The sequence below is a fragment of the Pristis pectinata genome, chromosome 26, assembly GCF_009764475.1.
Source record: "Pristis pectinata isolate sPriPec2 chromosome 26, sPriPec2.1.pri, whole genome shotgun sequence".
In the NCBI taxonomy this organism is placed as follows: Eukaryota; Metazoa; Chordata; class Chondrichthyes; order Rhinopristiformes; family Pristidae; genus Pristis; species Pristis pectinata.
This window is the reverse complement of record NC_067430.1, coordinates 9,481,592-9,625,770: the sequence shown is the minus strand read 5'-3', so window position 1 is coordinate 9,625,770 and position 144,179 is coordinate 9,481,592. Positions and strand designations below refer to the sequence as shown.

At 43.9% G+C, this 144,179-nt stretch overlaps 1 protein-coding gene across 2 annotated transcripts; it reads right to left on the bottom strand.

Moving 5' to 3' along the window:
* Positions 1-33,656: 33,656 nt before the first annotated feature.
* alpl (alkaline phosphatase, biomineralization associated) lies at positions 33,657-112,030 on the bottom strand. Of its 2 annotated transcripts, XM_052039468.1 has the most exons (14): positions 111,870-112,030; positions 97,782-97,887; positions 75,480-75,613; positions 71,449-71,511; positions 69,816-69,935; positions 67,053-67,168; positions 65,016-65,190; positions 62,462-62,637; positions 55,089-55,229; positions 50,697-50,766; positions 48,526-48,660; positions 45,585-45,776; positions 38,457-38,576; positions 33,657-36,167 (listed from the first exon to the last, which is right to left on the bottom strand). In XM_052039468.1, the coding sequence occupies exons 3-14, from the start codon at positions 75,535-75,537 to the stop codon at positions 35,887-35,889; spliced, it is 1,647 nt and encodes a 548-aa protein (XP_051895428.1). In that variant the 5' UTR covers positions 75,538-75,613; positions 97,782-97,887; positions 111,870-112,030; the 3' UTR covers positions 33,657-35,886. The 2 variants fall into 2 exon arrangements, with proteins under 2 accessions (XP_051895428.1, XP_051895429.1); XM_052039469.1 differs by lacking the exon at positions 71,449-71,511.
* Between the last annotated feature and the right edge of the window lie 32,149 nt (positions 112,031-144,179).

Genomic DNA, 144,179 nt, shown 5'->3' with positions numbered 1-144,179 from the left:
ATTACAAGATTGTAGTCAGAGCCTTTGCAATTTCTTCCTTTACTTCTTTTAACAGCCTGGGATATATTTCATCTGGACCTGGTAGCTTATCCATTTTCAAAGATGCTAAACCCCATAATTCTTCCTCTTTCACTATGTTTATCTCTTTACAGCAACATCAGCACCATCCCCCTCTTTGTGAAAATATTCATGAAAAGCCTTACCCACATTCCCTGTCTCCATTTTGAGATTGCTTACAGCTCTCCAAGAGAGTTTCTCATCCCTGAATTACCCTTTTGCATGGTTGGTTGAGGTAAAGGGTGTCTAGCGATCAAAACCTGGCATAAGACTCATGGTTACAGTGATCACTGCCCTCCTATATGCTACTGAGACCTGGACTACATGCAGCAGGCATCTCAACATACAAGAATCAATGCTGTCTTCGCAAAACCAAATCCATCGCAGGGATAAATTAACCAACATCAGTATCTTCTCCCAGGCCAACATCCCCAGCAACGAGGCTCCAGTTTACTCAGTTGACCATGTTGGGTAGAGTATGTTATTCGCATGTGCTCAAAGCTTCCTTTAAAGAAATGCAAAGTCCCCACTGACTACTGGAATTCCCAGCCCATGACTACTCAAAGTGGAGAAGGAGCATTTGGGAGGGGATTGAGAACCTTGAGGCCAGGTACTAGAAGCATACTGAAGCCCTGTGTAACCGGCAGAAGGAACACACCACCTCACCACCTACCTGCTTCATCAGAAACCTCCTGCCCCATTGTGGAAGAGTCTCTGGTTCCAACCTTGGCTTCATCAGCCACTTCACAATCTAAAAATCCCAAGTAGAAACACATCTAAGAACTGCCTAAGATGAAGGGAAGAAAATGTGTTGAACTCCTGACTCTGGATTTTTAGTAAATGACAAAGAAAAACAGAATTCCTTATTTTGTGGTGAAATACCTCTATCTGAACACAAGGAAAAAGGAGCAGGAGTAGATATCAAGCTCCCTGAAGCCTGACCTGCCATTTTCAATATGATCATAGCTGATCTATATTGGTCTCAACTCCTCATCTATACCAGTTCCCCATAACCCTCAAATAGTTATCTCTCTCCACCTTAAATATTTCTAATGATCTGGCTTTCACTCCCTGCTGGGGCAGAGATTTCCAGAGATCCACACCCCCAATTTCTACACACCTCAGTTTTAAATGACTGATCCCTTATCTTGTAACTATATCTCCTTGTTCAAGACTCTCCCACAAGTGAAAAAATCTCAACATCTACTCTGTCAAGCCCCCTTATATGTTTGAAGAAGGTCAACCCTCATTTTTCTGAACTCCAGGGAATACAAACCCAGACTGTCAAGGTTCTCTTGAGAGGACAACCCTTTCGTCCCAGGAATCTCTTATGGACTGCTCCAATGCTACTGCATTTTTTTTTAGGGAAGGGGACTAAAACTGTTACATCACATCATCCTGTACAACTGTAACAACCCCCATCCCCACCGGTTTTAAAATCCAACCCCTTTGCAATAAAAGCATTGCTTGCCTTCTTAACTACTTGTTCGACCTGCCTGCTATCATTTTGTGACTCATGCACTAGAACACTTAGATCCCCTGTACTTCACTCTCTCCATCGAGATGATAATCCACCATTTCATTTCTCTTACCAAAATGCTTGACCTCACACTTGGAATTGGAATTGATTTATTATTGTCACATGTACCGAGGTACAGTGAAAAACTTGTCTTGCATACAGATCAAATCATTACACAGTGCATCGAGATAGTACAAGGTAAAACAATAAAAGAATGCAGAATAAAATGTCACAGTTACAGAGAAAGTGCAGTGCAGGTAGACAATAAGGTGCAAGGTCATAACAAGGTAGATTGTGAGGTCGAGAGTCCATCGCATTAAACTCTATTTGCTGGGTTTTCACCCTGTCTGTATCACATTGCAGAATTACAATGACTCATCACAACATGCATTTCTACCTATTTCTGTTTATCATCAGCCAACTTGGAAACCTCACATTTCGTTCCCTCCTCCAGGTCATTAATCTAAACAGTAAACAACTGAAAGTCAAGAACCAATCCCAGGCTGTGAGGTTACAGTAACCTTAAGGTAACAGCTGACAATAGGACTTCCCTCCCTTTCTCTCCACCCAACTATTCTACAATCTGTACAAAAAGGTTATCTTTGATACAGTTTTGGAATTTCCAATCCCCATATCACTATTCCATTGCACAAGTGTGATTCCTGGTTACAGTTCGTCTTCCAAAAACCAGATGAGTGCCTCTTCCTCTTATTGCAACAAGATTCCAAATTCACACCAATCCTGAGTTTTGTTCTCTGTGGGAGCGGTATTCCAGGGAACTAAGCTCTATACTCTCTACATATGGTAGCAAGACTCTTCTGTATTTACACCAGCTGAAATTCCAATGTCCTGAGACAATCCTTGCTGACATCAATATCCTGGGAACCACTTCTATGCTCCTAATTAACTGCGCAATGACCACAAGACTAGTGATGTGAAAGCAACTGCCATTTACGGTCAAAGTTGAATGCTAAATGTCATCTACAAAATAGTTTCACTCTATAAAGAGATCGCCCCCATAAAGCTCTAGGTCCAACTCCAAAGTCGCTAGGTCCACACTCAGAAGGAGCCATAACCTGTGAAACTGAACTCGATGGTACTGAGAATGCTTGTGATTAGTAAGCACATCTTTAAATCCCATCATTCACCATCCTCGGATAGAACTCAGTCCTGACATTCCTTTCCAATTCTGCAGCCTCACGGGCACAACTCGGAGTTTTCACACACTGCAAGCTGTTTAATCATGGTGGGCATGGTGTGAACACTCACCAACACCTCCTATTTTCCATATGGGAGAAGGTGGGACATAACTGACACCAGAAGCAATAAACTGGCATGGCTACATGTCTCACAGTGTGCTGGTCATTACAGGCTAGAGCACTGGGCTGTTACAGGATAGGGTGCCTGGCCAATGCAGGACAGAGCACCTGGTTGTTACAGGATAGAGTGCCGGCCATTACAGGATAGGGTGCCTGGCCATTACAAGACAGAGCACTTGGTTGTTACAGGATAGGGTGCCTGGCCAATGCAGGACAGAGCACCTGGTTGTTACAGGATAGAGTGCCAGCCATTACAGGATAGGGTGCCTGGCCATTACAAGACAGAGCACTTGGTTGTTACAGGATAGGGTGCCTGGCCAATGCAGGACAGAGCACCTGGTTGTTACAGGATAGAGTGCTGGCCATTACAGGATAGGGTGCCTGGCCAATGCAGGACAGAGCACCTGGTTGTTACAGAACAGAGTGCTGGCCATTACAGGATAGGATACCTGGCCATTACAGGACAGAGTGCCTGGTTGTTACAGAACAGAGTGCTGGCCATTACAGGATAGGATGCCTGGCCATTACAGGACAAACTGCTGGCTGTTGCAGGATAGGGTGCCTGGCCATTACAGGACAGAGTGCCTGGTTGCTACAGAATAAATGACCCCTTGTAGGGTTGAGGCCACTAACGATGACATCATGTAAAGCCCCATCTCTCAGTCCCTAAACCCAACAACATTTGATTGTGAGCTGCAACTGGTAGGAACATGCTGCTGTCATTTCCTCCACATCCACCCCTAAACTCTTCCCCCTTTCCCCCACCACCACCAACCCCCCACCCCTCAGCCTCTCAACACACACAATTTTCTCTTCTCTGTGTTCCTTTCACTTTTCAGTTGATGGTAGATCTCCAGCTGGGCAGGCAGCTGCTCAACGCCAAGATGACCATGATGAAGGTGTGCCTACACTCTATTTGACTCTCAAAGCTCTATTACAGGGACATTGTGCACCTATCGGTGGGTACTCACAAGATCACAAGACAAAGGAGCAGATGTAGGCCATTTGGCCCATCGGGTCTGCTCCATGAGCTAAGCTAATACTATTTCTCTCTAGCAATGGAGCAAAGCAATGAGGTGGGCAGATAGCCCTCATCTCCCAGTAGCCTCTTTTTTCAGTGATCCCTCAGGATGGAGACTGCTTTCCCTCCAGTTCCGTGGGTTCTGAGGAGCCTGATGTGGCCAGTGAGGGACATGTAGACTCGGCCATAACTGGGGCAGGAGTCACTTGCCAAGGCGGGTGGGTGGGTGGCTTTAGAGGAGTTGCTCTTATTCTGCCATTCACACTGGGCTTCTGGACTTTCTCGATCCTGTTCCACTTTGAGTAATCAGGGCCCAGAGATTCCCACAAGTCCATGGTGAAGCTACACATTTTCAAGGAGGCTTTGAGGACATCAGGTGGGCAAGAAATGCTGGGTCTTGCCATAAGTGGAGTACAAGGAAAAGCAGAGAGTCACCGCACTCAACACCTGGGGCAATCCGGCAAAGCTAAAGAAGCTTGTGCTGCTCACCTCTGCATCTCAGAGCCATACAGCATGGAAACAGGTCCTTTGGCCCACAAAGTTCATGCTGACCATCAAAACTAGAGGACATAGGTTTAAGGTGAGAGGGGAAAGATTTAAAAGGGACCTGAAGGGAAACTTCTTCACATAGAGAGTGGTGGGTATATGGAACGAGCTGCCAGAGGAAGCTGTAGAAGGAGGTACAATTACAATGTTTAAAAGACATTTGGACAGGTACATGGATAAGATAAGATAAGATCTTTATTAGTCACATGTACATCAAAACACACAGTGAAATGCATCTTTTGCCTAGAGTGTTCTGGGGGCAGCCCACAAGTGTTACTATGCTTCTGGCGCCAACATAGCATGCCCACAGCTTCTTAACCCGTACATCTTTGGAACGTGGGAGGAAACCGGAGCACCCGGAGGAAACCCACGCAGACACGGGGAGAACGTACAAACTCCTTACAAACATGCAGCCGGAATTGAACCCAGGTCGCTGGCGCTGTAATAGCATTGCGCTAACCACTACACTAAGGTTTAGAGGGATGTGGACCAAATGCAAGCAAATAAGACCAGCTCGGATAGACATCTTGGTCAGCAGAGATGAGTTGGTCAAATGGCCTGTTTCCGTGCTGTATAACTGTGACTCTGTGACCCATTTATACCAATCTTACTCCATTCCCATTTTATTCTCCCCGCATGCCCGTCAGATTCTACCACTCACCTGCACACTAGGGGTAATTTGCAGTGGCCAGTTAACCCACCAGCCCACGTCTTTGGGAGCAACAGAAGCACTCAGAGGAAACCCACGAGGTCCCAGGGAGAATGTGCAAACTCCACACACACACACACACACACACACACACACACACACACACACACACACACACACACACACACACACACACACACACACACACACACACACACACACACACACACACACACCATGGAAGTCAGGCTTGTTCCCAGGTTGCTGGGCTGTGAGGCAGCAGCTCTATTGGTTGGGCCACGGTGTTGCCCTCACAGAGAAGGAAGTCAACCCAGCCGGACTCTCCCTGTATTGCACCAGGAAGCCCCAGAGAGCAGGGTCACAGCAAACCCGTGTCGTAACAATAATGTCACATTCTAGTACTCAGAATCAATCGGCCTCAGAGCTACAGGTCAAACTGATCTTGGAAAGAAACTAGAATGTATTGGGTATCCATCCAAATCAGGACGCACCCTGTGACCCAACCCAACTGCATGTACACTCATTGAACTGAAGGGTGTCTTGGGTTTTTTTCACCCCAGGGAGGGGTGACCCTGGTTCTCCATCCACCACTTGTCCATCCACCTTGTCCTCCACTTGTCACCTCTCCATTCAGGTCCAGCACAGCAACTCGGGAAGAATTTGCTTTAGATAGAGGATGTTATGGATTTCCCAGAATGATGAATCAGCTAAAAGCATTAAGTTACAAAGAGAGGCGGCATAGACCAGGATTGTAAGGGAAATTAAGAGGTCATTTATTTAGGCACACAAGAAGTAAAGTTCAAAACAGGCAAAGTGCAATGAGGTAGGATTACAATGGAGGGGTGTGCAGTGAGCATAAGGTATAGTGGGTGAAAGAGCACAAGATGGGCAAAGGGGTAGTGTGGAGAGAAGTTGAGGGCAGGGCGTACAAAGGCAGGAGGGTTGAAAGAACAGGGTGCTGGTCAGCTAGGCTGTATGACAAGTGAGAAAGATGGACAAAACGTGTAAGGAGTGATGCGTGCTGTGAAAAGTTCCATTGCTTTGAGAGTTCCGGTGCATATCACACATCTTCTTGCAACATGGATGCAAGTTTGCGGATGACACAAAATTAGGAGGTGTTGTTGATAGTGCAGAAGGTTATCGTAGATTACAGGGGGATCTTGATCAGTTAAGGAAGTGGGCCGAGGAATGGCAAATGGATTTCAATACAGATAAGTGTGAGGTGATGCATTTTGGGAAGTCAAACCAGCGTAGGACTTGTACTATGAATGGTAGGGCACCAGGAAAGAGAGGGACCTGGGAGTTTGTGTGCAGAGTTCGTTGAAAGTGGTGTCACACGTAGACAGGGTGGTGAAAAGGGTGTTTAGCACACTGGCCTTCATCAGTCAGGACAGTGAGTATAAGAGTTGGGACATTATTTTACAGTTGTATAAGTCATGGTGAGGCCGCACTTAGAGTACTGTGTACAGTTTCGGTCACCCTGTTATAGGAAAGATTTGGTTAAACTTGAAAGAGTGCAGGAAAGGTTTACGAAGATGCTGCCAGGACTAGAGGGCCTGAGTTAAGGGAAGGGTTGGCCAGGCTAGCTCTTTATCCCTTAGAGCATAGGAGAATGAGGGGCGATCTTATAGAGGTTTATAAAATCATGAGGGGCATAGATAAGGTGGATGGTAACAGTCTTTTCTCCAGGGTAGGGGAGTCCAAAACTAGGGGGCATAGATTTAGGGTGAGGGGGAAAGATTTAAAAGGGACCTGAGGGGCAACTTTTTCATGCAGATGGTGGTGAGTATAAGTGACGAGCTGCCAGGGGAAGTGGTTGAGGCAGGTACAATAGTATCATTTAAGAAGCACTTGGATAGGTACATGGAGGGACGGGGCTTAGAGAGAGATGGGCCAAATGCAGGAAATTGGGACTAAATGGGTGGGTACCAGGGTTGGCTTGGACTCGTTGGACCAAAGGCCCTGCATCCATGCTGTATTGCACTATGGGGAGGAGGCCATTCATCCCACTGAGTTTATGCCAGCGGACCCAGAGGAAACCTCCACAGTCACCGGGAGAATGTGCAAACTCCATGTGGACAGCTCCAGTGATCAGGATTGAACAGGATCGCTGTAGATATGAGGTAGCTGTACTACTTGCTGCATCACTGTGCTCTTCATGGTGCGGACTCGATGACTGAGTCACTGTAGAGCGAGCCGCGATTGTGGGTCTTCAATTGTAGGAGCTGGGGTTGGGGAAAGGGTTGGGGGGAAGGGGGTCAATCAGTGTGCCAATGGACACTTTGTTGGCCTGAAAGACTTTCTCTTACTAATTGATGAGCAGTGCCTTATAGATCCAGACCTCTTGCTTCAGCTAACACAGTCAACAGTTGAGAACCCAGGATGGATTGTAACACTCAAAAATTGGTGGATTTGTTTCACTTGGGAAGCTTTCAATGTAAAAGGTCTGAAACATCTCAAAATACCCAATACTCCGCTTCAAATCTGCCCACCTGTAGTTCTAACCAAGATGGGACAGTGTGCAGGGGACAAACCCACTCCCAGGATATATAAATATCAAAACAAGGCAGCTCATCTTCATGGCAGTGTAGCGGTTAGCGTGACGTTGTATGGTAGTGTAGTAGTTAGCGTAACGCTTTACAGCGCCAGCAACTAGGGTTCAAATCCAGCCACTGTCTGTAAGGAGTTTGTACGTTCTCCCCGTGTCTGCGTAGGTTTCCTCTGGGTGCTCCGGTTTCCTCCCACATTCCAAAGACGTACGGGTTAGGAAGTTGTGGGCATGCTCTGTTGGCACCAGAAGCGTGGTCGCACTTGCGGGCTGCCCCCAGAACACTCTACGCAAAAAAAGATGCATTTCACTGTGTGTTTCGATGTACATGTGACTAATAAAGAAATCTTATCTTACTTCAATATTGTTCCACTTTTCCCTTGTGTGAGTTGGGTTTCCTTGGGTGGTGAAACAGGGTGAAGGAGGCCGAATCCTTTGTCACTGGTAGGCCAGGAGGAGCAGGAATGTCTCATGCAGGCCAACAACCTACCACCACATACACACAATCCCACCCTGACCTTCACCTAAAAACCAAGGGGAACCTGAACTCCTGCCACAATTTGAAGGATTGACACCTCCCCACCCGACCCCCAGTAAACACAAATTGCAATCACCCTCCTCATCAAACACCCCCATGATTGCAGTGGTCCTCGCTACCCTCTCACCCACCCCATCCAAACCAACCCCACCCCAACGCCCGACCAACTGCCAACCTAGCTGATCTTCGTGTGCTGTGGGAGCTCTGAGTCAGCAGGCCTGACCTACCATTCGGCTGAAATAAAGGGGGAGAAAGCTGGAGATACTCAGCAGGTCAGGCAGCACCTGAGGGGAGAGAAACAGATTAACACTGCAGATCAGTTGGCTTTCATCAGAGGTGGGAAAAGTTGGAAATCGAACACGTTTTAGGTTGAGGAGAAGGGGAAAGGGTGGAGAGAACAAAAGCAAGGTCTGCAATGGAAAGCAGGCCAGGGCCAAGTGACACAACTAGTGGTGGAAGTAGCCGAGAGAGAGAGTGATAATTAACAAACATTCACTGCCGTTTCTCAACCGGAATCACCACTTCTGTCACTCAGTTTCGCCCGCTCTGCACCCTATCACAGCAATCCCCCTTTGTTTTAACTAACCTCCCCACTTCTCCGCAATTTGAAACATGCTCAATTTCTAACCTTTCCCACATCTGGTTAGGCTGCATCTGGAGTATTGCATTCAATTCTGGTCACCCCATTATAAGAAAGATGTGGAGGCTTTGGAGAGGGTGCAGAAGAGGTTTACCAGGATGCTCCCTGGATTAGAGGGCGTGTGCTATAAGGAGAGGTTGGAGAAACTAGGGTTGTCGTCTCTGGAGTGGCAGAAGCTGAGGAGAGACCTGACAGAAGTTTATAAGATCATGAGAGGCATAGATAGACAGCTGGTAACTTCTTCCCAGGGTCAAAATGTCTAATACTAGAGGACATGTATTTAAGGTGAGAGGGGGTAAGTTCAAAGGAGATGTGCGGGGCAAGTTTTTTTTACATACAGTTGTGGGTGCCTGGAATGTGCTGCCAGAGGTGGTAGTGGTGGTAAATATGACAGAGGCTTTTAAGAGGGTCTTAGATAGGCACATGAATGTGCAGAGAATGGAGGGATATGGACATTGTGTAGGCAGAAGAGATTAGTTCAATTAGGTATTTAATTACTAGTTTAATTAGTTCAGCACAACATTGTGGGCTGAAGGGCCTGTTCCTGTGTTGTACTGCTCTATGTCTATGTATGATGAAAGGTGATCGTTCCACAACATTAACTCTGTTTCTCTCTCCTCAGGCACCGTTCAACCTGCTAAGTATTTCTAGCCTTTTCTGTTTCAGATTTCCAGCATCTTTAGCTTTATTTTCGGCTTAGATTACTGTCAATCATGGTGCCTTAGAATGGGAATCCTAGAGGAAATAAAGACATCCTGCTGTTAAAATCTGCTCGCAACTTCAAAACAAACATTCCACACAGTTCATTTCTCTGTGCTACAAAACAAGCCACCATTAAATTGGATGGCATCCTCCTTAAGGTTTCTAGAACCCACCAGGCAGCCAGTGGACTGGTGGGCCCCACTTGTCATTAAGACCAGAAGTTGGTGAGTTTGATGTGGATTGCATCTGCATCTGAAACATTTAATATTTTCACATCTCACTAGAACTAAACTTGTCTGTTTTTGCAGGTGAAAATTACTCCCATTAAAACATTCAACAGCTCAGGTAGCATTCAGAAAGAAAATATTAGAGTTTCCAGCACAGTTATTCAGCACACTCTATGCCTGAAACATTAATATTTTCCTTTCTTTTTTGATCCTGTCAGCTTGCTCAGTGTTTCCAGTACTTCGTGTGTGTTTTGCATGTTTCCAACTTGCATTATTTTGTTTTATTTTGCAACTCATTTTCAAGAGTTCATAATACAGCACCACACTTACACAGCACAACACACCAACTTAAGTCTGCTTGACAGGTGTATTGGAAGTCCAGTCACATTTGAAGTGCAGGAACTGAGTAAATCTGGCATGCATTCCCTTTAATTTAAAGGTTGCAAGGTTAATCTAATCAAGATCCTTAATATCATAAAGGAACTTTATTTTAATACTATGTGGCGACTCACCGTCCGCGCAAGCAAACTGGCTCGGCAGTCGGAGCGCGCGTCTTCGGAGCGGTGAGGCCCAAGATGGCACTGGGCCTTCGTCTTCCCCAAGCAATGGGGGAGGACCCGTGCGCACGAAAAGTTTTGACGATGTAGAGCGTATGTCATTTCCATTTTTGGAGGGCGGGAAATGCGCCGCTTAAAAGGCCCGTGCAAGGCGGGTAAATAAATCAGTCTTGTTCCACAGCTTGTAGACTCGCGTCTTTATTCTCACATCGCAGTAGCAGCTGCTACATTGGTCCCCTGCCTGTTTCAAGAGGAGCGCGGTACCTCCTTACCATCGTGGACTGGTTCACGAGGTGGCCAGAGGCAACCCCTCTATCCAACATCACGACTGATTCCTGCGCCCAGGCGCTGCTCACAACTTGGGTCTCGCGCTTTGGTGTTCTGGCCCACATCACTTCAGACAGAGGCGCCCAGTTTACCTCCAGCCTATGGTCTGCATTAGCGAACATGCTAGGAACGCAGCTGCACACCACCACGGCCTACCACCCTCAATCAAACGGGTGGATAGAACGATTCCACCACCATCTGAAATCAGCCCTGATGGCCTGCCTGAAAGGTCCTAACTGGGTCGACAAACTTCCTTGGGTCCTGCTCGGCATGCACACTGCCCCCAAGGAGGATCTCCACGTTTCATCAGCTGAACTTTTGTACGGTGTGCCCCTTGTCGTCCCAGGGGAGTTCATACCCACCCTTAGGGGGCAAGAGGAACAACCCGCGGCAGTCCTAGGAAGACTGCGTGAGAGGCTCGGCAGCTTGGCACTGATTCCCACTTCACGACATGGTCAGTCCCCATCCTGTGTGCCCAAGGAACTACGAGACTGTAAGTTCGTTTTCGTTTGCAGGGGCACACCACGGGCACTGTTGCAATGACCATACGAGGGGCCGTTCCGGGTCGATATAAATAATGGGTCCACCTTTATTTCGAACACTGGGGGCAAGGAAGAAGTCTTCACGACAGACTGCCTCAAACCGGCCCATTTAGACCTACAACAACCGGTCGAGGTCCCAACACTGCGACGCAGAGGCCGACCACCCAAGCAATGGCTAGCACAGCCCGTGAACTTTGGGGACCGTATTGCCGGTTCTGGGGGGAGGTGATTGTGTGGTGACTCACCGTCTGCGCAAGCGAACCAGCTCGGCGGTCAGGACGCACGTTGTTGGAGCGGCGAGGCCCAAGATGGCGCTGGGCCTTCGTCTTCCCCGAGCGACAGGGGAGAACCTGCGCGCGCAAAAAGTTTTGATGACGTAGTCCATACATCATTTCCGTTTTCGGAGGGCAGGAACCGCGCCACTTAAAAGGCCCATGCAAGGCGGGTAAATGAATCAGCCTTGTTCCACAGCTTGCAGACTCGTGTCTTTATTCTCGCATCGCGGTAGCAACTATTAACTGCATTAACTGCATGATGAAATCAGTTTTCAATCAAACCTCTTTAAAGATCTTGATTAGATTACCCTTTAACTTCAGGTGAATGCATGCCAGATTTATACTGTCTGCCTTCATACTTTAACCCATGTTGCTCCTGAATCACTCTAGTGGACCATGTTACATTGCACCCTACCTTTTATTCACAGCCCATCACTCATTGGGGCTCAATCATAGCTCTGTGCAGTTGCAACATCACCCCAACTCCATTGTGTTCCAGCCCCCTGAGTCAACAGCAACAGGGGCAGCATGGTAGCGTAGCGGTCAGCGCGACGCTATTACAGCGCCAGCAATCGGGGTTCGATTCCCGTCGCTGTCTGTAAGGAGTTTGTACATTCTCCCCTGTCTGCGTGGGTTTCCTCCGGGTGCTCCGGTTTCCTCCCACATTGCAAAAACGTACAGGTAGGTTAATATGGGTTTAAAATGGGCGGTGTGGACTCGTTGGGCAGGAAGGGCCTGTTACCACGCTGTAAATAAAATTTAAATTTTAAAAAAAAGGCCATCGGCCTCAGAGTCAGAAAGAGATACAGCATAGAATCAGGACAATGAGAATACCAACCATCAAGCAACCATTTTTACACTAATTCTACCCTAACCCATTTTATTCTCCCCCCAGTCCCATCACCTTCCCCAGATTCTGCCACTCACATCCACATTAGGTAATGAATTACATAAATGAATCAGCTTCTCTGAGAAGCAATTTCAACTTCATCTCAGTTCTAAATCTCTTGCCCTGTCACATGAGACTATGATCCTTCGCACCGTGCAGCCCAGCCAGAGGAAACGCCTTCCTCACATCCAGTCGGTTTAGCCCTATCAGAATTTTGAAAATTTTAGCATTTTATTCTAACCTCCATGTGTCTAAACCATCTTAATCCCTCCTCATATGCCATCCAAGGAAGCTGTATGATGGACAATGAAATTATTGAGTGTCAGAAAATGCTTTTTACCATCCCTGGGTGAGCTCAAACCCCCCAGCTTTTGGTTAACAGCACAAAGTCATGATTTTCCATGTTTCTGCTCCAATCCTTAGCTGTGTTGTATTTCCCACGTGACTGCCTCACTTCCCACCATGAAATGAGGCCCACTGTTACCATAACACTCTCAACAAACCGACAGGAAACATCACCCTGTGTCACTTCCTCACCAAAACCATGGTCACCCCAATCTCAGCCATCAATTTATAGCCCGTTGACATTTATCTATGACCGCAAATGGAGGCTGAGCTCCAAGGCATTGTTGACTCCTTCCCTGAAGTGCACAAGATGGGATTTACACCAAACATGCTGAAGGTAAAAGTCCTCTGCCCACCAGCACCTGCCTCACAACCCTGATCTCAAGTTCCAGAATGAGGCCTTGGAAAATGTGGATCAATTTCCTTGGGAGCCCCTTCTCAGCAAAGGCAGATAAAATGATGAGATCATTCAGTGAGCTGCAACAGCCCACGGCCAAGTAGGAAAAAAATGTTCAAACCTGAAGATCTCAAACCTGACACCAAGTTCATGGCCCACCAAGCAGCTGTGACCCTTCAGAAGGACAGAAGAATTCATGGGCAGTCTCAAGGTCTCATTGAGAAAACATAGAACAGTATAGCACAGGAACAGGCCCTTCAGCCCACAATGTCTGTGCCAGCCATGATGTCAAATTAAATTAAATCTCTTCTGCCTGCACATGATCCATATCCCTCCATTCCCTGCATATTCATATGTCTATCTAAAAGCCTCTTACACACCACTATCATATCTGCTTCCACCACTACCCCTAGCAGTCCATTCCAGGCACCTCCCACTCCCTGTTTAAAACAAAAACTGGCCCTGCATATCTCCTTTAAACGTTCCCCCTCTCACCTTAAATGCATGTCCCTGGGATAAAGTTTCTGACTGTCTACCCTATCTACGCCTCTCATAATTTTATAAATTTCTATCAGCCTCCGACGCTCCAGAGAAACAGCCCAAGTTTGTCCAACATCTCCTCATTGCTCATACCCTCTAATCCAAGCAGCATCCTGGTAAACCTCTTCTGCACCCTCTGCATCCTTCCTGTAAAGGGGCAACTAGAAGTGCGCACAAAATGTAACATCCTCCCTGACTCATGATAATCCCTGGCTCTTAATCATTCAAAATGGAGAAGTAGTGTTTGAGAAGGCACTAGGGACGTTGAGTCTCTATCATGATAATATGTGGAGGAAAGTGGCAAGAGTAGAAGAACAGCAAAACACCCACCCACCCATCAGGCAGCTCCTGCCCCATCCGTGCCAGAATCTGTGGATCCCACATTGGTCTCAGCAGCCTCCTCAAATCCAACAGAAATGGCATGGAACAGAGTCATCCTCTAGCTCCAGGGACTGCTTAAGAAGAAAACAGACCAGGTTCTACTTCAGTAATTTAAGTTCTACTTAAATTAGCTTTGTTTTAAAGGCAAGAATTTGATCTGTCCCAGGGTTGGAAGGTCCAGCATATAAATAAAAACAAAACATTTGAGATAGATATGAAAGGTATGAATATATGAAAAATATATACACCAGGTGTTTCTGAACATGTATCATATCAGGACAGACTTGGCTCCAGTTATATTCATTGTTCATACTTATTCATGTGTGGAATGATAAAGGGTGTTATATGCATTTCAATGGGAATGTAAGGAAAATATCCAAGTATTGGAATCTCTGGATCTAAATGAATCTTTTGACATTCCTGGACAACAGCTTTAGGTTTAAAGTGACATTCTACATATTGTCATCTCTGAAGGTTAGGTCACTTGGTTGTACGTGAATGGAAGTAATTGTAAAATCCTTCAGAACATCCCACATTCACACAGTCAGTCCGGTCTCTCCAGTTAGTCCAGCTCACTGGAAGGTACTTGAATTTCCAGATTGCTTTGCTGTTGTTTGACCCCAATTTTCACACCTCTGTGGAATTCACATGAAGAGGAGTGGGGTAAAATGGGGTGAGTGAGGGGCTGGTGCAGGTAGCATGGGGGTGTGGAAATGGAGGAGCATCTCGTTATGTTACTCAGGAGTGTGGGAAGGATTGACAGACAAGCTGGTCTTTTTCTTCCTGGCATCTTTATGCTTGTATTCAATAAAGCAGTGTTTACGTGTACAGTTCACACAAAGACAATTTAACACATTAATTTCCTGCATTAATCAAAGTAAAAGTTCTAGCCTAGCCTTTCTGTCCACAGTTCGCTTGTGTGGGTCCACCCAGAGAGAATGTCCTCTTGAAGCTCTCACAAATCCTCAGCCATCCCCACTGATGTCTCGAGGGGAGAGGCAAGAGTGAGACTGGGTGTGGTGGAGTGGGGTTGACAGGGGGAGGTGCAGAAGAACTCACGTCCACAGAAATGTGAGGGAACCTTTGATAGGCGGACTGGCCACATGCTCCCAGCTAAAAGCAGTGACGAGCCCAGTGGATGTTGCTGAGTGGGGTGGTCCGAACTCCAGAATAGTACTTCCACAGCCGGTGAGGAGCCGTGGAGGAGGTTACAGGTGGAACTACCTTCAGACCACACCATTCACTCTGGCAGGCACAGCAGGGGCACTGTCAAGTGGGGTGGAGTCATCACAAGTGGTGTCACCTCGAGACAGATCAAGTGATTTGTGTACTGCAGACCCATGACCACTCCTGGAGCGGGGGGGCTCAGAAATCCTAGTAATATCCTGGCGTCCTCTACTGCTACAATGAGGCCCAACAACATCAGACACACCCTCTTCTCGTTACTACCATCAGAGAGAAGGTACAGGAGCCTGAAGACTCACACTCAATGATTCAGAAACAGCTTCTTCCCCTCCGCCATCAGATTTCTGAACAGTCCATGAACACTACCTTGTTATTCCTTTCTTTTGCACGATTTATTTATTTTTTGTAATTTATAGTACTGTACTACTTTTGCACTGTACTACTGCCACAAAACAACAAATTTCATGTCATCTAAGTCAGTGATAATAAATCCAATTCAGATTCTGATTCTTTCATCTGGGCACATTGCAGCCTTCTGGACTCGATTTTGAATTCCACAACTTCAGGAAACTTGATTTCTCTGTCTGATCATCTGTGATATTGGCTCAGCTTGTTTTGCTTTTTCCTTTGTTTCCTCTGGGAGTGGAGGACATGTCTAGCCTGACCTGCCGGGCATGTCATCTTACTCTGCACTTGACAACTCCTACATTCTTTTGTCTATGTCCTTCTGTCTATGTACTCACTCTCTAAATGCTCCCATTAACTCATTGACCAGATAAGTTTGTTTATCCCTATGGTCAATCTGGTTTTACCCTAACCCCCTCCCCACCCTTCCTGCAACTTAACAAGCTTCTGTTCTCTCCTTCCCAGTTCTGACAAAGGGTCTCTGCCCTGAGACGTTAACTCTGTTTCTCTTCCCACACCTGACTTACTGAGTGTTTCCAGCATTTCCTGATATTTTTTATTTTAGATTTCCAGGACCTGCAGACTTTTGGATTTTCATTCCTAGTAATCTGTTGGTGGGTGGATTCTTGGAATGCCACGGAGCTCTCAAAGAATCTCAGTGAACTGGCACTAGAGTTGCATTGGCAGAACTCTGTGCTCCTGCTGAGCACTCAGATATTGGCTATCCTCCGACTGTGTTCTGATGCAAGCAGAGACTTCAGCCTCTGACACTGCATCTGCCAGCATAGAAATGCGCTGAGACGCCACCTCCACACTAGAAGGGATGGACTGCAGGCTCTACCTAAAGCCTTGTGCGATGTTGGAAATGGACTCCCACGTGCTCCTTGACTATGACGCAAGCTATCTTGGAGCAATGACAATGCCTTAGGCAGTTAGTTATACAAGGCCATCAACCTTTGTAGTGAAAACACAAAATGCTTGAAGTACACAGGTCAGGCAGCACCTGTGGAGGCTGATGAAGGAGTTCTGATAAAGAGTCATTGACCTGAAATATTATTATTATACTGAACAACAATTCTTATCAATCAGGACTTCTAGTTCATATTCATATGTCCCACCACACTCAGACTCACTTACCAAGTCACATCCACACTTCATGGCTGCTCCACCATGACAGGTGCAATGCCCAGACACATTGCAGGACGTCGGCTAACACTCCTCTTTCTACCTTGTTGGAGAAGACAATGGCTAACTAACGCAATCAACAGTTGACCAGCAGAGGCCAATCCCCTGTCCATTATCACAGACTGAGGTCACCTTCGGCCAGCTTTGGTTACAAAGAGCATGAAGAGAGGTCCACAAACTCATTCGAACACTTTCTCTAGCTAGATGGGGCTCTGTCAAAAGTGGGCCTTTAAAACAAAAGTTTCATAAGCGAGAAAGATAGAGAAAAACCAATGGTTGCTTTTATCTTTTACTGAGCATCACACTCAGTGAGCAGGGTTACAAGTCAGCCCACTTACACCCTCTCATAATTCCACCAGCTCAGCGATCACGTGAAACTGTCAGCAGTATGGCTCAAACCCTCGCCACCGCGAGCCGAGTCCCACAGGTACTAAAACTTTTATTTCTTCCATTGAAATTGAATAAGATAAATGTCTTGTCATGGTATCAGAAAGAAGTCTGTATCAAAAGATTGCGCTTCATGAGGAGCCTAACTAACTTTGAGGAGACACGATCCACTGAGGGGTCACGTCCAGCTTTAGCCTGTTATCATTATTTTATCTGAAGCAGATCAATAAGATAGACACCATAAAACGATTGTGCCTATGTGATGTGCCCTATGATCTTTTCCAGGTTAAAGATAGGACATAATCAAGTGGATTTTTATCCTCAAATAATGAAAGGGAGCATAGGTAACTCCCAGAAGCAGCAACATTATAAGATGACAGTCCCTTGGAGTTGTTCTGCCATTTAAAAAGATCATGACCAATCATTTATCTGAACATAAGTTTCCTGTCTTATACTCACACTCCTTGATTCATCCACTACCTAGAAATCTATCAACTTTTCCTTTGAACATAATCAATGACTGAGCCTCGATGGGCCTTCTGGATGGAAATTTCAATGATTTATAATCGTCTCAACACAGAACTTTCTCACCTTGTCATTCCTTAATGGTTTATCCCTTATTTTGAGACCATTCATAGATTCTTCAGCTAGGGGAAACATCCCCTTGGTGTCTACCCTGTCAAGCTGTCTAAGAAGTTTGTATTGTTAGTGAGATATTCTCTCATTCTTATAAATTCTAGAGGCTAGCTTTCTCAGATGCTTCCCTTACACAACCCCATCATCCCTGGAGCCAATTAAGTGAATTATCCCAGCACTCCCTCTATCGCACATATATCTTTTCTTTAAGTAGCAGATCAAAATTGTACATCATATCCATGTGTGTTTCCCACTGAGGCCCATTATAAATGTAGTAACGCCTCCTCGCTCCTGTATTCAAATCCTCTTACAATAAAGGCCAATATACTATTTGCCTTCCAAATCTGGGATAAGCTGGGTTTCCACCAAAATTCTGCTCAGGTGGGGGGAATGAGATTAATGGAAATGCTTTGGGAGCTAGCATGCTACTGGCCTACTCCTGCTCCTATTTTCTATGGCCTCACACACACATAAAGAACCACTTTGAGTCCCGCTCAGGAAATCCAGGTGTAGGTACTTGCACACGTTATTCATTGCAATGTAAAAGTTGGTGGAGCTACACTCAGTAAGAATCCTTGTGTAGTACAGAATGATACCACAGTCATAATGGGCTGAGTGTTCATAGGGGTAGATTACACAGGTGAGGCATTAAGGTGAAGATTTTGCTCCATAGCAGCATTGGGACATTTTCCTCAATGGGCCAAATGCTTTCCTCTATATCATAAGAAAATACGAGAATTATGAGACAGTTCCCTAACTGATTGGTGAAATAGTCATAAAAAATCCGTGATATATTGTGCGAAGCTTCCATGGAAATAGAAAGGAAGTTCAAGTGGAATTTTGGCCATTCACCACAAGCAAGAAACAAAATATTAGAAACAATTCAGTGTGTATAAATTAAAACAGGTTACTCAGGGACACAAGAAATTCTGCAGATGCTGGAATCTGGAGCAATACACAAAAAGTGCTGGAGGAACTCAGGAGGTCAGGCAGCATCCATGGAGGGAAATAAACAGTCAACGTTTCAGAGACCCTTCATCATGACTGGAAAAGGAAGAGGGAGGAAGCCAGAATAAGAAGGTGGGGGGAGAGGGGGAGCACATGCAGGCAGGGGAGAGGTGAATTCAGGTGATAACTATCCAGGTGAGGGGGGGGGGGGGGGAAGATGTAATAAGCTGAGAGGTGATAGCCCATCAACAACCTCACCTTTAGCGGTCAGCACCATGCTTCACTGCAGCTAGAAGCCAGAAGGATATTTTGTGGTTGAACAGAGTGGAAATGGAAAGGGTTACACAAGGATTCCGGATTCCCAGCAGCTCGGGAGGCTCTTGCACTGAAAGGGATGTCATTGTTGAAATGGAAATTTGAAAGTCAACTTTCCTGAGCAGTCAAAATAAAGAGGAAAATGTAAATTAACCTGCTGCTGCACAGTGAAAACTAGTGTAGTCAGATGTAGACTCTTGGGAAGAAAATTTATTGCAGTATCAATTAACTCCTTTAAAAACAGCTGGATAAATATCTGGTTAGTGCTAGGATTGAGGGTTATGGGGATAAGTATAGAGGCAGATAATTAAATACTCCTTGGGACACACTGGTTCCTTAAAGGATGGAGCCTTGGGAATATTTTCTGTGGAATGTAGCTGTGGGCAGAAATTTTATACAAGGGATTGTATAAAACGTAAAATTAGATCCATATTCAGGAATTACAATGAGGTGTAGAGAATCACAGAATAGTGGTAATGCGGAAAGAGGCCATTCAGCCTGTTGAGTCCATACTAGCTCATTGCTTCCATTCATGTACTTACCCAGCTCCCTTTTGAATGCTACAATTGAATCTGCCTCCACTCCATCCCCCAGGCAGTGCTGTCTAGACCCTAATCACTCGCTGTGTTAAAAAAACTTTTCCTCATGTCATTTTTGATTCTTTTGCCAATTATCTTCACTCAGTGACACTCTACTTCTTGAGCCCTCTGCCTAACCCTTTATGATTTTAAAAATCTTTATCAGGTCCTGTTGCAATTTCCTCTGTTTCAAGGAGAACAACCCCAATTTCTCCAGTCTCCAGTCTATCTACATAACTAAAGTCTCTCATCACTTGAGTTTCTCTCTAACCTCAAGGGCAAAATTGAAGCACAGAATCTGGAGGCATAAAGAACGTTGACAGATTTCTCCCGCACTCCCCTGAAAGCCTTTACATCTTTCCTCATGTGTGCTGCTCTGACCTGGAAGCAATAGTCAGCTGTGGCTGAATCAGTGTTCCGTAAAGTTTCATCATGACTTCCATGCTCGTGTACTCTTCTCCGGAAGCCCAGGATCCCATGTACTTTTTAATCTCTTTCTCAACCTGCCCTGCAGCTTTCAAATAAACTGTGCACATGTTCCCCACAATCTCTCTGCTCTTGTACCCCTTTCTAGAATTGTGCCCCCTCATTTATATTGCCTTTTCTCATTCTTCCTAACAAAATTTTAATTTTGCACTTCTCAGCATTAAATTTCATCTGCCACCTCTCCCCCTATTCCACCAGCCTGTGTCCCATCGAAGTCTGTTACCATCCTCCTCAACCTCCTTCAACATTCAATATTCTGTGCCTTCGGTTTTGTCCTTGAGGTTAGGGAGAAACTTCACAGAACTTCCATGGCTGAGAGACTTCCGTTATGTAGATGGAATGGAGACTGGAATAGCTGGAGGTTTTCTCCTTGGAACAGAGGAAATTGCAAGGGGATCTGCTTGTATCCTATCAATTTTAATGTGAGATTTAAAAGCATTAAAAAAGAGTGTAGTGATTTTCGCATCTTTTCAAGTCTACAAAAGGCCTAGAGTTACTAAACTAAGTGGCATCTCATTGCATATTTTCTAATGTTCTCAGATAATACAACTCAAATAACCAGATACAGTAAAACCATAATACTCAATGTTAAGTTCACAAGGCAGTTGCAGACGCTAAAAATCTACAGTTTACATTAAATCCATCCATCCTCAATAACTGACCTTCTGCTGTCTCCTTAGGTTAGAGACTTCCAAAGCTTCACAACCATGGATATAGTGTACCTAGGTTTCGGGAAGGCATTTAATAAGATGTTGCTTCAAAGGGTTTGCAGAAAATAAATACCTGGTGTAGGAGGTGACATATTAGCATGAATCGAGGATTAGCTGGCTAACAGGAAACAGAGAGTAGACATCAATGGGCCTTTTACTGGTTGACAAGATGTAACTAGTGGTGTGCAAAGGGATCAGTGGTTTTTTTTACAATTTATATAAATGACACGGATGAAGGCGCCATAGGTAGGGTTGCTAATTTAGCTGATGACATAAAGGTAGGAAGGAAAGCAAGCTGCGAAGCAGACATCAGAAGGCTACAAAGGGATATGGATAGGTTAGGTGAGTGGGCTAAGATCTGGCAAATGGAGCATAATTTGGGAAAATGTAAAATTATCCACTTTGGCTGGAAAGTAAAGAAAGAAGCCATATATACATGGTGAAAAAATGCAGAACTTTGAAATGTAGAAGGATCTGAGTCTCCAGGTACAAGCTTTGTGTGCAGATACAGCAAATAGGTTGGAAAGTTAGCAGAATGTTATTGTTTAGTGCTGGGGGAAAATTTCAAACAGAAGTAGGGAGATTATACTTCAATTATATAGGACACTGGTGAGACCTTATCTGGAGTACTCTGTTCAGTACTAATCCTTCTTAAAGAAGGATATTAATACATGAGAATTAGTTCAGAGAAGTCTACAAGACTAATACTTAGAATGATTGAGTTGTCTTATGAGGATAAGGTTGGACATATTAGGTTTGTTATACATTAGAGTTTAGAAGAGTTAGCAGGGACAACTTAAGTGTCTAAGGTCCTGAGGGATCTTGACTGGGTGGATGTGGAGAATAAATTTCCTCTTGCAAGAGAATCTAGAACTAGGAATCATGGTTTAAAATAGGAGAGGGATCACCTATTTGAGGCAGGGACAAAGCAAAACATTTTTCTTTCAGATTTGTAAATCTTTTGAATCCTTTTCCTCAGACAGCAGAGGAGCCACAACCTTTGAGTATTTTTAGGGCAGAGGTAGATATAAACTTGATGATCAAGGGGATGAAAAGTTCATGTTGTTTACAAACAGGTCTGCCCTGATCTCATGAAATGGCAGTGCAGGTTTGAGGGGCTGAGTGGACTCCTCCTGCTCATATGTTCTGATCTGGGTGAATAAATCTCTGCTCCACTAAATCCTGAATGGTCAGCACCTTAATATGAGTCTACCGTTCCAGTTTATAGATAGGCTGGCCAGAGGAAATAATATCACTGCATCTTCCCAGTCAAGGACAAAGGAATTCTGTGTTTTTCCAATGAGATAACCTCTCATTCTCCTGAACTCTATAGAATTTAGGCCCAGTCTGCTTGGCCTCTCCAGAGACAACAACCACCCTCTCCAACACATCCCAGGAATCAATCCAATGAACACTTTCTGCACTCCTTCCATTGTAAGTACATCCTTCCTTAGATAGGGAGATTGGACCTGTGCCTAATATTTCAGGTGTAGTCTCACCAGGGCTCTGTAAGGTGCCTTCATTCTTGTACTCAAAGCATCTTGTAATAAAGGCCAACATATTGTTTGCCTTCCCAACTGCTTGCTGCAGCTGTACTTTTTGATTCCTATACAAGGATGCCCAGGCCCCTGTGAACACAATACACAAATACTTTTCAATCTCTCACACTTAAAATATACTCTGCTTTTCTAGTTTTTTTTTCTGCCAAATTAAAGAAATCGGTAATTACTGTAAATTACCTTGCATTTTCCCACTTTATATTCCACCTACTATATCATTCCCCATGCACTTAGTCTGTCCATGGCCCCTTGAAACTTCTCTGCATCCTCCTTAAAACTTACACTGACTTCGTATCAGCAACAAACAAGGATCTGTTACGCTTGGTCAATTAATTCAAATCATTGATATATATTGTGAACAGCTGAGGCCCCAGCACTAATCCCTGTGGCACCCCACAAACCGTAGGTTCCAATGCTGAAAATGACCCATTTTTCCCACTGTGTCTGTTACCTGATTCTCAATCTGCACCAATATATTACTCCCCAATCCTATGTGCTCTAATTTTGCTTAATAAATCATGTGGCACCTTATCAAAGACCAAATATACTACACTCACTGGCTCCTCCTGCTTCGCTTTTTGAAAATGACAAAAGAGGCTAATTTCAAAATACTAACAGAACAGCTACCCACAACGTAACAACCAAACATCTGTAACTACTGAAACAATCTGCTGACAAATAAGCTGTGAAGTTTCTTACATTGTACAGAGAGCAGGCTGTAGAAATGATAAGCATGGATTAAAAATGGAAGGATTTAAAGTCTCACCAATAGCATAACTTTCTGCACCATCCATCTGATGAAGTTAGTAATTAATGAATAATATTAAGGGAGATTTCTCTTTTGCATATGACTCTAGGTTCAAAGGTTACTGGAATGCCTTCTTAATTCCCCATGTACGCTCTGTTGCATCAAATTCTGTAGTTAAAAAACTGACTTGGAGGACATGCACAGTTAATATCCACATATTGTGCCAATTCCTCTTTTTTTATTCATTTTTCAGGTTACAGGCATTGCTAGTAAGTTCAGCATAGATTGCCCAATCCTAATTGCCCCTGAGAAGGTGATGGTGAGCTGCTTCCTTGAAATGCTGCAGCCCTTCTGGTGAAGGTGCTCCCATCAAGCTGTCAGGGAGGGAGTTCCAGGACTTAGACGCAGCAATGAGGAAAGAGCGATCACACGTTTCCAAGTTAGGATGGTGTGCAAGCTGGAGGGCACCCTGCAGGTGGTGGTTTTGCAAAGTATCTGCTGCCCTTGTCTTCCTTGGTGCTAGAGGTCACGGGCTTGGGAGATGCTGCTGGGGTAGCCTGGATGAGTAACCACAGTGTATTTGTCTGTGGTACACACACTGTAGTCACCATGGAGGAGGGAGTGAACATTTAGGGTGGTAGATGGTGTGCCAATCAAGTGGGCAGCTTTGTCTTGGAGCAGATTCCAAGGAATGATTGGATGTTCAACACCAATCCATTGATGCTGCCTCAGAGGATTAACAAACTCTAACGTACAATTAATTTTAACATCCAAGTAATTTTAAAACCCACAACCTCTAATTATTACTGACATTGCCAAAACTACACCCATTCCATCTGTGGAAAAGTTCACAGATCCTACACTTACACGCAAAGGTAGTGCTGATCAGAATAATAATGCTGTATCTTAACCCAGAGACTGTGTGCACTCCAACCATAGCCCTTAATTATACAGTCAACTGCAGTTCAGTTGCCAGCTCTCTTTCTCTCACCATATCTTAGTAAGCTCTAGGTTCAAGCTTCAACCCAGAGATAAACGCAACATCGATACTGATCCCGATGAACTGACCAATATTGTTCCCTCCACCAGCAACAAAGGGATAGTTTAACTGGTCATTGTCACGTTGTTTTCTCCTAATAGCCTGGCTCCTGTTCTCATTTATATGACAGCAGGTGGTGGTAAGATAAAGAGCAGGGGTGGAGTTGGAGGAGCAGGTCTGGAGGGGGTGAGAGAGAAGGCCTGTTGAAGGCACATTCCAAAAATGGCTAGTGGTGTGGAGGGTTAGCAGGATCTCATGGAAGCTTAGAAAACATTCCCACGGCTCTGTCGCTCCTGGCCCCATGACTAGAGCATTCCACTAACCCTGGACAATAACTCTGACCTCCCATCAGTTCACAATCAGCTCCTACCAGTGACACAGCTCTGTGCTGAGGCCTGAGTTAACATCTAGCCAGACTCTCACTGGCCTCAGTGAATCACATAAACTGGTGCTTCTGACATACACTACAACCACTGAACTGCAATTAAAATGTCAGTATATAAGACCCCAGTGTGAATCAAATGCTAAGACTGAGCTCTATTTTACAGATCCTGCTCCTGTTTCCTGTTCATCACCAAACTTTTGGGCAATCACATGATAATAGTGAGAAAATCTGTAAAAAAATCCTTAAAAAATGTATTTTGGCTTCCTCGCTGTTATCCAAGCCATTGGAAGAGAGGATAAATCCAAAAAAGGCACACTACAACTGCATGGTCCACTTGTCTTTGTCAAGCTTTCCTTGTGCGATAACTTGAGTAGATCTTGGCTACTCAGACACATTCCTCAGCAATAAGGTGGATTTCCATGCATTCATGGTGCCAGAAGATATTTACATAACTTTAAGTACAATAGCGCAGAGAGAGCCTGACCCATGTGCTGTGTCAATCTAGGTGCAACCATCATAATTTTTTACTTCACTTCCCTGACTCCCTTGCAGATAAACCCTGCAACTCGACAACCCAAAGGCAGACAAATTGTACAAATCAATATACTACGATTTGCAGCTGACAAAGGACTTTTGAAGAATAGTCACTGCTGTAATTTAGGAAGTAGAGCTGCCCATTTTTGTGGGTCGAGGTCTCACACAAAAGCAGTGTGACAACAATTATTTTTGGTGGAACTGAGTGAGTGATTAACATTGGCATCAGGTCACTGAGAAATATGGCCCAGAGCTTCCTGAAACCAAGCAATCGAATATTTCACAGTCACTCTACTGTCCCATCCGAAAGAAGGCACTGCCCAACGGGACAGTGTTCCCTCGTTTGTTACCCTTTGCCTTGTATAACGGGACCAACTACACTAATTGGGAAAGAAAAGAGTGCAACATTTTTCAGGTGTAAGAGAAACCCTGAGCCTCAGCAAGTCTGTCAGGCCATCGACCTTTGCAATGTCAACCTCTCACAGAACTAATTGCGCAATTACTAGTTGGCTGTCAGTTCAGCCTCAGCATTGGTTAGTGGTTAACTCAGTATCAGACAATTTGCTTCAAATCCAACCATGGTTTCTAAAAATCTGAAGCTTTCTTGTGTATTTGCTCAGTGTCTGGGTCACACAGGCACTTCCATTATATCTGCCCCTCTTCACCATGCTAATATTTTGCACTCTACTGGTCTGACACTCAGTATCACTTTTCCCTGACTCACCACAACAGCTTCCCTACACATGCATTTTAAATTGTCTGAATGGGTCGTTTGTAGTTGCTGGTTTCCCACTGCTTTCCTACCAACACAGGGAGCTTCCTAGAGCCCTTGGTGCTGTCAAAAACACAAGGCTAATTTCTGAATATCTCCCTTTGAGTCTTCCGAAACCCTCAGTGCCGACTGTGCATTTTAGTGGGCAGTTGATAAAGCTAAAATAAATAACGTATTGAAACTTGGGGGTTTTAAGTAAGTGCCTGGAGAATTCAGAGATTCATCTGCCAAGCCTCTCCATGGCACAGTGGCACAGCGGATAGTGTTGTGGCTGCACAGCTCCTGGACCTTGAGTTCAATCCCGACCTCGGGTGGTACTTGTGTGGAGTTTGCATGTTCTCCCTGAGGTTGCGTGGGTTTCCTCCTCTGTTTTCCTCCAACATCCCAAAGACACAATCAGAGGCAAGTCCATGGTAAAGCAAGAGGTGGTCCGTAGTGTATCATTGCTGAGGTAGGGTTGGCGTTGCGCAGGTCGGTTCAAGAACCTGATGGTTGTAGGAAAGTGGGAGATGAGGAGGTTCCATTGAAATGTACAAACATCCTACCTGGGATGAGAGGGTAGATGCAGGGATGGTACTTCCCCTGTCAGGACTGACTTGAAACAGGAGAAGCTGTCTCAGAATTAAGGGTTGATAAGACCGAGATAAGACAAATTCTTTTCCCTGACAAGATGATGAATCTCTGAAATTCCAGACCCATGAGGGTTGTGGACCTTCAGTCACTATTTAAGACAGGGATTGATAGATTTCTGGATATTAAGGGAATCAAAGGATATAGAGTTAGTGCAGGAAAGTGATCCTGAGGTAAAGGATCAGCCATGATCTTATTTAATGGCAAAGCAGACACAAGAGGCTGCATGGCCTATGCCTGCTCTGAGTCCTTTTGCACTTACGTCAAGACCATGAAGGTGCAGGACTGATTCCAGGGGAGATGCTGGGGTTATGAGGAGAAAAGCAAGCTCTGCACTTTACACCTGAGAAGGTCAAGAGGAGATTTGATTAAATTCTTGAAATAGAAGGGAGGTTTTGAAGAGATAAATCAGGCGGAATGGTTTTACCTGAGTTAATAATTAAAGAGCAGAAGATTTTAAATCATTGGCAGGGCGGACAGGCTGAACCAATAACATCCTTAGAAAGAAAACTGGCAAAACATTTAAGGACAAGAATTTTAATGGGGCCACAGGACTGGTGTAAAACTCTGAGTAATAGGCAATAGCGGATGCTTATGCCTCGAGGCTTTGTGCTGGGGAATATATCTCCACTATCAGCCAATACTTGGTCTCCTTTCCTGTATTACCAGGCCAACAACCCTGAATGCTAAACACATCTGCACTTGATGAGCCTTTAAAACTGAGATGTGGTTTCAGCTAATCACGTCTTATAAAATCATAGCCTTCTGTATTACAGAAAGACCATCACACCTGTGTGAAAGCTCTGTAGGTCTCTGTGCAAACTCCCTGCCTTGGCCTCATTCCTGCTCTAAGCTTTTCTTATCTAAATATTTATCCACCTTTCCCTGTTAGGTGTCCTTCACATAAAAATATTTCTCTTAACCTTTCTCTTTGTTCCTCTGGTGTTGGGGTTAATTTTAAGCCCCTCTTCTCCAGTGTGTTGGTGAATAGAACTTTGCCAGTGATTCCATCATGCGCACAGGACTTGAAAGTCACTTTCAAGTTTAGCATTAAATTGCATGCTATCTCTGTGTTGGATGTGGGACTCAATAAGCCATGAATAAAAAGGGGTTGAAGGTATTTGGGAAGAGAGGGTGTAAGTGTGGTTAGAACTTCTTTCCTGAGTAAGAGAGCCAACACAAACATGGGCTGGACAAGCCGAATGGTTGGTTTTCATGTTTTAATTTCCATTCAGCATGGCAGCACAGTGGTGTATAGCTAGTAGAGCAGCTACCTCACAGCTCAGAGACTAGGGTTCAATCCTGACTCCGGTGCTGACTGTGTGGCGTTCCGCCTGTGGGTTACTTCTCACATATCAAAGACGTGCCGGTTGGTTGATTGGTTAATTGCCCAGTGTAAGCTGCCCTGGTGTAGGTGGTCAGGAGAATTGAAGGGAAAAGGTTACAGGGAGAATTACTGGACGTGAATGGGATTGCACTGTGAGTCGGCATAGATTCAATGGGCTGAATGGCCTCCTTCTGTGCCATAAGGAAATATGAAAATTCATGTATTTGCCTCAGTTTGGGTTCTATAACTCATTCAGGTACACGTCTTGTTAGTTGCTAGTTTGACAATATCCAACCTGCAGGTACATACTTGGTTTGTTTTATTTCCTCCTGGGTGACCAAATCGTTAAGCACATCTGTGTACTGTTAGCCAGTTACTTATAATAAGTTATCATTAATGCCTTTTAATCAGGTAATGTGTCACTGTTAGCATTAATTAAGAATGCTCTAAAAACTCTCGTGTGGCCTGGTGCTGCGCCAAGATCAGTATTTAACACCACCATCAGCTGGAAGCTCTTCTGTCGTATGGGCTTAGCTGGCTGTCGGTTAGAGTTGAGGAAACTCTGGTGCAAGCAGCAGCTTGTGGGGACCCATAAGTCAGAGCCCATCAAGATAAAACTGTCAGTAATAAGTTCAAATAGGAGTGCAGAGGAAATGCCTTTACCCTGAGAATAGCTGGAATGTGCAATTCACCAGTATGCAGAGCAGTTAAGGGGAAGGTGCGAAGAAGAGGGGAATGTATGGGCATGTTGATGAGGTTAGGTGAAGCAGGGTGGGAGAGGAGAAGACTTGTCGGGCCATGAAGCCTCTTCCAGTGTTGTGAATTACAAGCGATGTAACTCTTTGCAATTATTTGCTTTCTCTGGCCCTTTGCCCAGGACCTCCCACTAATGCTAACAGCTAACTGCATTTGAGATAGGTAAAAATACGCAACGAATGACACATTACCCCAGACTTCAAAACCTTGCATCTCTCCAGCACCGGAATGTGACCAACAATTCTCACGTCGAGATGAAGCAGGAACATAAAGGTGGTTCAACAGATGTGCAGGAGGAGAGCAGAATACAGGTCAGAACAAAAGAAAATGTGGTTAACAGCCCCCACTTATTACAAGATAGTGTACAGTTTGTGGTGATCACCCAAGATCCATAACCAGAGTCCTCAACTTAAATAAGGACAATTGCAAAGGTATGAGGATAGACTTATCTGGAGTTGACTGGACAAACAGACTCAGGCGTAGGTCAGTGGATGAGCAGTGCCAGATATTTAAGCAACTAATTTTCAATGCTCAGCAGATATTTATCCCAATTAGAAAGAGGGATTCCATAAGAAAGATGAACCGTCTATTGTTAACAAAATCAAAGGAAATGTGAAAACCAACACTAAAGCACACACAGAGACAAGCGTTAGCAGCAGACCAGAGGACTGGGGATTTTTCAGGAACCAGCAGCAAGAGAGAAGTTACTAATAAGGAGGGAGAACATTTGTTATGAGAGAAAACTGGCATGTGATATCAGACAAACAGCAAGCAATTCTACAGATATATAAAAAAGGAAGAGGGTAGGTAAGATCCTTGGAGGGTGGCACTAGGGAATTAATAATGGGAAGCAAAGAAATATCAGTCTTTACAGTGGAGAACGTTACAAAGATAACAAATAGGAGAGAAGAACTTGCAACAATCTCCAACATGACGGACAAAGTACTGGAAAGTCTAATGGGACTAAATGCAGGCAAGTCACCAGGACCCAATGCCCTGCACCCAATGGTTTTAAAGGAAGTGGCTGCAGAGATAATGGAGCCATTGGTTAAAGTTCTGGGAGGTTACCGACAAATCGGAAAGACACAGACATGACTTCCTCTTTCAAGTAAGGAGGGAGACAAAAAGCAAGAAACTCTAGATCCGTAAGCTTAATGTCTGTTGTTGGCAAAACACTGGAGTTTCTAATCAAGGAAGAACTAGCTGATCATTTTGAAAAGCTTGGTGAAGTCAAGCCAAGTCAACATGGTGTTCTGAAAGGTAAATCATCTTTGACAAACTACTGGAGCTCTTCAGGGTTGTCAGAAGCAGAATCAATGGAGAGAACCCATAGTTGTAGTGTACTTGGATTTTCAGAAGGCACTTGTCAAGCTGTCACGTAAGAGGCTGGTGCAGAAGTTAAGGACTCTTTGGCAAAAGAAATGTGTTAATATGGGTTGAAGACAAATTATCGCAAAGAAGAGTCAGAATAAATGGATCTTTTACAGGCTGGAAGGGTGTAACTAGTGGAGTGCCCCAAGGATCAGTTCTTGGCCATTGATTATTTGCAATTTATATTAATGACATGAAGGAGGGGGCAGAATATAAGATATCTAAAGTTTGCTGATGATATGAAATTAAATGTGAAGGGAATTATTTGGATTATGCAGCAGGATATATGTTGAGTGACTGGGTGAAAACTTGGCACATGGAGTATAACGTGGGAAAGTGGGAGGTCATAAACTTTGGTAAGAGGAATCAAAAGGCAGTCTATTATCTGAATGGAAAGAGATCACAAATGAGTGGAGTACAGAGGGATCTAGATGTTCTTGTTTAGCCCTCCAAATGGTCATGGTAATGTAAGCCATAATATAAATAAGGAAAACAGAGGTGATTGTAACAAAGGTAATACAATAATCACGAGGCACATAGCCTGGCAGACTAAGTTAGCAGCAATATTGTCGAGGATGAATTCATGGAGTATACAGGAGATTTTTTTTAAATTCTGTGTGTTGGGCAATGAATGAGGGAGCAGGATATTTCAGATCCAGTATTGTGTAATGAAAAAGGGTTCATCGATGATCTGAGAGTTGATATGTCTTTAGGGAACAATGATCATTATATGACAGAATTTTATATAAAGATTAAAAGTGACTGAGTTCAATCTGAAGCCAAGGTCTTAAATATGAATAATGCGAACTGCAAAGGAATAAGGTGTGAGTTGGATATCTTAGCTTGGGAGGCAACCAAGCAGTGGCTGATGTTTAATGAATTAATATATAGTTTACAAGAAATGTACATCACTTCAAGGCAACAAAGATGGAAAATAGAAGTTAACAATAATATTAAATCAAAGGAAAAGCTTATAATGTTGTCAAAAGAACACAGTAATCCAGAGGACTAGGAACATTTCAGAATTCAACAAAGGAGGACGAGGACCAAGATACTGATTAGGAAAAGGGAATGCAGAATACTAGAGTAGGCTTAAGAGAAGTGTAAAAGCAGATTGTAAAAGGTTCTGTAAGTATATCCGGTCTTAAATATACTCTGTGTCTGAGCCTCTACAGACCTCTTGGATAGAGAATTCCAAAGGTTCACTGGGTGAATAAATTTCTCTTCGTCTCTGTCCCCTGGCTTTGAGACTTTGACCCTTGGTTCAAGAGACTCCAGAGGAACATTAATTCTGCATCCCCCTTATCAGACCACCTTCCAACTTCTCTCTTTTCAACTGGATCACTTCTCATTCATCTAAACTCAAGGGAATACAGGCTTGTTTACTCTCTTCTTATGCAACAACCACCCCCACCTATCACAGGAACCAATCTGGTGAATGTTCATTGATTCACTCTGCCACAAATATGTCCTACCAAACACACCAGACATCTACACAATATTTCAGATGCAGACTGACCAGGTCCCTATATAATTAGAGAAAGATATGTCCACTCTTGACCTCAGATCCTTTTGCAATAAAGACTAATATGCCATTTGCCTTTCTAATTGCTTGCTGTACCTGCAAGTTAACTTTCAATGACTTGGGTGCAAAGATAACAAGGTCCCTCTGAAAACCAAAACCTTTTGATCACAGGCCATTGAAGAAAACACCCCAGCATTCTACTCTTCCAAGTGAATGACTTAACATTTTTCCACACTATATTCCACCTGCCATGTCTGTGCCCATTCACTTACCCTATCTATAGCCCCTGAGTACTTTCTGCATCCTCCTCACATCCCACGCACCACCTAACTTTATATTATCAGAAAACCACTCTCCTAGTATTCTTCCCCTGACCTAAGTCATTGACTTTGACTGTGAACAGCTAGGGTTGACTCCCAGTCATGGCCTCCCAAACTAAAGTGACCCATTTATTCCTACACTCTGACCATGGACCAATCCTCAATCCATGCCATTACATTACCCTCCACACTGTGCGCTCTAACTTTGTTTAATAATCTCTTGTTTGGAACCTAGCCCAAGGCCTGTTTAAAAGCCAAATATATCACATTAACTTATCTATTACAACCTCAAAAAACTTGTCAAGCATGACTTACCCTTCGCAAATCCACGTTGACTCTGCCCAATCTGATTACAACATTCTGACTGCCTTGGTACCATTCCCCTAATTAGAAATTCTAGCATTTGTTTTACTACTGCCATCAGACTTAATGGTTGGTAGTTCCCTGTTTTTTTTTCCTCCCTCCCTTCTTAGTTGCTGGGGCCACATTTACCACCTTAAAATCTGTGGACCCATCCCATTGGACATGGGACCATTCCACCAGACCAGATGGACCCAGCCTACGGTACAAAGGACCAGACAGAACCATCCCACACTGCCAGATAGACTCATCCAACTGGCCCTTATAGACCTATCCCTTGAGCCAGACAGACTTCCCACAGGGCCAGATATACCCATCCCTTGAGGCAGATGGACCCATGCTGTGAAGTAGACAGGACCTCAGCCCTTATGTTGGCCACCACAGAACTGAACTGTCTTGAATGCCCCGGGAGTCTATTTTGCCCATCAGTGTGGCATGTTCGTAAAAAGGGAGAGAATGAGAAGTGATCCGCAGGTTTAGAATTTTCTATGTGAAATATCTGATACTCATCACTCTTATGGACTGTTTTTTGTTCTAATCGGGGCACAGTTAGGGACCAAAGAAGCTGCTTCATTTGCAGTCCAGAGTTGGTGATTTTGACAGTGTGAGGCATATTAGCTGCCTCTTAAATAGCTTAGTCATGGGTCTGGTTTCACTTGTGGGGATGAGGGTGAAGGTGCCCCATGACACGGAGTGGACCTCCATGATAACACTCTCCTCTTTAAACCAGGTGTCTGACTGTTCAATCCCTCCTGCCGTCCATAGACGGGAGGTTAACCCGAGGTCCTGTCTGCCTCCTGCGATACAACTGAAAGAAGAACTGGGAAGTGCAGCTCAGTATTTCTCCTTCAATTAAAAGCAGCTTATCTCTGTTTCAGTTTGGTTCTGGTTTTAATCCTTTCACAGCATCAATGACTGACAAGACTGGCAGTTATTAGTACCCCTAATTACCCTTAAGTTGACTGGCTTCCAAAGACACTTCAGAGGGCAGTTAAGAGTCAACCCGGTTCCTGTGGGTCTGGAGTCAAATATGGACCAGAACAGGGAAGGATGGGACATTTCCCTTAAAGGCATTAGTGAATCAGATGAGATTTTACAATATTCCTGCACTTTTACCACTGCTCTTTGTTTTCTGGAGCATTTAATTAATTCCCAGATGCCAAGGTTGGTATTGAACTCTTGGCCTCAGATAAATAGTTCAGCACTCAGCATTACTAACCTAGTAATTTATTCACTATATTACATTCCAAGATACCATTTTAATGATCATGATGTGGTCTTCCCGACACTGAGGAGAACCATTGCCAATTAGATGTTTTAACATCTATCTGGCTGTGTGTAAGCCTGAAGGAAAGTTGTGAGTTCAATGACTAAACAAAGTGAAATAAATGAGGCTGCAAAAAGCATTTGATAAAACAGTGAAAACATTTTATTTTATAAAAGATTTCTGTAACTTCAAATGGGATATTACTAACACAAAGGAACACAATTTGAAACATATTTTAAATCTGATTTACAGAATGTTTTATATTTAACCTTTTGAGTATTGTGATGTTTCACCTCCTGAATAATGTTTTGAAGGGATAAGAAATAAGGTTATCCTTATCCACATCTCTGTATGTTTCAAATCCACGATTTCTGCTAGTACTCATGCCTAATTGATAAGTTGAATTGAGAAACTTAAGTGAATTCCAAAGCAGAGCAGGCAAATTCAGGATTCCCGTCAAGAATGTCACCTCAAACGTTGTGCTCGAGCTCCTTCAGGGAACCCTGAGTAGTGATAATACAGTGCAGGATGGCAGATCTGGCAAACCTGACACATTGACTGCATCCCCAGTCATTGCACCCCTTACAGTCCCTCCCAAATCCCAGCTCCCATCCAAAGTAGAAGGAGAAGTGAGCAACAGTAAATAGGAAGTGCCCTGAGGAGGTTATCCAACATCTCCAAGTACTAATGGGGATCTGAAGTCAGCCCCACTGAGAAATGCAGAACTTTCCATAAGTGGAGATCGACATAAAGAAATAAAAACGCATGCAGACTCTAATAATGACTTATTCTGATATTAAACCAACTCAGGGAACAGAGATAAAAACAGAAAATGCTAAAAATACTCTACAGGTCGGGCAGTATCTATGGATAGAGAAACACAGTTAAATCTTTAGGCCAGAGAATGAGCATTAGAATGCTCTGATGAATTGTCTTCAGCCTATAACATCAACTTCCCACATACGCTGCCTGACCTGCTGAATGTTTCCAGCATTATCTGTTTCTGTCTCAGGTTTCCAGCATTCTCAATTTTTTATTTTGGTACAGAGATGCTTCATTTGACTATTTTAAAAGGTACAAAGACATTAGAATGGGTCTTCTGCAAGAGTAATGCTCAATGTCCTGATGCAAGAGCTCCAAAGGTCAGCTAGCACCTTGTTCACAACATGTGAGGAATGTTTGGCTTGCAAAGCAGAGAGGCAAACATAATTTTCCTGAGTTTTGCCCCATCCTATATTGGAAGATCCTTACACTGGCATCGCTCTGTCTGTTTGAAACCAATGTAAGGCAAACCGATACTTTCTCATGATGCTCCCCATTAGAGTGCTCAGAAGATGGTGAGATTTATGGATTGCATTAATCTTTGCAAATACTGTTACGTTTGGGGTTAGGGTTTAGGGTTGCGGAGGCAAGGTTTATTGCTGTCTGCCAGGATAGCCACCTCTCCTCTGGCATCGTTATAACCAGACAACTTCTCCTGGGGTAGCTTCCTGTGGAGGATTGCTCCTCCATACTGAAATGTTAACCAGGTCAGTCATGCATATCCCCAACAACTGGCTTGTACTGAGGGACAGCTTCCTTGATTAAAATCTCTAACGGACTCAAAAATGTTGGCCATACTAGACATCAGGTTAATACACACACCCCACTCCTCAGCTCATTCACAACCTATTTGCTCCTTTTACTAAACACTTTAAGCTCAAGAGGGATACAATGTTTAATGCAATGACATCTTCATGTGGGGGAATGGAGAGCCTGTCCAGCACCGATGCAAGAAAACAAGGTCCTTTTCAACATAGTGGGAATCTCATCACGATGAGCTCATTGCTGGCTCTCATTCATACAATGGTTCTGGTCAGTTTGGGGTTTGGGTGAGTGTCAGTGCCAACTTAGGAGCACCTTGTTTTGTTACAGAGTGCGTGTCTGCAGGGTCTGGTCACTCAATATTCCAAACATGGACGTCATCCATCAGGGACGCAGCAAAGCCTTGGAGTCAGGTCCCCAGAACACCGAGAAACAGAGGAAACCAGCGACCACAAGAGTGGTTGCAATTAGAACTTACCTTTAAAAATTTATTTTGCTACGTAGTTAGCTAGTGGTTTTTGTTTAAGGTTCGTGCCTTTATTTATAGGTCTCAATTTAAGGCTGTGTGGGAGGGTATAGGAGGTGGGCCAGGGAAGTGAGAGTGGAAGATGGGAGGGTGGGGGTATTGGTCATTCTGCTCCATGGAGCACTGTGATCAGGAAGGCCCCAGCTAACGAGTGCTTCATCTGGATGCACCAAAACCCTTCCTGTGGCTCTTTCCTCCAACCACAATGCTTCACAAACCATAACCATTGCATTGAAAAGAGGGGTGTGGGGGAATTTCCTGACTAACAGGACAGTCCACCCTGCAGCGAGTCCCAGATAATAGTTCTGCTAGACGCAGGCTAATAGTGCCAGCAGAGCTAACAAAATGGCATTGGTACCCTGAGCAACCCATGCGCTATTGTCACAAGGTATTGTGTTGAGGTTAGCACAGTGGTCCTTGTTCTGGCCGATGCAAGCTGCGTATGCCATCACATGTGGTATATAGTTCTGCTCGTGCACACTGTGGAAGAGGTGAGCCATCGGGCCTTTTGCAAATATGGCAACGTCTTCTCCTCCGTGGGTTTCCTGTCTCAAGGGCACGGCCGACTGCGCCAGGTAATTGTTCTCGTCTGCAAAGGAGGGAGCGAGGGAGGGAACGTGGAGAGGAAGGTTGAGCAACAGAAGGGGGCAAGGGGAGAGTGGAGAAAGCAGTCAGGAGGGGAGAGGGACAGGGAGTGAGAGGGGTAGAAGGAAAACGAGAGGGGGAGAGTGCAAGGAAAGAGACCGAAAGGAAGAAGAGAATAAAGGGAGTAGAGAGGGAAGGAAGAGAGAGTCAGAGAATAAAAGGGGTGAGAGAGCAAGGAAGCAAATGAAAGGGGAAAGAGAAGAAAGAATGGACCGAGGGGAGGGAGAGGAAAGGAGAGGGATGTGAGGCAGTAGGGAGAGAAAAAGAAATATAAAACACAACAAAAGAAGCTGTTAGAAGAAGTCTTCTCCTGGACAGATACACATGCATCACCCACTGAATATAATGTGGCAGCTGTGCAATCTTGTGTAATAGATTCACGTATTGCACTTTTCTTCCTGATGGCAAACAACAGCAGGATGTCCCAGTGTTCCTGGACCAGACTGCTTGAGTCTACGTTTGTTATTATAGTCAAAACCACTGACTAGGTCCTTACTTAAATTCAAAAGGGTACAGTGACAAGGCAGGGAAAATGAATTAGTCTGGAGCTGGACAGGGAACTGATTAACAACCTTTCCCCTTCTCCTTCCATAATTCCTTCCTGCACACACTCTGATTCATGCTCCCCCATCACCCTTACTATCCTGATAGTTCTGGAAATCTAATTCCTGCAGATTAGATTGACAGTAGTTTAGAAGCATTAAATATTCTTAATTAATTGGCTTTTGGCAAACCCTGTATGAAACCTTTTCCCCCATTACTTTCAACCTGTAGATCTGGGGTGTAGGGTTTACAGCTTGTGTCAAAGGCAACCCTTGTCACCTCATTCAGATGGTCACCTTTCCAAAGGTGGATATTTGACCTGAAATATTAACTGTTTTTCTCCCCACAGACGCTGCCTGACCTGCTGAGTATTTCCAACATTTTCTGGCTTTCTTGTTACAGTATTTTGCTTTTGCATGTTTCAAATGGTTGCCTGGAGTGAGGTGGGGGATACAGTGGCCACAATTCCAGGAGAAGGTGAATGCCAATCCAGGGAGAAGCGCCAACTTGTCCCCTTCCTACCCAAGAACTAATGAGACCAATTTACCCCTGGGTTGTACCTGGGTTTAAGACAGATCTGAGTCAGGAGGTTGTGGGATTAAATCCCATTTTAGAGGCTTGAACACAAAAGCTGTGCTAACACCAAGTACAGGAGCGTGGCGCTGATATAAAAGGTCATCTATTCAATAAGATCAAGGCAAGTCTTCTACATTAAACACAATTTTACTGCTCTATCCCCACACCTTTGATTCCTTTAGTGTCCAAAATGCATTGATCTCAGATTTAAATGAGCTAAAGGACTGAGCCTTCACGGCTGCCCAGGGAAGAGACATCCAAAGATTCATCACGTTCAGAGTGAAGAGCTCTCTCCTCATTTCAGTTCCTTAATGACCTAACCATTATTTTGAGACTGTGACCTCCCCCTCCCCATCGCCCATCCCTGCTCCCAGCTCTGAACTCCTCAGTCAGGGTCGGACCTCCTCCCTGTATCAATCGGTCAAATCTTCAAAGAAGATTCAGCTCAACTCTCGTTCTCCTAAACTCTAAGGAACAGAGGCCTAACCTGCTCAATTGCTCTTCATAAAACAGACCTAACATCCCAGCAACCACTGCATTCCCTCTATAGCAAGTGTAATTTGTTCAATTAACCCCCTTTGCCCTCTCAGGTGGGCAGAAAAGTTTGTGGCATAATTTTGAAGAGCTGGAGGTTTTTCTCAGTTTCTTGGTTAATGTTTATGTATTTGATACCTTTTTAGCTATTTTCCCAATCTACCTCTACCAACTTGCCCCATACTCCAAAGCAGTTTCATGTGTTCAGTTTTAAGGTCCTGGTTTCAAACCTATCTAAATTGTTTTGAAAATTTCTATCATATTGTGATCACTCTTCCCCATAGGCTCCACTATTACCAGCTAATTAATGAACCTCATCTCACTGCACAATTGACTTAGTTATCTGTAATTGGCTATGAAGCATGCTGGGTCTTTTAATTTTAATGTTGCAAATAACTACTACAAGTGTGACAAAACATGTTGCAAATGCAAAGAATTCCAGGTCTGCGAGATAGATATATCCGAATGCATCTAGTTAACATCTCACACAGGGAAATACTGTTAAGACTTGTTATGAGAAAGCACTCCCAATTATTAGAGATAAATCTCATTTCTCAGGCAGGACCATTCCAAGACTTACTGATCTCACTGGTTGAAACATTTGGCCTCTCTCCATTTTGCACTGCATAGCCAGGTCCATTTCCATATAGTATAGAGGTGAATGGCCTGTTGTCCACATCACTTAAATATGGAGCAAGGCCTGGAAGAAAAAGAAGATAAGCTGAGAAAGTGAGATCTACTAACGTGTCATGTTCCGCCAGCACTCGGACACACAGGACTCATTGGCTGCAATTGATAATGTCAATACAGGTCACTTCACCAACAATTCACGTCTCATTGGTTTCAATAATACGGGTTACACCACCTGTGTTACAGGCCCCACTGGTCACTGCGGTCAGTAATATCCCATTGGTCACATCAGTTGTAACACAGATCTCACAAGTCAATGTGTCAGTGTTACAGGCCTCATGGATTACACTATATATATTACAGACCTCACAGATCATGGTACAAGCAATACAAACCCCACATCACAGGCAATACATGCCCCAGAGGTTCAGACCAGTACCTAATACAGGGCATAAAGGGAAGGTTTCACAACTCCAGTTGGGTAAATTCCTATTATTTGATCAAACACAAGATTACTTCCCATGTCTATTGTCACTGTAACATGATGGAAGAAAAATACAAAACTTATATATTTAATGCCCTTCTCCCCCAAAGCTTACTCTCATCAGGAATCAGTTTAATCTTTAATTTCTGAAATCTCTGACAAATCAGACAAGACCATGAAGTAGGTGATCTGAGTGAGAAACCCATTCAGCCCAATTTACTTGTTCATAAAAAATCCAGAACACAGTCATGGGATCTAATTGACACTGAAGTCACTGCAGGACTTCACGGGAGTCCATTCCAAGTGATGAGGTGAAGAATAACCTGATCCCTGATGATTTTTGTTTATGACTTTTGGCTCATTGGTGGTTCAAGTTATGAGCCCTGCTTCTTAAAATAGGATCTCATATTTTCAGAGATTCATGTGGGTGACTCTCAACCAGGAGTTACAAGCAGTTCATGTATTTCAAGCTCAGTCTCCTCTGTTCTGGTGAATGCCAGGAATTCGGAATTTGTGTTAGTCTAATTTCAACAGTGTGCAACCAGTTAAGTGCTCTAATGCTGCCACAGACTGTCCCGCTTCAAACAGGAGCTCCACACACCTTGTACCAGGGTTATCACAATCATCCAGCACCCATACACCCTGGCACACAGTGCCACCACACACTGTCCCACCACACATCCTGGGCACCCCATATACGTTTCCTACATTAGAACTGTGATCAAGTTTCAGAAATAATTCAAGGAACAGGAACTCAACTTAGATCTCATCACACGCTTTGAGATTTTGCATTCAGCTTATAAAAAAATCTAGAAATGAAATGTTGGTTTTAGTTAAGGAGATAATATATTTTGGGGGCAGCCTGAGATTCTAAAAGGCACTAATTAAAGAAAGTCTTTATCTTACAGCACCACCTCACCCCAGTTCCATTTCCAAACCCACCACACTGAGGTTATCTTCTTTAGGAAGAGGATCTGTTTTACTCTTCCAGCACCGTCTACAAATTGTCCCATAATGACCAACATGCTCAGTATATGACCATCATTGGGGTTCTCGACTGGATTCTGCTGCTCCAACTGCTGTGTGGGGTGAGAGACAAATTTCTTATTCAAAGAGGAAAAATAATGATGAGCTGGTAATTCAGAAAGCTTCAGGGAACAGGAGCTCAAATCTCAACTTGAGCTTTGAGACTTTGTACTCAGTTTATAAAAAAAAACATCTGGAAATAAAGAGCTGGTTTCAGTTAAGGAAACAAGGGAGTAGGTGATAGAAAAACTGAAGTGGTTCATGAATGTCCTTTAGGGAAGGCAACTCCATTTCCTCCTTATCGCTGTACACTTCATCAGCACACAAACATTATTTTCATATTACAAGATAATATGAGAATAAGAAAATCACACTGATTCTGGCAGTTTGAACATTACTAAATGTATTTGCTCAACACTGGTAACTATCCTTTCAGGTACCAAGGGCCAAACTGTTCTATCCATCCCTCTCCCACCTTCTCTGCTGCTGAAAAGTAATTTGTTTTCTTTCTTTCCCAGTTCTGTTGAAGGATTCAGGATTTGAAACATGAACTGCTTCTCTTTCCACAATACTCCCTGACCTGCAGAGTTGGAATGGCAGCCATTGACTCACCATCATCCATTACACAGCATGCATAGAGTCTAAATTCAGCCTGTCTGCTTCAGAGAAGGAACCTGCTTTTGCTCAGTGCACTCCATCAGGTCTAAAAGCATTTCCCAGCCAAGAAATTACTCAGTCTTGGAAGTATAAACATTGATCTAATGGGGGAGACTGCGCCAACTTACACACATTGGATCTCACAAGCAGCACTGGGAAGTGGGTTCAAGGATACACGTAAATCAGGGTACCAGGGGGACCACCCTCGCATTTATTTCAGTTGTTGCCATGGGAACATCTACATCCACCTGAGAAGTTGGACAATCTTATTTTAACCCATTGTCTGAAAGTCAGCATCATCAGAGGCATTGACCCCTAGGGTCTACAGTAAAGGGCCAGACAACTTTGGTGCTCTAACCTCAGGAATTTAATCAAAGCCCTGATTTAAAAATTTTTATCTCTCTAGTTTCCAAATATTACCTGGATGTTGCCCCTTCTTCTCTTTAGAATCTATACCTCCAAGATATCTTCCTCCAGTCGTGGCCTCTTGTACATCTCCAAGGCTCCTGTGAATCCTCGAATTTAATCTCTCCAACATTAATTGTCATGCCTTCAGCTACCAAGACTCCATTCGACATTTCCTTCTCAACCCCCACCACCTTTCCTTGTTATAACCAACCTCCTTGGCCAAGTATTTGGGCATCATCTTTGTTTGGTAAATCCAATCTAGATTGCAGCAATTATAACATACAAGATGGTTGCAAAAAATAACTTAAAACATGGACTATTTTTGTTATCTGATGAAGAGATTGGAACCCAAAAAAATAACTGCTCTGCATTCCCTGAACATTTTGGAACAAACTCAGTTGCATTGACATTAATGTTGTCATTTAGCAAAGTTATTTCAAATCATTGGGGGAAAACCTGCATTAAGGTAGCAGGAAGAACATTGGTGATGGAAGTTTGCACATAAGGTGCACATAGTGTACCTATAGCATGCACATAGAATGATATAGTATAGGGGAGTGTGGATGTAAAGTGCAAGTAGTCAACATATAGAGGATAATTTAAGTGCATTTAGAATGCATATAGAGTGAAGCAGGCAGCTTATGCAACAACAAACTAAATCAGTTTATCAATTCTCGTAGACCAGGACTAGGCACACAAAGGATTTGCTCTGAATGTCTCTATAAGGCAACCACATGGAACAATTGAAAATTTGATGCTGTCATCACACTCAGTGCAGAGTGATGCTCCCATCTTGAACCAGTGGAAGCATTTTGCTTTGAAAACTGAGTATGGTCTTAACACAATAGTTGGGAAAGATTGGGCATTTCTGTTGATTGGTACTCCCTTGGCATTTCTGTCCCCTGTATCAGCATCAAATTCATGCCAGAGGTATTCTCACCTCCAATGATCAGTCATGATTGAATGACAGACCAGACTCGAAGGGCCGAATGGCCTAATTCTGCTCCTATGTCTTATGGTCTAATAATTTGGCAGGATTTGTAGATTAAGGTTGCTTTTCAATCAAAAATCAAAATATCTTAAAATCAACTTTTAGATATTCAAATGTTGAACAGGGACTTAATGTTCAAGGAAATAATATGATAGTTGACCAAACTCAGTTGACTGGTACTCCCTGGGCAAGGAATGCTCTGTTTACATGTGAGGCTTGTCACAGAAGTCAAGTTAACTTTTACTGAGTAAGGACGCCAGTTACTGGGACAATGAGTTTAGATGTACGTGAGAGGTTGAATAACTGAAAGCTATCTGCAGCTCACAGACCATCATGAAGCGTTCCAGCAACAGTAAAGGCTTCCTGTTAAATAATGTCCAGTTACGGTGAAAATTGTTAAATGTCCCGAGAGTGAACGTTCTTTGAGTTAGGTGAAGAGAGGCAACGAAAGGTAGAAAGGTAACATTGCAGAAGGGATGCAGCAGGAGGCTAAAGCAATCTGTGCCATTGATAAACCTGCTCAAACAGCACTCAAAATCAGTGCACCTTCGTTATACTTTTATTTCCAATACCAGCCAACATACCTTGCATCCTTCTGATAACTTGAGCCCAAATTCATGCTTTGCATTAACCATAGTATTCACATAGTACAGATTCACCATTATATCTGCCATTTATAAATTTTTTTTGTCACTAAACCCTGTTATTCCACTAACTTGACATTGCTTTATCCATTGAAGTACTGCTTTTCAAATTTTATGTACTTGAACCAATATTTCTGTCTGGAAAGCGAAACCCTGCAAAAGTTGGAAATCTGAAATGGAAACAGAAAATGCTGGAAACACTCAGCAGGTCAGGCAGTATCTGGGAAGATAATCCCCTGTCAGGGCAAGTAAACAGAGAAAACAAGAGTTTTAGGCTCGAGAGTTGGAAGGCGGGGGGGGGGGGGGGTGGAGTGGAAAGGACAAAGGGAATTACTTTGCTAGGGTGAGGTCAGGGTTGGCATGGTGATATGCTGTTCATGAATCCATTTGGTTGATGGGTTAATGAGGAAAATTAGGAGAGAAAAACCAAACAAAGAACATATAAAAGCTGTGAAATGCAGATCAGAGCTGTAGGAAATGCCCAGCAGATCAGACAAGGTTAGTGGAAAGCATGGAAATCTTTCTGCTCTTCCACATCAACCAGCTTTCCCGAATGATTATTTCTCTTATATCCAAATTGTACCCACCATTACTTACAGCCAGTAAATGCCATCTGCCAATTTTGGCACTGTTCCAGCATTTTATACTGACTACCACTCTCACCACACCCTTTAACCACACTGCCACACCAGCAGACAATCTCATTATACCCAGCATTCTGCTTCGAAAGGCTATGGGCAGATCCTTGCCAAAATAACAAAAGTGGCAACTCCCAATGGAAGTCAGGAAATTCATTTAATTTAAGTGAAATTCACATGCTTATACCACAATTTCATGTTGACCTTATTACCACAGATCAAAAAATACAGCAGATATGAAGTAAGATGCTCACTATTAGTGAGGCTCTGATTTACTGGTCCAGTGTAACTAGGTTAACCTTTGCTTTGAGGCAGAAAATCCAGGAGAGAGTTGAAGACTAATAGTTCCCTTTGACCCTCACCAACTTTTATCGATGCACCATAGAAAACATCCTATCTGGGTCCATCACGGCTTGGTATGGCAACCGCTCTGCCTAGGACCGCAAGAAACTGCAGAGAGTTGTGGACACGGCCCAGCACATCAGCCGCCCTTCCATAGACTCTGCCTATTCTTCTTGCTGCCTCGGTAAAACAGCCAGTATAATCAAAGACCCCATCCACCCCAGACATTCTCTCTTCTTCCCTCTCCCATCAGGCAGAAGATACAAAAGCCTGAAAGCACGTACCACCAGGCTCAAGGACAGCTTCTATCCCGCTGTTATAAGACTATTGAACGGTTCCCTAGTATGATAAGATGGATTCTTGACCTCACAATCTATCTTGTTATGACCTTGCACCTTATTGTCTACCTGCACTGACTTTCTCTGTAACTGTGACACCTCACTCCATATTCTGTATTATTTTACCTTGTGCTACCTCAATGCACTGTGTAATGAATTGAACTGGACGAACAGTGTTCAAGACAAGTTTTTCACTGTACCTCAGACCAAGTGACAATAATAAACCAGCTCCAATCCCATTGTCCTTCTTCAAGGTGAAGCACAGAACAATAGAACCTGAGTGTAATTATCCTCTTGGCAACATGTGAATTTTGTACCACTTCAGTGATAAAGGTGGCCATTGTGTATAAATTGCTCTTTCCACTGGGAATTCACACAGGTTGCTATTCCACAGCGGAAACATTCAACCTCGTCACATCCACTCTTCAGGCTAAAATCAGGACACATTTGTGCTCATCAGTATCTAATCCAATAATGCTTCAGGCTTTTCTCACTTTTGCTCAATATGTGCCAGGATCTTAAAACCAAGGACAATATTTAATTGCATGTTCCATGTGATTTCCCAATGGATGCACAGTGGACAGCAGCTGTTCACCCAAGTAAAGTTATCTACTTATTGCAACACAGGAAGAGGACATTCAACCCATCGAGACCATACTCTACTCCAGTAGAACAATCCCATCAGTCCCAGTAGCCCTGTGACTTATTCTCTCTCATATGTCCATCAACTTCCCTTTGTTTTTTTTCACTGCCTAATTACAGTAATGGGTAATTTACCAGTTACCCTACCAGCACACCTTTCAGATGTGGGAGGAAACTAGAGCACCCAGGGAAAGCCTCGGACGGTCACAGGGAGAACCTGCAAATCCTACACAGACAGCACCAGAGGTCAGGATCAAACCTGGTCGTTGGAGGCGTGAGGCTCTGCCACCATGTTGCCCCAAATGAAGACAGCCCATAACTCAGATCAGCGTTGGGACATGTAACAGGTTAATCAGCTCCCTTCTGTTGGAAACTGGGCACCAATGAATTTTGATCCCTAGCAAAGTTGGGTCCAGCAGTAATTCATTGCTTAATTCATGAAGCGTGAAGTTCCTGCGTGAAAGGGAAATATTTTGCTTTTGCATTCCCTTCTGCAATTCACCCAGTTAATTTGTGGACTTCAAAACCACAAGTTGTTTGACAAAATTCTCAGTAGCACCAGGAACACTCCCATTGACTGTCGGCAAAATCACTGTGACATTTTTTATCCTGAGACTCATCATTAACAGATTCCCTGAGGTCTGCGGGTTGGAGCTGGAATGACTTACTTCAAATGATTGAGTCAACATGCTGAGCAGACAGACCAGACTGGCTTTAAGTCACATTTAGGCTGACATGTAAATGCATTCGAGGAGCATTGGTTTTCACTCTGGACAAGAACACGGGTAAATCTATTCCCAAATCCACAGCAGCAATTTTAAAACATAAAAGAGTCTTTATGCTCAATAATTCCACTTTTCTTGGGCTGACAACTCAACAAATTATTAAGAGTTCGCTCCTGAACTCACCAAATATGTTGCTTCCTCGAAAGGTATAGCCGCCAAAGGTAAAAACGTGAGAATGGTCGGCAGTAATGACTGTTAATGTATCAGTGTCTCTCGTCAACGAGCCAGCTCTCCCAATGGCTTTGTCCATCTCGACTGCTTCGTATAGAGCCATCTTGGCTTTCCCTTCATGATGCCCGTGGTCTATCCTGCCACCTGCAGAAGGAAACATTCATTCATTTAGTTTGGGACCCAGAGAGAGAAACCTGAAATGTTTCTGCATTAAAGAACGGAGTGAACACTCTGTGCAATACTTGCAAAGGATCTAAAAGTCAGAAGGGCCAATATTTCACCAGGAAAGAGAACAGTGAATAATCAGCAAAAGGCCCACCCCATCACTGAAGGCTTCACCCATTAAAGAAGGGCTGTGGTGCAGAGACTGGTGACTGGAACTGAGATGTAGATCAGCCACATTCTAGTTATGGGGTATGGCTCACTGAGCGATGTATATGGCAAGGAGCAGGGGTAAAGGTACCTACTAACAAGATTGGGACTGGGTCTGAGCTGGGTCTGAGATGTCTGCAAGAAAGGTTAGGGGCTAGAGCTGCTGCTGTCTTCCTGGAAGATCAGGGCTGGGACATGGAGAGTGGTGGTGTTGGAAGCTGCAGTGAGGGAAATGGGCAGTGGGTGTAGATGGTGGGGAGTAGGGGAGTAGGGGAGGGGGTTGGCTGTCATCTGAAGCTCCAGTGACCCAAGAGGAGTAGAATCAGTGGGGAGAGGGGAAGGGTGGGGTCAGCATCATCTGGTGCCGGGAACCCAAAAGATCACCCACAATTAGGGGATCTACCTTGCAAGGAATCTGATTAGCACCCCATTATTGAAAATCAGTCATCCTGACTGTGGCCAGCAATGGTTGCACCTGAAACCACTTGGGCTAATGGGAGTGGTAAAATTGTGGGCTATTTTTCTGGCATCCATTCCCATTGTATTGGGAACACAAAATCAAAATAATTCTGTTTAAAATTTTTATCCAGTAGCTAAAAATTCAAGATAGGTAGGAGAGACTGCCAACAATCTTAAGTGTTCTGGTGTCCGGGGAGGGCAGTTTCTGGTCTGGGGAATGACATAATCCCAATCACGGCTAGTGTGGAACCTGGTTCAGATGTAGGGTGCAGGAAACACCCAGCTAAATTTCCAGAGTGACAGTAAACAACCTGTAATCATGTTCTACTCCAAGTACAGCCAATTTTCAACCAAGTTCTACTCCAGGTACGGCCAACTTTCAATTATGGGCTAAAAAAGCAGCATTGTGCAATTGAATTTCTGGAGGACCGTAACTTGAGGTCAACCTTGTGCACAAAGCCAAGAACATGTGGCTACAAGTGTAATTTAAAGGTGGCAGCTCCCATTGCGCTTAATGGATTTTCCTGCTTCTCATTTTCCTTTCTAAAAGGAGAACGAGGTTGGTGGTGACAGAGCCACAGTCCTCCCCAGACACCAGGATACTTAGATTGTTGGCAGACTTGCCCACCCATCCTGAACATCTTGCCATCTGACAAAAAAATTAAAGGAAATCTTTTTGCTTTTGTGTTTCCAGCACCAAGCTTCACCCACTGGGAGTGAACATCAACAAAAATTCGATGGTGTTGCCCGCAATATTACCATCTCCAACTCTAACTATAATGTATACAGTATATTCCTAAATTAAACCATAACCTAACTCATGATATTGCAAGATCTAACCTGTGATATTCTTAATCTTAGCCTGAACTAATTTAAAACTTACTCTAATATTATTAATACTAAACCTTAATATTCCTCATTCTGACCTATAATATTCCTCGTCCTATTTGTGGTATTCCAACAGTAACCTGTCATACTCTTGACTCTACTCACCAGAGATATCACTGATCCTAATATAAGTACAGAAATGGAAGGTTTGCCCGAAGTAATTCTTCCATGGGAAGTCTGTAATTGTAAGGCAGTTAAATTGCTCTACACCTTTGTTTAATCTGAACTAATTTTGCACTCATTTTGCAAAATGGTCAAGAAGTTACAATAGAATAGCAAACGTCTGGCTCAATTTAAAATATGTAGATTTGACTTTGAAAAATGAGTGTATTATTCAGTTCTGAACTGATTGCATTGAGGTGAACAATATGAGTAATATGTACTCTGAGACTTCCATTCATTTATTGGATGTGAGTGGCACTAAATGTCCAACCCTGATGTCTCTTGGCAAGGTGATGGGAGCCACCTTGATGACCCACTACATTCCTTATGGTGTAGGGATCTGTGCGGTGCCAATAGGTAGGGAGTTCCAGGATTGCAAACCAGTTGAAATTGAAGGAATAGCAATTATTTTCCAAGTGTGCTTGGAGCTTGCAGCATGGGTGTCTGGTGCCCTTGTCCTTCCCAGGACAAAATGTCATGCATGAAGGCTATCAAGTTCCTGGAGTATGTCTTCCATGTGCCATATTTTCTTATGACATAGAAGGAGGCCATTCAGCCCATCGATTCTATGCCAACTCATGGAGCCAACCTATTCCCCATTAATTTACCCTGTAACCAGTTCTGCCCACATTCCATCAACTCCCTGGAGATCCTACCACTCACTACATAGCTCGGGACAATTTATGGTAACGAATTAGCTTTCAAACCAACACATCTTTGAGGTGCAGGGGAGAACTGAGCACATGAGGGAAACCCATGTGGTCACAGGGAGAGCTTGCAAACTCCACACAGCCAGCACGCAAGGTTGGATTCAAACTCGGTCCCTGCAGCTACACTGTGCCGTCCCCTAATACTGATTGTGAATCTTCCTCTCTCTCTGTCCCACCCTCCACTTCTCACATTCCTGGGAGAGAGTAGTACAATTTGGATTTTGCTTATTTCAATTCCATTTAAGGTCTAGTTCAACCCTAGCAAAGATATTCCTTTGTTTGGAAGGTCCCCGTGCACTGACCTTCCACAAGTAAGAAGAAGCCTTTCGGATTCCGGCTCAAAATCCTGACAGCCGCTGTTACCATCTCTTCGAGTGAGGGGTCAGTAGTTTTATTTCTTTCCAGCTCATACTGCAGGTCACCATGTTCAAAAAGTCCTGGGAGATAGATGGAGGTACACAGGTTGAGCACATGTCAATTACCAGTATTCAGAAACATTACTTGGTTATTGGATTACCCAGAGACAAAACCAAGCTCAATGAACATTAGGAAACAAAAGAATAATAATCTCAAGCCACGATTTTAAAATAGAATGGCAAAGTTGTCTCTGGTGTCCTGGATATTTATCCTGCAAGCAATAGCGATAAATAGATTTTGTTGTCATTACAACCGTGTTGGGACGTCATGTTACACCTGTACAAGGCGTTGGTGAGACCACACTTGGAGCATTGTGTGCAGTTCCAGTCACCCAGCTATAGGAAAGATGTCATTAAGCTGGGAAAGATGCAGAAAAGATTCACATGGATGTTACTGGGACTGGAGGGCTTGAGTTATAAGGAGCGAGTGGATATGTGGAGACTTTTTTCCCTGGATTGTAGGAGGCTGAGGGGTGACCTTATAGAGGTATATAAAATCATGAGGGGCATAGGTAAGGTGGAGGGGCGCAGTCTTTTTCCCAGGATAGGGGAGTCTAAAACTAGAAGGCATAGGTTTAAGGTGAGAGGGGAAAGATTTGAAGGAGACCTGAGGGCAACTTTTTCACACAGAGGGTGGTGGGTGTATGGAACAAGCTGCCAGAAGAAATGGTAGAAGCGGGTAAAATTACAATATTTAAAAGCCATTTAGACAGGCACATGAATAGGAAATTTTAAAGGGATATGGGCCAAACAAAAGCAACGACAAATGTAACCAGATAAACGCAAGCTCCTGTTATTTTTAAGGATTTCATGAATAGATTTGCACAATCCATCAGCTTTAATTGCGGCAGTATCCAAGAAAACCTCTTCCCTGATGATAAACACGATGATGCTGGAGGAACTCAGCAGGCCAGGCAGCATCCGTGGAGGAAAGCAGGCGGTCAACGTTTCGGGTCAGGACCCTTCTTCAGAACTGAAGATAAGAAAAGGGGGAAGCCCAATATATAGGAGGGAAAAGCAGAGCAGTGATAGGTGGACACAAGAGGGGAGGCGGGGTGGGCACGGGGTGGCGATAGGTAGATGCAGTTAAGAGATAGTGATAGGCAGGTGCGGGGGAGGGGAGCGCAGATCCACCGGGGGATGGGTCAAAGGTAAGCAGAGAGAGGAAAAAAAGGCTAGGAAGGGGAAGAAGAGAAGAAGCGTGGTGGGGGGGAGGGTGGGGAAGGGGGGTGGGGATTACCTAAAGTGGGAGAATTCCATGTTCATGCCGTTAGGCTGTGAGGTTCCAAGATGGAAAATGAGGTGCTGTTCCTGCAGTTTGCCCTTGGAACCCCACCTCCCCTCTTTTGTCCACTTATCACTGCTCTGCTTTTCCCTCCTATATATTGGGCTTCCCCTTTTCCTATCTTCAGTCCTGAAGAAGGGTCCTGACCCGAAACGTTGACCGCCTGCTTTTCTCCACGGATGCTGCCTGGCCTGCTGAGTTCCTCCAGCATCATCGTGTTTTTCATCTAGATTCCAGCATCTGCAGTCCTTTATTTCTCTAAGACCTCTTCCCTGTTACAAATGAGGGCCAACCCACCTTTGCTACTAGCAGGTCATCAGACACCCTATAGTTATTGTTGAAGGAAATCATTCAAAGGCACAGTGGGTTAAAACACTATCCAATAAACCACTCAGCTACCGAGACCAAGAACTCCCCCATTCTGCTTTGTGTCGAGCTTAATTGAGGTCTTAGAGTTGACTTTGCTGCCCCTGGAGTCCGGAAGGGGATAGAGGCTGGGGTTTTGTAAGGCATGAAGGATAAATGGAAGAGAAAGGAAACATGTTCCAGGCATCTTGCGTTCACAGTCCCATGCTCTAACTCAACATCAGGGGTGCTTAACTGTAAACTCTTTCCCACCAACCCACCAACCCCCTACGAAAAAAAGAGACAAAATCAGCAATAAATTAAAGAACCAAGATTACATTCAAAACCACTTTCCAGGCCAAATAATTCCCTCACAACAGAGAACAGTCAAACTGAACTACACCAGATAAAACTGAGGTATCCTTACCCATTAGGTGGTCCACTTTGTTCAGGTCGAGTTTTTTCAACTGCTCTCTGTTCCAGACATAATGAGCTCTCTTGAGGAAATGAGAGGATGTGTTATTGGATTATCCACAGAGAACCACAAAGAATATTCCAGTCAGAGCAACTTATCAACAGAAAAAAGTGGAAACACTCAGCGGGTCAGGAGGGATCAAGTGCCCCTTCAATTCTCCATTCTACTCCCACTCTGACCTTTTTTCTGCATTGTTATAATAAGGCCCAATGAAAGTTTGAGGAACAACATCTCATCTTCTGTCTGGTGGCAGCCTTCCGGACTCAATATCAAATTCTCCAACTTTAGGTAACTTGCTATCTCTGCTTGTGTCAGGACTGGCCATTTCTGCTGTAATTTATCCCCCCTGTGCCACGTTCTCTCTCTTATTAATACACCTGAGCTGCTGGGCATGTCCCAGACCCCACTGTTACCCACACACACCACAGGCCTAATCACCTTCTTACTGCCCCCGTTAACCCATTAGACCTGGCCTCACCCTCTGACAGATATTCCTTTTATATTAACCTTCCCTCATCACCCTGCCCCCCTCCACCCCTTCTCTGCAATTTAAAACTCCCCTTCTTATCTCTCTTTCCCAGTTCTGATGAAGGATCTCCAGCCTCAAGCTTTAAGTGTTGATTGGGTGACCACTTCGTCAAAAACCTTCGCTCCATCCACGACAACAGCCAGGACCTCTGGTGGCCACCCACTTCAAGTCCACATCCCACTCCCATACTGACATGTCTATCCACAGCCTCCTCTACTGCCATGTTGAGGCCAGATGCAGCTTGGAGGAACAACACCTCACATTCCGCCTTGGGAGTCTCCAACCTGATGGCCTCAACATCGATTTCTCTAACTTCCGGTAACACCTCCCCTTCTGTTGTCTAAACCCCCCCCCCCACTCCTTTGTCTTCCCTTATTCCTGTGGCTCCCTTCTCCCACCTTGATGACCTGCCCATCTCCTCTCCTCCCCTCCTCCCTTCCTTTATTCCATGGTCCACTTCCCTCTCCCACCGGATTCCTTCACCAGCCCTTTGCCTCTTCTACCTATCACCTTTCAGCTTATTGCATCTTCTCCCCCCTTCCCCACCCACTTACCTTCCCCCTCTCACCTGGACTCACCTATCACCTGAACTCACCTATCCCCTGCCTGCGTGTGCTCCTCCCTCTCCCCCACCTTCTTATTCTGGCTTCTGCCCTCTTCCTTTCCAGTCCTGATGAAGGGTCTCGGCCCGAAAAGTCGACTGTTTATTTCCCTCCATAGATGCTGCCTGACCTGCTGAGTTCATCCAGCACTTTCTATGTATTGCTCCAGATTCCAGCATCTGCAGAATTTCTTGTGTCTCTGTTCTCTTTTTATTTTATTTCAGATTTCCAGCATTTGCAATGTTTTGTGTTGTTTTTCAGAGGAACTGGTCTTCCTGTTGTTTTTCAGAAGAGATATCCATTAAGACCACCGCACTCGCACTTAGAAATACTTCAATCCAAAGAAAGCAAATTTGTAGACTAGTAACATCGGAGGAAACAGTAACATGCATCTAAATCTTCGGGGATGGGGGAGAGTGGTGGGAAGGGGAGGTGTGGGGCAGGAGAGCGGAACAAAATATCAGGATACTGACAATTACATTTAAATGTGGAGAGGAGAGCTTTCAACCAGTTAATTCCCTCATATTAAACCAATACACATATATCTTGGATGGTGCCAATGTAAATATCTGTTGTTGTTTTAACATTAGCTTCAAGAAGCAAAGAATAGCTACAATTTCCCTTTGAGACCCAAGTAATAACAATAAAATCACTGACCATTGCAAGCCTGGTCCTAATGTCAACATTCAATAGATTCTGGGAAATGAGGAACATCAGACATTTGTCTTTATGTTCTGATTGGATAACCCAGAATGGACACTGGTGATTTAGGGTTCCACATTGCTTCCTCACAGTTGCATCTGTTCATCCAAGTACGAGGTAAATTAACTAACACCTATTGGGATTAATTTCTAGGTAATCTGGACAGGATCCATCACATTCCCATCTCCATAAGTTTTCTTATATCGTTTCTTGATACTACCTTATGGTAATCTCGTGCTTTGGGATACTTGATCACAAGTGCTTACACTCCGTGACCAAGCTCTTATTCTGTGAAAGAATGTTCAGTATTTATGTCTGCCTGTAAATCCACTGCTACACTTACACTGTGTTGCTTACATGCCAGATTTCATACTAACATTTTAACAGTTCTATAGGTCCTTATAATTACAGAGTTCCACAATTACCTCCAATGATTGTAGTTTATTCCACAACTAAAGTGTTGTGGAAAGGGAGGGGCTTCACAGTGGGGTGGTGGTGTGGGAGGGAAGAGAGGAATTAGTCAATCAAAGGTATCAGCTTGATTTAAAAAGTATGGGGGGAAACTGGGATTCCAATAAAATAGAAAATAGGTAAAATAAAGGTGCTGCAATGATGTTTTGATGGTTGCAGGGAGCATTGGGCTGGGATGTGGTCACAGCCCTTAGATGGAGGGAGAAACAACCATCGAGGAGCCAAGCGAGTTGAGACGGGGAGGAGCGGAGGGGGCAGTGGGCTGATGTTCAGAAGGACAGTCTGGATAATGGCCTGATGTTCAGATGGGCAGGCAGAGGAAGAAATAAAGGGCATACCAGCACATTGCCTCATTATGGGGCAACAGAATCCCAAGAGGTTGGAAGAAAAAGAAATCTGACACAGGCAAAGCGTTGAATGGTTGGTGGCAAATAGTGAGGATCAGAGTCTTGGAGATGATGCGTTGTGGTGAAATCTCTTCTTTCCCCCTCTCCTGTCAGGCAGAAGATACAAAGGCTTGAGAGCACGTGCCACCAGGCTCAAGGACAGCTTCTATCCCACTGTTACCAGACTCTTGAAACGGACTTCTCATACGCTAAAAGATGAACTCTTATTCTCCCAATCCATCTCGTCGTGGCCCTTGTACTTTAGTTGTCTACCTGCACTGCACTTTTGCTGTAATTATAACACTATATTCTGCATTCTGTTTTCCTTTTTACTACCTTGATGTATTTACGTATGGAATGATCTGTCTGGATGGCACACAGACAAAAGCTTTTGATTGTATCTTGGTACATGTGACAATGATAAACCAATTCCAATACCCACAGATCAGGGGGTGATAAGATGGAGTCAGTTCACTGAAGGTGTGGTATTACTAAAGGTAAGTAGCTGACCTGCCTTTAGCTGGCGCACCTCTCTATTGCTGCTTGCGAAAACTATTGAATCCTGGGACACTGACGGCCTGAAGGAAAATGATGTCCCAGTTGCCCACAAATGATCCATAAGGGATGCTGCACAAGGAACAATATCATTCCATGTGCCCATGATGAAGAAATCACATCAGGGGCATAAGCATGACTCACACCCTGAAGCACCCAGTTGATTTTACAGATTGAGATGAAACAACACGGAAACAATTGTTATCACCTTTCATTCCAGGGAAAATATTCATTTTTAGTGACATAAGGCTGGAACAAAAATGCATGTTGTACAATCAGATTTCTGGACACTTGAATTTATATTGCCCCTTTAACACAGTCAAATGTCTCGTTGTGCTTCAAAGGAGCATAGTCAAACAACAGCTGGCACCAAGCCACATGAGGACACGTCCTGAGCAACAATCTGATGGAAGAACTCAGCGGGTCAGGCAGCATTCGTGGGAGGAAAGGAATTGTCGACATTTCGGGTCAAAACGTCAACAATTCCTTTGGTCCCACAAATGCTACTTGACCTGCTGACTTCTTCCAGCAGATTGTTTGTGGTTCCAGATTCCAGTCTCTTGTGTCTCTAGGACATGGTCTCATGTTAAACAGTTTCTCAAATGGTGGGAGTGGGTGGTAATGGTACAGCTGCCAATCGTGTGACAAAGGAAGCTGAAAACGAACAAGGGACCCAGAGAATCACAGAGCGGTTTGGGACTGGTTTTTGGGAGTGAGGATTAAATCCACTGCATTCAGTGTTGTTTATTTGAAAGATTATGTGAGCTGGACATTGCAAAACAAATTGTGAGCATTTGTGTGTCCAAAATTGTGGGACCGTTAGCAAAATTCTAAAAGATATCAAGGGAAAGTAGATTTGAAAAAAAAGTTGGATGGAGAAAGAGACAGAAAGAAACAAATGGAGGAAGTATTTGCAGGCAGAAAAGCAACGTAAACGACAATGCTACAAATGGGGTCAATGGGTACCCTATTTTGTAGCGGGCCCACATCAAGAAGTTCTACTTTAGCCACCTGACAGCTATAGTCAGGAGGGTATAAATCTGAACGATTCAATTAAACAGTTTACAACATTGTTCATTGGACTGAATTAACGGCTGACCTTGCCCTTTTTTGAATGTTTCCATTCCTCCACCAGGTTCTTTCCATCGAGCCGGGAACCATTTGCTTTCCACTCGTCTGGATATTCAACATCAGGAGAGTCTCTTGGGAACATGTACTTCCTGCCACCACCCATTATCACCTGGTTCAGCAAGAAGGAATCAAAGGAAACACATGACATAATCGGTTACAACACGATGGAATGATTTTGAGTTTCTGGGCAAGAGTACATACATCAGATAACTTGACAAGTATGAAATCAGATACAATCAATTTATTTGCAAGAGCTTTAATTCTACAAATTTTCAATGTGACAGCCTGAATGAATGAGGCTCTTGATGGGTAACATCCAGGGCAGGACTCCTGAAGGAAACTCTCCATCATTAAATCACCCAAAGGTTTCCTCTGAGCATTGAAAAAGCGAATCTGAACATCTTTCTCAGTACGCCGCTTACATTTTGGGAACTAGGAAGTTGTAGCGGTTGCTACCACGGAATAAAACAAGACTCTACTCGGAGGATTGCCAAACAGAACTGGTTTATTTTCCCGCCTTGCGCGGGCCCTTTAAGGGAGAATGTTCCCGCCCAAAACAACCGGCAATGACGTAAGTCCTACGTCATCAGGACTTTCCCGCGCGCGGGTTCTCCCCGTCGCTCGGAAAGACGAGGCCCGCCGCCATCTTGGGCCTTGTCGCTCCGACGCCCCCGCGACCTGACTGCCGAGCCGGTTCGCCCGACTAGACGGTGAGTCGCCACAAAGTTGCATAGGAAGTCAATCTCACTACAGATAATACTAAAGAATGCCCACAAGATAAAACATATAAACAAATTCGTCAAGCATAATGGGAAGGAAGGAGCATCTTAAAATAGCCAGGAATTGTCAAGGATTGGCATTGCTGTGATTTGTGCTTTGAGTGGGAAATTCTGGAGTAGTGACTCTCCCAGTAGATTGAATTCTTCTTGTACTTTTGTCATTTCTTGTGTGTAAGGTCTTCTTTTCTTTTTAATTACTTCAACAGTGAGTAAGTAACTCATCCAGTTTGAGTTCAACTAGGCACACATCTTCAAATCTAGAAATACACAATGCAGTTCTTTGCATAGTCGGATGAGGCAGGAAATGGCTCAGAGGCAGACTAAACTGTGCAGAGGTAAACAATACAGAGCCAGGGGTACACAGTGAGAATACACGACACAGAGGCAGGGGTACAGCAGAGGGGCGCACAACGTGGAAACATGACACAGGGGTGCAGGGTGCACATACACAGCACAGGGGCAGGGGTAAACAATACAAAGGCAGGGGTACATGGCACAGTAAGAGAGATGGACATCACAGTGGGTTGGATCTGTAACTAACAGTACAATCAGAACAAGTCCAGTTTTGTTTTGCGGAAGGGTTGGGTTCACAATGTGAAAGAGACCTGTGGAATTAAGAGGTTTGTGAGGTCAAAATCCTGGACTGACAAGTCATTGACCCGAAATGTTAATCTGTTTCTCTCTCCACAGATGCTGCCTGACCTCTGGGTATCCCCAGGATTCCCAGCTATTGTTACTGATGGTGACATTTGGGAACCTTTAGAAGTAAAGTTTCAGGGGCAATTTCTGAAGTCCCAGCTCCGGATCGTGCTCAGTATTATTGCTTGGAGCTAGCCCAGCACACACACCACCCAGGAACCCGCCCACCACCCAGGGGTTAAAGCACCATCCACAAAATTCACACAAGTACAATGAGATGGACTATGACCTCACGATCTACCTTGTTGTGACCTTGCACCTTATTGCACTGCACTTTCTCTGTAGCTGTGACACTTTACTCTGTACTGTTATTGTTTTTACCTGTACTACATCAATGCACTCTGTACTAACTCAATGTAACTACACTGTGTAATGAATTGACCTGTACGATCGGTATGCAAGACAAGTTTTTCACTGTACCTCGGTACAAGTGCCAATAATAAACCAATACCAATACCAAAACAAATCCCAAGGTGCCAACCCACACATCAAACAGGGGCACTGAAATGGCATTTTGTCTCAAAAGCAGCATTGGACGATGGCTTAAATACTGAAGCCAGGCTCCTGCCTGTTTTGGTCAATTCAAGACCTGCTGAAAGGTCAGGTTGGACAGCCCCTGGGAGGGAGATACTTTTTTAATATTCATCTACCCACTGTCCCAATTCCCAGCACAACTGTACCAGTAGACAAGGAAAAGAGTCTCCATATCTTGTCACTGTCTCAGCACTGAATGAAACAGCACATTCAGAGAACTCCAGTGGGAAGCAAGAGCCAAGTAGATTCAATGCCACTGAAACGGTAACAAACACATTCATGGCCATTAAACAGCAAACACACTTGGCAGCCATCCCTTGCAGATGGCTTTTATTAAACAACAGGTTTCTTGATCTCTGCACATATTCAATTCTGCAAATGAATCGCAAGATTGTTCTGACTTCAAAATGTTGGAAATTCAAAGCAGCATTTTTTTTGCCTTTGAGACACAATTTAGTGATGGATCACATGAATACTTATCCTCTCTGTTCAACTGGATGAAGATACAATGGCCCTTTAGGAGTGTCACACAGCCAAGATCACCATTTATGAATTACCAGACTTTCAATAACAAATGATGTGTTGTCTGCAACACAAGCCATGGGACCCTTGACACAGATATGTATTAAGGGGAAGGGACTTGATGCAATTTGACAGCAGGCAGAAAATACACAGCACACATACACTTCCAGCACAGCTCAACCTCCTACCTTGACAACTGCACTGGAGTGTAGACAAGAATCATTGGACAAGTGGAGCACTTGACTGTTTTCCCATAGTTACCCATTGATTCTTGCCTACATTAGGGTTAGTGGGTACTATATGAAAGGAGTTGCTGAATAGTACCAAACAAAGCCAAGCGTCACCCTTGAGAAAGTTAGAGAGAAGATTACTTGGAAAATCATTTCAGGAGGTTGTTCATAAGTTTCTGGGCTGTGCTTATTCAGAAGATCTGGGCAAATGGTACAGCTCCAGGCTTTGTCAGGCATCCATCAATCATCGGTATTTGTTGCATAAGCCTTCCTCCACTTCAATTCTATTATTGCTCTGACACCTCTAATCAAGGGCAAACCCCCCCTCTGTTCATCAGGAGGCCCCCAAGGAAGGCAATAGGTCAAATGGCCTGATACTATGTGTGATTGCTGCCTTGGTGAAGCAGCCAGCATAATCAAAGACCCCACCCGCCTGGGTCATTTTCTCTTCTCTCCTCTCCCGTTAAGTAGAAGATGCAGGAGCCTGAGGACACATACCACCAGGTTCAAGGACAGCTTCTATCCCACGATGATAAGACTATTGAACAGTTCCCTTGTACAAGATGGACTCTGACCTCACAATCTACCCTGTTGTGACCTTGCACCTTATTGTCTACCTGCACTGCACTTCCTCTGTAGCTGTGACACTTTACTCTGTACTCTTATTGTTTTTACCCGTACTACCTCAATGCACTCTGTACCAACTCAATGTAACTGCACTGTGTAATGAATTGACCTGTACAATCGGTATGCAAGACAAGTTTTTCACTGTACCTCAGTACAAGTGACAATAATAAACCAATACCAATACCAATGTAAGGATGGGTTTAAGGATTGTCGTAATTAAGTGTGGGTTTAGCTTCAAAAACTGTGTGTACCATGTGGTATGATTTTTGGCGCATTGTTGTGCCAGCACTACCGCAGCTGAATTTTGACTACCTTTCATAAAGGATGTTTTATTGTTAGCTATTGTTGCCACTTGCCTTCATGAACAAGGAGGAAAAGCTTATCGACACAACCCAGGTCAGCACAAAAGTCCCATTACACTTAACTCCAGCAGAAAGGCCAAGTGAAATTCTTATTTGTTTTACAAGTTGATTTAAAGGAAATCAGAGAAGCCAGCTTCAGTTTCTGTTCTTGCACCCAAAGTCTTAGCTCTGGCATTACCCCAAGGTCTATTCTTCACCACTCAATTTCCCAACTGGTGCTGCCTCTCAGTAACATCACTGGAAACACCTCCACATGTGGACTAATGACACTTGTTCCATTACTGCAGTTATGATTAGGGATCTACAATGTTCTAGGCACACTTACCGTCACTTACCCATGCACTAATCCTCTGTATGGATTCTCTGTGTGAACTTTATATTGAGGAGGGGAAGTTGCCAGTGTATGATTTCCTTTAACATGGGGTAGCTATTGCACACCAGCTATCACACAGGCTTCATACAACTAGGTTCAGTGGCAAGGGGAACCACAGTAACTGGAGACCAGGCTTTCCCGCATAGATACTAGCACTCACACAGAGATGGGCACAAGTGTAGGCACTGCCCTGCAGGTACGCTCTTATCCTCTCACATGCACATCCACACATACACACACGCACACGCACACACATGCACGCATGCATGCATGTGAACACAGCCTGACAGTCGTACTCAGAATCAGACCTTAAAGACAAAGTACCATTATCACAACTCTTAGATACGTCCTGTTCCATTGGCAAGACAGCCTCTTCACAGGGGTAGCATAGGGATATACAGGTGGGATGGAGTAACTCTGGGAGTCCTCAACCCCTTGAAGTCTCATGGCATCAGTCAAACATAGGCAAGTGACTACCACCTACTGTCCTCTCTCAGCTGGTGAATCAGTGCTCCTCAATGTTGAACAACAGTTAGAAGAAGCACTGAAAGTAGCAAGGTCACAGAATGCACTTTAGGTGGGGACATCAATGTCCTTCACCGAGAGTGGCTTGGTAGCACCAGAACCGACCAAGCTGGACAAGTCCTGAAGGACATATCTGCTAATCTTGGTCTGTGATCGGTAGTTAGTGAACTAATACGAGGGGTAAACCTGCTTGAATTCGGCCTCCATCAGTCTACCAGTGACAGGTGCATCAGTCCATGACCACATTAATAAAAGTAACCATTGCACAGTCCACGCGAACACAAAGTCCCATCTTCAAACAAAGGACAGCCTCCGTCGTGTTGTGTGGCATTACAATCATGCTAACTGGGATGGACTCAGACAGGTCTGGGCATCCATGAGGTGTTGTGGACCATCAGCAGCAGTAGGAATGTACACCACCACAATCTGTAAACACGAAGTCTGGCATGTCCCTCACTCTGCCATTAGAGGCAACCCTGGTTCAATGAGGAGTACAATAGGGCAAGCCAAGAGCAGCGCCAGGGATACCTAACAATGAGGTGCCAAGTATCATTTAGGAAGCACTTGGATAGGTACATGCAGGGGTGGAGCATAGACTTGATAGAGGTGTACAAGATGATAAGAGGAATAGATCGGGTCGACAGTCAGAGACTTTTTCCCAGTGTGACAATGGCTAACATGAGGGAACATAATTTTAAGGTGATTAGAGGAAGGTATAAGGGGGATGTCAGGAGTAAGTTTTTTACACAGAGAGTGGTGGGTGCGTGGATTGCACTGCCTGCAGAGGTTGTGGGGGAAGATACATTAGGGACATTTAAGAGACTCTTAGATAGACACATGAATGATAGAAAAATAGGGGACTATGTGGGAGGGAAGGGTTAGGTAGATCTTAGAGCAGGATAAAATGTCAGCACAACATTGTGGGCCGAAGGGCCTGTACTGTGCTGTAGTGTTCTATGTTCTGTAGAGGGATATGGGCCAAACGCAGGGAATTGAGACTAGATGGGTGGGCACCATGCTCAGCATGAACTCGTTGGACCGAAGGGCCTGTATCTGTGCTGTATTGCTCTATGACTCAAAGTTGGCGAAGCTGCAACACAGACTGTGTGTGTGTTAAAAAGTAAAAATAGCAAGCAATAGACAGAGCTAACTCACAAAAAAAAGTTTTAGAATAAAAACAGGAAGTGTTGGCATCACTCAGCATCTGTGGAAAAAAAACAGTGAACATTTCAGGTGCTGGACCCATGATCTAAACTGAAAAGTTAACTGTTTCTCGTTCCACAGATGCTGCCTGACCTGCTGAGTGTTTCCAGCACTTACTAATTTTATTTCAGATTTCCAGCATCTACAGTATTTTTTTAATATTTTCACTGCAAGTTTTGCATTCCTACCACATCGAGAGAGAATGGTGGTGGACCATTACAGAGTTAATAGGAGAAGGAGGCTCCAAGAACATTTCCATCCTCAGCATGTGACGATCCTCAGCTAAAGACAAGGTTGAAGCATTGACAATAGTTTTCAGCCAGAAGTGCCAAGTGGATGATCCATCTCAGCTCCCTCCTGAGATCTTCACCATCACAGAAGTCAGTCTTTAGACCAATTCATTCTGTGTGATGTCAAGACTGGACACAACAACGATTATAGACCAGACAATGTCCCAGCTGAAGCATGTAAGACCTGCGCTCCAGAATGAGCTGTGCCTCAAGCCAGCTTGTTCCTGTACAGTTACAAATGGGCATCTGCCTGATGATGTGCAAAGTTGTCCAGAATGCCTTTTTCATAAAGGCAAGACAAATCCAATTCAGCTAATTGCTGCCCAATCTGTCTCCTCTTAATCATCAGAAAACTGATGAAACGTGTTATCAACAGCATCCTGGGCTGTAATGAGGAAAGAGGGTGGTACAGGCTGTAATGGGGAGAGATTGTGGGTATATGCAGTAATGGGAGAGGACAGTACGTGTATTGGGAACAGAGTGAGATATGGCCAGTAATGGGGAGGGAGAGTGGACAAGCAGTAATGGTGAGAGAGTGTGAACAGGCAGTAACGGGGAGGGCAGGCATGGTAGTGTAGCGGTTAGCGTAATGCTACTACAGCGCCAGCGACCCAGCTTCAATTCCGGCCACTGTCTGTAAGGAGTTTGTACGTTCTCCCCGTGTCTGCGTGGGTTTCCTCCGGGTGCTCCGGTTTCCTCTCACATTCCAAAGACGTACGGGTTAGGAAGTTGTGGGCATGCTATGTTGGTGCCGGAAGCATGGCGACACTTGTGGGCTGCCCCCAGAACACTCAACGCAAAGGATGCATTTCACTGTGTGTTTCGATGTACATGTGACTAATAAAGATATCTTATCTCTGTAATGTGGGCTGTAATGAGGAGAGATTGGGGTACAGGCTGTAATGGGGAGGGTGCGGTATGGGCTAATGAGGAGAGATCAGGGTACGGGCTGTAATGGGGAGAGTGTGGTATGAGCTGTAATGAGGAGAGATCAGGGTATGGGCTGTAGTGGGGACAAAGTGTGGACAGACTTCATATGGCCTTAAGGGAAGATGATGGCAACCTTGACGTGTCTGCATTGTCCACATCTCTATCACCTGTTGCGGATTAAGTTGCCTTGCATATTTCTTCCTGCAGCTTGGTGGCGCTTGAACTTGAAGACCCATCCCACTGCCCTGTTTAACAGCACTCACTTACCTCGATACCAGGAATGTTGTAAATGAGCTGTTGCGCGATGTCCTTGCAGCCCTGCTCTAGTGCTTCCACAGGCATGTCAGAATCTGAGTACCAGTCCCTATTCACAGAATGTGCGTAGGCAGCACTGGGCGTGGCATGCTGCACCCGTGTTGTCGTAACGATGCCCGTGGATTTACCTGGAACAGAGAGTAAAGCGATGAGCTGAGGCGACTTGTCAAAGGTCTTGGCATTCCTTTAGTTCTGCCCTCATCTGTCACCAATTTTAATTGCTCTCCCATTAGTGACCTTGACTCTAAGCTGTTAATGGTAAATGCTGGATTTTGTTTCTCTGCTCTTTCCCCTTTCACGACATATAACATTAAACAAGCTTTTTGTTCCCTGTTCTAGTGGGCTCGTTGATAAATGTTTGTCCGAGATGACAGAAGAATTCATGCCCACTGCCTTTGATAGTCTGAGAGTCAATCTGAAGCATACTAAGGGCAACATAATACCTGTGAATTGTGACCAAAGTGGCAAGGTAGGGTATATGGCAAACCAAGTTTGCATTCCAGACTCCTACAAACAGCAATGAAGTAAGCAACCATATCAGCACGTTTCAATGAGGAGTGGATTCTATTTCATTTACTTATTTTCTGCAATCTGCACATCACAGGCAAGATCAGCATTTATTGCCAATCCCTTGTTGCCCTTGAGAAGCTGGTGGTAAGTACAATCTTAATCAGCTTCTGCTGAAGGTGCCCCCACAGTGCTGTTGGGTAGGATTCAGACCCAGCAACACTGAAGGAACTGCAATATATTTTCAATTTAGCCTGGCAACTTGGGAACCTGCAGTTGGCAATGTTCCTATGTGCCTGCCACCCTTGCCTAAGAACAATGAGGAAACTCTTGCCTCAATTCAGATAAAGACACCCTGGAGGGCTGCTAGAGGATTAGTAAACATCTTGTTGGTACAGACTGTAGCTATGGTGTATGATGGAGGGAGTGACTATTGAGAGAGTCGAGATGCAATCATCTTGTCCTGCTCCTGCCAGTAATTGTTCTACAAAAGTGAGGTCCGAGTTTAAAAATTCCCCTGCGTAACTCTAGCCTCCACCCTTGGTTCTTCCACCTCTGAGGCAACACCATCTCTGCTTGCAGTAAAGGAAAGCAAGAGAAGAAGAGGGGAGGTGGAAGCCACCCTTCATCAGTCATTACACATCGAGCACATAACATTGTCCATTCCCAAGTCTTGACAAAATGTGAGGATATCTTTTAAATGTTAATTTCAACTATAGAACAATGAGTTGAAATTGAATTTATTTTAGTTATAAACACTCAGAGGCATCCTTTACTTTTGAGTGAGACAATGTAAAGATTCTCTATGGAATTTCTCTGCATGTTATCTACATATTCTTCCGGAAAGCCTTTGAGGGTCACAAACAAGACCCTGTGAGCTGCAGCTGAAACTCCTAGAACTGAAGACAATTCTTTGACCTGGTTAGATGATTGGCTGAGCGGCAGGGGACGAATAGTAGGGGGAAAAGACCACACTCTAACTGGGGGGATGTTGCTCGTGGTGATCCATAAGGATGGGGCTGGAACTATTCACAACATTTACAAACAACTAAAATGATGGGATTAAAAGCCAATTCTATCGATAACATAGAGACAGATAAAATTGTAAGCATTAAGTTGCCTGGAGATATTGGTACACTAAGTGTACTAAGGAAACAAATAAGAGAACAGGATACTTTCTAAAAGGTGAAAAGTTAGAAGATTCTCTGCACCCCTTTCAGCTCTCAGATCCTATTTACATCTCCATCAGACAGCTCAGCTGCGCTTAACAATCCTTCACCAGCCAGCACTGACTTTCTACCTATTGTTTTATTCTCTCCACTCCTCCTACTTTTGCACAACTTTGATTTCTAACCCTTCCCTGTTCTGATGAAGGATCATTGACCCGAAACACTAACGCTGTTTCTCTCTCCACTGATGTCATCTGACCTGCTGAGCATCATCAATATATTCAGGTTTTATATCAGAAAGGTAAGTTGCTCCAACACAGAAGTTATTATGTGTTATGAGGTAAAACAAAGCGACCGTCACTCCTCGCCGTTGTAAAACTGCTCCTTGAATGTCTCCTCACTGTCTCCTCATGTAGGGTAGCAAGATGAACCAGCAATTAGTGAAGTTGCCTCACTGCTCCAGAGACCCAAGTTTGATCCTGAACTTGAGTGCTATAGGTGTGGAGTTTGCATATTCTTCCCGTGACCTCATGGGTTTTCCCACATCCCAAAAACATGCTGGTGCGTTAAACAGCTACTTCAAATTAGTCCCTATGTAGGCAAGCAGCAAAAATTAACCAAACTTAATGAGCAAGTTAGAGAGAATGAGCTGCAGGGATACAGGGGAATAAGGAGAAAGGGAATGGAATTGATGGGAATGTCCTGCTAGGCTGAATGGCCTTCTATTGCATTGTGGCAAGTTAGACTAAGATCCCTCCCACTAAATGATGCTGAAAGCAATGAAAAGAAGGACAGTACGTTTGGACTGAGGCCATGTACGCAGCACTAACCAGCATCTTCTGCCCATCTCAGAATGGATGTCACTTCATTGCCGAAGGTGGTGTTGCATTGTCTACGTACTGAGGCTGCACTCACGCCCACGGTGCCTTCATTTGCCTTAACGCCACACAGGTAGGCTGTTGCTGTGCCAGCGCTGTCAGGTACCTGGGCGTTGGTGTTATAGGTCTGGTGAACGAGAAAGAGAGAAGCCACATCAAGGTCAAACTGAGCCGTATCTTTCCTGAATAACCATACATCTCACAAGTCAACAAACACAATCAAATAAGGTCATACAACAAATTTGTAATAACATACAATTAAAATAGCCAGTCTCATAAGTCAGCTACAGTTACATAATCAACTCACTGACAGCCAGTTTTACTGGGAGAAGATAATGTTATTGTCTTTAGCTGCATTTATCTTCAGCCATTGCCACTTTAAAGATAATAAAAATCTATTCCACAATGAAAGGGAAAAGCACATTTCTTCAATGATTAATTATGACATTTGTGCCTCGAAATTCTGGTGAACCCTATCAAGGTGAGCTCAACTAGAGGAGCAGTAAGTGACCCCGTTAGTCAGTGATTCTCCATGGAAAGGGTTGAGGCTGGGGAAGGGGCACTGGAGTTCAGAATTCAGCAGGGGAGGAAGATTGGGTGTAGAATGTGAATAGGATGGGATGGGGGGATGACATCGACAGGGATGGAAGGGCTGGGGAGGTTGGACACCGACATCAGTGGCTGGAAGGTGGGTGGGGTACAAGACAGCTCTAGGGCGGGGGAGAGAGGAAAAATTAAGACTGGCAGTTCATCATGCAAGGGTGATGATGTAAGTAAGTATTGTAGAAGGGGGTGTTAGTTCAGTGCAGATCATCCGGGTCAAGAAGGCAGGTAAGTCATGTGCTTACCTGCCAACCATCCAAAGCTGGCCTGTGCCAGTGAGACCATGTTGACCTGGGAGTGTCCAACAACAGACACTACCAGGGAGCTATGGTCCAGGTTACCCACAGTACTGGAGGAGCCATTGGACAGGCCCTGTCACACCCAGTGTCACAAGGATAGTAGAAGCCAGGAAGTGCCCAGTCAACTTGTCAAATTCATTGCAAAATACTAAAAAGAAAATCTTTATGCAACTGGATTTACAAGCTGGAGTCTTCCGACAGATGCAGGAGGTAAAATTCTGATGTGATCAGTGGCCTTGAAGAGTTATACTTAGAAATTAGACTGTTATTTGTCCTTAAATTGTGTGTAAAAATTACGTTGGGCTTGTGAAAAATGTTTCTGCCCATTTCCTGTTGAAGTCCCTCCCACTGGGAAATTGGACTGGGTTTGGTTCACCCTGGCATAGGTGCCATCTCCCCATTGTTGTTCTGGTATGTGACATCATCGATGTGTGATACGCTCATTACTTTATGAGAGAAAAGACGGGTGAACTGCCCATAGAGAAACTAAGAACAAACCACACGACACCGGGAGTTGGGAACAGTAAGTGAGTGAAGAGTTGTTCCAAACACCGACTCCTCCACGTTGGTTTTTATTTGCTGATCTTTTCACCACAGGGAGCATGGACTCAGATCCCCAGGTCTCTGCACTCTGCACCTCGAGGACCCCCATGATCCCATTGTTCAGCAAGACTTGGAACACACATGGCACGGGGGCCCCAAGTGGGGTGGTCTCCAGAAGGAGACGGCCTTGCTATTGTCCTCTTTGCCCACTTCCTTTTTCTCCCTGCACTCCTCCCCCTCCTCCCGCCCCCTTTCTGGCTCCTCATGTGACTGCAGTGGAGAGTGACTCCTGTGCCAGTCCAGCACATGAGTAACGTGGCAGCTGCAAATTCAGCAAGCACCCAGCCACACCACATTCTATTGCTTCTAAATGGAAAGATCCATAACAATCATTTCTTAAATCAAGGATGACCCAATTTAGCCACTTTTTTGAGTGAACTTAATTTGCCATAAGCACTACCCTGTTGAAATAAGAGCAAAATTCAACTTTCCAAGCGCTAACTAGACGGAAGATTAACACAACTTGCAGTAGATGATGAACCACCTTTGAAAGAGCTACATGTGGGAACTTGTCCATTTCCAAGAAACCTTCCTCTCCATTCTTGTTTTCCAATTGGCCTTTCAGAATTCGAGCAGCGGTCACCGTGGGGATTCCCATCCCTGAAAAAGAACAAAGATGTCTTAGCAATGAGAACATCAGCAGACTTATCTCTGTGCTTTCCCAGCTTACTTTCTGGTCTCTAAATCTATGCACGTCTTAATTTTAGTCGTATTTAGTTTTGCCCTTGGCAATAGGACAGGAGTCCAACAGGTCTCCAATGAGCTGAGCAGCTGGAGTGGGCTGACAGCGTGTGTTCATTTTCCTTGGTGTACAGAAGGGGCACTGATGACCTAACCTTGCTCATTCTTAAAGTCATCCATGGAAAATTATCAATGACACCACCAAGATCACAAAGAAGTCCTCAATGGAGGTCAGTTCGTAACAGGCACCTTGGGATGTTTTGGAAGAGCCTGTCATAAGTCATGCTTCAATCATTGGAAGGACAAATCTGGAAATATATCAATGAAATGTTAAGATAAAATATACTGGACAGTGACCCCAGTCACATTCCAATAAGCATCCCAATGTGATCACAGTCAGCACAGTCCATTGCATTCTCAAATTCTCCAGCTTCATTTATTTTTGTTGCTGCAAGTGTAAATTGAATGCAAAAGTGTGGGATAAACTGAAGAGAAAATAACTCACACAATGGAACGTAAAGGATACAAGCAGGCCATTTGACCCAATTGACTCATTTGTGCTCCAAACAGAACTGAATACCTGACGTTATCCCACCTTCGCAAATCAGCAGCTACTTCTTTCTCCCAGATGGGGTTGATTAAGTTCATCTTCCTCACGTCAATGTAGGAGATAACTCTACATCTAATCAATCTCCTTCCCTCAAGTTTCTCCTGACTCCCTCATTGGATTTGTTAATGATCATCTTATGTATTATCTCCTGGTTCTGAACTCACCCAGCACATGGAAATATCTAACCTTTCAACCCCCTTCATGATGTTTTCAAGGCAGCCACTAAGTCATACTTCATCTTGCAGATTAACTGCTCAGCCATTGATGAGTGCAAAACTCTACAATGCAGTCCGAGAGAATAAATCAGTCCAGTTATCACAGGCTATTTTATGGAACACATCTTATAATAAAAGGCAGGAGCAGCACTGATCAATTGCGGGCATTCCTGGCAAGATGGGTTTTTATTCCCAATACAGTAAAACTGGAGCAAATGGCCTGGTGGATCAGTTTAGAAGACAGCTAAGGGTCAACCACCTTGTTGGGCCTGGGCTCACACACAGTCCAGTGTAAGTGAGGATGGCCCATTTCCCTCACTGCAGGTAATTGGTGAACCAGATTGATTTTTATGCCAATCTGGTAGTTTCATGACCTGCATTCCCAACGTTACATTTTCATTCTAGATTTAGTGAATTCATTGAATTTAAATTTCCTGTGGTTGGAGTAAAACTCATGTTTCCAGATCATTATCCCAGGCCTCTGGGCATTAGTCAAAGAATTTAACCACTACACTTCCATACCAAATGAATTGCATCACTTTTAGTTGTTTCTTTTTTAACAATATATGATTTTCTTGGGTCTTTTCTCATGTCAATCTATGCTCAAGCACAGCAGCATATGGGTTAAATTGCTGGACTAGTAGTCAGATGACTAGATTATTGATCCAGAGAAACCAGTTCAAATCCCACATGACAGATTGGGAATGTAAATTCAGTTAATTAACTGGGTGGCACAGGGGTACAGCTAAGTATGGAGCTGCTGCCTACAGTTCCAGTGACCCAGGTTCAGTCCTGACTCCGGTGCTGTCTGTGTGGAGTTTGCATGTTCTCCCTGTGACTGCATGGGTTTCCCCCGGGTGCTCTGGTTTCCTCCCACATCCCAAAGGCATGTAGGTTGGTGGGTAAGTGGCCACTGTAAATTGCTCTTACTGACTGATAGAGACTGAGGGCGGTGGATGGGAGTGTTGAGGGAATAAAATGGGATTCATGTAGATTTAATGTATTTGGGTGCTTGATGTTCAATGTGGATTCAGTGAGTCAAGGGGCCTGTTTCCATGCTGTATGATTTCATAATGCTACAAACTAACCACTATAAATTGTCCCCAGTGTGTAGGTGAGTGGTAGAATCTGGGTGGAGTTGGTAGCAATTGGGGGAGAGTAGATTACAGGAAAATTACTGGGGAATGGATTTGCCCTGTGAGCTAGCGTAGGCTTAGTGGAATGAATGCCTCCTTCTTTGCTGTAAGGAAATATGGAAATTAGATAAACCTGGAACAAAAAGCTGGCATTGGTAATGGAGACTAAATACCATGAGACTGCTAAGAAATATAGGGAAGCAAATCTACCATTTTTACCAAGACCAACTAATTGCCCTCTGAAATGGCCTCATAGGGCCACTAAGTTCAAGGACAATTAGAAGGAATAGTTATTAAACAAATAAAACCAAAATTAAACCCATTTAGCTGCAGATAGTGCATAAGTGGAGTTGATGAAGACTTCCCTACAACTTTCTCCAAGTTTCCTAAGAAAGGAAATTCCATTCTGTTAAACTCACTACTTGGGCACTTCAGTGTGTGGAGAATTGATGGCACCAACCAATCGCTTAAAAGCCTTGAATTCCACTGCCCTAAGCCCCCAACATCTCATTGACATTTATGGCTGCCAAAGTCGGCAAAGGGGAAGTCTGTTCACAGCTAACGTCAACAAGGAACTTATTCATCCTCCAATATCTGAAACATACCATCCCCTAGGAAAAGAATTATATTTTTTGCAACGCCGGTGTTGAGCTTTTGTAAGTTGAGAGCCCGTTTCAATGTTTCCTGGGCTTGGTTCCTCCAAAATGCTGGGCTCATTTCATGCTCTGTAACAGGCAATGCAAGATAATTAGATTCAAGAACTTTACAGATTCGCATAATGATGCATCTTAACAGAGTTCACCAACATTTCAGATACAAGCTATTTCACCAGAGTTGGGGTCTGTACTTAAACTGCTCTTTGCTCCAGGTCAAGCCAAAGAGTGGGTTTTTCTGGTAATGGTTTTTGATGGGACTTTTCTTGGTAACTTTAGTCCCAGTAGCACTGCAGGGAGTGCAGCCATCTCATAGCTCCAGCGACCTGGGTTCAATTCTAACATCCAGTGCTATGTGGAGCTTACTCGTTCTCCCTGTGGCCACCTGGGTTTCCCCGGGTGCTCTAGTTTCCTCTCACATCCAAAGTTAACTGCTATAGATGAGCCCTATTACAGGTGGTTAGTGGGAGAACCAGGGAGTGTTAATGGGCAGGATTAGAGAATAGATTACAGGAAGAATATTGCTCTGAGAGCAGGCATAGATTCAATGAGCCCCTTCAATATCGTAAAATATAAACAACAAAATGAAATGGAATTTATATATTTTTTTATTTTACTGGCAACCTAGAATAAAACTGGTGAACTACTATAGCTGGTGAACTACTGTACTACTAGTAGTCACTGATTTCATTGGGACATGACATCAAGTATGGGACTGGGCAACTCTGCAATGAGCGTTGCCTCAGTGCCAACAGCTTAGATCCCTAGCCGAAAGGAACAAGGAATATGAATTCATAGCAAAATAACTTGATGTCCATCCTGGCCAATGTCGGGCAACTCTGGACACAAGGGTGAGTAACTTGGGGGAATTCCTCTCTCCACTCTTTAAACAGACTTCATCCATCCAGGCTTTGCATTAACCATTGTCAGAAGTAATACGAACCATATTTACCACTTTCTATCTGTGCAAAGGAGAAAGTAAGCAGGAGGGTAAATGCATTAGCAGTGGAGAGAAAGAAACACAGCCGTTTTCTTCCGACATTTCTTGCCTGTAGACATTTCGACAGGAAACGAATCGAGTAACCTCCATTTAGCTCTGGAAATGGATTGTCCATATGCTGTATGTAGAACTAAGGTCATTCAAGGTATACAGACAGGAATTGACATGCAAGCATTTAGCAAATAGAACACCCTTCCTCAGCTGTTGAATTGCATATTTTCAATCCTGTTTCCATTCCCACCAGTTGGATCCACGCTACAGTTACTGCATGCCGTGCAATTATTACACATGGTAATAATATGCTACTGGAGGAGAGAATATGCTTCAGATTTACAAGAAGCTAGTGATTATTCCAAGTATAGGAAGCAGTTAATTTTTGTTGAGGGTCAAGTCAGAAAAGAAAGTCAGAAAATGTTCCTTCTACAAGCTGAAAATCCATTGCGACAGTTTGAGGAGCTCAACAGCGATGCATCAATCTGTCCATGCTCAGGAAAACACACAGACCCACTCCCAACACGTTCAGACAAATGACACCACAAATGGAATGTTAAATGTGATAAGACAGGCCTCTGAGCTCCGCCTAACCTGGTGGTGGGAGGCGCATCTGATGATAGATTCGCTTTTTCTTGAGTCCGGCGGGTATATTGCCTATTGAGGTCAAAGAGATGGGAATATGAAATTTCATTGAAAGGGATCACTTTTCTACAAAAACCAAAACTACAGAGGTTAGTGAAATGCACCCAGATTTGGAAGTTGTAATTTAGTTAATGACCATCAGGTAGGGAATCAAGATTACTTGAAGTAAAAGGAAATTCAAGCCTGAATTGAAAAGTAAGTGGGGAGTTGGTAGTGTAGGGGTTGGAGGAGGGAGGTATTATATCAAGCTGTCACACCACTAGGGCTCACAGGGAGACAGAAATAACTCCAACACCACCTCCTGCGTGCTGGCCTGGTATATCTGGCACAGCAGCCATCATAGAACTGACACAGCTCTCACTCCAGTTCCAACTCAATGAAATTCAGGGAGATTTAACGAGGGTGTGTGACCGCCATATCTGCCAGGTTATCATCCAGAGCGGAGATTGAAAATAAACCCTGCTGTGTAACGCCAGCTGCTGTCTCTCTGTTCACACCATTGACCAGGGCCAACTCTCGGGGAACGCATTCAATACTTTACCGATAATTTTTTTATTGGTATCAGAAGGACTGAAAGACATCACTGAGTGTTCGGGTCTTCTATACTTAATAAGTAGAATCAGTCCTTTATTTTAAACATCATTAGCCTGAACACTTAACTCCAATTAAGAGTCCAAGTCTCAAGCCTGCCTGTTATTCCCAGTTGTGGGCAGTGAAGGCAAGCCATAGAATTCTTGATGGGAAAAGAGTTTCACTGTGAGGAATTCTCTCTAACTTGCCTGCAGGAAGACAGAGAGAAAGAGGGAACTTGGCATCAGGGTTTCCATGTGAATGGTGCCTGCCCTGCTCCAAGCACACAAGAGTGATGACAGGGTAATAGGCAGGTTCAGGGGGATGGTGGGTTTGGGTGGTGGTGGTGGACAATCTTCCTCCAGGGCTAGACTACCCACCCTCTGACCAGACGATGAAACCTATGGGGGCGGAGACCACGAGCTGCAAAGGCAATGATGAACAAATGAAACAAAACAAATGAAACACAAAAACACAAGATGAATGCACATGGGAATGGACAGATGATTAGAGATTACACTGAACGAACATTTGACATTTTAATTAAATTCAAAGTGGAAGATGTTATCAGTGCCAACCACTTGTCCTTCAGGAACATCACCGGCATTAGATGCAAGTCTGTGGGATAGTTACATACAAATCGACTGGAAAAAGAAAGGAACAATGGTTAGTAAATCCATACCAGGAAGAAAATAAGTGAAGTGCATTGGGAAGAAAACTATACTGCAGCCATGAGAACCAATTCAAGAATGACAAAAAAAAACTCAGATACATGACAAATGTACATCTACATAGACCTGGAAAATGGTTCAGCATGTCTACCACTTCCTTGAATGAAGACACAAGAGATGGTAGATGCTGGCATCTGGAGCATTAAACAAAATGCTGGAGGAACTCAGCAGGTCAGGCAGCATCTGTGGAGGCAGAGGGATGGTTGACGCTTCGGGCCGAGACCCTGCATCAGGACTGTGAGTGTAGAGGGGAAGTAACCAGCATAAAGAGGTAAGAGGGGGGTGTGAGGCAGATTCACTACTCTCTGGGAAAAGAAATTTCCCCTCATCTCAGTTCTAAATGACTTACTCCTTACCCTTAGACTGTGGCCCTTGGTACTGGACTCGGGAACATCCTCCCTGCATGCAATATGCTCAGTCCTTAGCACTGTTGGTTTCTATGAGATCCCCTCTCATTCTTCTGAACTCCAGTGAACATCAACCTAACTGACCCAATCTCTCTCCATATGTGAGTCCTGCCATCCCAGGGATCAGTCTGGTAAATCTTCATTGAATTCCCTCTATAATAAGAAGTCCATCTTCCGATAAGGAGACCAATGTCCCAGATGCAGTCTCACGAATTCCCTGTAGAATTGCAACATAATATTCCTGCTCCTACATTTGAACCCTTTCACTTTAATGACCTTCTTAATTGCCTGCTGCACCTGCATGCTTGCCTTTAGCAATTGGTGCACAAGAACACTCATGTGTCATTGCACCTCCCCTCTTCCGAATCTATCACCATTCAAATAGTAACCTGCCTTCCTGTTGTCACCACCAAAGTAGGATAACCTCAACATTTATCCCCATTGTACTGTATCTGTCTTGTGTCTGCCCACTCATTCAACCTGTCCAAATCAAACTGGAGCTTCTCTGGAACATCATGGGCCCCTGCAACAAAGGTCCACATGATGTCAATCAAACATCATAAGGGGTGCTTTGAACCAAGCCACAAAAACAACTGGCAGAAGGTTAAAACATTGCCTTGGGTCAGCATGTATTAACCTGAGAGTGATTGGGAGCCACCAGGATCAGGGTGGAGTTGATGGGTGTGTGATAGAGAGTGGGTTACAGGGAAATAAATGGGAGAATGGGATTGATGGGATTGCTCTAAGAACCATCATAGGATCAATGGGCTGAATAGTCTCCTATATTATGGGAAAATATGAAAAATTACAACACTTGGGGACTAGAAATTCAATTACATGATTTGGAAAAGATATGGTGCTGCAGTTGAAATTGGGTTAGTCTGGAGCAGAGCAATTTCGTTCACATTTCTGGAAGACTTGGTGCCCACTAGGATACTTGTCTTCTCACATTCAGTGAGTTTTAATGCCATAACAATAACATGGGGCAATCTGTAGGCCAAAACACTAAATAGTCACATAGATGTAAGGTACACACACATACACAGACACACACACACACACACACACACACACATATACACGCACATGCACACACACACACACACACACACACACATATATAAGCACAATTGCCAAACAAAATACTAATATAAGTCAATGCTTTGTAATATTTAAAAGCTTTTTCATCCTTTTGCCTGTTCAGTCACAAGGCCCAGGATTTTTTTTGATGGAAAATGCATTTTTCCCCACAAAGTGGAAAATTTTAATGGCTATTTCCAGGTCATTTCATGTCATTCTGGAGTTTCATCTGGGCACCGGTGTGGCCTCTCACCCACTCTCCTCAAAAAACCCCTCCCTCCCTTCCACAAACCTCCCACTCCATGATTTCTACATTCGTTGTACATAGAATAGCTTTGTTCCCATGCGTAGTTTCAAGTTGCTATAGGGCAACCATTGGTAGTCACTCCTGGACACCCATAGTTTAGTAGCTCAGCACTGGAATGGGACCTGTGTAAGATAAATCCCCTACATACCATTCACCCTTCAGACTATCCCAACACCACCTCAAAGAACTAATCCGCTCCCCGATCGAACAATTGACTCCCCAAGATCCATGCCCTAACAACCCACCCCTGCTCATCCCCTGAATTTCCTGATCCCTGACTCACCCCAAACACTAATGCTGCCCCGAATGGAGACCCCGATGTCCAATGCATGTCTCCTACCCCTACCACCTCACAACACTACACCCCAGCCACTCATCTGATGAAACTAAAATTACGTTCTACTGATCAGGATTCAATCACTTTCTTTGGGTTAATGGCATGGAAATTGACAATTCACGCCATAGATGCCAATTTTATTTCAAAGTCAACAGCAGGAAAAGAATTTGCAGTTGAAGCATTTAGTGATACCATCAGAGAGATCATAACCACCAAGTGTCTCTTCTTTGTCTTGTTCCTGTTGTTAAAAACATTCCAGCAATTTGTCACAGTCTGCTGTGATTTGGCAATGCATTGGGATCCTCTTCCAGAAAGGAGACTGGTCTTAGTGTCTTGAAAGAGCTGGTAAGAACAGCAATGGGGCAGAGGACAGAGAAAGGATTGGCTCTTCTTGTGTTTGATTCTGGACCAGGCAGAACCAACAAAGTGTAGTTCATTAACGAACAATCTAAAAAAAGCATTGCACTTACAACATAGCTAGGAAAGATTAGAAGAGATTGCCAGCGATCGACAGGTTTCAGAAACCAATTTTGATGAGACGTTTGTACCTGGGATGAATGCACAGATGAGATTCAGACCAGCAATCAACAGCAATAGAACCTTCATTGTATTTCCAGAAAATTAACTCTGCTTCAAGCGATCCAACTCTCGGAGACGTTTGCACCAAAGCCCTCAAGTGTTCCTTAAAGAAAAGAATACCAACGATAATTATTGAGTTTTATGTCAGTCAGGGCACATTGCACACAATCAGCTATCCACCTGGATATACGTATTCTTGCCCCTGTGTACTGCAGGAAATGCTACCTTGAATATATAATTAGCTTCAATGCTAAAATAATCATTTTTTTCAAGTGAGGTGGTAGAAGCAGATTTTAGAGGAGTGATCAAACTGAATAGGCAGAAAGAGGGAAGATGAAAGTTAGCCCAGATATCAGGTAGTCCTGATGAAAGCTCTGGGTGGACATTTCTCATTAGCAAGAAACAGGACAGATGTCGATCATTGGGAGCTGCAGTGTAATGGCATGAGACTGAGCTCTGGTATCAGGGCTCACTGGCAGGGTGGAGGGAATGCAGGAAGCTCAAGTTTCACAGGGAGGTGCTTAAGGTATGAAAGAGACCTGAGGTACCGAGTGGTAAAACGATCATACAAACAGGGAATGACATCATCGTGTCCACCTCAAAACAGGAATTGTGGCAGGACTGTAAGGGTGACTCACATCCAGAAGTACTTAGATGAATTTCTAGAGTGATAGGAGATGACTGGAAAATGGTCATTGCTCCATTTCACTACTAGGAAAAAAAGTGGTTTTCGCTATATTGCACTGTAAAGAACAACATCATGTGATTGAATTTCTTGGTGGGGCTTCTCTCATCTCCCCTTTCCTATCCGGCAGAAGATACAAAAGCCTGAAAGCACATACGACCAGGCTCAAGGACAGCTTCTATCCCACTGTTTTAAGACTATTGAACCATCCCCTAGTAAGATAAGGATGGACTTGACCTCGCAATCTAACTCATTGTGGCTTTGCACCCTATTGTCTGCCTGCACTTTCTCTGTAACTGTAATACTTTATTCTGCATTCCATTATTGTTTTCCCTTGTACTACCTCAATGTACTGATGAGATGAAATGATCTGTCTGGATGGCATGGAAAACAAAGTTTCTCACTATACCTCAGTACATGTGACAGTAATAAACCAATTTATAAATTTACTGCATTCACCAATCAGCTTTAACCACAAACAAATTGTTGGACATACTCAGCGGGACAGGCTGCATCTCACTTGGTGAGCAATGATGAGAAAGGCCATCAATCTGAAACATTAATTCCATTTCTCTCTCCGCACCGACTGACCTGCTGAGTGTTTTTCCTGTTTTTATTTCAGGCATCTGTATAACATTGTTCCTATGCCTCATCTGCTAGCTGGCACCTTCTACTTTCAGTCCTGAATCAAATTGTTGCCCTAGTTTGAGCCTTCAATCTGCTGGAGTGCATCTTACATCAATGATCTGCCCAAGCAGAGTGTTTTAACAACTTTGTTCATTGCAACAAATTTACAAGACACAATCCTTCAGAAATAAATAATCAGTCAAGTAAAATTATGGATGATTGCCTAAATCCACAAACAGCACTTATCAGAACCTTTACAATGAAGACAGCCATTTCACAGAACATGTGAATGTATCATTGTGCTGTGTAATTTTTTTTTAGGGAATTACAGCATTCTGGACATAGCAGTAAGCCAATGAAGTATAAAGAACTAATACTCTGGCTAACAGCAGTCCCACAGCAGAAAGGGAGAATTCAGTACATCCTACTTTCTCCACACCCCAGCTCCATACTGGGAAATCACTCATAGACTCTCATGCGGTTTGAATAAACTGCAGAAAAAAAACATGCACGGTCATTTGATATTCCTCACACTGGAGTACTCACTGCAGCTGAATTAATACCTCCCATTACGTCTAAGCAATTGCTGATTGAAAATCCAACTGGAAACTGTTAGTGTAGGCTGGTATCAATGTTATTTTTTTAGGTTATGGAAATAGGCACATGCTGGTTAAAAAAATCACCCGGCAATTCTGACAGATTTACACAATCACTCAGAAACATTGTGAAACACGTCACATTAGCTGGACTGAATTATGCATTGAACATGAGCAGAGGTTGATGGAATAACATTCAACCCAACAGTTTAGGATACTTTTGTCCCAGGGTGTATCTTTATTTGGTTTACTGTGGGTCTGAAACCTGGGGCATAGTGAGAATCATTCGGCAAGAGTTTAGGATGCCTGGGGTGGAGGAAGACTTGAAATAAAGTCACACTCACAGTGGATTTGAGGGTCCAAGTGTTTGTATGACATTGGATGCTTTGTGTGGTGCCACCCTTTCTCAAGTTTTCAAAGTCAGACGTTGACACGTGAAGTCATGTGAAGTTACGGCCAAACCAATGATTTGCAGTCTTATTATTGGACCCTACAGACCTTCCGTGTGGTAACTACAAGCCTGTGTGAAGCCTTTGTGTCCTATCTAACCCTGAGCTGAGCTTCAAACCCTTTCATCCACCCAACAGAAAGACCCTGTGCTTTCCCATTAGTTCAGGGGTAGGTAGGACACAAGGGTCTCACGCAGAGTGGCAGTTACCACACAAGATGTTTGTGGGGTCCAAGAATAAGATTGCAATCACTGGTTTGGCCATAACTTCACGTGATTCGATGTGTCAACATCTGACTTTGAGAATCTGAGAAACAAATAGTTGGACTTGCAACCCCTTCCCACAACACTGTGAACGCTACTTAATTTCAACTCTCACTACACGCCGGGCATCATAAACTCTTGAACCAAATGACGTTCGAACAGCCTCTGTTTATTTTCAGTTGGAATTGCTCGAATTCCAACAATGAGAATTGGTCATTGGTGCTTTTGTCACAAACTCCTACAGTTCCCACAGTGACATTTAAATGAAGGAATAAATATGGGTCAAAGTAACTGGAGGGTTGCCTGGTTGGGAAATGTGTGAATGAATCGGAAAGGTGCAAATCCATTGATGTAATCACTGTGTTGCTAATTTGCATAAACTATGCATGAGCAGATGGTGCATTATTTGCAAATCTGCTTCACAAATTAACCATTGGAAATGGCTCCAAAAGACAGATGTTTTCAGAAGCTGTTTGAATACCACCTCTTTGTGCTGGAGGAGCTGCTATGATGGGTGTCATATGCACCTCAGATGGTAGCATGATAAATACCTGATCCTCTCTTGACTTATTATCTGGGTCAAATCTCCAGGGGAGTTTCAGAGTGCAGTCTCTGGAATGAGATGTTCCCTAACAGTTAGACATAGTAGCTTCCATAAAGATAATTTGAAAAGCAGGGGAGTTCACTTATGGTGTTCTGGCCAATATCAAACTCTCAACCAATAATATTGCAGGAGATCGTCTAGTCATTATCATATTGCAGTCAAATCACTCCTAAAATCTGTCTTTGCACCAATGAACGATGTTTCCCTACAGTACAATATTGCCTATCCCTCTAAATTATTTCGTAGGCTGCAAGGCAAAGCAAGTTGGGACAAAACAAATGGCCTGGTTCTCCATGGTTTGTGATTAGTTCCCAGAGTAGTAACACTTTATACCAGCATTCATCACTTCAGTCATTTTAAAGCCCCTGCTCCTGACCATCACCCCTCAGAGTCTGCGGAACAAGTTCAGGGGACAGGGAAGGCGAACCCCTTTCGCTATATGGATAAATCAGGCTGGTGCACCCCAACTGCTTGATTCCTCCAGCAATGACACACCACACCACTGGAAGGAGCTTGGGACCATGGGGGCTGGCAGTGCCCACTCTGACCCTATCTGTCCTCAGAGCTCTCAACTGACAGCGCTGATTGCACTAAAGACAAGTGCCCAAGATTAATTAGCATCAAATTTTTCAACAACATCCATTTAAAAATACTTATTACAATTATTCTTCATATTTGAATAACATGGTGGCCTGGGCAGCTAACGTTACAAGTTGCACATATGCTATGTAATGAAGAATTGAGGCATTTTGCAGTTACAGATGGCCTTCATTCAACGGATTCACCCTGGAACCACCTGAATCCCAGGTAATGTTGCCCGCCATCTTATAATCAACTTCTCCAGCTGACCGTATCACTTTGACTGGATATTTTGGTTAAAATATCCCCAAAAGAATGGTGATGTCACCCCTTTTAAGAGATAATTGATTGCATCCATGTGGTCTGTGCTCTATCCTGTTGAAAAGTGGAACATTTGGCACCATTTACTCCCCTTGGTACACGGTCTATTCATCAGACTGGCTGTATGTCGCTGTGGAAGTCTATTGGTCTGATGTTAACTCTGGACATCTGAACAATGAGAATGCAGCTCATCCTTTGGTTCAGTAAAGAATCCCGGAGCATTTTATACTCTTACCCCCGCCAACACCACCAACAATACTAATTCCAGCAGGGACCAATGGAAACTGAACACACCGAGGGTTGCCTAGCACCATCTGGCCAGTGGCAGTGTGGAAGAGTGGGGAGAGGGGAGACAAGGTGCTCAGCCTTCTCTGTGGGGCTCAGATCTGCACCACTGCTTCTCCCAGTCCTTCAAAAGCAGCATGGTTTCTTTGTAGCAGAAAGCGTTGATTGCCTCTCACGTGATGGGAAGGGTTTGCTGCTCAAGCCACAGTTAACATTACCTGATAACATCAATCCAACAAATCCCATAAATTAATAAAGTGTTCATTACATTTTCCTCCACAGGACTGAAGCACGTGTTCAGGTGGTCTGAGAGGTCAGAGTGACATTCAGCCGTTCCCATGGCAATGATTGAGTGGCAGAACTACACCGTGAAATAACTCTGCCATTTGCTGAATTATTACAGTTGCTAATCTAGCAATCTTTCATTTCTTTTAATGACCTGGCAAGTTTAATTGAGTTTAGAGGAGGCAATTCCCTCAAGATGGCCAGTTTGACACAAGCCACCACACAATTTGGACAGCCTGAGTTACAAGAGGAAATTTCAGCAGCAAAGTCGCAGCATAAACTGGGCTATTCATCAAATCAAGCCCCGAAGGACATTGGGCAGTGACACCTGTACTCTGTTTTGAAGTGTTGGCACTGGTGATTTTAAAATTTTTTGAGCAGCTGAATGGATTTCATTAAATATTTAGTGAGAATAAACCAAGCAGTTGGCTGTGAGCATACCTCATTTTATAATGACAGTATCACTGAGACATGATATAAAGGAATTAGCTAAAGTCACACAAACTCTTATTACTCTTGTGTATGAGGAATTTATTGAAGAAAGGAAAAGCTTGTGTTTATACGGTCACAACCTCAGGGTGTTCCCAAGTACTGTTCCATTCAGTTAAGTTCTTTTGAAATGCAGTCACTTTTGGTCTGTAAGAAATGGGGCATCAATTCATCCACTGCAAGTTCCTACAAAGAGTAATGCGATTGTGGACAATTCCAGCCGCTGTCTGTAAGGAGTTTGTACGTTCTCCCCGTGTCTGCGTGGGTTTCCTCCGGGTGCTCCGGTTTCCTCCCACATTCCAAAGACATACAGGTTAGGAAGTTGTGGGCATGCTATGCTGGTGCCAGAAGCGTGGTGACACTTGAGGGCTGTCCCCAGAACACTCAAAAGATGCATTTCACTTTGTGTTTCAATGTACATGTGACTAATAAAGATATCTTATCTCATCATCTACTTCAATGATGTGCCTCAGGTGATAAATATTAGGTAAGAGAGCAGAGAGAACTACTTTACACTGCCTTGAAATAATACCTAGTGAGCACAACTTTCAGCCAAGAGGGTAGACAGGGCTTCACTCAAAGTTTGGCATCTCCAACAATGCAGCATCCTTGTAGCACCAGCTCTGGCCCTGAAGTATTCTGCAGTATTAGTGGTCACTGTGGATTAGAACTCAAATTTATGATCATTTAACTGAGTGTTTGACTAAACTGTCGCTACTCACTTCCGATCAAACCTGCTCTCTTTAATCTCTTGCTTTCCAGAATCATACCCAATTGATTCTTTAAGTTGTCCAATTCCCTGTTTTGGCAACTTATTTCAAATTCAATCACCCATAACACTGTAGATTAACCCAATTTCTCTTGTATCTCGGAGACTAGCTTTTAAACATGCGTAATTTGGAATTTGAATCCATCGTCACAATTTGCCTGGGGATCTGTTTTTGACTGACCAAATAACAGGCTTTTGTGAAAAGTAATTTGACTGCAAAGTGTTTCTTTAGTCAACCTTAATGAGCATTGAACCCAGAGGGAAAAAAAAGATCACAGACTTTTTCTCAAGCAATTGCACATAGATGGCCTTGTGTAATTTTAAAATTAGTGATAGAAATCTTTGGTTAGATTACTAAATACACAAAAAAGTGGTGAGAGAGCTGTTATCTGACTGATCTCCTGACTGTGCCAAGCCTTGTTATGTGAAGGAATGGCCCTGCAAACTTCTGATTTGTTCCTTAGCCAGTCAATCTGTTAGGTCATTGATTTCATCCCACAACAATCCATCCAGGCCAGCCTACAAGAAGTCAAGAAGGCCATATCCAACTCAAAAATATCAAGACCTCAGCAGCAGATGATATCCCCACTGGAATCCTAAGACTTGGTGAAGGGCAAGAGTAACAAATCCACAATCCCATTGTCCACTTCTGGGAAGTACATCCTCCTGGTGGATCTCAGAAATGAGATCTTGACTATTGTAACCACAGAGGGGTCTCCCTGTTGTACATCACAGGGAAAGTCATCCCCAGAGTCCTGCTTAACCACCTCCCAGAGGCCAAGGAACTGCTCCCCAGATCACAGCATGAATTCTGTCTATCTGTAGGCTGAACATGATCTTCACCACATGACAACTCCAAGAAAACTGCAGGGAACGGCACCAGCCATTATACTTGACCTCCTTCAGCCTCACCCCATCAATCGGGAAGGACTATGGAACATCTTCCTCAAATTTTACTTCCCACAGAAATATGGGAATTTGGGAATTACGGCAGCGTAGCAGTTAGCACGATGCTATTACAGCGCCAGTGATCGGGGTTCAATTCCCATCGCTGTCTGTAAGGAGTTTGTACGTTCTCCCGTGTCTGCGTGGGTTTCCTCCGGGTGCTCCGGTTTCCTCCCACATTCCAAAGACGTACAGGTAGGTTAATATGGGTTTAAAATGGGCGGTGCAGACACGTTGGGCTGGAAGGGCCTGTTACCATGCTATAAATAAAATTTAAAACTTAAAATTTATGCTTGCTCCATGACGGCAGGCAAGTCATGATCCTAACCAATGTGTCTACAACAAAACTATTCTCAGGGAAGATGGATGTCAAACAAGGCCGCATCATTGCCCCCAACACTTAATCTTTCTTGCTCCAATGTTACATTTCATTTCCAACAACATTTTTGTGGGATTGGAGCTAAGCTTCAAAACTAACAGGAAACTGTTCAGCCTACTGTCACCACACTCCAGAACCATGGTCACCCACACCTCAGTATTCTCGTTTCAGTAAGCAGATGACGCTGGCATTTGTGTACACTCGGAGGCCAAACTCCAAAATATCGACACCTTGTTCACCGAAGCGTTATAGAGTATGGGCCTAACAGTCAAGATTCACAAGACCAATATCCTCTATCAACATGTCTCTGCTGCACCACAACTCCCTCCAACATTAAAGGTTCATGGCAAGACCATGGAAAATGAGGCCCACTTCCCATATACTCAGAGAGTCATACAGCATGGAAACAGGCCTTTTGGAGTATCAACCAGTGATTTACACTAACTCTACACCAATCCCATTTTATTCACCTTCTCATCAACTCCCCCCACCTACACTACAGGACACTTACAGATGCTGCTGGTATCACTCTACAATCATCTGCTGACTTTACATTACACTGCTTCACATTTCCAGCAAACTGGGTTCAATCCTGACCTCCGGTACTGTCTGTGGGAAGTTTGCATGCTCCCAATGTGATCTCATGGTTTGTCCCGCTTTCCTGCCATGTCCCAGAGATGAGCTGGTAGGTTAATTGGCGACTGTAAATTGTCCCTTTGTGTGAAATAAGCAGCAAAAAAAAACTAAAGTTAATGAACATGTGTGAAAGAAAATAAATTGCATGTGTATAGGGAAATAAGGAGAAAGGGAATGGGATTAATTTGAGACAATATGCACCCTGGTGAGCTGAATATCTTCCTGTGCTGTTATAAGATAAGAACTTCTTATTATTACATTTTGATGTCCTCCATTCCTTGAATTGGGAAAAAGTATATTTCCTTTCAATGGGTCGAAGGCAGTATTTTTTCAAAGTCTCTTACATTTCTAAACAACAGTTCCCCTTAATCCTTCACCCAATAAGATATCTGATCTCATTTTTCCTCCCTGACCACCAACCAAAGTTCTGGGATCATCCATTGGTCAAGAAGCTTCCATTTTCCTTCAACAACTATAGAAACACAAACTTCATGCAAAACCTGATTATGGCTTCTATCCTCAGGAGTAGAAATATTCTCCAACTGAGGTAAAAGTAGTTGGCATTTGAATATTTTAGAAACTTTTATTCCCACTTAATAACTAAAGGGGAGTAAAATATTTTAAGAGATAGTTTGTTCAGTCCTTCCTTGAAACTTTCCCTGTCATTTGAGGCTAGTTTAATGACAAACTGCTATTTACGGTGAAGGGTTTGAGTTAGAAAAGGCATTGTAAAACCTGGGCAACATTCTGGAGATTACACAGTGGGAGGTACGGCAAAACGCTGTCTGAGTCCCATGGAATGGAAACCCTGCTGCTGGGAAAGGTCAGGATAGACTCATTGGAGATAAGCGGAGGTCTTGGCTTCCTTACAGGGGAAGGGTAGATGCCCTTGGCAAGTAATGGGTCGACTGGCTTATGGGAAACAAGATGGGAAAAAGGACAGGTTGTCTCAGAGGATATGTTACATCGTAGGCAGCTGATATGATGTTCAATTACTTGCACAGCAGCAGGACCATATAACTGACTTTATCCTGATTAATGTGTTAGAGTAAAATATTAAGTATTAACAAGGCTTTATATGGGAAATCGTTCTGACAGAAAGCTAAATATGTACTGAACAGAAAGAACTGGGTTTTGCATTGTCAGAGAGAGGGATAACAAACCTATCCAAAAGAGTCATCCAAATTATTCACCCGTGGTTGGACACTGGGAGGAATCAGAGTTAAAAATAATGATGAATGATTGGAGCTCTCCTGGAGGGATCTGTGGAATTAAGGACAGTTACTAGAAAGTCAGACCTGAATTTTGAAATAGAACAGAAAATGCTGGGAACACTCAGCAAGTCAGGCAGCATCTGTGGGAAGCGATACAAAGTTAAAGGTTCAGGTTGAAGACCCTTTATTAGAACTGGGAAAAAAAGAAAATAAGTGAGACAATTTACTTTCAGATCTGACAAAGTGTCCGTGACTTGAAACCTTACCTCCTTTTTCTCTTTCCACAGATGCTGCCTGACCTGCTGATCATTTCCATTCTGTTTTATATGGGGATATCTACTCCAGTACAGAAAGAAAGTACAGAATCAGATATGTTGGGAAGGAGAGAAAACAAACGAGTTTTAGGTTGCAGAGACATTGGGAGAAGCATGGATAAGACAAAGGGAATATCTCCGACAGTGTGAGACCAGAGTTACCATGGGAATAAGTAGTCAATGGGTTAATAAAGGCAGTTAAGGAGAGAGGAAGTTAGCAAAAGCTATGAAATGAAGGCGGAGAGTGAGTAAACAAACAAAAGGACATAAAAATTGCAAAATGCAAGCTGTGGGACATGACTAGCAGGTCAGGCTGTGATAATACAGAGAGAATAAAAGAGTCCTTGTCACAGCTGGATGGTTTACAGCAGACATGGCCCGCTCTGATACAGACAGAGAAAGCAAGTTACACAGAGTTGTAGATCTCGGAAGGCTGTAACGTGCCCAGGGAGAAGATGAGGTGCTGTTCCTCAAGTTCACATTGGCCCTAATTGTAAAAGCGGAGGAGCCTGCAAGCTCAGAGTGGGAGTGGGATGGAGAATTAAAGTGACAGCCAGCTGGAAGCTCAGGGTCAAAAGACAATCATCCAAGCTGTGTTTGGGTTCTCCATGTAGAGCAGCACACATTGAAAACACTAGATTTAGTGCAAGATTGGAAGAAGTGCAAGTGAATCGCTGCTTCACCTGGGAAGGTGGTTTGAGTACCTGGATGGTAGGAAGGGGAGGTGAGAGGACAGGAGCTGTATCTCCTGCAGTTGTATGGGTAAACTTCAGCCTGGTTCAACTGGGCTTGCAGCTGTCTACTTCAAAGCTCCATCCCTCACATGCTTGCTCTTAACTAGACTCATTTGGGAGGATTTATAATTTTCAACGGCCATAAACCTGTGGTTATTATGGAGAGACATCAACCTGAAACATTAATACTCCAGTCCTCTCTCCATGGATGCTGCCTGGCCTATTCCATCGCATTTTGTTACAGATTCCCCACATCCACTGTACGTTGAGATTAGTTGTATGGTTGATTAGCCCTATGTTATAGAAATGGCAAAATGTCATTCCTGTTTACTTCAGAGCTCATCCGCAGGCACAGTCAGCGAGCGGAAAGCCCATCCTCTTGAATATGGTGAGCATATCCTGGGCAAAGCAAAAAGCTCAGTGCCATCTCTGGCAGGTGCCAGGCACATCTGGAAAGAGGCCTTTACTAGAGTGGTCATTCACCTACACATTAAGGATAATTTAGTGGACAATTAACCTACCAACCCATATGTCTTTGGGATGTGGGAGAAAATTGGAGCATCTGGAGAAAGCCCACACAGGGGGAACATGCAAACACCACACAGACAGCACCAGAGGTCAGGACTGAACCCACGTTGTGGCATTGTGCTGCCCAAACAGTGTCAGTCTGAACACAAGCACAGTTAAAGTCTTAGGGCACAGGATTGCCAACATTTCCAGGTCAAATTGCATCACTCAGGAATTTGTTTGGGTATTTCGTGTGTGTTTCAACTTGCACATCCAACACAAATTCCTCATCGATTGGTATTCCTTTTCAAGGAGAAATTAGACCAAGTTGCCACCTTTGGACACTCCCAGGGCAACTAAGCTCCTCACGGCACTGGATTGGGACCCCTCAGAGTTGTGTCCCAGAGAACCACTTCAGAGGCTGCTGCCAGGCACCAACTCTCTCCCACCCCTGTCACTGATCATCTACTCAACCCTCCAATTGTCCATCCACATCTCTAACCTCCCTCCTGACCTACCAATCTCCCTCCAACATCAGCTCCCACATCAGCTAATCTTCAGGGAGTCCTATACTCCTGTACCCACCACCTCACAGTCACTCACCCGATCTCCAGCTTCCTTTAACGCTGGCTCTAACCTTGTTCCCCATTTTGCCTTTGTCACTGTCTTGGGCAGTACATTAAAACATGAAATATGCAATACTCTTTCTGTGGGTCTTGCTACCACCATTTAACACACTGCTGTGTGCACTAGGATTTCCAAGCATGTGCTGAAACTGTTCCATTGTGGCCTGCTTCCTGCCTGGAAAATGGGAACACAGACAACCAGTAAGAAATTCTACTGTTACACCATCATATTGTTTAAGGCAAGGCAGGACCATGCACTCTTGAAAGGTATCATGCTCAGACTGCTTACAGGAATGATGAAAGCAATTGTATCCGTGCAAACTCAGAGCAAACCCTAAAATTGTAACAGCTAGCTACGACACAAAGATGTACAAATTGGACCTTGATGTTTGAATGAAGCTGTAAAGATATCCTGAAAATTACATGGACATCAACTAACACAAGAATTTATCAATCATTCTTGGAAAATAATGTAGGTTAATTGCTTGGGAACACAAAGGTTTCATAAGATCTCAATTACAACGTTTAAAAGACATTTGGACAGGGATATGGATAGGAAAGGTTTAGAGGGATATGGGCCAAACACAGGCAAATGGAACTAACTCAGGTCGACAACATGGTTGGCATGGACAAGTTGGTCCAAAGGGCCTGTGTCCGTGCTGTTTCACTCTATGACTCTAATTCTAGAACAGTTACAATGTTCACTCTATTGTCTGTGTCCTGGTTGAGAAAGAACTATCCAACTAATTGCCCCTTCTAACATTAGGTCCATCGTCCTGTGGCTCACAGCTCCTCAAGTACATGTCCAAGCACTGTTAAAATGTGACTAGAGTTTTTTACACGATCCCCTTTTCAGACTGAGTTTCAAATCCCTGTTGCCCTCAGCGTGAAAGAATTGTTCCTCATCTCCCTGTAACTCTTCCATCAATAATCTTAACTCTCCCTTCTGATTTTCACCCCACTGCAAAGGGGAAAAGGTCCTTCCTATTAACTCTGACTAAGCCCCATATTATTTTATAAACTTCAGTTAAACCTCCCCTTGATCTTTGTTCCAAAGAAAACAACCCTTGCGTATCCAATTTTTCCCATTAGTTAAAGTTTTCCAGTTCTCTTTGCAAGTCACCTTTGTACCCTCTCCAGTGCAGTCACACCTTTCCTGCATTGTGGCCAGATCAGTATGCACTACACAAGCTGTGGTATAACCTGTGTTGCACACAGCTCGAGCATACTCAGCCCCCTCCAACAACTCCCCAAACCCCACCACCCCACCCCCTGGTCTTGTGTTCTATGCCTTTTCAGGAAAGTTGAATGTCACAAATATAGAGGCAAAGCAAACACAGACAAACAGAGGTAGAGAGATCAGGGGAACAGAGGAAGATAAGAGGAAAGGTACATTGAGATGCTCCACATCATGAGCTGCTTTGATGGAGTAAATGAGAAGATTTCTACTGGCGGTATAGATACAGATTTAGGATCATTGAGCAAAGATAAAGAGAAATCATTTTACGTAGCAGTTGGTATGATTTTCAATGCATGACCTGACAGGATGACATCTGAAAGCAGATCCAATCTTAACTTTCAAGAATGAATGGACAAGTATTGAATAGAAACACGTTGCATGGAAATGGGGAAGGAGTAGGGGGGTGGGATTAATTGGGTTGCATCTGTAGTGGGGAAATGGAAGGGGGAATGGGATTTTTTTGGGAGTTTCTGCAGTGGGTGGGGATGAGCAGGGAGGAGTGGGATTGATTGAGTAGCTCTCTCTAAGAGTTGGCAGAGGCACGATGGGCTGAATGGCCTCATATTACCCCGTATCAGTCTCTGATTCTAGGATGTGGTAAAAAATAAAAATTAGTACTTATATTCCACCTTGTCGCACTGCAACAGTTCAAAACCTGTCACACAATGGTTTACCAGTTGCAAATACATAAACTATTGTTAGCAAATATGCAGTCTGTTCCAACACTGTGTCAAACAGCAAATAAAAGAGTCATTAATCTATCATCAGCTTTTCCTGTCTCTCTACTTACGTAGTTGAGATAAACATTGTCCAAAATAGCATGAAAATGCCTTGGTCTTCTTTGAATAAATCAGAAGATTTATGACAGTCTCTCAACACACAAAAAAATCTCCAGTGAAACAGATTTCAATCAGAACTGCATGATATGGCAGTCTGTACTTAAAATCTAGGATCTACAGGTACCTGACTGAAAATAACAGGCACAGACTGAATATTCAATATCAGGGCTTGACCAGATGCATTTGGAAGTCTGGAGTGCAATGAATAATATCTAGTAGAATGGAGTAGGTAAGTACGAGGTGATGGAGATAGTGACAGACCATGGGTATTAGCGCATGCCCCAAACACAACATGGTCAACCTAAGCCAGGACTGAAACTGCACCAAAATGCGGGATCTAGAGAAAAATAGTTAATTCTTCAAAGTATCATCTTAGTATTGATCTCTCAAACAGCTCATGTAGTCACACAGCAGAGAAACAGGCCCTTCAGCCCAGTGAGTCCATGCCAACCATCAAGCACCCATTTACATTGATCCCATTTTATTCTCCTCACATTCCCATCAGCTCCCCCCAGAATCTACCACTCACTCATACACTAGGGGCAATTTACAGCAGCCAATTAACCTCCCAACCCACAGGTCTTTGGGATGTGGCAGGAAACCAGAACACTAGGAGGAAACCCACATGGTCACAGGGAGAATATGAAAACTCCACACAGACAGCAGCAGAAGTCATGATTGAGCTTGGGTCACTGGAGTTGTGAGGCAGCAGCTTAACCAGCTGCACCACTGTGCTGCCCAAGGGATGTGGACAGATGGAAGACAGATGCAATATCATTGGCCTCCACCCTGTAAGGTAACAACAAGCCCCAACACTAACAGGAATCAGTATTACCACACCTGAGCACAGAAGGGCTTAAAACAAACTGCTGGAGGAACTCAGCAGGTCAGGCAGCATCTGTAGTGGGAAATGGACAGTCGACGTTTTGGGTTGACCTGAAACATCAACTGTCCATTCCCCTCTACAGATGCTGTCTGACCCATTGAATTCCTCTAGCAGCTTGTTTTTTGCTCCAGATTCCAGCATCTGCAGTCTCTTGTTTCTCTACGGAGGATTTAGTTGTAGTACAATGGAGACCTGAAAGTTAATTGGCCTTATTTCCAAGCAGGAAACCAGTTCATCACCCTGATGTGAATTACTGGGCTTTTTCAATGGAGTCTAAAAGCAGAAGGCTAAATCTCATTAAGGTAGGAACCTGCAAGAAGCTAAAGAGTTCAGACAGTTCAGGTTGTTGTGACTGTTGAACTCAGGTTGCCTTTGAATCTCAATGAAGTGCAGGAAAAACAAGATGCAGATGTCTAAAGACCTGTGAGTCCAGAGTGCAATAACTGAAGAAAGTAACTGCTGAAACAAAGATGGTAAAAGCCCGACCCCAGTTCCACTCTGGACTTCTGGCTCACATTCCAGGTGCCGGACTATGAGGATTTCTGAACAGCTGGCTGCCGGATTATCAGACCCTTAGTGTAATTAGAGATTCTGAATTAGTCCATTTTCTGGCCATTGCTGTTTCAGCTGGTGATTTTTGCTAGAATGTCCCAATTAAGCAAAAGTTCACATTTCTATCAGGGGAAAGCGTGTAGGTATGGTTAAAAATCAAACCAGTAGTGAGAGGACAATGCCATCGTCTATGGTGCGAATTAATTGAATAAGAGTGGACCTGTATCAATAAACCTACAATTACAAATGGATTAACATTAAATTTCACAGGGCTATTAACACCACCCCAATCCAATGTTCACGTATAGCAATGCAACTGGCTGGGAAAAGCAGCCTTTTATTACTACTGCCCTAACTCACCTCAAATCAACAGCAATATTTTAACTTCTGCACTTTTCACATGGTTAAGAACCCTTTCGAAAAATATTTATAGATTCAGATGTTATTTATTACGGGTTGGTTTTTCTCTCCCTATGTAGTCATATTACATTAGACCTCTGAAATAAAAGCAATAGGATGCAAGCAGTCAGCAGTTCAATCTGTGTTTATGGAAACACTAATTAACTTTAAACCCCCTCATCAATTATAACAAATGATTTAACCAGAAATATAAACCAATTGTTGTATGTTTGGCAAGTCCACCAGTGATGCAAAGATTAAGCTAATTTAAGATGTAATTCATAGTGCCTTGCAGTTAAGATGGCCAAAATTAAATTAATTTTCATGCAAAAACTAATCTTACGTTGTAACTCCTCACTGACTATTGTAACTAGGCTTATTCTGAGCCCTTTGCTGCCATTTCCTGAAGTACACCTACCACCTTCCAGCTTCGAAGTTGGATTTGAACCTGGACCATCAAAGGTGCAAGGTCAGATCTTCTAAGGCAATGGATCAACTGTTTGTACTGCAGCAGAGGGCGGAATCTCAATGCTTTTCTGGTCCAGTTCAGCTGCATGGAGGCTCCTTGAGATTCTCAATGCGGAATTATTGCAAGGTGACTTTTCTTGATTACACCCCAGCTGAATTAGGTCTCTGCCATTGTTTTAGCACAGATCGTGGTACAAGGTTTTAAGATTTGTCCACTGGACCAATATAAATTTCTGGAGGGTCTTGGCACCAGGACTCTTTAAAAATTGATTACAGAGAATTTTGGTAGACCTTCATATTTTTGTCATCTATAAGCATTTGATTTCCCCTTCACCCCGTCCTTTATAACAATACAAGTATTCATTGCAGTATTGGGAAACTGACTTGAAAAGGCAATGAGCAGACCGAACAAGTGAGATGAATTAACATGCACAGACTGCATTGCATGATCCCAGGCTTTTGAATTAGCTCTGTAATTCAGCTGTGTTGCAAATGATGCCTTTGAGGCAGTGATTTCCATGATTGGACAAACTCACCAAAGCGAACTAAATAGAAAGGATGTTAATAGTAATCACAATTCTTAATTTATTTTTTGAAAGGGCTTCAACGGTAAAACTTAAATGTTTATGTGTGTACAATTAAAAATCTCCATAATTCACGGTTTCTTTTGATGCCACTCATCAATCAAGTCTCTTGTTAATCTGTATTCATCTGCTCACCAAACCCTTGCACACTGATCTCCATCTGGCCCTTCACCACACATTTCAGATGAACACACTAACATTTGTGAATGCCAATTTGCCCCTTCCTCCTTTTCAAGATTAACCTGATATAAAGTAAATTGTAGGTGTCCAAGTCAGTCCTAGCCCCAGGAGGAATCAGATGTTGTGCACAGCACTGGGCAGAGTAGGTGACAGCACATTAACACAGTCACGCGCATCAGACTAACCAAAAGTTAGCATAAAGTTTAATTTACAAATGAGCCCCCTTCTAACACAACTATGGTGCCATATGGGTAGACTGTTCTGTGTGTTAAAGGGTATGTCTACCCTGACCATCTGTGCATTAAATCACCATGTAGCTAGCCTATTTCATGAACTCCTCTGTGTACTTAATAGAGAATTACTCTGCCATGCACTTGGGAAAGAAATAAGCCAATCATTGGACCCAGAATTTTGTTCCTTTATTTAAATTTTTAATCTTAGATGAAACATGATGTATCTTTCAACAAAGAATGGATTTTGCTTCCAATAAATCAAAACTGTGGAGTAAATTGCTGTTAGCACCTGACTTTAAGGTATGCAGTATCTCCAATGCATTACAGATGAAACACTTGTCCACATTTTTTTTTAATTAAGCAAGTACTTTGGATTTGGCTTTCATTCAAAAGCTCTAACATTTTTCTTGTATTGCAGAATGCAGCTTCAGTGCATGATAAATGGTGGGGATACAATTTACATATAGCTGAAATTTATAAGGACTGACTGAATAAAATAAATGTGACTTGCACACCATTGTAAGCAAATGATCAGCCTTTATGGCAGTAAATGTTCAGACACAAACACTTGAAACACAGCAGTGAGGAGGGGTCATTGATTTAAGTTCCAGAAACAAGTAAGTGGCTGTTTAAAATGGAGCCCACTGCCTGTGTACAGTTACAAATATGATTGTGGGATTGTGCAATTTTAAAATTTGTCAACTTACCCCATGAGCTGTTTCCTTTTCTCTCAACTCTTTTGTATAGTTTAATGCTTACTTTACAGGTGGAATAAATGGCAGGACTCCTGCAGAACATCTGGATTAATATGACATAAGTTGTGATGAACCACTCTGGCTCCAAATTTAGTATATTTAATATTGAATTTTTATAAAAAGCAAATCTCAGATACTTGTTTATTTCTAAGAGGTAAGTGGTCCTTTCCCACACTACTTTTGTTGACCGTCCACAGGTGATGGCTTGAGTTGTGAGAAAGTGAATTTCCCAAGGGCTTCAGGTATAAGTCCGAATGGTGAGATTTTCTGAGATACTCTTTCAAGGCAGTACATGACTGTGACATGTGAAACCTCTTGGGCCAGTCTTAGATGGCGCACCTTTATCATTATTTCAGTATCTTCAGAAAAAAACAACCCAGATAAGTAAATCACCAAAGATCATCCAAACTTAAGAACATAAGGAGATAAGATAATAGGAGCAGGAGTAGGCCACTCAGCCGCTCAAGCTTTCCATGCCATTCACTGTGAGTGTGGGTGTCCTAGCCTCATCTCTTCTGTGCTTGTTCCCCATAATCCTCAATTCCCTGATCTTCCAAAAATGTATGTACTTCCTCTTTAAATACACCCAATGGTCCAGCCTCCATAACCCTCCAAGACAGAGAATTCTAGAGGTTCACTATGCTTTCCTACACACCTCAGTTTTAAATGATCACCCCTTCACCTTGTAACTGTCTCCCCTTGTTCAAAACCCTCCCACTAGTGGAAACATCTCAACATCTGTCGTGTCATGCCCCCTCAGGATCTGATATGATCAAGAAAATGCACTCAAGGAAAATAGCATTAATTTAGGTGGCAGAATAAAAATTGCAGGAAAAATATGCAAGATATGGAGATACGGACAATCAGGATTAATTGTCTTCCTCTATATTTTTATTCTTTGCTTCTCTCAAGATTTTACTCTCTTGATCAGCAAAAGGAGTTATATTCCTGACCCAGCTCCAACTCTTTATTACTCAACTTCCACCTGCTTGAATGCTTGGCTGATGTCATCCAAATAATGACTGAAACCCATTTTCTATTATTATAAATTTTAGATTTCAATTTAGCACCCCATTGCCCTGTCACTATGATGTAAGACATACTCTGTGATAATGTTTGAGCCATAATTAGCTTATAAGTGGTTGTGTTTTTGCTCAGCTGCAGGTTGGCACCATTACACTTAGTGCAAGCAATGGAATGAAATATATAAAAAATAATAGATACCCCACTCAGTACTAATTCAGGCAAATAAGGCAGCTAGTTAGTGAGACACTCTACAGGCAAGTAAACAGTGGCCACAAGAGTGATGCACATCACTGCTTTCTAGTGGCCTGGTAGTTGAATGAGAAAGCAAGTTCTATGAGCAGGATCATCAGACGGCATGCTGAATTTTTGTTTTATTGGCACTTTCAACAGAATGGTCTGGTCAGGTAGCTGGTGTTAAATATGGTAACACTCTCAGTTCCATGTTAGAAGATTGTTGGTTCAAGTCTCCTCCCCAGGCCTGTAGATTAGCACCTCGGGGCAACCTCAGGAGGCTGGTGAGGGAGAAATCAGTTAGGATGCAGGAGAGTGATCAGTAAAGGGTCTTCAGTAAAATTCCTTTTGGGTTGGATGGGAATAGGTGTAATCTTTCACGGTTTGGAATCTCCATATGTTGCCGGGTAAAGCCCTCAATGCCGCTTTACATACAATGCAGAGAACAGTTGTATTAATGTTGTTACAAAAACAGCAAAGGACAAGGATACCAACTTTAAGGACTTCCATTACTCCTGCAGTCCAAACCCAGGGATTGGATGACCATATTAAGAAGTATCTAGATGAGCACTTGAATTACTCATCTAGAGATTAGTGTAGAGGGGGAATTGATGGTGTGCATGGACATGGTGGGCCAAAGAGCCTGTTTCTATGCTGTGTCAGCCTTTGATTCGATACTTCCCCAGTTATCAAAGATGACTAATGCTTGACATGCTGTCAAACTTTAATGCAAACTTTAGAAAAAGGAAAGAGCAGGTGTTCTACAAAATATTTATATAAATATCAACCATCATCATTTAGGAAGGTAGATGGCATATAACTTATGGTAAGAAATATGAATTATAATTGTATACAAATTACAAAGTCCGTAAAATACATCTGTTTGCAACTACACCGTGACAGCTGTTTGAGGAGACCCACTCAAGATGATGCAGCTTAAACAGGTTGAGATACTGATTCGTATTTTAATTGACAATCAAAGTCTATTAGCCTTAACTGTAACCATGGATACTTCTACACAGATGTCTAGGCTCCTGAATTGGAAAGAACTGGTGTTCCACAACCATCTGTGTGGGACTCAAGCATTCATTCTATTCAATTGAAAATGCAGATAGCACAAGAGGCAGCCATGTATCCAAGCTTGCCAATGGCACAAGATGGGTGACATAGCAAGTAGTGTGGATGGATGCATAAATTGTAACTTGATGGTCCAAGTGAGTGGCAAAGCAGAAGCAGGTGGATTTCAACATAGAAGGGAAAGGCCAACTCTTTTAGGCAAAATAGGATCGATCTGAACATTTTTTTTTGTTAAATTGTGAAAGAACAAATGTTGTGGAAAGGAATTCAGTAGTCCGTGTACAAACATCTCTGGGACTCAGCCAAGAAGAGAAAAAAAATCAAAAATGCTAGTAGACTGAGGGCACAAATACTGGGAGGAAGAAGTTTTGCTTCAGCTTTACATCACCATGAATACACCACATCTGGAGCACAGGGGCCAGTGTCAGGTACCATACTATGGAGAGGATATATCGCACTGTGTGTAATGCAGAGTCAGAAAACTATTACCAGGGTTTTCAATTATGACCAAATGGGACATAAACTGCCATTTCCTGGAGAATTAACATATTGGGAAAACTATCTTTAATTGTTATCAAATTCTTTGAGCCAATGTCACAGAATGTCTCATTGGTAATATTTCGAGTTAAGGACAGTTGTTCTAGAAGTTGAGATTATTCTATACTGATAGTCCAGCACACTACTGAAGGATGATTACACTGATCTTTGGATTAGAATTTAACCAGGTTTCTCTCTGTCTACTTCAGTGAATTAAGGTCAGGCTTACCATCTTACCATGATAACAAGATAGGTGCAGGGGAAGGCATGGTAAGAGGTACCAGAGGAAGGTGGCTTCTTGGTTTAAGTTGCCAAGTCAAGTTGTTATCTATGAGTCATAAATGAATGGTTCAATTCCCAACGTTTGACAGCTACGCGGTCTGTGTTGATACTCCAGCTAAGTACACAAAGAATGCTATATTATGGTACTTATAGCAGTGGTGTAGCAGTTATATTAATCAACTATTAATCCAAAGGTTTGGACTAACAATCCAGAGATCCAAGTTCAAATCCCACCATGTTGGCTGTGGAATGTGAATTCAGTTAATAATATGAAATTTTTTTTAAAGACTGATGGTTAGTAATGACGACCACTGGATTGTGATTAAAAAACTATCTGGTTCATTAATGCCCTTCAAGGGAGAACACCTGCCATCCTTATCCAGAGTAGTCTATACCTGACTTCAGGCCACTACCAATGTGCTTTACCTGAAGTGACCCAGCAAGCCTTTCAATTCAAGGACAGTGAGGGACGGACAATAAATGTTGGCCTTGCCATTCAGGTCAAAAATCAACAAAATATCAAAGGAGCTGCCATTTTCCTGGCCAACTTTAAAACTAATACCCCTTTCTGCTTGTTCCTCTGGTTTAGATTCAAAGAAGAGCACAAGTTCTAGCGGGTCCTTCAGTCATTATCAAGAACATTCTTTTTTATCATTATTAGAGGTGGACATAATATCCACAAAAGAGCTGCCAGGTTTGTTACATCTTATTTCATCAGTTGTTTTAATTTGTTAAAAGACTCTCACTGGTCAGACAGGACAATGTGTGGTTATCCCTTTCACTCACCTCACCTTTGACCATGTGACAGGCCACTATGTCATATGTATCCCTACGTCACTATATGGAAAGAGAGCTCCCTAATCTCCTCCCTTCTCCAGCTGTCAAACCTCCCTGATACTTTGAAGAAGAGGAAACGAACACACATCTTTCATAGACCTTCCAGGACACCCCAAAGCCCCTTGCATCCAATAAGGAACTCATGAGTGTAGACAAGGAGAGCACACAAAGAGCAGTGTAAATCACCAAATAATCAGTCCTGGTGATGTTGCTGAAGTGGAAGGATTGACCAAGACATTGGAGATAATTCTTCTGCTCTTTCTTACATCCACCTGAGGACATGGACAGGGTTTTAACCTGAATGTCTTTTTCCAAAAGAACTGGGACCACTGACACTGATGCAGTCCTTGACAGATGAGATTTTTGCACAGAGGTCACTGGGGGCCACTGAGAGGGGGTGCCACTACACCAGTCTGTATTAGAGTCACTCCAAGTCTACTGAGCTGATTCTACTGCTCCTGGAGCTTTCCCTTGTGCCCACTCAGAAGATACAAAGAAGCAAAGTGCAGTGAATGGATAACCAAAGGAAGTGATCTGTGTGGAAACAGTCTGGGCAAAAAAGATGTGTTGGGCCTGGGTTCTGTGGAAATGGCAAATGGAAGTCTTGTGATAATTCTTGGGAAAGTCATCCAACACATCAAGCAGACTGGTTCATCTTTGTATTGACAGACAGCTGAGAGCAGATGGCCATGGAGGAAAGGGGAAGGAGTTGAGTGGACAGAGAAGAAAATAATGATGCATATCTTAACAAGAAAGTATTTCCACTTCAGATGGCATCAGCCTACACAACCTGGTTAAAATGCATTTCATTAGAATGAAGGGGAAAGAATTACCTTACTTCTCTGGTCTATCAGCTGTAGTCTTCCTGTGATGCAAGTTGTTGAGCTGCGAACCAACTGTGACCGGTCTCAGAATCAGGAATAAGGAAAACACTCGAGTTCAGCCTGAAAGCAGAATAGAAGTTGATTGCATGACCCTGTGTTGCAGTTATGTGCTTATAGTCTTTTCTTTAGAATAACAGTTCCTGCCTCACTGACAAACACAAAGAATTTGGCTTTCAGTGCAGAGACAAGGGTTTCAAGCCTGATTTAAATGATTTCTGTCGAATAGCTTTGGCTGTTTTCTGGAATCTTCCTTTGGCACTTTGGGAATGTTATAAATTGAACCCTTGATTGTAATTGTGTAGGTCCAATGTACTGCCACTAATCTGTGAACTATTCAGGATAATAATTAAGGTGCCTCAATGGACAGCCAGAGGAAATGCTGGAAAATAAAACATCAGACGCAGGAAGTGAACTGGAGGTCTCACAAGCAGTGGGGGTTTCCTGGGATGATGGGGGGGTGGGGGTGGGTGGGGACGTGGGAGGGCCAGGGATGAGGGTTTAAGACGTGGTTTCAAAATCCAGTTTCACAGCTCTGCACTGCAAGGGAAAAGACAGCTAGGCAATCTTTTCATGTTCAAAGGCCAGGAACAAAACAAATGCCCAGACAAAGCAGCGCAGCTTTTCTCGACTCTGCAAGTACTCTCAGGGTAACTGCAGCCAGTGCAGCCACTACACTAAACAGGACACAAAGATCAGCACATCGGTAGATCCTTTGACATTTTTTGCTTTGTCCCCTTTTAACAAAATCTTGGGAAAGATTATGCCATTTTCCCTCACTCTCTCGTCCACTTTTCATCGCCCTTTCTCCATCTCTCGTCGTCTCTCCCCTCTCTCTCCCACTACCTCACTCTCCAGCGCTCTAATCCTTTCCTTTCAAATCCTGTTGTTTCTCACCCTATTTTTCTTTCCTCATTGTTCTCATGAGAACCCATCACTCTATTTGTACTCTATTATTTTATACTTTTATTTCTCCACTCTCATTCTCCCTTTTCCAAAACTCCCCTCTCGCAAAAGCATATCTCCCATCTTTCCCTCTCACAAAAGAGTAGCTGCTCTTAGTGCTAATACTTAAATTGGATCCCCTGGAAAATTGTTCCAAAGATGGTCAATGAACCAATTGAAATAGCGTCAGAATAACTTGTACTCAGGAAACTGGATCTGTGCAATTCCCAGCAGGACCTCACCCAAGGTCACATGTCTCCTGGCACTCTGCGAGCAGCGTTCAAAGAAGGGCACAAGCCCTTTAATGCACACTCCCCTTTAATGCTGCACAGCAGCAACACAGCTGCCCACAAAGGGACAAAGGCTGCAGGGGAGAGGGGTAAGTCTCCCGCTATCACTCAAATGGTCACACATGTCCTGGTTATAGTTACAGACACATGCCTTTAGTGCAGCGCAGTGGTGTAGCTCGTAGGGCTGCTGCCTTGTAGCTCCAAAGATCAGGGTTTAATCCTGACCTTGGCTGCTGCCTGAATGGAGTTGTATGTTCTCCCTGTGACCCTGTGGGTGTCCCCCCCACATCCCAAGGCATGTTAATTGTCCACTGTAATTTGACCTAGAGTGTAGATATGTGATAGAATGTAGGAGTAATAAACGGGAATGTGGGGAGAATAAAATGGGATTAAAGTAAATGGCTTCTTGCTTATCGGCACAGACTCAGTGGGCCGAAGGATTTATCTCTTTGTTGTGTGGCTCCGTGACACACCAGGAGGAAGATCCTGTGTGTCACAGGGAAGGAGGGATGCCCCAACCATCTGAGGAAGAACTTGGAGGGAAGGTAGCAACAGTCATCTCCACAAGGACTGTCGGTCCCCACACTGTGGAGCAACACTGGAAGAAACCTCAGGACCCCAGACGTCAGGGTGATCAACACATCACTGGGAATCCTCACAGAAAATGTTTTCTGATGCAGGCATCCAAATTACTTAAAAGAGGAACTACTCATCAGGAAACCCAAAGGGATTATTGCAAGCAGTTAATGTGAGGAGGAACTCATTCATCCATATGTTCAATTCAGAACAGGTGAACCTGTGCAGCAAGGATGTGAAGAGATTTCATTCATCATCAGGGTTCTCTGTATTTCAATATTTCCTTGCGATATATCAGGGCCATTTCGGCCCTGTCGAGTCTCACGGAGCAATCCCGTTCTCCCACCAAATTTCGATGCCAATTTTTCCTCCTCATATGTCAGCAACCCCCCCCCCCCACCCAAGATTTTATCACTCACCTACACACTAGGGACAAGTTGACCTACCCAACCTGTGCATCTTTGGGGACGTGGGAGGAAGCTGGAGCACCCAGTGGAAACCCACGCGGATCGCAGAGAGAACGTGCAAACTCCACCACCGGCAGCAGCAGATATTGGGATTGAACAGTGATTGAATCATTGACCTGGCTGATTATTGGTCTTGTGTGGGTGCTCGGCTTGTAATGTGGAGCGGGACACTTGATTTTGCAGGTTCCTTAGGGAAACAGTCTTTCCCTTAGGGAATCCCTTTCATCCTTTGCAGCAATGCTGCCTCCTCTGTTCAGTGGGATGAGAAGGCTGTGAATGCTGAGCAGGGTCTCCCTCTTCACGTCCTTGTTCTTCCTCCTGCTCCTGCCAATGAAGGACGCTCCAGGTCTTCTCATTGCTCTTCCTCTGTCGCCGGCTGACATCGACAATTCGTTAGATTGAGCAGTGTGTAGCACATGACAATGAGGTCTCCATATCTCCTGGGCATGTACTGCAGGCATTGCAAGTCCATCCTGAGGAAGCCAATGGAATTTTCCTCATACATGGATGATTCTGGTTTCTGCACTCAGCTACTGTCGTTGGGGAGCATCCTGGTGTGAGGACCCAGGGAAGTAGAGCATGGCCCTTGTCCCCCAGGATCCATGCCTCCATGCAGTGGTTGTCACTGAAAATATCCGGCAGTACATATTCCCTCAGGATGAAGGAGACTTGCATGCTTCCCAGACACGTAGCATTCATCATGAGGACAATCTTCTCATATTACACAACCAGCTCCATAATGAGGGAGCAGACCAGGTCCAAGTTATGAAGGGGAGCCCTTATGGGCAAGTGAGTGCAGTCAGTAACTGCCTGATGACATGAGAAGACAGGAATGCTGGCAAATCACAGTATCCAAGATGCCACCTCATTTGCCACTTAAATCAAAGTGGATGGAATAATTTCTTTCCTGAAAGGATGCAACAGTGAGCAGCAAATTGGGGGACACGGAGGACACCTATGTGGTCACTTGGAAAGATCCTCTGGTGAGGAAGCTGAGAGTCAACAGTCCACCTGTGAGGAAATAGCTAGGGTTTTTGCCACAGAATGTCATGTACTGCACTGTCAATAGCCTTGGAAAACATGAGCTTAAATGGTCCATCAAAGAGGTCCAGGCGAGATGTGGTGCCTCTGTGGGTTCTATAGGAGTAGGATCTTCGCTGGGGGACATATCCTTGTCTCCTGCCCCTCGAGGTCCTGAACACAGCCTGAATGGTCAGCCATGGGCACTTGATGCTTCCAGTGATGGAGTGCTGTCAGTTGGTGTCACCACTGAAATACCCATTCAAAAAGTACTTTAGCAGCTGACTGCTGGAAACAGTTGTGGAAAAGTCCCAGGGCAGCCTGCAGTCATTTCTAAACCTGTCCAGCCGAGTTTCCCCAGTCGCAGCAGTCTCTCCCTTTAAGCAATGTGAAAAGCATCAAACTAGCACAAGGTTCTCCTGGATCTACTGAGATCACTCCATGACACCTGTAGCTTTGTCTCCAATTAATGTCAGTACGGGCAAAAATGGGTGTTGCGTGATTAATGACGTCACCCAGTGCACATCTTATACGATGAGATGGACTCTGAACTTACGATCTATCTTGTTGTGACCTTGCACCTTATTGTCTACCTGCACTGCACTTTCTCTGTAGCTGTGACACTTTACTCTGTACTGTTATTGTTTTTACCCGTACTACATCGATGCACTCTGTACCAACTCAATGTAACGGCATTGTGTAGTGAATTGACCTGTACGATCGGTATGCAAGACAAGTTTTTCACTGTACCTCGGTGCAAGTGACAATAATAAACCAATACCAATACATCTGCACCAACTTGAAGAGTGCCTTGAAGACCTCAGTCCCATTTCCTATCTCTGGAAAGAATATCCAGTGTTACTCCAGGTTAAAGCTGAAATTGGACTGTGTAGTGACCCCGCTCAAAAAAATGACATTATGTGTGATTTTTATTTTATATTTATTATTGCGAATGGGGGGAGCATTGCAAAGAAAGTTGGGGGAACCTCTGCTGTATATAGAGAAGCATCACCTTTTAAATTTTCCTTAAAATGACTGCTGAGGGAGGTGGGTGTGTATAGAATAAGGAAAGAGAGTCAATATACCAGGAAGAAACTTCGGCTTTGAATCTCTGATTCCCAAAACTTCATATCACTGGAGCTTCCCTCATTTCTGCCCTGTGCCTGTGTCACTTGAGATATTACTTGATTGTTGGGCAATATCAACAATATCATGTGGCTACCTGGATGCCAGAAGGCGAAACAAATTAAGAATTTTTTTTTGTTTAGTCATTCCTCAGTTCCTTCAACTAAGTTAATGGTCATTGTGATTTGAATGAAGAGGCTGACAAAGTGCTCAGGACTCTCAAGCCTCCTTGAGTCTGGGAAAGGACATGAAAGAGCAGGTTCCTTAGTTCAACACCCGTCACATCCCCAGGATGGCACTTCAGAGCCCATAAGATACAGCGAGGTTTGTAACATGGAGGAACATCGTAGCTGGTTTGCGTGTGGCAAGCCCACATAACAAGCATTCAAATCACCCACCTTTTTGTGTTCTTGGTTGAGTAATGGTCATGACTGAGAGAACTATCTTGTTCACTCACTAATAGAACAATGAACAAAAAATATGACCTTTGGATGTTAGATCTGAACATTTCATTTGAAAGGCAACCTCTCTGACAGAGCTCCACTTAATTGCCAGCCCAATTATGCGTTTGATTGTTGGCTTCAACCAAGTTACACGATGGATCTGCCAGTCAGATCGATTGGCAGCACTTTCATCCGAGTTTGATTTCAAATCTTACTCCAGGCATGGGCTCCCTCTCTAATGCAGTGTTGAGATGCCTTCTCTCAGATAAATCGCAACACAGCGGCCACTGAGCTATAGGTATTACTTTGAAGATGAGCTTGGGAGTTTTCCATGGTCAGAAAGTAAAAAGCTGCAGATGCTGGAAATAAAAACTGATAATACTGGAAATACTCAGCAGGTCAGCATCAGTGGCAAGAACAAGGTGACGAACCTGAAAGTTGATTCTATTTCTCTCTCCTGACATGCTGAGTTTGGCAGCATTTTCTGTTTTAATTCTCCCTGGTGCTCAGACTAATAGGAGCTTATTGGTTGAAGGATAATTTTCTGAAGAAGGTACTTGTCTAAATTCTTTTACTATAGAAGCTTGCTACGTGCTAATTGGCTGTCACATTTTCCACAGTGACTAAAATTTAATAGATTTTTAGGGTACTCAAGACAACAGACAGGGCCTTGGGTTGACATTTCCTCCAGAAGGTGGCAGCTCCGACAGTAGGGCTCTCTGGCAGCACTCCACTGGAATATCAGTACTTTTTCTCATTCTGCATCCAACAAAGGTCCTCAGTCCAACATCTGCTGCCCTGGCCAATATTTGTCCCTCAACATCACAAAACAGAAGTCTGTGGTGTGGATAAATTGACTGACAGGCTCTCTCCATTAAAACAGTAAAAATGTTTCCTTAATTGACTGGGAAGCATATTGGGACTTCCCAGGGTTCTTAAATGCAAGTATCCTGTCTCCTTTGTATTCCTTCCAGCACCTGGTACATTCCACTCACAACCATGCTAAAGTCTACTGGATATACTGTCAGCCACTCACACCTCTGCATTCACAGCGCAGGGGCTCCCCAGGCAACCCAAGACCCACAAGAAAAAATGAAACAAAAGTGGAAGTAGGTTAGTTGACACCACAACCCTGCCCTATCATTTAATTAGGTCATGACTAGACCTGTATCTCATCCACTTCCCATCAAACACCCCTTTCTCTTCATAACTCTACATCTAAAACCCTATTTTCTCAGCTTTGAATACACTCAGTACCTATGGCCTTCTGCAGTAGAGAATTCCAATGATTCACAATCTCAGAGTAAAGATATTTCTCCTTAACTCAGTTCCTAATAGTGCATTCCTAATCCTGAAATCACTCCCTTATTTCAAAACTCCCCTTCCAAGTAAGAAGCATTTCAGCATCAACTGCTTATCTATCTCAGAACATTGTATGTTTCAGTAAGATTGTATTCTTCTCTATTCCAAGAATAAATCTATTCCAAGAATAAATCTATTCCACTCATTCTCCTTGTGGGATAATTCACTCATTGGAAGAATCTGTCCAGTGAATCTACACTGCACCACCTGCAAGCCCAGTTTGTCCTTCCTCGGGCAAGGAGACCAAGGCTGCAGAGAGTAATGCATGTGTGGTCTCACCAAAACCCTGGGCATCTTTAGCCAGACTTCTCTACTCTTGCTTTCCAACTCCCTTTCAATAAGAGACGTTTCATTTGCCTTCCTAATTACATGCATTTACCGGTTTCTCCCCATTGAAAAATATTCTAAATTACTATTATTCCTACTAAAATGAATAACCTCGCTTGTTCCCATACTAGATTTCATTTTCCACCCTTCTACCCACTGACTTGCCTGTCTGCATTCCTTTGCAGATTCTCTGTATCCTCTCAGCTGATTTTCCCAATTAGCTTTGTGTGGCCAGAAAACTTAGCTACATAACACCCTGTCCTTTCATCTGCATAATTACTCTGGAAAGTAAATAGCTTGAGGGCCAACAATGATTCCTGTGGCGCCCCACTACGAAGTGCCTGCTGATGTGAAAATGACTCGTTTATTCCATCTTTGTATTGTGCCCTATAACCATTTCTCTATCCATGTTAATATAAACCCCCAAAACCCCTGGACAGATTATACCAATGGGCTAAACTCCATTTATCCAATGAGAACCCATGTGTACACAGGTGCACTCAGCAGAACCAGAGCAAATGGCATGTTGCCCAAATCATTTTACCCCACCAAGGACTCCATAGTTTTGGGTACCTTTCATGAAATTTTCTCGTTCAAGACCCAGAAGAGGGCTGCTTCTCTTCCAATCCAAAATTTAGTTTCTTCTTGGCTCCAGTCTCTGCTTCTATTCTGGGCTCCTGAGTAAACCATCTCGCACTGGATCCCCTATCTCAGAATAAAAGGGCTGGCCATCACCTGCTGAGTGACTTCATGGAACTATCTCATTGCCCAGAGCAGTTATTCAACCTGGTTTGTCTTGTGATGCCCCATGTTAACCAACTTATCCAATCCAATCCTCTGACCCGCTAATATTCCTCTTTTTCAGGCAATCATCTAATTACAAAAACTATATATAGGTTTTAATTCAGGAACCAATTTTGGTGGAGAATTCCACAGTATAACCTGCCCTCGGATTCCTTCTGTAACCTATTATTCGTCTTTTGCATTTGACAGTTTAATGGTTTGCTGGTGCTTCACCTCCATCTGAGTGGTGGCAATTACACCAGTTTCTTTTTCAAATTTTGACACTGCAGACAGCGAGGATTTGAAATTAGCTATTAATCTCATTACAGCACCACAATTGTAATAATTAGTCATCCCCGGATCCACAGAGGGTCAAAGAGAAGCAGAAGTCAAACATAGTCTAATGAAAGATTGAGCAGAATAATCCGGGAACCCAAAACCAAAGGGCTTAGAAACAAGAAAGGGAGGACGACTCTAGTGGGACTGTATTATAGACCCCACCCCACCCCCAAGAGTCAGCGTGAACTTGAGGAGCAGGTGTGTAGAGACATTTCTCATAGTTGTAAGAATAATAAGGTTGTATTAGTGGGAGATTTTAATTTCCCCGGTATCAACTTGAATACCCAGAGTGTTCATGGCCTGGATGGGGTGGAATTGGTGAAGTGTGTCCAGGAAAGATTCCTGAGTCAATATATAGCGGGCCTACTTGAGATGGTGCAATACTGGACCTCCTCTTGGGGAACAAGGTAGGGCAGATAACTGAAGTGGTCGTCAGGGAGCACTTTGGCTCTGGTAACCATAATTCTATCAATTTTAAGATAGTGATGGAAAAGGACAGGACAGGACAGGTCCACAGGTCAGGGTCTGAAGCTGGAGCAGGGCTAATTTTGGGGGAATTAGGCAGGATCTACCAGAGGTCGATTGGGAGAGCCTGTTTGAAAGGAAAGGAACAAATGGCAAGTGGGAGGCTTATAAGAGTGTAATATCAAGTGTCCAGGAGCAGAATGTTCCTGTTAGGGTGAAGGATAAACCTGGCAAGTTTAGGGAACCTTGACCAATGACAGATATTGAGAATCTGGTCAAGAAAAAGTGTTTAGGAGGTTGGGGACTAATGATTCCCTTGACGACTATAACAAGATTAAGAATACTCTTAAGAGGGAAATCAGAAGGGCAAAGAGAGGATATGAGATGGATCTGACAGGTAAGGTTAAGAAAAATTCCAAGAGGTTCTATAGCTATATTAAGAGTTAAAGGGTGGCTAGGGAGAAAGTAGGTCCCCTTAGAGATCAGCAGGGTTGCCTATGTCTTGAGCCACAGGAAATGGGTGGGATTTTTAATGACTATTTCTCTTCGGTGTTTACTGAGGAGAAAATCCTGGTTGCTCAAGAGATAATGGGAACTAGTGGAGATGTTTTAAAGAACATTCATATTACCAGGGAGGAGGTATTTGCACCTTACAGTGCATTAAGGTGGATAAATCCCCAGGGTCTGACCAAGTGCATCCTAGGATTTTGTGGGAGGCTAGAGGAGAAATTGCGGAGGCCCTTGCGGAGATATTTGCTTCATCATTAACCACCTGTGAAGTTCCCAAAGACTGGAAGGTGGCTAATTTTGTTCCATTGTTAAAGAAAGGTAGCAAGGACAAGCCAGGGAACTACAGGCCAGTCAGCCTGACGTCAGTAGTGGGGAAGTTACTGGAGGGAATTCTGAGGGACAGGACACTGAGGGACCAGCATTTAGATAGACAGAGTCTGATTAGGAGGTGTCAGCCTGGCTTTGTGCGTGGAAAGTCGTGCTTGACGAACCTTTTAGAGCTTTTTTTGAAGAGGTAACCAAAAAGGTAGACAAGGGTAGGGTAGTGGATGTTATCTACTTGGACTTTAGCAAGGCCTTCGACAAGGTCCCACATGGTAGGCTGGTCTGGAAGGTTAGGTCCTATGGAATCAGGGAGAGCGAGTAAGGTGGATTCAAAATTGGATCGGCGGTGGGAAGCAGAGGGTGGTGGTTGAAGGTTACTTCTCAGAATAGAGGCTGGTGACTAGTGGTATGACACGGATCGGTGTTGGGACCCTGGTTATTTGTTATTTGTATAAATGATTTGGATGTGACTACCCAAAGCTTGATCAGTAAGTTTGCGGATGACACAAAATTAGGAGGTGTTGTTGATAGTGAAGAAGGTTATTGTAGATTACAGGGGAATCTTGACCAGTTAGGAAGTGGGCCGAGGAGTGGCAAGTGGATTTCAATACAGGTAAGTGTGAGGTGATGCATTTTGGAAAGTCAAACCAGTGTAGGACTTGTACTGTGAATGGTAGGGCACTAGGGGGTGTAATGGAACAGAGAGACTAAGGAGTACAAGTGCATAGTTCATTGAAAGCGGCATTACAGGTAGAGAGTGGTGAAAAGGGTATTTAGCACACTGGCCTTCATCAGTCGGGGTACTGAGTACAGGAGTTGGGACATTATGTTGCAGTTGTATAAGTCGTTGGCGAGTGTGCACTTGGAGTACTGTGTACAGTTTTGGTCACCCTGTTACAGGAAAGACGTGGTTAAACTTGAAAGAGTGCAGGAAAGATTTACGAAGGTGTTGCCAGGACTAGAGGGCCTGAGTTAAGGGAAGGGTTGGCCAGGCTAGGTCTTTATTCCTCGGAGCGTAGGAGAATGAGGGACGATCTGATAGAGGTTTATAAAATCATGTGGGGCATAGATAAGGTGGACGTTAGCAGTCCTTTCCCCAGGGTAGGGGAGTCCAAAACTAGGGGGCATAGATTTAAGTGAGAGCGGGAAAGATTGATAAGGGTCTTGAGGGGCAACTTTTTCACACAGAGGGTGGTGAGTATATGGAGCGAGCTGCCAGAGGAAATGGTTGAGGCAGGCACAACAGTATCATTTAAGAAGCACTCGGATAGGTACATAGAGGGGCAGGGCTTAGAGGGATACGGGCCGAATGCAGGAAATTGGGACTAGGCGGGTTGGCACCGTGGTCGGCATGGACTGGTTGGGCCGAAGGGCCTGTATCCGTGCTATATTGTTCTATGACTCTATGACAGCAATGACAACATTAAGTGCTCTCAACACAGGACAGTGGCTTAGAATGGTGTAAGGGAAACAACTGACTGCTGAGCTAAAGGAGATATTGAGACATTTGATCAGAGATGGATTTTCTGGGAAGGGGTGGAGATCCGATGGGTTGTAGGGATGAAATTCCTAAACACGAGGCTTACATGGTTGAGGACATGACCTCCAGTGGAAGGAGAGGAGGGATCCACAAGGTGACAGCCTCAGAAGAACCGGGATTTCCGAGGAATGGGGGCGGGCAAGGAGTGCAATTACAGAGCTGGAGGAGGGTTAAGTGTTTGGGAGAGGCAAGGCCGTTGAGACACTGGGGAAAAAAGGAGGCAATATTGGTCAGAGAGCTGCTCAAATGGAACAGTGTGGGTTCAGATATGGGCAGTGAGGATCTGGATGAGTAATTTATTCTGAGTGAAGAATGGGAGTAACCAAGTTTGGAGTGATGGAGATCTGGTGCCAGGTCTGTGGAAGGAATAGATTGGGACAGAAAATAAAGAGGGTGTGTGTCTTATGGAAGTGGGGAACAAGCAACGCTGCTCTGAAAGGAAGGGGACTCTGTACCCTTACAATGTCAGCTCTGACATTTCCCCTAACAATTTCCCTTCTGCTCCATCTCCCTCTATCCATTCCAGCCCTCCCCCTCCGCCATCCCACCCCTCTCTGCCACCCCATTCCTGCCCCTCTCTCCCCCTTTCTCCCCCTCTGCCCTGCCCCTCTCTCGACCTGGCTCTCTCTCCCCCCCTCCATCCTGCCCCTCTCTCCCCCCTCTGTTCTGGCCCTCACTATCCCTCTTCATTCCACTCCTCTCTCGAGCCTCCGTTCCACTCTGTTCGGCCCCTCTCTCAACCCCCTGTTCTGCCCCTCTCTCCCTCTCACCCTTCTACCCCCCTCTCTCTGTTCTGCCTCTCGCTCCATGCCTTCTCTGCACTGCAATGATATCACTGGCAATCCACTGACTGTAGACTTCCTCTGATATCCTCACAGATGGACAACCACCTCCAGTCTGGTCCAGTCCACCTGCCTGCACCTGCTCCTTCCATTGGGAAGGCACCGTACTGAGGAAGCATCACAGCAAAAACTCTGACCCTGGTGTTCACTGCTGCACTTTAGGCACTTCCTAATTTTGGGGAGTCGGGTCAAATCTTGCTGCGAACAAGATAGGTTAACTGACAAAAAGACCGCCAGCAGAATTCTTGGGAATCCGTAGCATAAATTGTGACCTCCAGAAACTATTGGTCGAGGTACTCTCTGCTTTTGCTTTAGACAGGCAGGCACACCCGTACACTTCCTATTATTATAAGGATTTGCTGAATTTGCACATTTATTACCCATTAAGCTCACCGCAGTATAAGTTAATACTGGTAATTATCCTTTAAGTTATCTGGTAATTATTAATGCAACTTCCCTGCCCCAGAAATGCACAATTTAAGCTGTTCAGGTTCACTGGTGCACCAGCTCATATCTTCTTCAATAGCTTTTCTTTTCTGTCCTACCTCCAGTTTTTCTTTCCGTTTCTGCACTTGATCTGGGTCCTGTTCACTCTCCTCCGCCATTCCCCTGTATCTTTTGCCACCTTTGTGTCTCATTTGTAGATGAGGCAGACTGGTTGGACGTTCGGGTGACACATTCCTCTTCCCTTCCTCCACTAACAGCTGTCCCTGCATATCAGCCTGCAAGGAGGGGAGGGGTAAAGGGCTATGGGGAGGGGGGGGGGAAGAGGGAGAAGGTAGACGAAGGGGACAGGAGGGAGGGGGAAGTGAGCGAAGGGAAGAGAAAGAGGAGGTCGAGAAAAGAGAGAGGGGAGAGGGAGCGGGAAAGAAGGGAGAAGTGAAAGCGGGGAGAAAACAGAGAGCAGAGGGGAAATCATGAAGGGAGGAGGTGGGGAGGGAAGCAGCGAAGAAGGGGTACATAAAGAAAAGGTAGTGGAGGAGAGAATGTGAGCAGAACGCAGGGGAAGGAAGAGAGGGAAAGGAGGGGAGGAACGAGAGAAGGAGAGGGGGCAGGGAGGGAGGGTGGGCTTAATGAGGAGGGAGGGAAGAGAGAAGTTGGGAGAACATGAGGAGGGTAAGAGAAGAGGGGGGAACAAGATGGGAATGGGAAGGGCATGAGAGGGGAGGGGAGGGTGCGTGGAGGGAAAGGAGATGGGATGGGTGGGGAGTGGAGGGGTGAGAAGGCTGGGGAGAGAAATGAGGGTCCGAGAGAGAGGGAGGAGAGATAGAGGGAAGGTGGGATGGGAGGGGAGAGAGGGTTGTAGAGGGGTTGTGTAGACAAGGGCAGAGGGTTGATGAAGGGGGATAGTGGAAGGGAGGGAGAGAGGTAGAGATAGGGCAGTGGAGGGAAGGAGAGAGGAAGGATGGGGGTGAAATGGGGAGAGAGGGGCGGAGGAAGGGGAGAGAGGGGCAGGAAGGGAAGGTGAAGGGAGAGGGGGCAGGAAGGGGAGAGAGGGTGGGAAGGGAAGGTGAGGGGAGAGGGGGCAGGAAGGGAAGGTGAGGGGAGAGGGGGCAGGAAGGGGAGAGAGGGGTGGGAAGGGAAGGTGAGGGGAGAGGGGGCAGGAAGGGGAGAGAGGGGTGGGAAGGGAAGGTGAGGGGAGAGAGGGGCAGGAAGGGGAGAGGGGGGCGGGAAGGGAAGGTGAGGGGAGAGAGGGGCAGGAAGGGGAGAAAGGGGTGGGAAGGGAAGGTGAGGGGAGAGAGGGTGGGTTCAGAGGAGAGAGAAGGAGAAAGCAGAGAGAAAGTGGAGGTGAGGGAGGGGAGAAGGGGGTAGGGGAGCAGTCTAACTCCTACTCCGTTCCCATTTGCAACAATAACCATTTCAGATTTCTACCACAACAATAAAAAACAGAAAATACTAGAAACACTCAGCAGGTCAGGCAGCATCTATGGAGAGAGAAACAATTAATACTTCAGGTCCAGGACAGTCATTTAGAACTGAAACATTGACAGTTTCTCTGTCACCAGATGCTGCCTGTCCAGAAATTTATGTTTTTCTTTCAGAGTTGAAGTTCTCTTTGACTTTTAACTTTCTACTACTTGTATTTCTCCCTGATTATGACTTTGCATCGTCAGGTCGGATCCCTGCAGTCAATAAAAAGTCAAGAAAAATCTAGTTTAGATGTTTGCCCCCCGTCAATGTAAGATTTACCAGCTCCCGGCACCAAGACATATTAATGGCTTGATAGAAAGTTGGGAGATCCGATGATTGAGAAATAGAACGGATTAAAATTCTGTTTTATAGAGACTAAAATTGGGAAACGTTATCACACTTGACAGGATGAACGTTCTGGTCTGGTTGGTTCTGTCAATTCTCCTCATCTCAGAAGACTCTCTCGCGAATACTTGAAACTTGGTTCAACAACTCACTTGTCCCCGATTCTCTCTCCGACTCTTCTGCAAGTCAACCAAGTCTCGTCAAATAGTAAATCACAAATTCCCCAAATTCACCTGATGACATTTCATATTTTAAAAGTTCAGTTCTAACGTTTGAAAACACAAAGCGCACTGCATAGATGTAAAACCAGCTAAGAAAACAAATAAAAGATTTTACTCATTAATTCAGATGAGAGAGAGTTCGAAGAAATTGTGGATAAAATGTACTGGGATAAGGCATGAAACTGAGAGCAGAATTCGTAGTGCACTCACCTGCTGGGAGTAGCCCTTTAAATCCGTTAAGGCTGATGAATTTGAGAGGTGTCGTTTCTTTTGTGAAGTGCTCTCAGAAGGTGGAGAAGATGCGGCTGTGGAGAGAGCAGCCGGCGCTGAGCAGCTCGGTAGCTGAAGTGCCTCCTTTATATCAGGGGGGTTCTTCATCCAGCCTTGGCAGTCTCTCTGCCCTTGGGGAGAAGGAGGTCCCACACTCTGCCATTTTCTGGCAGCCTCACGCCGGTTAGTTAATGTTTGGCGAGGATTTGCTTAAACGCGGAGCTCCACCTACTGCCGAGAGGTTGGCTGCGTTTTGAGAAAGAGCTGCAAGCTGCAGAGACAAACGTGAGCGACATCCCAGCCGGAGCCACCCAGCTTCATCTGGGATTAAGTCCCAACTGTGCGCGTTTAAACTGCAAAGAAGCCGAACTCAATGCAAACTGCCCTTAGCCTAGTGATTGTAGAGATGGGGAGGTGTCCTCCACCTGAAACATTAATTCTGTTTCTCTCTCCGCAGCTGCTGGCTGGTCTGCTGAGTGTTTCCAGCATCTTCTGTTTTTATTTCAGATTTCCAGCATCTGCAGCTTTTTGCTCTTGGGTTGTAGGGTCGTGCGGATTCTGCCCCTCAGATCAAGATGTGCCCAGTGAAACAAACATTCGGCCAAGCACTCCCTTCTTTCCCAGCCTCAGCTGCTATGTCCACCTTCATTAAGGCCAACATTGCCAGCATGACATTATCCTGATTTCCCCTTCACAATATTCCCAGAAATGGAGAAGGAACTCACTTCCGGTGGCTCTGGGCTCTAAGACTGTCTTTTCTCCACTTCTTTTCCCGTTCCACACAGCCTTCCTTACTTCCGTCTTCCAGGAACACCAGGAGTGGGAGATGGCGTGGGCCATTCACTCTCTGGAGTGGGAGATGGGGTGGGAGTCGGAGTGGGAGATGGGGTGGGAGATGGGGTGGGCCATTCACTCTCTGGAGTGGGAGATGGGGTGGGAGTCGGAGTGGGAGATGGGGTGGGAGATGGGGTGGGCCATTCACTCTCTGGAGTGGGAGATGGGGTGGGAGTCGGAGTGGGAGATGGGGTGGGAGATGGGGTGGGCCATTCACTCTCTGGAGTGGGAGATGGGGTGGGAGTGGGAGATGGGGTGGGCCATTCACTCTCTGAGTCTCTTCTGCCATCAGTCTCAAGGAGGCTTATTTTCTACGTCATCTACACTTTCCCACTGATCTCACAACCCCTGATCTCAAAGTAATATCTGAGTTAAATTCCATCCGCCATTCCCTTGCCCACTTTCCCAGTTGATCTCGATCCTGTTGTAACCACAACCAAGGTTACAACAAGACCTGAATCAACTGGGAAGGTGGGCCAAGGAATGGCAGGTGGAACGTAGCTCAGACAAGTGTGAAGTGAGACATTTTGTGAAGTTAAACCAGGGCAGGACTTACACAATAAATGACAGGACCTCAGAGAGCATCGTAGAACAAGGAGGCCTCGGGGTAAAGGTACATAGTTCCCTGAAAGTGACAACACAGGTAGACAAAGTGGTGAAGAGGGCGTATGGCATGCATGTCTTTATCAGATGGAACATTGAGTACAAGAGTTGGGATATCATGTTACAGCTGCACAGGACGTTGGTGAGATTGCACCTGGAATACTGTGTGCAGTTCTGGTCACCTTTCGACAAGAAGGATGTGATTAAGCGAGAGGGGGTGCAGGGAAGATGCACGAGGATGTTGCCTTGACCAAAGGGCTTGAGTTATAAGGAGAGAGTGGATTGGCTGGGATTGTTTTCCCTGGAGTAAAGGAGGCTGAGGGGGCAACATTATAGTGGTTTATAAAATCATGAGGGGCATAGATAAAGTAATAGTCACAATCTTTTTCCCAGGGCAGGGGAGTCTAAAACTAGAGGGCATAGGTTTAAGGTGAGCGGGGAAAGATTTAAAGGGGAGCTGAGAGGCAAGTTTTCCACACAGAGGGTGGTGGGTCTGTGGGCGAGCTAGCAGAGGAAGTGGTAGAGGTGGGTACAATTACAACGTTTAAGAGACCTTTGGACATGTTCATGGAGAGGAAAATGGGCCAAATGCAGGGAATTGGGACTAGCACCTTGATCAGCATGGATGAGTTGGGCCAATGCTGTATAGCTCTATATGACTCTATGACTGAGCCTGCAGATATCCAGAGATTTACACCCTCTGTGTCAATTGACTGCTTCTCACCTCTGTCCTCAATGGCTGCCCCTTATCCTGAGAATGTGCCCCCTAATTAAAGACTGTCCAGGGTTTAGCCTTCATTTTCATTTTTTTTTCCTTTGTGGCTGAGGGAGAGCCGGATGTTGAGAATCTCCCTATTGCCAAGTATCTTCTCCACCCTGAGAGCCTGGGATCTTGCTTCATGCAACTCAGCAGTGAAATTTGTAGCCACACAATGCCCTTGTCGATTTCCCAGATACTGTGTGAGGGAAATATCTGAAAAGGAAAGAACATGGAACCATTGTAATCTCAGCAACACTTACAGCTTTTAAGTGTAGCTACTATTGTGAGGTGGGAAACATAACAACACATTTACACACAGCAAGCTCTCACAATCAGCACGTGATAATGACCTTGTTTCTGTGATATGGTTTGAGGGGTAAATATTGCCCAGGACACTGGGAATAAAACCACTTTCTCATTTTCAAAATAACACCAGGTAATCTTTTACATCCAGTTGAGAGTGTTAATTGTTTCATTTAATGCCTCATCCAAGTGATGGTACTTTGGATGGGGGGGGGGGGGGGTGACATTTTCTGGAATGTTCTTTTAGGTTATGTGCTCAAGTGAGGGTGTTACTGACTGAATCACCACTGATACCCAATAATTCCCTAAGGTAGGATAGCTGAGATTGGGTGTCTCACCCTTCAGCAGCTGGTCAGTGCCAGCCACAACCCAAGCAGACGAGCCTGCACACGTTGGCTTGAGAATCTGTGGTACGCCAATGTGTTTTTCAAATGATACAAAAACCCACACCCACTACTAAAATGCTTGACTTCCAGCTCCACCACTATGGTTTTCCATTCAAACCCACTCATTAGAAAGAGCAGGTGAGTGAGGAATACTCTCTTGGATGCCTTACCAAAATGTTTACTTTCTGATGGTTGTGAGTGAGCAATAGGCATAATTGAAGTGCAGAGACTTGGTCTGCGTCACTGACCACAAGATCACAACCATTGTGGCTTAGAAATGTCATCAGAACCTCAAGATCAAAGCTTCATTGCTTTCTAATGTGGAGCCATGAAAAAGAAAATGACAATTGTATGTATTGCCAAACTGTCAAAGACATTTGATCGTAAATAAAATCCTGAGCATTCCCAAAATCTGGCAGTAACCAACCCTCTGGAAACTCTTGAGATAAATAAAGTCTGCAGATCATACCGCCAAATATGTCAGCTCAGCAACTTTTCATTGTGTCTATTTAAAGGCTCATATGGTGACACCCATCACATGTCTGGGTGCCTCATGAGAGAGAGCGTTGCCAGTAGCAAGACTGAATGCTGCCGAAACATGATCTTGCAGCAGTAACATCGGCAACTGGCTGAGATCCTGCTGTACCAGGTTTAGCCAGTCCATGTAGTCAAATGAGATTTGTTGTGGATAGTTTTACACTTCCCAATTAAAAAGAATTCCATCAATCCAAATGCATCTTAGTATGTATAAAACCTGAAGCAAACCATAGTAAAAAGTGGAGCCCTTTTCAATGTCACCTTCACCCAATACTGTTGAACAGAATTGATGTTTCTGTTCAGAAAGGTGCCTCACTTTCTGAATTGCTTCTCTGTTCACCCTTCTTCAAAGACAAGCATTTGGCATGCAAAACAATTAACCTGGCATTTTGATTCAAGGTGGGTGCATGAAACAATATTACACTGTCACTGTTGGGGGTTGGTGGTGACCGAGGGAAAATGTGTTGTGCTTTGGAATAAAAAATGATATAAATATCGTATCTTGACAATATTGTCCTGGAGACCAACTGTTGATAATTATTCAGTGGGCTGGCAACAATTTATGTAATAACTTCTGATTTGTGAATGTTACTTTGCATTAACCGAGTAGAATGGAATGAACCTTTGCCATGTCAATATCATCTTCCCTACCGCCGTGTGCTCATATCTGCATAGATTAACCTCTTGCTTTATACAGTGTATTCTCAGCCATCCCTCATCCAAGGGCAATGGGGAGTTCATGAGAATTGCTCAAAAAAAGTTACTGTACATCACACACTAGTATTCTATGCATAAACCTTTAAATAAGTTACCAAACTATATTTTATCTCTCTAGGTTCACAAAGAACTCTTTAAGCTTTATATAAATCATTGATGAATCAATGTTGAATTCTATCATAAGGATATTCCAATTTTTACCTTTCCTTAGTCTTTTACATATTTCCATTTTCTCTTTCAATATTAGAACAACACGTTTCCGCTTCCTACCTTTACCAGGAATGTTCTAATCCAACACAATGGATAGATGGGAGAAATTTGCTGTGGATACTGTCGCACCTCCCAATTAAAATGAACTCCATCAATCCAAATGCATCTCAGTATGAATAAAACCAGAAGCAACTCACAGTAAAAAGTGGAGCCCTTTTCAATGTCACCTCCACCCAATACTGTTGCACAGAATTGATGTTCCCAGGTTCTGTTCAGAAAGGTGCCTCACCTTCCAAATTGTTTTCCTGTTCACCCTTCATCAAAAATGAAATACAGTTGGAACCAGCCACCATACGTTGAGGGTGGCTGTGGTGCTGTAGGCTGATGCAAGACAGCATACAAACAAAATCACATGGGAAGCCAGCATGCCAAATTCAAACTTACGTTTTTGAAAAAAAATTACGAAATTGCTCAATATTTTTGGAAACTTTTGCTGGTTGCATGAGAATGGAGAAGGTGTGGAGACATGGGATCCAAGGGGACATTGCAGTGTGGATCCAGAATTGGCTGGCCCACAGAAGGCAAGGAGTGGTTGTTGAAGGGTCGTATTCTGAGTGGAGGTCGGTGACCAGTGGTGTACCTCAGGGATCTGTACTGGGAGCCTTACTATTTGTGATTTATATAAACGACCTGGATGAGGAAGTGGAGGGGTGGGTTAGTAAGTTTGCGGATGACACGAAGGTTGGGGGTGTTGTGGATAGTTTGGAGGGCTGTCAGAGGTTACAGAGGGACATAGATAGGATGCAGAGTTGGGCTGAGAAGTGGCAGATGCAGTTCAACCCAGATAAGTGTGAAGTGGTTCATTTTGGTAGGTCAAATATGTTGGCGGAATATAGTATTAATGGTAGGACTCTTGGCAGTGTGGAGGATCAGAGGGACCTTGGGGTCCGAGTCCACAGGACGCTTAAAGCGGCTGTGCAGGTTGACTCTGTGATTAAGAAGGCATATGGTGTATTGTCCTTCATCAATCGGGGAATTGAATTTAGGAGCTGTGAGGTATTGTTGCAGCTATATAGGTCCCTGGTCAGACCCCACTTGGAGTACTGTGCTCAGTTCTAGTCACCTCACTACAGGAAAGATGTGGAAGCCATAGAGAGGGTGCAGAGGAGATTTACAAGGATGCTGCCTGGAATGTGGAGCATGCCTTATGAAAGCAGGTTGAGGGAACTTGGCCTTTTCTCCTTGGAGAGACGGAGGATGAGGGGAGAGCTGATTGAGGTGTATAAGATGATGAGAGGTATTGATAGGGTAGATAGTGAGAGGCTTTTCCTCAGGGCTGAATTGGTGGCCACAAGAGGACATAGGTTTAAGGTGCTGGGGAGTAGATATAGAAGAGATGTCAGGGGTAAGTTTTTTACTCAGAGAGTGGTGAGTGCGTGGAATGGGCTGCCGGAAACGGTGGTGGAGGCTGATACGATAGGGTCTTTCAAGAGACTGTTAGATAGGTACATGGAGCTGAGTAAAATAGAGGGCTATGGGTAAGCCTAGTAATTTCTAGGATAGGGACATGTTCGGCACAGCTTTGTGGGCCGAAGGGCCTGAATTGCGCTGTAATTGTTCTATGTTCTATGTTCTAATTCTGAATGCATAAATACTGGATAAACGAGTTAACTATATCTTTGTGTTTATAGAACTGATATTTTCATCAATTGGCCTAATATTAGTCTTTTCCTCATCTATCTTGTGAATATCTCCACACGCCACCACCAGTTGATACACACGGGGCTTTTGTAGAAATAAGAACAGAAAATGAAAATCAATAATTTGCAAATGCTGGAAATCTGAAATAAAAGCAAGACTTGCTAGAAACACTCAGCAGGTCAGGCAGCATCTATGGAAAGAGGAACAGAGTTAACATTGCAGGTTGATGGACTTACGGAATTGATGGATGATTATTGGCCTGAAATGTTAACTCTCTTTCGCCACAGATACTGCCTGACCTGTTGAGTATTTCCTGCATTCTCTGATAATTTCAGATTCCCATTATCTTTTTGCTACCTGGGCTTTTTATAGCATTATTTTCTATCCTAATTCCCTTGTGCCCAGTGAGCTCAGAACCGTTTTTCTTTTTCTTATCTGAAACATGAAACCAAAAGTCTGATAACCATCAACTTATTGGATCCGGAATCTGGATCTTCACTGCAATACGCCGTCTCAAGATTCCTCTAATACTATGGTGTCATTTTGCTGAGTGAATCTTGAGCTGTGGACAAACAGCATAGACAATATAGTGGTGGCACAGTGGTGCATCTAGTAGAGCAGCTGCCTTACAGTTCCAGTGACTCGGGTTGGATCCTGACCTCCGTTGCTGTTCACATGGAGTTTCTGCATTCTCCTTGTGAGTGTGTGATTTCCTCCAAGTGCTCTGGTTTCTGCCCACATCCCAAAGGCATACACATCGGTAGGTTAATTGACGACTGTAAGTTGCTCCTAATGTGTGGGTGAGTGGTAAAATCTGGGGAGCATTGATGAGAATGTGGGGAGAATGAAATGAGTTAGGGTAGAATGAGTGTCAATGGGTGCTTGGTAGTCAGCACAAAGTCAGTGGTCTGGAGGCATGTTTCCATCCAGTATGAACATGACAATTCCCTGTCAGGAAAGCAGAGGAATGATACCAATTAAAGGCTGGTGATAGAATGCCAATAACAAGGCCCTCATGATATGGCATTTCATTAGGGCAGTAGATCATGTTGAGCACGGTCACACACACTGAAGATTTCCTCCTCCCATGTTTTCCCTCTCCTCTGTAGTAGCCTTTTATCTGGTTGGGTTGTGGCTGCCATGGGAATGTGTCTCTTATGGCCTGTCGATATTAAAGGTCCTTGGGTAAGAGTGATAGATCACTGCGGTACCATCAGGCAATGTGCAGATCCTGTTTTGGCAAGTCTGTCAGGATGTGAACCATCCTAACACTGCTTAAGACTTTTTGTCCAATTTCACAATTTTTTTCTTTGGGGAAACAAGTGGACGTTAGTACTAAACACAACGACAGCTTGGTTTCAGGCTACTGAAAATTACATAACCTTCTTCTTGGTGGGTGGTGGTGATTCTCCGGGTTAAAGAATGATGATTGGAATTAAGGTGGTCAGTACCAGTTTAAGTTCCAATATTAACTGTGCAGCTACATTGGACCCAGTGCAGTCTGGCTATCAAGTATTTCCTACACACAATCTGGCCATCGACGGCAGTAAAGTGAAGAGACCAAATGAGAGCTGAACATTAAAAGTTTGCTGTTTATTTATTCTATGTCGATGAGAATGTTCCTGTTACTGCTTACTCAATTTACAAGGAAAAGGAAATAATTAAAAAGTATATATTACCAGGAGCCCAATGAGTAGCTTGGACTGCAAACCAAAGTGGAGTTGGCATTTGGGACTGAGCTCTATTGACCTTGGAGCAAGTTAACAATCCTCTGTTGGCTCTGGAAGCTTATAAAAACATCAGTTTGAATCAAAATTGACTCCACAGCTCTGTTATCCCCACTTCCACTGCAGCAATATTTAACCTGCTTGGAATCCAATGGATGAATAATCAGATCAGCATTTTTCCTTTGGACCAAGTTTTATGTACTTTTGCCATGAAATATATTTATGTAATATGGTGTAAGGGAGCCTCTTTGTACATTGAGTATTCTCAATGATTTCTGAGTTCTCGGTTTTGCTGTTCTTGACAGTTGATCTATTCAAGACATTTAGATCTCCTGCCTTGTAGTACTGTCTGTTCGCTCAGTGTTGCTGACTATCGGTGATTCCACAGATTTCAAAGCCACCTGAAGATGTTAGTGCTAAACATTCTGGCATACGAGAAGACCTATCACAGCTCAGGAACTCAACCAGTTGGCATTATTTGCAAATAAGCCCATCGATGTGCTCTGGACCAATCAAGCTTTCGACCAACTTCCATACAGCCACTTTCCAAGGGCAAAAAGCACAGATGAATCAGAATCAGGTTTATTATCACTGACAAATGCAATGAAATTTGTTGTTTTGCGGCAACAGCACTGTGCAAAGATATAAAATCTATAAATTACAGAAATAAATAAACAGTGCAAAAAAAAGGAATAATGAGGTAGTGTTCATGGGTTCATGGATCGTTCAGAAACCTGATGGCAGAGGGGAAGAAGCTGTTCCTGAATCATTGAGTTTGGGTCTTCAGGCTCATGTACCTCGTTCCTGACAGTAATAACGAGAAGAGGGTGTGTCCCTGATGGTGAGAGTCCCTAATGATAGATGCCGCCTCCTTGAGGCACCGCCTCGTGAAGATGTCCTCAATGGTGGGGAGGGATGTGCCCGTGATGGAACTGGCTGAGTCTATAACCCACTGCAGCTTCTTGCGATCCTCTGCATTGGAGCCTCCATAACAGGCAGTGATGCAACCAGTCAGAATGCTCTCCACCGTACTGTACATCTATGGAAGTTTGCAAGAGTCATTGGGGACATACTAAATCCCCTCAAACTCCTAATGAAGTAAAGCCGCTGGCATGCCTTCTTAGTGATTGCATCAATGTGTTGGGCCCAGGATAGATACTCTGAGTTGTTGACGCCCAGGAGCTTGAAGCTGCTCACCCTTTCCACCGTTGACCCCTCAATGAGGACTGGTGTGTGTTCTCCCGACTTCCCCTTCCTGAAGTCCACAATCAGTTCCTTGGTCTTGCTGACATTGAGTGTGAAATTGCTGTTGTGACACCACTCAACCGGAAGATCTACTTCACTCCTATACGCCTCCTCATTGCCATCTGAGATTCTACCAACAACAGTAGTGTCACCGGTGAATTTATAGATGGTGTTTGAGCTGTGCTTAGCCACACAGTCATGACTTTGATAGTCAGATGTGATGATTTATCCTTCCTCAACTAAGAAGATCATCGGCTAATCCAGCCTCTCCTGCCCCAGCTAAAACCAACAATAACAAAATGTACTGTGGAGTCAGCCTATAAACCGCTTTCTCTGTGGTTTAGTAGGCAGTGCATTGACAGACTGTCAGAATGTTGTCTCTCAGCATAATATGCACAACAAGGTGCCTGTGAGGGCTAAACTCCTGCCTCTGAGCTACAAGGCTGTGTGTTGAATACCCAGTCTGGGTCTTGAACACAAACCTGTCTGTCACTTTAGTGCAGGGTCCATGCTGACAGGATGCTGCACTGTCAGAGGTATCTTTTATTAAACCAGAATTCCATTTTGACTCTCAAGTGATATAAAGATCCCATTCTACTATTTGAAGAGCTGCAGAGCTACCCCTGTTATCCGAACCAATAATTATCCATCTACCAATAACCCCAAAGCAGAAGACTTTGTCATTTGCTGTTTGTGGTAGCACACTGTCTACCAATCAACTTTGGGTTTAATTTACTATAAAATGAATGTGGATTGATGGAATTCCAAACACAATCATTTTGATTTCATTCTGGGAGGTACAACACTACCCATTGCAACCCTTGTCCTATTCCATGGACTGGCTAACACGTAACAGCAGCATCTCAGCCAATCAGCGCTGGGTGACCACATTTAGACAACATTCAGTCTTGATGCTGGCAACACTTTTAAATGTGATGAGTGTCACCAAGACTACCTTTCAACAATATTGACTCTGTCCTGATGCAGGGTCTGACCCAAAACGTCGACCATCCTCTACAGATGCTGCCTGACCTGCTGAGTTCCTCCAGCATTTTGGTTTTTTTCTCTGGATGACAGCATCTGCAGTCTTTTGGGTCTCCTTTCAAAAATCCTTTATTGATGGTGAAGCACTTCAAGATATCCTAAAATACATGATATAATTAATTCTTTCGAACTAATGGTCATTGGTTAACGAAGGCAGAGGTGCTTCCCCACCACGCCCATCCCCCAATTCCCAGCTTCATTTCTTTAACGCATCACAGGCTCCTGCTTGGCCTCTCACTAATTGTTCCATTCTTGGTGAATTGCTTGCCCCTTTCCTGACTCCCTCTTCATCCCACCCACTCCCATGATTATTCTCAACACTGGTGCCCCACAAGGCTGCGTCCTCAGCCCTCTACTCTACTCCCTATACACTCATCACTGTGTAGCCAGATTCTGCTCTAACTCTATCTACAAGTTTGCAGATGATACCACCATTGTAGGCAGTATCTCAAACAGCAATGAGTCGGAGTACAGGAAGGAGATAGAGAGCTTAGTGGAATGGTATCATGACAACAACCTTTCCCTCAATGTCAACAAAACAAAAGAGCTGGTCGTTGACTTCAGGAAAGGGGGTGGTGTACATGCACTTGTCTACATCAACGGTGCTGAGGTCAAGAGGGTTGAGAGCTTCAAGTCCCTAGGAGCAAACATCACCAATGGCCTGTCTGGGTCAAATCACATAGATGCCACGGCCAAGAAAGCTCACCAGCACCTCTTCTTCCTCAGGAGGCTAAAGAAATTCAGTATGTCCCCTTTGACACTAAACAACTTTTATCGATGCACCATAGAAAGCATCCTATCTGGATGCATCACGGCTTGGTACGGCAAATGGTCTGCCCAGGACCACAAGAAACTGCAGAGAGTTGTGGACACAGCCCAGCCCATCACAGACACCAGCCTCCCCTCCTTGGACTCTGTCTTTACCTCTTGCGGTCTTGGTGAAGCAGCCAGCATAATCAAAGACCCCACCCACCCGGGTCGTTCTCTCTTCTCTCCTCTTCCATCAGGTAGAAGATACAGGAGCCTGAGGGCATGTACCACCAGACAGAAGGACAGCTTCTACCCCACTGTGATAAGGCTATTGAACGATTCCCCTATACGATGAGATGGACTATGACCTCACGATCTGCCTTGTTGTGACCTTGCACCTTATTGCACTGCACTTTCTCTGTAGCTGTGACACTTTACTCTGTACTGTTATTGTTTCTACCTGGACTATATCAATGCACTCTGTACTAACTCAATGTAATTGCACTGTGTAATGAATTGACCTGTACGAATAGTATGCAAGACAAGTTTTTCACTGTAGCTCGGTACAAGTGACAATAATAAACTAATAACAATACCAATACCCCCCGTGATAGCTGGTGCTACACAATAGTCCAGGTGCAGTCTCATCGAGGACCCATACAATTGCAGTAAGAATTCAAATCCTCCCATAACCAATGCAAACATTCCAATCATCTTCCGATCTGTTTGCTGCACCTGCTTGTTGGCCTTCAGCAACTGGTGTACAAGCACACCTAGCATATGTTCTTCCAAAATATACATTGGCTTTGCTGATAAATCATCTCATTTTTGTTTCCAATGCCTTTGAAAACACTTACATGTAACCAAGGAACCATTTCTGTCCCTTACATCAGTTTCTCTCTCTATCTTGTGTCAATTAGTGACGTGTTGTGAGCAGTTTTGTGCTTAGTTCTTGAATCCACAGCAAATGAGTTGGATCTGTCCTTGCTTTTTTTTAAATCTATTTTGGACTCTTTGAGAAAGGGAAAAAGGCTTGTGTTTTCCTGTATCTTTCATTGATCTCAGAAGGTGCTGACACCCTGCGAAGTGGTTCAGAAGTGCAGACACTGTTGTAATACCACAACCATCACAGTCACCAACTTGCACTCAGTAAGTGCCCACAAACAGGCCAGATAATCTGTTTTCAATGCAGCTGTCAATTAATTGCTGTTATTGCATTGGAAAAATGTGCTTGAAAATTGATGCATTAATTTTTTTAATACGTAAGGAAGATGGGTAAGCCAATCTGCCCCTTAAACTGCCCCATCAATCATGGCTGATCCAATCTTGGCCTCAACATCATTTTCCTGCTCTGTCACCATATGCCTGTGGTCCAAGTCTCTCCTTGAATATATTCAAGGTCTCCATCTCCACAGCTCTCTGGGTTAGAGAATTCCAAATATTCATGGCACTCTGAGAGAAGAAATCCACCCCCACCCCCATCTTCCTCTTAAATGGGTAGCCCCTTATTCTGAAACTGTCCCCTCATGAAAATCAGAAAAACTGCAGACGCTGGAAATCTGAAATAAAAACAGAAAATGCTGGAAACACTCGGCAAATCAGGCAGCATCTGGGGAACGAGAAACAGAGTTACCGTATCAGGTCTGAGATGCTTCGTCGTGCCCCCTCGTTATGGAGATCCCCGCATCTCCTCAGCATTCACGCTGTTGATCTCCCTCAGAATCTTTTCGATAAGAGCATCTCACATTCTGCTCAACTATTCTTCATATTTCAACCCTTTCATCCCTGGAATCTACCTAGCGAATATTCTCTGCACTGCTTCCAATGCAAGAATGTTCTTCCTTATATACTGTATAATGTGACCTAAGATGTACACAGTCTCCAGGAGCAGTCTCATCTGCACACTGTAAAACTGCATCAAAACTTTTCTACTTTTATGGACCCACATGAGACTGCAGATGCTGGAATCTGGAGCAAAAACAATCTGCTGGAGGAACTCAGTGGGTTGAGTAGCAAAGGAATTGTTGATGTTTCAGATCTAAACCTTGCATCAGTCCTATCGTTGCTATTTGTCTTAAGCCCCTGAACGCCTCACAACTTCTTCACTGGACAATTAGAAAAGATAACATTTTTTTAAAATTGGTTCATTTATATTAAAGGCAAAGTGCATTCAAAATTAATGCTTCTTACTCAATGTACAGCCTTAGTATTTGTCATTAAAAACAGAAAATGATGAAAATACTCATTAAGTCAGCATCTACAGAGTAAGGAACAGAGTCAACATTTCATACCAATGCCCTTTCATCAGAACTGGGAAAAAAAAATTGGAGATAAATGCCTTTTAAAATGCAAAGAAAGCTGGGAGGAAAGTACCAGGAGGGGAAGGTCTATGATAGGGTGAGAGGCAGAACAGGCAAAGTCACAAAACTTCCAGAGAACAAATCAATATGGAATAATTTGCTGAAATTCCCAAAGAAATGTGGAAAAGCTAAGTTTTTTGTGTGGTGATGTTGGGTTGGGTCTAAGTACTGGAAGTATGGAGACGTAGAAACATACAGCTCAGAAACAGGACCTTCGGCCCATCATGTTCTTGCCAACCATCCAGTGCCCATCTATAGTAATCCCATTTACCAGCACTTGGTCTGCAGCATTCTTGGCCTTGGTGATTCAAGTGCTGTCTAAGTACTTAAATGTTGAGAGACTCTCTGCCTCCACCACCCCTTGGGCAGTCCATTCCAGATTCCAACCGCCCTCTGGCCAAAAATGTTCTTCCTCAGATCCCTTTGAAATTGTACCCCTTACCACTAGTTTGCACCATATAATCTATTATGAAGAGAGGGGGCTGGCTAGCCCTCAGCTAATATTCCATATCCAAGAGATGGCACTACTGACAGAACAACAGTATTACATTGATGAGGCAGGGAGGTTTTTGTGCTCAAGGTTTCCACAGTGGGATTTGAACCCACAACCTGAATCAGAGGCGAATGTATCACCGCTGAGCCATAACTATAACATGGACTTTTTCCAACCTACTCATTTATTCAGTTGTTATTTTCATTTGCCATTCATCAGGTTCAGTAAATATAACAATATTTCTTATTACCTGCAGCTGAATTTTCATTAGACATTTTATCTGAGTGCTGAATACAACTTCATGCCTTCTTGAATCTGACATGGATTATTCTGATGGTTGGCTTGCTCTGTAACATAAATGACAGGTGAATAATTCTCCCCGAGTCCCAGAGATAAAACAACACTTTTCAACTTTCACATTGGCATTTCATCCTGTTTCAGGACAACCATGCCCACACCTCGTTTCCTCCCTCTCTTCCTGGCCAGCCACACTGCCTCCGCAGCTGACTGGGCTCTGCTTTTCTGAAGTGTGCCCTTCATTGACACCAGCTCTCTTTGCCTGCCAGATTCATCTTTTGGTGGGTTGATGGTACACTTGGGTTGAGAGCTAGGCTGCTTTCCATTCTGTACAGCTGCCAACGTTCTCCCTCCTTCATGTTTTGTAGAAGCTTATTCAATGAATTAATAGTATAAGCTGGGCCAAATGTCTCTCACACAAGCAATCAGTCTTGAAATACAAATGAACTCAATCTCACCTCAGCTGCTGTGATCTCCATCATGCTGAGCACATAAATAGGAGGACCCAAATCAAAGAAAATGCAGGATCTGCATATCATGTCAGGCATCTTCTTAAATTACATTGACGGTCGGCTGGATGAAAGATGGGTAAACTGGCGAGATCACATCTGGAATACTTGGCAGGTCTAGTCTCCCTAACTAATGAAGGATATACTTGCAACGGAGAGTTCAGCAAAGGTTGGCCAAAGATTGGAATTGGAATTAGTTAAAGCTGATTGGTGAATGCAGTAAATTGATAAATTGGTATATTATTGTCACATGTACCGAGGTACAGTGAAAAACTTATCTTGCATACCATTCATACAGATCAATCCATTACACAGTGCGTTGAGGTAAGTACAAGGTAAAACAATAACGCAACGCAGAATAAAGTGTGACAGCTACAGAGAAAGTACAGTGCAGGTAGACAATAAGGTGCAAAGTCATAACAAGGTAGATTTTGAGGTCAAGTGTCCATCTTATCATACTAGGGAATCATTTAATAGTCTTATAACAGCAGGAGAGAAGCTGTCCTTGAGCCTGGTGTGCTTTCAGGTTTTTATATCTTCTACCCGATGGGAGGGGGGACAAGAGAGAATGTCCCAGGTGGGTGGGGTCTTTGATTCTGTTGGCTGCTTTACCGAGGCAGTGAGAAGTATAGACAGAGTTCATGGAGGGGAGGCTGTGTCCACAACTCTCTGCAGTTTCTTGCAGTTAAGGGGAGAGCAGTTGCCATACCAAGCCGTGATGTATCCAGACAGTTTATGCAGACTGGGCTCATACTCTGTATAGTTTGGAAGAATGAGAGGTGATAAGTGCAAAATTATTATGGGACTTGACAGGGTAATGTGAGAACCAAGAAATACAACATGAAAATAACAGGTTAACCCTTTAGGATGGAGACAAGACATTTCATCTGGACTGTAGCTAATCTTTGGAATTCTCTATCCAAGAGGGCAGTGAAAGCTCTGTCGTGGAGTAAATTCAAGAAAGAGATAGAATTTTAAACATTAAGGGAATCAAGAGTTATAGAGTCCTACCTTATAAAAGCCCTTCAGCCCACCAAATCCACACAGACTTTCAAGCACCCATCGAAACTAACCCCATTTTTACCCTTCCCATATTCCTATCAATCCCCCCAGATTCACCACTCACCTACAGACCAGAGGCCATTTACAGTGGCCAATTATCCCACAAAATCCACCCCTGTTTTTTTCAGTTGTGGAGGAAACCAGAACACCCAGGGGAAACACACATCGTCACAAGGTAGACATGCAAACTCCTCACAGAGTGTGTGGGAAATTGGGATTGAACCTGGGTTGAGAGAGCTGTGAGGCAACAACTTTACCAGCTGCACCACTGTGCTCTGGGGTTGGTGCTACAGTGAAGGATCAGCCATGATCTGACTGAATGGCGGAGCAGGCACAATGGACCTTTTGGTTGTTACGTTCCTATGGATCTCTGTCCGACAATTGTCTCCTTTTTAAAATTTAACCTGACGTTGAAACAAAATTTGATGCAAGGACTTCTCTTTCAGTCTTCAACAAAGAGCGAGTAGATTATTTACATTTCAAACTGTGATGATATTGACTGTACTGTCTGAAAGCTCTAAACTTAAGTCGAGACTTTAAGGCATAAGTATCTACGAGTACCCTCACTATAGGGAGATTGTACTGTACCAACCTACACTTCAAGGACTAGTTTACTTTAGTCTCTACGGAAAGGTCTAGCTGTCAATAATCACTACCTCGAGCAGTGGGACCCTCCTCCCATGTGAGGAGAAGATACTTCCAGCTGATGATGCAATTTAAACAGTTTATTTTATTTTAAGTGAGACACGTTTAATTCTAATAAGTAATTCTTAACAACAACTTGTAACTTACAAAGGATTTCCAAACACAAGTCTTACAAGCTAAAAAGTCGTACCAACAAATTGCAAACAAACATGTTGTCCGCTGCAAAAACCAAAGGCTGAGGAATGAATTCCAGGTCTTCTTTCTGTCACCCCTTCTCTCTGTCATTCCCCCCGACCCTGACTGCCTTCTAACATTTATACTGCTTTTTCACTTAGTTGACATTATTGGCTTGTGATGATTTTTCAACCACATTTTCAGGCCAGTTGACTGGAGTGTTTGATTCAGTAAACGTGGATCCCATTGTTCTGTTTATGTTAAGAGACTAAGCAGGGAATATTGGTTAGAAGTTTAACTCAGCAAACAACAAAGATCTTGAGCCTTGGACAATTTCTGCTGCTGTTGCAAAAGGGAAGCTTAATGATCAACCACTTCTTGACCTTTGGACAGGTCATGCTGCTGTGCGTAGAAGCTGAGGTTAGTAATAAACCTTTCTGAGGCCTGGAAAGTGAATATCCATCACAAAACAATGTTATTTCTGAGGAATATTATCAGAAGTACATCAAGATCATAATTTATACATGCTCCAAGCTATATTTTCTGTAAATTTGCACAGTGCCTGCTTATTAATGATTGTTTTTACAGCACAGCAGTGGGGAGAACTCATACACCGATGCAATGCTCTTCATCGCCAATTTAAGAAACTTAACAGTTTAAGAAAGTTGTAGGTAAGATTTAAAGACAGAAAGAGGTCTTCGTTTTTGGACCACTGAACCGAGGAGACAATTGTGCCACTAATTCATTTTTCTTGTTGCAAATGTTTGGCACATTCAGACATATTTTAAATCTATTGGAAATACTGAAAATCCCTTCCAAACATGTAGACAAATTTCACAAGGTATAGATCCACCAACTTTCATCCAAGCCATTCCAGTGGAATTTCAGACCATGCAGCAGTCTAATAATTGGGCCACTTAAATGTCCAAAGTCCAAAGTACTCATGGCAACTGAGGAAAGTGATGGTTGTTCCATTGGTTGTCCTGTCTTATATATGTAGGTCAGCTTTTAAATTAAATAGGAGGAGGGAGGGAGGGAGGGAGGGAGAGGGAGAGGGAGAGGGGGAGGGGGGGAGGGAGGGGGGAGAGGGGAGAGAGGGGAGAGAGGGGAGGGGGGGAGGGGGGAGAGGGAGGAGGGAGGGAGGGGGGGAGAGGGAGGAGGGAGGGGGGGAGAGGAGGGAGAGGGAGGGGGAGAGGGAGGGGGAGAGGGGGAGAGGGAGGGGGGGAGGGAGGGGGAGGGGGAGGGGGGAGGGAGGGGGAGGGGGAGGGAGGGGAGGGGGGGAAGGGGGGAGGGAGAGGGGGGGAAGGGGGGGAAGGGGGGGAGGGGGGGGAAGGGGGGGGAAGGGGGGAGGGAGGGAAGGGGGGGCGGGGGGAGGGAGGGAAGGGGGGGAGGGGGGGAGGGAGGGAAGGGGGGGAGGGAGGGGGGGAGGGGGGAGGGAGGGAAGGGGGGGAGGGGGGGGAGGGGGGGGAGGGAGGGAGAGAGAGGGAGGGAGAGAGGGAGAGAGAGAGAGAGAGAAAACACAAGGTACAACCACAATGTGGGCAACGATGGAGGGGGTGGACAGAATGTCTGAGTGCAGAAGCAAACAGGGTCAAAGTGTGGTAAACCAATAAAATGGCAAATGGATGCACAAAACATTCATAACGAGATAAATTTGTGGCACAGATACAGATAAGTGAGTTTGATCTAATTACCCTAACAGAATAAGGTTGCAAAGAGTCCAAATGTTACACTGTTCTTGGCATGCAATAAAGATGAGCAGGATGGAAAAGGACAGTGTGGGATAACTAGGAAGGTGAAAGATGATACAGGGAAAGGAGTGAGAGAGGATCATAGCTAAAAAAAACAAGAAGTAGAATCAGTTTACATGGGGATATGAAATAACAATGGGCAAAAAATGGTGGGAGTAGTCTACAGATCCACCACCCAAACAGTAGCTCTACTGCTTACCAATCGAGAAATAATAAGGGCTTGTTATGAAAGATAATGTAATAATTGGAGACAACTTCATGTAGACAAGGCAAACCAAACTGACAAAGGTAGCTCTAAGGATGAGCCCAAGGAATGTGTTCAAGACAGTTTCATAGAATGGTGCATTGTAGATCTATCCAGGTATCAGATTACGATAATCCGTCACCCTCTGGACTTTGGTAGTTTCCAAATTATTGAACGTTACTCCCATTAATACCCAAACACACTTTTATTTCACTTTTTCTTGCAATATTACACAGCAGTTTAACACATTTTCCAGTGAACCCAGAGAGTTTAAAGGGAACAGGAAATATATACGCACTCCGACCCCAGCTCCAACTGCAAACCTACCAATGTCCCTGGCCCCCGGTACTCTGATCCCCAACTCCGGCTCGGCTGCACACCCAGACAAATATCCAGACTCTAATCCTGGCCGCATTCTGGACCTCTGGCTCACATCCCAGACTAGTGAGCCAGGTGCCAGACTGTCAGGGTTTCCGAACAATCGGATGTCAGAGAATTGGAGTTTTACTGTATTTTAGATGTGACTATATGTAGTAAAATAGGAATCATCTCACTTGGGGGAGAGCAATAATAAGGAGAAAATATGCATTCAGCTTGGGTGTGACAAACTGAAGCCTGAAACGTAAATAAACAGAACTGCATGGACATGAGAGGCAATTTGGTTGAAGTAGTCTGGGAAATTAGATAATATGATGGTGGATAGGAAGTGGCAGACTTTTAAAGGAATATTTCAAATTCTCAGTGACTATACTTTTTTTTTTACTTACAGCATGGTAACAGGCCCTTTTGGCCCAACGAGTCCGCGCCGCCCATTTTAAACCCCAAATTAACCTACCCATACGTCTTTAGAATGTGGGAGGAAACCGGAGCACCCGGAGGAAACCCACGCAGACACGGGAGAACGTACAAACTCCTTACAGACAGCGACGGGAATCGAACCCCGATCGCTGGCGCTGTAATAGCGTTGCGCTAACCGCTACGCTACCTTGCCGTTAAGTAATGGGGACTCCATGGGAAAAGTGACCCATTTATGACTAATTATAGAAACCTAAATATGATATTAGATTGAAAAACTTTAAAACGTTATTTATACAGCATGGTAAAAGGCCCTTCTGGCCCAAAGAGCCCATGCCGCCCAATTACACCCACGTTAACCGTACGTCTTTAGAGTGTGGGAGGAAACCGGAGTACCTGGAGGATTGGGAAAACTGTAGAGACTGGGATAGGGTGACTGAAAAATTAATAAAGAGGAGGAAGATAAAATATCAGAAAAAAATTGGCAATAAATATAAAAGCAGATGGTTAGTGCTTTTACAAGAGCAGTAAAATGAAGAGAGCAGCAAAAGCTGACAAGCAGATCGACGTTGGGGCGTAAGGAAATGGCAGAGACATTAAACAAATATTTAGTAACTGTTTCCACCACAGAAGATAGTGTCTGGCCTGTGGAAGCCTACATGAGATGCTCAGAGAAGAGAAAATTCAAAGCCAACCTTGGAGGCCACCTTGCACATTCTTTCCAGCACAAGGTGGTGGCCAACTACATGTCAAGTTCACCCAACCATGGTACTGCATCCGATGGCAGAGGTCACAACTTCCATTGCAATGTTGGCAGAATCCACCCCAATCCGCCCCGTGCAGTGAGAGCTCTGACCTCTGGTGTGTGAGCTCAGAGAGTTACCATCATGCCTCTGGATGCCAGAGTATAAAGAGTGTCCATGCACTTCAGCAGTCTGTCCTCCAACAGGTTTCCAGCACTTGCCAATTTCCTGATCCAGGGATTTAACAGTGGCTCCATGGAACATGAATTTGCTCAGCCCTCTCTTGATGGCAGCACAATGCAAACACACCAACTCAAAGTGGAAATAGACCACTCAGCTCCTCAAACCTTCTCCACCATTCAATAAGACTATGGAGGATCTAATTTGCAGCACTGTCTACCCCCAGTAACCCTTTACCCTGGCTTATCAAGAATGTATCTCCGTCCACCTTAAAAATATTGAAAAGCTCTGTTTTCATCCCATTTGAGAAAAGAAATTCCAAATACTTACAACCCTCTGAGAGGACGTATTTCACCTCATCTCCATCTTAAATGGATGACTTTTTTTCCAACATTGACCCTTAGTTTGAGAATCTCCCTCAAGGAACCATTCCCTCCACATCCACCTTGTCAAGAGCTTGGAGGATCTTTAATGTGATTCCACTGCAATGAAATCACCAGGCATTTTCCTGACATCAAGAGAAGAAAGGCACATTCGACAGTACATTACCCATCCTGCCACAGAATTCATTTAATGTGGAATCATAATAAATCCTTGCATTTGTGAGCATGTTCCCATTAATTAGCAAAAGAAAATCATAAAACTGTGGAGCATTAACTGTTTCTCTTTCTACAGATGCTGCCTGATCTGCCGAGTGTTTCCAGCATTTCCTGTTTTTATTTCCCATTAATCACACCTAACAAGCAGTCAACAAGCAAACAGCGATGACCCTGAGATGTGTGTTAAAATTCACTAAAAGCAAATTACTTGGAGGAATAAGCTGAAACATTGGTTTAAACATCTCTGCCATTTCCTTATTCCCCATCAGTAATTCCCTTGTGTCAGCTTCTAATCGAGCAATATTTACTTCTGCTATTTTCCACTTCAATTTTCCACACTTGTATAAGTTCTAACAATCTATAGTTGTTGGTTTATTCTCTTACTCTGTTAAAATTAATTTCTGTTCATTAACTAATGCACTGAGTCAAACTCACAGAACAGATTAAGCCCCATATTTATCATCAGCCTCCCAACACGTTTTGCTCTCTATAGGGCCACCAACTAAGTATTTGAGTGTGTGCTTATCACATAGAGCAGTCTAGCACAGGAACAGTCCCTACGGCCCACAATGTTGTGCCAAACCAATTACATTAGTAATAAAATGCCCAACTAAACTAACCCCTTCTGCCCACACAATATCCGGATCCTACCATTTCCCTCACATTCATGTGCCTATATAAGAGCTTCTTGAACACACCTATCGTATTTGCCTCCACCACCACACCAGGCAGTGCCTTCCAGGCACCCACCACTCTCTGTGTAAAAAAATTGCCCCGCACATCTCCTTTGAACTTACACCCTATCATGTTAAATGCTGGTATTAGACATTTCAACCCTGGGGAAAAGATACTGGCTGTCTACTCTATCTATGCCTCTCATAATCTTATAAACCTCTTATCAGGTCTCCCCTCAGCCTCCGCCACTCTAGAGAGAACAACCCAAGTTTGTCCAACCTGTCCCCATAGCACATGCCCTCTAATCCAGGCAACACCTTGGTAAACTTCTTCTGCACCCTCTCCAAAGCCTCCACATCCTTCCTATAAAGGGGTGGCCAGAACTGAATGCAATACTCCAGATGCAGCCTAACTAAAGTTTTATAAAGCTGCAGCATAACTGCCTGACTCTTGAACTTAATGCCTCAACTAATGAAGGCAAGCACGCCATAAGCCTTCTTTACCATCCTATCAACCCGTGTAGCCACTTTCAGGGAGCTGTGAACTTGGACCCCAAGATATCTCTGCTCATCAACTCTGATAAGGGTCTTGCCATTAACAGTGTACTGTCTCTTTACATTTGATCTCGTAAGGTGATCACACTTCACATTTGGCCAGGTTGAACTCCATCTGCCATTTCTCCACCCATATCAGCAACTGATCTATATCCTGTTTTATCCTTTGCCGGTCTTCTACACTATCCACAACACCACCAATCTTCATATCATCTGCAAACTTACTAACCCACCCATGTACATTTTCATCCAGGTCATTTATATACATCACAAACAGCAGATGTCCCAGTATGGATCCATGAGGAACACCACTAGTCACATACCTCCAGCTAGAATAAGTCCTCTCAACCACTACCCTCTGTCTTCTATGGGCAAGCCAGTTCTGAAGCCAAATGGCCAATTCACTGTGGATCCCATGCATCTTAATCTTCTGGATGAGCCTCCCATGAGAGACCTTGTCAAACACCTTACTAAAATCCATGTAGACAACATCCACAACTCTTGCTTCATCAATCACCCTCATCACCTCCCCAAAAAACTCAATCAAGTTAGTAAGACACGACTTGCCCTGCACGAAGCCATGGTGACTGTGCCTAATTAGGTTATGGTTTTCCAAACGCTCATAAATCCTATCCTTAAGGATCCTCTCCAGTAACTTCCCTACCACTGATGTGAGACTCACCGGTCTATAGTTATAAGGATTATCCCTGTTTCCCTTCTTGAATAACGGAACAACATTAGCTACTCGCCAGTCCTCCGGGACCTCACCTGTGTCTAGAGAGGACAAGAAGATATTGGTCAAGGCCCCAGAGATCTCATCTCTTGCCTCTCTCAATAACTTGGGGTATATCCCATCAGGCATCTGGGGACTCATCCAACCTTGGGTAAGGTTGTGAGGTAGTTTTTTTTAAATCCAAAAGAATATTTTAATAAAAAGTCTTTTTCATCACATACATTCATCTACAAAGAAAATATCCATTACCCCAGTTGTTTGAGAACTATTTCTGCTTCCACATTTAAACATTGTTCTTCTTTCTTTTAAGCTTTCTTTGAATCAAAAGATGTCTCCAAATCAGGCATACCTCATTTGAACTCTTAATTAAGAATTTTTGTATTTTCTTATAAACTCCTCTTTGCATACCAATACTTTGTTATTATTCATCCATGAGATCAGTGGCAAGGCAGACATTTATCGTTTCATCACTAGCTGTCTTTGAACTGAGGAGACAAGTTAAGAGTGAACCATATTGTTGGGTTTGGAGTTACATACAGTTTAGACTGGGTGAACATAACCAGATGGGCATTTGTGAATCAGGTGTGTCTTAGGGTTATCTGGTCATTTTATGAACTGACGTTATGTTTTTTTTAATCCCAGACTCACAAAATTACTTGAAATTTAGAATTTCCCTGTCATCAACTGTGTCACTGGATTCAGGAAGCCCCTGAAAGACTTTTTCTTCTCCCTGTAATATGTCATACCACCCGAAGTCCATAACCAATGGAACGTTTGCTTGGATCTCTGGTGTTTTGCCTCTCTATTATTGCATGTCCATTGCATTCCAGATCCACCTCTCCCTCCAAACCTTCATGACTTTCACCCTCAGTAAAGGCAAGTGAATTCAATATCTGGTCCAATCTATTTAGAAAGCAAAAGTGAACAAATCCTCCAATCAAGTTGATAAACTCCCTCAACAATGAGCCTCTGAAGAGGTTTCTCATGATCCTGCAATAGATGAAAGAAAAACACAAGACCCTGGGAATATGGTCAGTGCTTGCTGCATTTTCATAGCAGCCTGGCACTCATGTGATTTGTTGCCTTTCTATTACTTCAATACATACCAGTGATATTTGTCTCTGAAACAGGAGCACTAATCAAACCTGCTTTATCTTATCCATTGGAGTTACCAGAATGGATGTCTGATACGACAATTGGATCTTTTCTAATCTAAATGGAGCAAAATTAGATTGGCAGCAAATCCTTCAACCCAATACTCCTGAAATTCCTATCATCAGTCTCCCCTCCTCCTGTGAAATCTTCCTTAAGCCTCACATCCCCTCCCTTCTGACTGGACCTGAAATGTTAACCCTGTTTCTCTTTCCACAGACACTGTCTGACCTGCTGAGTGTTTCTGGTCTTTTCTGTTTTTATTTCATTTCTCTTCCAGTTTGGTGTTGATGTTTCTCACCTCTCTGAAGCACTTTGGGATTTTTTTTTGCATTGAAGTCACACTATTGCTGATTGGATTGAGTGTCAGGCAGGAAGGAGTTACTGACCCTCTGATATGCAGCTGCCACTCATTTCACCTTAGCTTGTGGATCTCTCAGAGTGTGGATCAATGGAAGACACAGGTTTTGGTGGGGTTTTGTTCTGCGGTCTTCCCATAACTTGGGAGAAGGAGCAAGGGACCATGGACTGTCCTTGCTGAGTGATGTGCTTAACAGCAATGAAGTGAGTGAGAAATCCTAAGCAACTAATATGCAACAGCTTGTGATTCTGACAGAAGCTCATTTCAAGTCCAACAAGCACAGTATGCCAAATATTTATTAAAGAGTCATAGAGAGATACAACGTGGAAATAGGACTTCAGCCCACCAACTCTGTGCCAAACATTAAGCATACATTTTACACTAATCCTATCCTAACTTCATTCTCCCCACGTTCCCATCAACCCTCCCCAGAGCCACACGTTTTTTGGATGTGGAAGGAAACGGGAGCACCTGGAGGAAACCCACGCAGTCACAGGGAGAACGTGCAAACTCCACATAGACAGCACCAGAGGTCAGGATTGAACCCAGATCATTGGAGTTACGAGGGAGTGGCTCTACTAGCTGTGCCACCGTGTAGCGCAACTGGTAGACCAATTATCAAAAGCAACACACAAAGTGCTGGAGGAACTCAGCAGGTCGGGCAGCATCTATGGAAAGAAACGAACAGTCGACATTTCAGCTTGAGACCCTTCATGAGGACTCAACGGTGTGAGACCAATTATCATAGATGTAATGAATAGATATGCTGAGAACAGCTTGCAAAGAGTCACCAGGCTCTGGCACCATCTTGTGTGCAGTCATATTACTAGATAGGGGCATGATTCTTTTTTAAGAAGTGGCACGGTAGTGTAGCGGTTAGCGTAACGCTATTACGGCACCAGCAACCTGGGTTCAATTCCTGCTGCTGTCTGTAAGGAGTTTTGTACATTCTCCCCGTGTCTGCGTGAGTTTCCTCCGGGTGCTCCGGTTTCCTCCCACATTCCAAAGACATACAGGTTAGGAGCCGTGGGCATGCTATGTTGGCGCCGGAAGAGTGGTGACACTTGCGGGCTGCCCCCAGCACATTCTCAGTAACACAAAAAGATGCATTTTACTGTCTGTTTTGACATACATGTGACTAAGAAATAAATATCTTACCTTATATATCATATATAAACAATAATCACTAAATCAAGGACATGTTGTTCTCTAGTGAGGGTGTCTTGCTGGATAATAACTGCTATGACACTGCTCTGGTTAGCCAGACCCTGATGATTCTGGCAGTTAGTCAGTTGGTGGGTTGGAGGTTGTGGGATACTGGCCCAAGGCAAAGGTCAGGAAAGCCCAGCCTTCCTGCACACTTGTCAACATGCAGTTATCATACAGTGCCATTACTCTTCGTGCTCTCCACAGTTTGCTGATTCTTGCACAGCACCTCCAGCCCTCATTGCCCGCACGCCTGTCGCATCCAAATCGGCTACAGATAACGAACGCCCTCATTCGGCAATGTCAGTTGAATGTCAAAAGGTTCTGCATCGATCCAGATGGTGGAGGAAGCATCAGGTGTACAGTTATCCCTGCCAAGTACTGGTCCCACCTATGGCTCAAAGAAAGACACACAATTTTATGCTGCGGAAACAAGTCAAAAAATAGACAACTAATGAGCACAAGCGTCATCCTGAGAGAGGGATGATGATTCAATTCCCTCTGGAGCGGGAAATTGGAAGCTTTGAAGAACAGGTTTGCTGGAAGTCCCATTGATATTAGCTTCAGGGCATTTTTTATTCCAAGTTTACTGTCCATCAGTGTAACATTCAACTGGGGTACAGGGAACAGGGTGTGAGGCAAGGAAGAGATCATGGTTGGGGAAGTGGTTACAAGGGGAGGGGGAGGGATCATGTGGGTAGAAATTGGTGAAGTCCTGCAGCTGGAGAGGGTGTACGAGGGGTGGAAGTTGTCAGACAGGGAATCTTGTAGTTGGAGTGTGTTACTGATTTTGGAGCTGGCATAAGTTAAGTTCAGCTTTAAACTTTCTAAAGTTTTAAATTCTTAGTCAACTAGCCATAAAATTTATTATTATTAAACTATTTATTCTTGGAAGACCGCAGGGAGTGGTGACAAATTACATAGAAGTAGCTTTTAAACTGCCACTTACAAAAAGTGATAGATGGATTTAAAAGCCAAGTAGGATTAATTACATTGTCTGATATTGTAAAGACATTAAATACTTTTAATGCATGTTCCTGTTGGGAAGCTCATTGTTTTATAATTATGAATATACTTAAAAACAACTGTACTGAAACACATGGGACAGAACATTTTTCATCTGCTGGACACTACAGGCATTGGTGATGTGCGTCAAGGTACAGTGGTACTTTAATCCGTGCTAGCATGAATCAAGGATAAAACATGGCAGATGGAGCCAATAGCCAGAGACTACACCAGATCTACAGACAGCCAACTGCTTAACAACACCGCTCACCTCCACCTTTGACACCCTCTTCTCCAAGACACTGACACTGTCTCTCACCATCACTGCTCCCCTTATACACAATCGCTTCTGTTCCCTTAAGTCCAAAGGACAGAGACTCATTGGATCTGGCCAACAGCTGGTTTAGTCATTCTCCGCCAGATCTGGTTAGACCACTTAAAGCATCACTGGGCCTGCCCATGACTGCTTGCTCACTTTTTTCAGAATAATGGGTGATTGCAAAGATGATCTCCTTCTTTTCTCCACTGCAAAGAAACATTCAACCTCTCTCCTGCCTCCACACACACCTCCAACAACATCTGAGGAGCTCTTTGCCTTCTTTTGTCACAAAGAGACCATCTCAGCAACTGTCTTTCCTGCTTCTTTCCTCATCTCTAGAACACCAGACCTATGGTTTCCCTTAGCCCTAGGCCTGATCTCGCACGTTAGTCCAGCTTCCCTCCAGCCCCTCTCAGGTTCGAAGCTGAGAATCTGCTTCCTGTGACACGTTCTTGGTATGAGGGTGGGGAGGTTGTTCCAGACTGAGCTGGAGAATCATGTAAATCCCTGGAATTCTCACCTCAGTGGGCAGTGAACAGTCAGCTATAGAATGTTTGTAAGGGTGCAGTAGACACGTCTTGGGTCAGGAAAGAAGCAAATAGATACGGAGATTAGACAGGAACATGTTGTTGGAGTGGAGATCCACCACCAGTTTATTGGATTATGGATCAAACTCATGGGGTTATCTGGCCTGCTCCTTGTACTTCTTAAATTCTCATGCCCTCTTCCACCTCCTCTTCCCTTGAACCTACTCCCACCAAGCCTATTCTCACCCATCTGCTTCTGTTAATGTTCTCTCCTCAGGTATTAACCCCTCTCCTTCAAATACATCATCAATTCTCTCCTTCCAAAAAGGATACCTGATCCCCTCTAACCTTAGAAACCTTTCTCCCATCTCCAATCTCCCTCCCCTTTCCAAACTCCCGAATGTGCTGTTGCCTCCAAATCTGTCTCTTTCTTCCCTGCAGCAAGTTTACCAAACCTTTCCGATCAACTCTCCACACACAACTCTCCACCCACATCAGAGCACCAGAACAATACTTATCGAATTCACTTATGACATCCTATGTGATTGCGATGAAGGTAATCTCCTCCCCATCGCCCTCTCGACCTGTGACATTGTTTAATGAGATTGACCACACCAACCACCTCCTATACCTGTCCAACAATGTTGGGCTGGGTCGGACCTCACATATCTGTTTCCATCCATAATAGCCAGAGAATAATTAGCAATGGCTTCGCTTCTGTGTCCCCCCATGGTACAAGAATGTATCCTTGGCCCTCTCCCCTCTCTGAGCTCCATAGTACACCACAGCAACATCATCTGGGAGCACTGTTAGTTCTCACATTGAAGCAGTCTACCCTGTGACCACTGTTCTCAGCCTCTCCACCAGCTTTAACTTGTCTGACCGCTTGTCCAACATTAACACTAGAGGCATGGGAATCTCGCATGAGAGCTATATATCCTAGCCGCCGACTCCGATGCCCTTCCTGGCCTTCTCCCTGATTCAGAACCAGACTGTTCAGCACATTAGTGTCATATTTAAAGGAATACTTCATATTCTCAACAATAATGCATTCCATTGCATAACTAAGTGCCAGGAGGGAAATAATCCATCCGTAACTAAAATCTAAGATTTTAAAAAATGAACTTATAATGTTGGAAAGAAAAGTTTTAGAAAGCACCAACCAATGACCAAAAAGTGAGAAGATAGAACTTGGGAGGAAACTTGGAAGAAGTACACAACTATGTTAAAAGAAAGGGAGCTGAAAAGTTAAACTAAGCAGTGACAGGAGAGATTATAGTGAAAGATAAAGAAAGGCTAAGGCAATATAATTGTGCAAGGCCTTGTAGACACCACACTTGGAGCACTAAGAGTAGTGTTGGCTTCCTTACCAAAAATGGAACATACTTACCAAGGAGGGTGTTCAACAACGATTCATCAGACTGATTCTTGGGATGCTGAAGCAAATGTATGAGCAGAGATTAGGTGGATCAGATTTGCATTCACCAGTGTTTGGAAGAACGAGAGGGAATCCATTTAAAACTAACGAAATTGTGGAAGGCTAGACAGACCTGACATGAGGAGGATGCTGGGCTGTCTAGAACGTAGGCTCACAGTCTCAGGTTACAGAGATGTAGGACTGTGATGAGGAGTAACTACTTCACTCAGATGCTGGTGAACCTGTGGAATTCACTAGCACAGAGGGCCATGGAGGCCAAGTTGTTGAATATCTTATGGAGATGGATCAACTTCTAGCTGCAAAAAGCATCAAGGGGCTTGGGGAGAGAGCAGGAATATGGAGATGGATGATTAGCCGTAATCATTCTGAATGAGGGACCAGGCTCAAAGTGTCAAATGGCCTATTCTTCCAATTTCTCCTCAAACTCTTAGGAGTTTGAGGAGATTTGATATGTCAATAAAGTCTGTACAAATTTCTTTCAATGTACAGTGGAGAGCATTCTGACTGGCTGCATCACTGCCTGGTATGGAGACTCCAATGCACAGGATTGCAAGAGGCTGCAGAGGGTTGTAGACTCAGCCAGCTGCATCACGGGCCCAACACTCCCCACCATCGAGGACGTCTTCAAGAGGTGGTGCCTCAAGAAGGCGGCATCCATCACTAAGGATCCTCACCATCCAAGACATGACCTCTTCTCTTTACTACCATCAGGGAGGAGGTACAGGAGCCTAAAGACCCACACTCAAAGATTCAGAAACAGCTTCTTCCCCTCCGCCATCAGATTTCTGAACAGTCCATGAACCCATGAACACTACCTCGCTATTCCCTTTCTTGGCACTATTTATTATTTTTGTAATTTATAGTACTTTTCTGTCTTTGCACTGTACAAATTTCAACAAATTTCACATCATCTAAGTCAGTGATAATAAATCTGATTCTGATTCTGATTCTTACCATGTTTCCATTAAATATACCTTGCTATAGAGTAAAGTGACAGAATTAGAGGGAGACCAGGGATCTAATGGCGTTGAGGAACTTGAAGTCATTAAGTTTAGTAAAGAAAGTGGTGGAGAAATTAAAAGGAATAAAAACTGATAAATGCCCTGGACTTGACAGGCCATATCCCAAGTTCTAAAAGAGTTGCCCGCAGAGATAGTGAGCACTGATCTTCCAAAATTCCCTCCTGTCCCAGCTGAAGAGAAGGTGAAAAATGTAACACCACTCTTCAAGGAAAGACAGAAAAATAGGCAACTATAGGCCAGAAAACTGAAGTAAACTACAAAGTGAAATGGAATCAGAAATAAGAACAGGAAATGGTGGAAGTACTCTGTAAATCAAGCAATATCTGTGCAGAGGATAATTACACGGTGATGGGAGTTGCTGGAATCTATTATTCAGGATATGTTAATTGTACACATGAAAAAAATCACAGCAGAGTCAACATGATCCTTATGAAAGGGAAATTATATCTGATAATTCTGATAGTTTTTTTATTGAGGATTAAATTACCATGGTGATTAAGTTCAGTTGATGCAAGATACCTGGAATTTCAAAGAAGCAGTTCCATAAGGTACCATAAAAGTTTGCTCCAGGAGATAGAACACAGAATGTAGAACAGTAGAGCACAGGAACAGGCCCTTCAGTCCATGATGTTGTGCCAAAGTAATTAAACTAGTAATTAAATGTCTGACTAAACTAATCCCTTCTGTCTACACAATGTCCATATTCATCTGCCTACCTAAGCTCTTAAACATCTCTATTGTATTTGCCTTCACCACCACTCCTGGCAGTGCATTCCAGGCACCCACCACTCTGTGTAAAAAACCTGCCCCGCACATCTCTTTTAAACTTACCTCCGCTTATCTTAAATGCATGCCCTCTTGTATTAGACATTTTGACGCTAGGAGAAAGATAGCAGCCATCTACTCTATGCCTCTCATAATCTTATAAACTTCTATCAAGTCTCCCCTCAGCCTCCTCCACTCCAGAGAAAACAACCCAAGTTTGTCCAATCTCTCCTTATAGCCCATGCCATCTAATCCAGGCAATATCCTGGTAAACCTCTTCTGCACCTTCTCCAAACCCTCTATATCTTTCCCATAATGGGGTGACCAGAAACTCGAGATGCAGCTTCACCCGAGTTTTATAAAGCTGCAACATAACTTCCTGATTCTTGAACTTAGTGCCTGAACTAATAAAGGCAAGCATGCCATATGCCTTCTTTACCACCCTATCAACCTGTGCAGACACTTTCAGAGAGCTATGGACTTGGACCCCAAGATTGCTGTGCACATCAATACTGTTAATGGTCCTGCCATTATCTGTGCACTGTGTACTGAAATAAGATCTTAAGGATCTCAGGGCAATTTATTGGCATAGATAGAGCATTGATGAAAAAACAAGGAAAAGAAAGTAGTTACAAATTAGTGTTTTTCAGGTGGATAGGTGGCTATGTGTGACATGTCACAGCGATCACTGCTGGGCCCAGGGCTATTCACAATTTACGTTCATCACTTAGATGAAAATTAGCTGACAGAAAGCCACACAAGAAAGTGAGCTGTGAGGACGAAGAGTCTCCAGTAATGGAAAACAAACAAAACTGCAGAGGCTAGAACTCAAAACAAAAACAGAAATGCTGGAAGAACTCAGCCGGTCAAGCAATATCTGTGGAAAGAGAAACCAGTCACTATTTCAGGTCAGTGACTCTTCCTCAGAACCGGAGGAGAGTGGAGGGTTTACAGTTTTCAAAGCAAAGCTGGGGGAAGGAGTGAGGTGCAAGACAGAAGACCATTTGGAGATAGGTTAAGACAGATCAGGTGAGAAGGAGCATGGGTACTGACCGTTAGCAAGGAATCGGGTGAGAAAGGGAGGTAAGTATGATAATGAGAGGAAATGAGAGAGGAATTTACCTTAATCTGGAAAATTTAAAGTTCATTCCAGAAGGTTACGAGGGCGTAGAGAGAAGATAAAATGTCATTCCTCTAGTTTACATTGGGTTTCACTGTGGGAGTGGAGGAGGCCACAGAATGGGAATGGGATTGAGAATTAAAGTGGCAGGAGACAGGAAGCTCAGTCACACCCGTAGACTGGTCGCAGGTGTTCTGCAAAGTGACCACCCAATCTGTGTTTGGTTTCTCCAGTGTAGAGGAGGCCACATTGTGAACACCAAATGCAGTAAATTAGATTGGAAGAAGGGCAACTAAATCACTGCTTTACCTGGGATGAATGTTTGGGTCCCTGGATGGTGGGAAGAGGTGAATGGCCAGGGGTTGCACCTCCTCCGGTTGCACGGGAAGGTGTTGAGGGACGGGGTGTGCTCACTGGGTACAGAGAGTCTCCAAATGGATATGGACAGTAGTCGTGAAGATGACTATATGATGGAAGAATTGTGAGGCTATGCAGTTTAGTAAGAAATATTGGAAAAAACAGACTATTATTTTAAATATTAGTTTATAGAGAAATCGGAGTGTGTTGGCTCATAAAGTAAGTTAACATCAGGGTGCAGCAAGCAATTAGGAAGGAAGCTGATGTATTGGATTTATTGCAAGTAAATTGGAGTGCAAGGAGAAAGTGGTTGTACCAGGATGGGGTGGGTAAACCTGATTGAATCC

What these genes read in the sequence shown, in the direction of transcription:
- alpl (XM_052039468.1), bottom strand. Translation starts at nt 75,537, where the DNA reads ATGAAGGTTCTATTGCTGTTGATTGCTGGTCTGAATCTCATCTGTGCA. An exon ending in GATGCGCCTCCCACCACCAG is followed by an intron (nt 69,936 to 71,448) that starts GTTAGGCGGAGC and finishes TGCCTGTTACAG; the next exon opens with AGCATGAAATGAGCCCAGCA. An exon ending in CAAAGTGGACCACCTAATGG is followed by an intron (nt 48,661 to 50,696) that starts GTAAGGATACCT and finishes TCTATCTCCCAG; the next exon opens with GACTTTTTGAACATGGTGAC.